General features: G+C 37.6%; 2 protein-coding genes across 3 annotated transcripts; both read left to right on the forward strand.

The window, feature by feature from the left end:
• Positions 1–20,805: 20,805 nt before the first annotated feature.
• cdc27 (cell division cycle 27) lies at positions 20,806–30,875 on the forward strand. Of its 2 annotated transcripts, none has more exons than XM_079894542.1 (19): positions 20,806–21,084; positions 22,208–22,283; positions 22,577–22,724; positions 24,563–24,688; positions 26,495–26,592; positions 26,715–26,887; positions 27,053–27,264; positions 27,471–27,582; positions 27,950–28,065; positions 28,145–28,244; positions 28,346–28,550; positions 28,698–28,870; positions 29,012–29,164; positions 29,255–29,463; positions 29,585–29,702; positions 29,895–30,023; positions 30,103–30,177; positions 30,284–30,449; positions 30,521–30,875. In XM_079894542.1, exons 1-19 carry the CDS (start codon positions 21,058–21,060, stop codon positions 30,607–30,609), a joined length of 2,505 nt encoding a protein of 834 aa, XP_079750668.1. In that variant the 5' UTR covers positions 20,806–21,057; the 3' UTR covers positions 30,610–30,875. The 2 variants fall into 2 exon arrangements, with proteins under 2 accessions (XP_079750668.1, XP_079750669.1); XM_079894543.1 differs by having other exon boundaries at positions 20,908–21,084; positions 30,524–30,875.
• A 3,626-nt stretch (positions 30,876–34,501) lies between these two features.
• kansl1b (KAT8 regulatory NSL complex subunit 1b) lies at positions 34,502–102,374 on the forward strand (the record flags this gene model as incomplete). Its single annotated transcript, XM_079893359.1, has 15 exons — positions 34,502–34,990; positions 57,351–58,632; positions 91,624–91,765; positions 92,436–92,531; positions 92,983–93,095; positions 93,215–93,410; positions 96,358–96,517; positions 97,991–98,173; positions 99,192–99,359; positions 99,480–99,619; positions 99,705–99,823; positions 99,923–99,980; positions 100,597–100,709; positions 101,029–101,314; positions 102,159–102,374. Exons 2-15 carry the CDS (start codon positions 57,440–57,442, stop codon positions 102,372–102,374), a joined length of 3,183 nt encoding a protein of 1,060 aa, XP_079749485.1. The 5' UTR covers positions 34,502–34,990; positions 57,351–57,439.
• Positions 102,375–103,694: the final 1,320 nt, after the last annotated feature.

Consider the following 103,694-nt stretch of genomic DNA (forward strand, 5'->3'; position numbering starts at 1 on the left):
AATTTACTAGATACTCAAGAGGGTGCATACATGCATACATTTATACAAAGTGAATAAAATGAAATCTCTTGATTTTATCTCACTCAAAAATCATAAATGAATGCTAATATAAATTCAATCATAAACAGCTTTAGAACAAATATACACTAACACACATCACCGAATGACACAAACAAATACTGATTTACACAATCCGATGCAGATGCATGCTCTCAAATCTAGTGGAATGGGGCACAAGTCCACTCACTGTGACTATACTCATGTTGCAATGAACTGAGGAAATTGGGTTAGAACCTTCCATTTTAAATATATATTTGGTTCCCTTGTGAAATTAAAGTTCAGATATGGTATGATGTTGCCTCTCTGCCCCCAGGGATCAAATAAATAGGTAGAGTGATCACAGTCTCTCTGTTTTGACCTCTGGGATCGAATTCATCCAGTCTCTGCTAATAGTGTCCAATATTTTTGACCTGCTGTATCCCAGGCAATTCTGTCTCTAGAGTAAAAGGACGTGACCCCAATCCAATCATGTGGACATTGTGAATATGTATTTACATGCACTCATGGGGAAAAGCCTCAAAGACCTTTTAGAGCAAGAAGACTAAACTGCCCCACTAAATGCATTCTCAGTCTCTTCGTCTTAAGTATTTCAAGCTTCAGTCAGAAAAGATATTAAATCATGTATGCACCCTCAAGCAACTAAATCTTAAAAGGCGAAGGGGGGCGTGTCAAGATGGCGGAGTGACAAGTCGAACTTTACACAGGCTCTGATATATTTGTGTAAAAGGCCGTTTATTCCTGGTCTGTGGTTATTGCATTTACTTATTTAAAGGAGCTGTATGTAAGAAATGTATTTCAATTAATCATAAAATGGCCCTGATATGTCACAAGACATTGAGAAATCATGTTCATTTCAAATACTTATATCACTGACAACAGTATATTGTCATTTAAAAGTGATAGTTGCAGCCCTCAACTGATGTTGATGTTGTCATGTTGTGTTTTGGCCTGATGCCCCACCCTCCACCTATCTACCAATCACGAAGTCAGTTGTGTTTCAGCATGCGGGTTGCCAGCTCTGCTCTAGTTACCACAGCTGCAGCTACAAATGTGTCAGCCTACGTTCCTGCTGGATTCTGCAGCCTATCTGGCAACCTCGAGTCAGGGGGGAGGGGGAGGGGATACACTGCTCTACAGTAATTTGAAAGTGATTGCAGTACCAGTTTTGGCCACAATCTTACATACAGTTCCTTTAAATGCTTTAATGCTTTTTTGTTGCTACTTTCGTGTGAACTTTTGTTTTTTGTAAGACTTTTCGCTTGCCTTTCTACGTTGCACTCACTGAAGCGATATGGCGGGGAAAACTGGAGAACATGCCTATGTGTCGACAGCTTCAGGTGTTGTCAGGGAGGAAACTGATGTGATGGAGGTGGAAGTGTCGTCAGCTAAAGATGCTCGACAGCAGACAATGCCTCACACCCCTATCAAAAGTCCTGGGCCCAAACGAGCGAAAGCAGTGCAGGAGAAGGATGAGATTTCCACTAGCGTTCTTTACGCCGCCATCCAAAGCCTCAGTCGTAAGTTTGACGAGAATTCAGAATACATTCGCGCCTTTGAATTCCAACTGAAGGAGAATACTGACGCAATTGTGAAAATTACGGAGTCTCTGGATGCCAATACGACGGTGTTAAAAGGCGTTAAGGAGGATGTGGATAAGTTGAAGTCACAGGTGACTCATTTACACAAGGAAAACGAAATGTTGAAACAGAAATGCGTGGAACATGACCGATATAAACGCAGATGGTGTTTGAGGCTTAATGGGGTTCCAGAAAGAGAAGATGAGGATGCCAGAAGTGTCGTGATTGACATTCTTTCACAGATCGTCCCCCACTCTCCTGAACAATTGCAGAATACAGTGGACACAGTTCATCGTCTTGGCAAAAAAGTGAAGGGCGCAAAACCTCGGCAAATCATCATTCAGTTTGGCATGAGAACTGTACGCGACGTGGTTTGGAAGATGTCAAAGAATGCACCGGTTTGCATGGAGAGAAAAATCCGCTTTAGAGAGGATTTCTGCAAGGACGACAGGGAGGCTTATGCTCGTCTATGGCCCAAAGTTGAGGAGGCAAGAAAGAAAAACTTGAAAGCATACCTTCGCGACGGATATGCAGTAATTAATGGTCAGAGAGTGACAGCTTAATCCACGTTAAACGCAGTGATGTGCCTGTTGTTGAGATGTAACTTTTATTTCTGAATATCAAGGCACGTAAACATCTTTGATCAAGATCATGCGATTGTAGGGGACCAGGTACTTCATTTAGAATTCTATATACAAAGATAATATTGAAAATATTACTTTAACGTTTTTCACAGTATAGTCCAGGGCTAATGTTAAGGTCACACGTTATATCGGCCTTAAAATGTGTTACTATGCCTGTGCAAGAGGTACGATTTTTGAAAGCAGTTTTTTCAATTATTATTCTTTTCATTCAAGTTCATGTCTTTTTCTTTGTTATCTTTAAATGTTCGAGGTATTAGGTGTAATGTTAAACGTAAGGCACTTTTTCTTTTTTGCAAGGAGCAAGTAAAAGTCAATTGTTTCTTTCTTCAAGAGACTCATTCAACTGATGTAGATGTGAGATTTTGGAAGTCACAATGGGGTGGAGAGGCTTTTTTTTCTCATGGAACTTCCCACTCAGCGGGGGTCGCCTTTTTGTTTAAACGAATGGACAGCAAATTGATTGCAAGTTCAGGCGATAACGAGGGTCACTGGATTATGGTGGTTCTTGAGGCAAATGAATCTAATTACATCTTGATCAACATCTATGGTTACACTAACAAGGCCGCAAATAAGTTGTTTTTTCAGAATATGGCTACAAGAATTGACGACTGGAAGAACACATATTTTACAGACAAAATTATTATTGGAGGGGATTTTAACGCCGTTCCAGATGAATGGCAGGATAGGTATCCCACTCCTTTTAACACTTTTTCTTATAACCCCCTAATCTATAACATATCCCAATTTCTTGATCTAATTGATGTTTGGCGTGTAAGGAACCCACTTAAAAAACAATTTACATGGGGGTCTTTTTCAGGGCGCATTCAACGTTCCAGGTTGGATTTTTGGTTGATAACTAGTAATCTTCTTTCTTCCTCATTTGACTGTGATATTTCTCCTTCGGTTTTAACTGATCACAGTGCTATTTCACTTTCTCTTAGGAGCAATGGCAGTTCACCATTTATCAGAACTCATTGGAAGTTTAATAACAATCTGTTAAAGTGTGAATAATTTTGTAACTCTGTTTTGTTAATGATTAACAATGTTAAAACTTTGCCTGAATTAACTTCAATTGGAAAATGGGAATGGGTTAAATTTAACATTAAAAAATTTGCAATTAAAGAAGGGAAACAAATTGTAAATGCTAGAAAATCAAGGCAGATAACAATTTTATCAAGACTAAATTATTTTGGTAATAAAGACATCCTTAGCGAGAGAGAGCAGAAAGAACTTCACTCTCTTCATTTAGAACTGGATGATTTTTATACTGAAAAGGCTAAAGGAGCATTCATACGCTCAAGAGCCAGGTGGATTGAGGAGGGGGAAAAAATTCTTCATATTTCTTTAATTTAGAAAAACATAAACAAGCTTTAAAAACTATTAATAAACTTAGCATTAATAACTGTATAAGTGAAGAAAAAACATTGATTGATGATTACATTTATTCCTTCTATAGTGATTTATATAAATCAAAATTTACAAAAAGAGATTGCGATTTTTTCTTTTCTTACTTAAAAGATAAAGTTCCTATAATAGACCCTAATTTTAGAAATATGATGGAAGCTGACATTGAGATTTCAGAATTAGACATTGCGATTAAACAAATGTCTAATGGAAAGTCCCCAGGTATTGATGGCATCACAGTAGAACTATATAAACATTTTTGGCCCGAAATAAGAATCTTAGTTTTTGAAGCACTAAAAACGTGTATAGGTAAAGGTGAATTGTCGTCATCAATGAAGCATGGCTTAATTATTCTAGTTCCAAAGGCTAACAAGGATAAATTATTTTTAGACAATTGGAGACCAATAACTCTTTTGTGTAATGATTTCAAATTGCTTTCTCATGTTTTTGCAAATAGACTTAAAAAAGGCATCGGTGAAATTATCAGTGAAACACAATCGGCTTTTATCAAAGGGAGAAGTATTCACAGTCATATTAGATTAGTCCATGATATACTTGATTATAATTATTTTATTCCTCAGACAAGCTTACTTCTATTTCTGGACTTTTTCAAGGCGTTTGATACCCTTGAACACCCTTTTCTGTTTAAATCTCTAGAAATGTTTGGCTTTGGTCCTATGTTTTGTAGAGTGATCTCCATGTTTTATAATGATATTTTCAGTAGCATTTCCCTTAACTCAGGTTCATCACCCAGAATTCAAATTAAACGAGGAATCCGTCAGGGATGTCCTATTTCACCATTACTTTTTAATCTTGCAGTCGAATTGATGTCTTTATTTATAAAAAAAATTGAGAACAATATAGGCATAGACATTCTCGGTAGAACCTTTACTATAAGCCAATTTGCAGACGACACCCTTTTATTTCTTAAAAATAAAGAGGCGCTTTCATTAGTTATTGATCAAATTGCTATCTTTTCAAAGGCATCAGGTCTGACCCTAAACTTTAAAAAGTGTGAATTAATGGCTATCCATAATTGTGATTTAGAAGATATAGAGGGCATTCCAGTGAAAAAGGAGGTTAAGTACCTAGGGGTTATGATTACCAAAAATGTTGTTAATAGAGAACATTCAAATTTTAACTCTAAGATAGAAAATATGAAGAAATCTCTAAATCACTGGTTATCCCGAGACCTATCTTTATTGGGTAGAATCCTCTTGACTAAAATTGAGGGAATATCTAAACTTATCTATTTATCCCATGCTCTGTATACTGCCCCAAAAGTAGTTAAATCAGTGAATTCAATTTTATTTAAATTTATATGGAGAAATAAAACACATTATTTACGTAAATTCCACATGGTTAAAGAGTATGAACATGGAGGTTTGAGAGCCATTGATTTTGAATCTCTTCTTGGTACTTTCAGAATAAAATGGCTGAAAGAGTGTTTAGCAAAGTCACACTCAATATGGTATCATATTCCCAATCACATTTTTAATAATATTGGCGGTCTTGAATTTGTGTTGAGATGTGATCTTGATCTCTGTAAAATTCCTCTGAAGTTATCTAATTTTCATAAACAAGTATTGCTTTTCTGGAAAATGATATTTACCCATAATTTCTCCCCTCACAACTCCACTCTATGGAACAATAATTATTAACAGGAAATCTCTGTTTAAAAGTGATTGGTAGTACAGGTATTATTTTTATTCATGATTTATTAGATGATAATGGATATTTCTTATCTCATAATGATTTCTTTAATAAATATAGAGTTAGAATTACAATTAAAGGTTATGATAAGGTATGCAATGCTATACCCACTGGATTGCTAAGAATAATCCAAAGTAGTTTTTCTGATCCTTTATCTAGACCTGTAGTTTCCCTTCCCTCTTTAAAAATATGTAATGTAGATCTCTTAGATAGTAAGTGTAATAACAGACTTATTTACAAAGAACTCAAACGTATTATCACTGGTGATTATCAGTGCTATTTTTTGGGAGATGTTGAAACCTCAGTAAAGGATAAAGCTTTTACCTGTTATATGACATACCCAGTTGCTCCGAAGGTCAAGGAGACTCATTACAAAATCATGTTTAAGATTTACCCAGTTAATGATTTTATACAGAAACGATTTCATTTTGAGGTGGAATCTTGTGGCTTTTGTTCTTCTTGTCCTGAAACACTTGATCACCTATTCTTTTACTGTCAGGTTACTTCGAAATTCTGGTTTGATATACATAGCTGGCTGTCAGTAAAAATGGAGACAATTCCTCCTATAGTCCAACAAGATGTGCTCTTTTTTAAGTGTGATTTAAGCTCACCCTTCATTGATGTTGTAAATTTTGTTTTATTGATGGGTAAATATCATATCCATACTTGTAAATGGAAAAAATGTAAGCCCTCCTTTAATATATTTCTATGTGAGTTTACTCAAATGTTTCAGAGTTTTAAATACTTCAAAAAATGTAATAGAAAGTCTGAAACTTTATGTCTCTCTTTATCAAAATATTTACTTTTTTAGTATTTTCATTCCTTTGATGTGTGCTTGGCTTTATCCTTGCTTTTTTTTTTTTTCAAACTCTGTATTTACCTCAATGGAAGTGTCTTACAGTGTTGTTTTGTTCCAGCATCAGTATAGCATCAGTTCTGGCTGGTCACATTAGTCAAGCTCGCATCAGCTGACTCTCAGCTGATCCACGTCTACCTATAGGAATACGACGCCTATCCCTCTATACATATACTGTATAAGCTCCTTCAGTATTATCAGCAGCTATCGAGTTTCTCAGGAGCTAATTACCCTCCTCCATCATCACCAGCTCCTCCTCTCGTCAGCCAGGATTTGGCATTATGATTCCCCTTGAATCAGAATAAATTCTCGAATTATGTTGTTCTTTAAAATCTTGAATTAATGATATCTGCAATACATTCATGTTGGTTCTGTTCTGTTTACCCCAAGGGGGGTTATTGCTGCTCTCCCTGCTCTTATCCATGCTAGGCTGAGAGTTCTCGCCCAGAACAGAACCATACCGCCAATCCAAACTGTATGCTAATTGTCAATCATATTCGATGATAGTGGTCCTGACAGAACTAACCTCACTAGAGCAATAAAACCTTCCAATTAATGTAATTATAATAAACATCAACCAGAGTATTTGACACAATATTTAAAAACGCTCCCAGTTTGCATGCGATTTCCCTGTGGACATGATTTATTATATATATATATATATATATATATATATATATAGAGAGAGAGAGAGAGAGAGAGAGAGAGAGAGAGAGAGAGAGAGAGAGAGAGAGAGAGAGAGAGAGTGTAAATTGTATGAAATCTTTTGAGAAAGATTTTATCTTACTCAAAAATCCTTAACGAATGTTAATAAAAATTAATTCATCTAAGAATCCTTCAAGTATCAAAAAAGTGATGAACTGAACTGCATGACTGTTCCCATGTTTATTATTTTGCATATATAAAACAAAAAAAGTTTATTTCATAATGCTAAGCAAGGAGGGGAAAACAAAGACGAGACGTTTAAGCGAGAGAAAACGAGAGAAAACAAGATGGCTTGCATTCTATTTAAAGGGACGTCTCATGCCAATAGCACATTGCCTTAATGAACAACAAGGTGTCAAAACAGCTTAGATGCTTCTCAGTGTTTTTCTCTGGTTTTGTTGAGCTACCACCATGAGTTCAACAAAGCCATCCCCCTCTAACAAAGGAACAGCCTGAAAATTGACCCTGGAGCTTCAATGTCATGCCAAGCAATTTCAGATAGAACATGGTGCTAATGAGTAAACATCACATCAATTTTAAAATACATCATCATAAGATCAAAGATCAACAAAGTGGAAGCCAGTGTTTGTAAACTGCCATTTACTTTTGTAATTAGATGTATTTCTGAGTTAAACAAGATATTCATCGAAAAAATGACGGAAGAGATTTCATTTTATCCATGAGGAATTGACTGAGAGAGAATAAAGTTGTATTTCATCACGACTGTCTATGCACGAAACATCAACAAATAGCCATCCTAACGCAACATAGTGTCAGACGTTTGCACAAGAATGGCATAGGAAGACAGAGAGAACCCTTTTGCCATGAGTGGTACAAAGAATTCATGCTATCTGAGGTGATATTTCACGGAGAAGAGGAGAGAGCTGCATAATAAGAGAAAATGGATTGGTTTCAAGTGCCGCCTCTGCAAAAGTTTGACTTCTAGATTAACTGCCTCCATGTATCCAAAGACTCATGAAATTTACTTACACCATTTTCACATGTCCAGGGAAAAACAGCTAGTGAACAAGTACTCTCTAGAGGCCTGACTGACTAAAAACAGGCTGTTGACTGGTAATTCCAAAATCTCTATAGAGTGAAATCTTGAAAAATTACATATTGCACACCAAGGGATAACCAAGTGTCAAGAACTTGCCAAGCAATCTGTTTGGCGGCCAGATCTCAGAGCACAGCTTCAGACAAAGGTGGAGAAATGTGATATGTGTGCAAGCCATCGGAAAACTTCAAAGATACATTGATTCCCACTGAATTCCCTGAGAGACCTTGGAGAAAGGTTGGACCAGATATATTTCATTGGAAAGAGGATCAATACCTGCTGGTTATTGACCATTTTTCCCGGTTTGTGGAAATAGCAAACCTGTCATCATCAACTGCTATGTGCAGTAACCCATCTCAAAAGTATGTTTGTTCATCATGGAATTCCTACTGAGGTGATGTCAGATAATGGCCCACAATTCAGAGCAGAATACTTTAGGAAATTCACTGGGGTTTCTTTTACACAACGTCCAGCCCCAGATATCCGCAAGCTAATGGTGAAGCTGAAAGGGCAGTGAGGACTGTGAAGGACTTTCTTAGCAAAGCAGCAGATCCATTCCATGCTCTCATGGAACACCATTAGCCAATGAATATGGTCCTGCAGAACTGCTGATGGGCAGAAAGCTTTGCACGACAGACCCAGTCATACCGTCAGTGTTGAACCCAGGCTGGGTGGACTTAAATTGTCTGAAAGAAGTGGAAAAAGTTAAGAGAGAGAAACAAGGAAAACAATTTAATAAAAGACAGAGCACATGATTTACCACAGTTGATTCCACGGGAGTCTGTGTGGATCAGTGACACTAAAAGGTGCTGTGATTACAACAGTGGAAACTCCAGGATCTTACTTTGTGGATTAACCTAAGGGCATTCTTTATTGTAACTGAAGTGTCTACACCAGTAGCACCGCCAGCAGAAACATCATATTTGTCCAAATATTTAGTGTACAGCAGATTCGCAGGCTACACTGTTCGTAATCTTCACAACCATATTCCAAGAGAGATACGACACTCATATAAATCAAGTGGCTTTGCAATCTCGCAGGGGATACGATACATACCACAGGCACAGAAAAGGTAAGAGGGGTAAGAAAGTGGGGCTACGAGCATGGTTAAAAGCTAACCCCTTCAAACCTGCTATCCCAAGCCTTTTTCTCTCCAACGTCCGGTCACTAAACAACAAGATGGGTGAGATAAGACTGCATATAACTTTGCAAAACTTGGACTGCTGTGCGATGGTAATAGAGCTGGTAAGTCCCGCCCCTTCCGTAAAACCCCGCTGGACCTCTAGGTTGAAAAATCGTCAATGCAAGTGAATGGGAGAAAATAATTATTTTCTGGTCCCGTTTGAATTGTGCCATAAATGTGAACATATGTTGTCTGTGAATTTTTTATATAATCTTTCATGTTACGAGTTTGACAGTATATGGTATGATTCTTTGTTTAGCAGTTGTGGAAAAGACATAACGAGAAAGACTACATGTCACCTATGTGACGTCACCCCATAAAGTTGACTTACCCGTGGTTTTCACCAACCTCAACGATTTTGTCCTCTCCCTGAAAGAAGGCGGTGAAGTGCACCAAAGACACAGCCATGTTCAGGGCTCGCAAAATTTCAAAATCGCTGGTAGCCCTTCGGGCAGGCACTCTTCAGATTTTGGTAGCCCGAAATGAATTTTACTAGCCCATATAAAAAGACTACAATTTTTAATGTAGAATATTGGTTATGAGTCAAAACAATTAATCAAAAACTTTTTCAAAACACAAATATCAACAAATATGCATCTGGTAATAACTGAACTGAAATTTGTGTGACCAGTATGGAACATGAATCAGTCTGTGTCTGTGGCTCAGCCCCCAATGAGGGTATGATAAAATAAAATAAAAGTAACTCTTTAGTTTAGGGTCTAATACTCACTATTAACTAGTTTCATTAACATGGAGATGGCAGGGCTTTTTCATCACTGAGGTCCTGAATGTGAGATATGCTAGTTAGGGGGGTTCGGGGAAAATTTTGATTCCTCTGATCTACATATGTGCATTTTAAGATGTTTTGAAGGGCAAAAAAAATTGGATAACAATAGCTTTAAAACCATGTAAGTGGGCAGCTGATTATTTTTCTCTCCTTATTTTTCGCATCACACTCCTATTCTCTTTGTTTTTCTCTTGCTCTGTCTCTTCCCCTCCTAAAGCTGAGCTTTGACTGATATAGGCTTTTCATTTTTGTCTGTCAGTGAAGAAAGTTAACAAAGGGTCAACTGACAGGTTGATTTATGAATCATTTTCTCAGACACGTTAATTTACTGAAAGCTACTAGGAAAGCTAGGTAGCCTAACTAAGTTTATTAAATTCATTCACAATATGTACACATTCATTATTGATCTTATTCTTAATACAGGGCCGTAGACAGGGCTTTATAATCAAAGAGGTCCTACATTTAAAGTTATTAGGGTGTTCAAATTTTTTATTTCGATATGTCCATTTCAAGATGTTTGAAGGCCCAAAAAGGATAAGAAATAGCTTTAAAACCATGTCAGCGGGCAGTAGATGATACCTGCTCTCACTTCTTATCCATCACTCTTTCTTTTTCTCTCAGTCTCCTCATCTTGCCCTGGTTCTTCCCCACCTAAAGCTGAACTTTTTTAATTTACTGAAGGCTACAAATTGTATATTAATTCTCAACATGTACACATTCATTATTATTCTTGTGCCTATGATGAAAATGGCTTTGTTAATGCTAATGTCCCCTCACAATGACAGTAGGCTAAACTAATTATTAGTCACATTACAGGCCTATTTTCAGTTCAAAATGGCGAAATTAGACAAAAGTATATTCATTTGCCTGATTATTTTTGTCATTTGTTTCACATTTATGACCTAAAAAAGCTGTTAAATATGAAATGTTTAGTTTAGCTACTTACATCTTATCTCGCACTTGACCGTAAACTGAAGCGAGTCGCTCTGCTCAAATTCGCGCTCAGCAGCTTCTTGTGAACATAAAGCCCGCCTACTTTGATTTGATTGGTCATCTCAAATATTCTGACATTGACGAGCACCACCGACCAATGAGTGACAGACCAATGAGACTCAGATGAACACACGCACACCCTGTTCTCTCTCTTTCTGACGTGCGCGCCGCTGCGGATTGAAGATAAATAACGCGCTGAATCTGATTATAACAAGACTGAAGCGAACACTATTTCAGATAGCCCGTCGGGCAGGCCGGTTATGCATTTTGGTAGCCCGACTGGAAAACACAACGCCCCGGGACGTCGGGCAGGCGATTTTGCGAGCGCTGATGTTTAGCGGGATCCGTGAGCTAGTGTCCGTATGCGAGTGGTGGTGACGTTTCAAACGCGTCGAAAGCAGCGAAGAGTTGTAGTCCACAAAGTGCTCTCACACAAAGTCTAACCGTATCAAACTTCTACCCGCTAAATTGTAGCATTCTTCACACGAAAGATTATATAAAAAATTCACAGACAACATATGTTCACATTCATGGCACAATTCAAACGGGACCAAAAATAATTATTTTCTCCCATTCACTTGCATTGACGATTTTTCAACCTATAGAGGTCCAGCGGGGTTAGCGGAGGGGGCGGGACTTACCAGCTCTATATCAGAGATGTGGTTGGATGCTGTAGCAAGCTATGTTGTTCTGGGAAGAAGGAGGTGGGAATCGGAGGATATTTTACATACTTTAATTCATTCCAAAGTAAACAAACAATAAAACAAAAGTTAAAGCGACAGCCCCTCACGGATGACTGCCGCAAACACATAAACATAACATAAAAAGTCCAGGCCTGGTCCTCTCTTGTCCTTCACTGTCATCGCTCCTCCTTTTATGTTTCGGAAGCTCCTCCGTGAGAGATAAGATCAATCACCACCTGCATCGTTCCATTCACTCATGGCTCTCGGCCCCACCCTGCTTGCCAAAGACATAAACACCCCAGACGGCGTGAACGAGCTAGCAGGCCTGCCGACTATAGAGCAGATCGGACTGCCGACTCTGGTAAGAGTAAGGTAAGGCTGGAGGAGTTTGTATTTACATCAACAATAGTTGGTGTACCAACACTAGGGTCATTGACACACATTAATCACCAAACATCGAGTATTTTATGCTGGATTGTAGACCTTTTTATCTGCCAAGGGAGTTCACATTAGTCGCCATTATTGCTGTATGTTTCACTGCAAGCTAATACTAGGATAGCAACAGAGGATGCAAATATGCAGGACGCAATCAGTTGTCATCTGTCAGCACATCTGGGCAGTTTTGTTGTAGCAGCAGGGGATTTTAATCATGCTAATTTACGCTCAGTCATGCCCAAATTTAAAAAATGTAAACATCCCCACACGCGAGAAGAATACACTCGATCAAGTGTACGCAAATATCTCAGATCCTTACAAAGCTGCCCCATTGCCGCACCTTGGACTTTCTGATCATGTATCCTTGCTTCTCATACCTGCGTACAAACCAGTGGTCTGCAGGCATAAATCAACATTAAAACATTTCAAGCATGGACAGAGGAAGCCACCTCAGGACTGCAAGACTGCTTTGATACCACCGACTGGAATATAATTGCAGAGGATCCATCTAGTGGAGTAGTCAGCAGTCCTCTCCTGTTTAAACTTCTGTGCTGCAAGTGTGACAACAACAAAGACAGTTAAAGTGTATCCCAACCAGAAACCATGGCTAAATAATGATAACATAAGCTTCTCAGGGAATGGGACTCTGTGTTTAAATCCGCAGACTCGCAGGCCTACAAGCAAGCACACGACAGGTTGAGGAGGGGCATCAGACAAGCTAAACACCGGTACATATAGTAGTATCATGTAGTGCAGTATAGTATTATTATTGTTAATTTAATAGACATTTTTTGAGGAGCTGCTCAACAAATTTTCGTTGTTTTTTGACAATGACAATAAAGATCAATCAAACAATCTCAATGAATCAATCAACAGTCACAATAAGAGCCTCTTATTGGTTATTGAACCGCCAGTCCAAACAGCTGATTACTGACTTTGTCCTGCAGCACAGAGAGGTTGAATTATGCATGAAAGAGGATGCTCAGTAAGATGCTCTTGATGCATTCTGGTAATTGGAGAACTTTATCAAGTGGAGCTTGTGCGTGTACATGGGTGTGGAAATACTCTTTTTTCTTTTGTGTGTGTGTGTGTGTGTGTGTGTGTGTGTGTGTGTGTGTGTGTGTGTGTGTGTGTGTGTGTGTGTGTGTGTGTGTGTGTGTGTGTGTGTGCTTACTCAGCTTTTAAAATACTATAAGGGGGGTCTCTGGGTCCCCACTGGGTCTCCCAAAACTACTGTTCTGCTCATAAGTTTACATTCCTTTTGCAGAATATGCAAGACGTTAATAATATTAACAAAAGAAGAGGATGGGATCATATATAGAAATAGCAAGTTATTTATATTTATACTTATATTTTAATTATATTTATATTTTGTACTATCCTCAATAAGCTGTTTCTGCTCAAGAGGCAACACAATGCATTAAGAGCCATGGTTTATAAAATTTGGTTTAAAGATTTTTTATTTTATTTTTCATTTATCACTGTCATTAGGAGCTACATTAGATATTTAAATGTTTCCCCAAAGACAAAATAAGTACAATTTATCCCAATTATCCAATTAAAAAAAAGTTTACACACACCTGCTCTTAATGCATATTCTGCAAGAGGTATGCAAACTTATGAGGACAATTGTATAGGTAAACCGACAAACATTATCACATACACAATCTACATTGACACAATTTGTGTTATAATTATTTTTTTACCCACAATTTGTCAAATATTAGCTATGCATTCTGGGATTAGCAGTTTATTAAAATGATGTATACTGATGTGGCATATGATAAGCTCATGAGCAATATTAAAATCCACTCACTATATCAACAGAAGCTATTGCAGATACACGTCACAGGGCAGCATGGAGCAAACCAGACGGCTTGGGCCTCGATCATAGAGGGCAGCTGAACGCGGAAGCCCGGCGTGGGAAGAAATGGACCTGCTGGTTTTATTATGCTCTGAAATAGCCCACACTCACAGCATATGGATTTGTGATTAGCATCTCTTTCCCATGAATCATGATGACAAGCCCATAAAAAAAAACAAAGAGAGCAAAGTAAAACCATATTTACAGAATTTACCACATAACAGCGTATTGTACATTTGGTTGGGTGTTTTGTGAAAGTAATTGAGGTCTGCAGTATCTCAATATGATTATATCTGATGCCAAATGTGTCTTTTCTTAGTGCTGGTTTTCTTCGTTAACTGATTTTCTTTTGCTTGATGTCTTGGAGCATAAACAAATGCCAGTGGGACCAAATTCAGGCCATTATTCTCTACATCTAAAAAGGAAAATATCATCTGCAACATCTGATTTAAAAAAAGGCTTCTCATGGGGAAGCGCAAGTCGATGGTAATGCAACATCAAACATCTTTGAACAATAACAATGTTATGATTCTCTCAGTCCATGCAGGTCCAAACAGAATCTGCTGACTTTTTTGTACACTAATTTTAGAGCTCTGCAGAATGGATTTAAACCTGGTAAAATGTGTTTAATGGAGCTGAAAGTACTGAAAGCGTTATCAAATTAGCCAAAATATCTAATAAATTAACAAAAAAGATCAGAGGGATATGAGGCTTGCCCTTATATACATAAGTCCACAACAAAATTGGCAGGTTAAATGGCTTTGTGTCAGCAACTACAAATTTGCAACAAAAAAAAAAAAAACCTTTGTTGACTATCACAAGCATTTTTCTGTGAATCAGTGTCCTGTTTTTTTATTTTATTTTTAACTGACTTGGTTAGGAATCTTATATACCCTCATTGAACCACTGTCGTACCACCATATCATTGCAAATTTGGTTAAGAAAATGTAATTGGTTCTAAGAGAAAGCAGGTTCAAATAAAGAAAAATGTTCCTGATGAACTTATCCCAAACCGTAATGAATATCCGTGAGCCATTCTCCCTCTCTCCCAAAAGTCAATGTGCCCTCAAGGCAGCTATTCTCAAAAACCATGTTTCTGACATAAAGCTGTAATCACTAACATGTGCCATTACACTAACAAGCAGAATTTCAAAATCAATGACTCATCAGACTGAGCTGAACATGGTCCTGCAGTGCCACCAAGTGAGATGTAGAGTAACATTTAAATGGACCCTGAAGAACTGCCACTGTACAAGACCGGAGGAAACAAAGTCTGGATCATCATAATAAAAGCTATTTTATTATTTTATGATTACATATACTACAGTAGCTGTTTACAAGTTAGTTGTGTAAACGAAAAAAAATATATATATATACAGTATAAATAGATATGCTTTGAAGGCCAACTTCATTCTGAATCAGACATGGCACATTGGTTCTGCCTCATGTTCACAGTGTGAATTACAGGACAGACTTACAAGTGTTGTGCTATCTAAATGTTGTAAATGCAGCACCCAGCTGAACATACCACAGCTAAATTACTTATCGACCCAGTGTCACATCATCCCAGCTGAGCATGTCACATCATCAGTGCTGGTGTGCCCCAGGTTCGTATCCCAGTATCCTCAATCGCATGCTGGAGTTCATCCCAACTCCCAATCAATTAAGTGTGTCACTTACTATCTGAGGATAGTAAATTTAGAGCACAGAATATGAGATACTCATTCAACCTACAAGGAACTTTCATTAAGGTTTTATTAGTCCCAAGAGGATGTGTCAGCTCTCAAAAAAAAAAAAAAAAAAAAAAAAAAAAAAAAGCCTTGGAGTAGTGGAATTCATTAACAGACAGCAACATGTGTTTGTAATCAAATGCAAAAATCTAAAATCTTTTTTTTTTTTTTTTTTTTGTGCCACAGCATCATGTGGTGTCAGCCAAACAAATAAAATAAAATGCACATGCACAAACATAAATACAATATTTGTCATGTTGTCTTTAGGCTATAAGCCAATGTTTTCAGCGGAAGTGATATTGCATCTAGAATTAGCTTTATGAGCACAGAAGTGTCAGTACAGATGCAGAAGAGGAGATGCATTATGAATAACACTAGTGCCATCTAATGGAGATCTGCATCCACTGTGAGGGAAAGTTTACACTACTCCGACAATTTATATCAACTATTCAGTGTTTTTAACCACACATTGTTTATTTTCGGTTTCAGATATTTCAATGAAGCATAAAAAATAAATTTATAGTTAGTCTGATACAAATTCCATACTGATGGAATCTGCAATAATAATCCTTTCAATTATAATTAAGTGTACTCTATTCTTCTCGCAGTTCACCGGCCACTTTGATGAATTTCGGAAGAAATGGATGAATTTACGTGATGTAGATGCGATTCAATGAATTGAGGTGCAAACATTGCGTCGCCCATCGCGCGTTATAGCTAGATCAACGTGATCATTCAAGGTGTTTAAACGGCAAAACACATGTAGGGTGGATTGCCCTAATGTGGGACACTGCCTAATGTGGGACACCTAAGCTCCAGTGGGTGTGGCTCTTCCCCAAACTAATGAATGTCACTGAAACTATGGGAAAGTCAAAGCTGTAGTGTCATGTGAACAAAATCATATAACCTTTGAACTGTCCAGTCATAAATTAGGGCGGGGCAATCATCAAACAGGAAGTACTTGCTGTGAAAGCTACAAGAAGGTCAATGACATACAATTTTGACCAAATTAGTGTTAAGGGTATAAATTATCAAAATAATCATGCTACTTTTTATCTTAACGTGTTTATAAAATGTTTGTTCATTAAAAAATAGTATAGCATAGTATATATTTAAGCTATATATTTGATTTTAATACATTTTTCTATTGTCCCACTTTAGGACAAGTAGTGTCCTAAAGTGGGACAGTATGATTAGCCTAATGTGGGACAGTTGTAAAGCTACATGCCAGTCAAGAATGTGTGGTGGAGCATGGTTTATGCAGCAGTAATGGTTATTTACATGTTCTTAGTGATCTTTTGCAGTATTAAAATATTTTATTACTACAGATATTTAAGGGCAAGGGACATGTAAAGGTTGCCTATTCCCAGAAATGTAGCGACTTATTAAATTCTGCAGGCCATTTGTTATCTGCTGTTTTTTTTATCTGTTGTTGTTTGATATATTGTAATAGGCCTATGCAACATTTTATATATTTATTTTTAAATATAGGCTACTTCATGAGTTCATGACTTATTAACTTCTGCAGGCCATTTGTTATCTGCTGTTTTTTTTATCTGTTGTTGTTTGATATATTGTAATACGCAACATTTTATATATTTACCTTTAAATATAGGCTACTTCATGAGTTCATAATAAATAAATTCATAATAATAAGTTACTAATAAATTCATGCATGCAAAACCATAATGTTGTTTTATTTGCTTGATGATGCTCAATTGTCCAACGTTCATCTTAAACCTTGGTTTTATGACAGGAACAACATTGCAAATGGTAAAATGACTGAACATAAAAATAAAGAATTAAAGAAATAGACAGAATTACTTATTGAGGACGTTTTACTATTATTCATGAATGAAGGTGCACCATGGTTTAGACCTTTTAACATAGACTTTACAGTGTCCCACATTAGGAAAATGACTGTCCCACAGGAAGCTGCACATTTTCTCAGACAATTTGGCACTAAAAGCACTGATATCTGTATAATTTATTTTATGAATGTGTTATCTGCATTTTCTCTTTTGATTTGATTAGAAAACCCCCTGAGGATTCCAAAAAGGTATTGGATGTGAATTTAATGTATTGTCTTCACATCGTAATATTCTACAAAAGTCTGAAAAGCAAAAAATGTCCCACATTAGGGCAATCCACCCTACTTACACATATTTGACAATCGGCATATATAGGCTAGTTCATGATATAGGCCTAATTAACAAATGTTTGAATATTTTGAATAAAATAAAAATAAATGCGATAGGCCTAGGCTGCATGGAATTAAAACAAAATGTAATAAAAACTCACACTAGGGGGTCAGCTATAGAGCCCCTAGAATAAATTATATAGATGTCCCCACCGTGTCCTGGCGCAAGTTCTGCCACTGGGGATCCCCAGACAGACCCCAGTTTGAAAACCACTGATCCAAGTCAAACTCTCTACTGCTACTGGCATGATCAGCTTTAGAATTTTGTTTAGTTTATAACGTTTCTTTTTAAATATTGTTTCATGGGTGATTAAACCAGATGTCAATTTCCAAGGTCATTAAATAGACTAGGCAACTGTAGCCTATGTTTTCACTACTCCACCAACAAATCATCACAAATTAAATTTTTACTTTTTTTCCCACATGAACTTCAGACCAAGCCAAATAAAAAAAGTAACCAAACTGAGTTTTGATTTTCATAATCGTTACTAACTCACAACAACCTGTAATTGGGTCATTGACAAATAAGGTTTTTAAAAGTGTAAAAAAAATAGAATGGCGATATAACTATATTTGAAACCATTTTTTTAGTTTACCTAGGTGTTAACAATAAGATTTTGTGGTTTGTACAATCAATTAACACTGTTTTTATCATTTTTTACAAGATGGACAAAATTTGTCACCAAAAAAGTAATTCGGTTTAACCATGAATATATCTAAAATTATTAATTTGCAGATAATTATTCATGAAAAAAAATGATTTGACATTGATGTTGAGATAATATATAGTGTGTACCACAGAAGAAATATTAAATAAAATTATCACTGATCTCATAAATGTAATCATTTTATTGGACTACTCTAAACACTCCAACATATTTAAGTAAAACATTGCACAGGGAAAGGAGAAAAGTAAAAAAAAAAAAAAAGCCTTATCTGCTTTACATTTGTATTATTGTAGTTCCTTTAGTTACTAAAAACAATATTATTCCATTTAAATATTTACTATATTGGTTTTACCGAATGACCAAGGCCGGTTATACCGGATGACCATGTCTGCTGCCTTTGACATTATGAATATTTAAGACAATAAACAGACACAAATAGCTTCAAAAGTACATTTTATTGTTAATATAATAGGCTATTAATGTAAAAAGTACTTCAAACATTAAAACATTTTGATATTGGAATGAACATATAACTCGTATCGCAAATTATATTAATTAAAACATTGAAGCATTTAATTGGTCTTGGAACAAGTGTTTAAATTGTTAAACGATGAGCTGGTAGGCTATAAATTCATGAAAAATAACGTCAAACATTAAGACATCTCATTGTTATTGGAACAAACATTACATACAACTCGTATTATTATTATATTAATTATATAAAAAGTCCTTAAAACACTGAACCATTTAATGGTGGTGTTAATAAGGGCGTTGCTAGGGCGTGGCTTGATAGCTTCACAATGATCCTGAGAGACTGATTGGTTGCCTGAGTAAAATGAGTAAAATGTATCCTTGCCCAGAAGTGAGCAGCTTTTTCCTTATTTGATAAAGGCATCTGCAAAGGTAAAATTCAGTCAAAATTATATAATAATATACTCTGCACATTTTCTATTAATAAAATGTTGTAGGCTATTTATTTATTCCAGATATGTACAAATATGACCAACATACATTGCTGTCATTCGATACAACCAGTAAGTCATTCGTTATAACCAAAATTTAGGTTTAACCGAATGACAAAATCTTCGCTCAATGCTAACAGGCTGATATCTAGCTGCCTAGCTTGTTAGTTAGCTAGCTAGCTAGCTACCAAAAGGACAAACAAACATTTTATATTTAGTAAAAGTTTTTAAAATATTACAACATTATTCATGTTTTATAGCGGTTGTACCAAATGACCTGATATTTGGGGACATGTGTATGAGCAAGTGAAAACATTAATTTTTCTTAATTTTAGTTAAGAGAGAGTTACTTACTTTGCTTCACAACCATGCGGTCCTTTGCAGGTGTCTGAATGATGTCACATCCTGTCACATAATATTGACCACATGACTTCTTCTTCTTCTTCTTCTTTTTGTTTATTGGCGGGTGGCATCTAACGTCTAGGTGCATTTCCGCCACCTACTATGCTGGAGTGTGAGTCGGAGTAAGATCATAATATAAAAAAAAAAAAAAAAAAACTAAATTCGATTCAATAAACCACTTTGTTTTAAATACTCAATCACCAACTTATATTTCCTTTCTTCACCATCTAACAAATTCTTTACATTTATCCCCTAAATTAATTTCTCCCTGAGTTTTGACCACATGACTTGATCCAAAATGGAGCCATTTATATTGGTTACTCTGAATGACATCAATGAAAATCATTTTTCCGGACATTCTTTCTCATAACAAAGCAACGACTTCTACACATAATTTTAATACCATTTTGCACTATGTTGATATATAATGTTATAAAATCATGCCAGAATAAAAAATATATAGCCTAAATTTATAAAATTTTAAGATATTTTAATCACAAATGAAATTGCTGTATTGGCCTTCGGACGGTTAAACCGAATGACCTTTTGACACTTCAAAATCTTTAAAATACCTTTATATGTAGTAAAATATAATTAAAACCTTTTGGATTCAGTAAAAGAGATCAAGTTGTAGGCTACTACCTTACATACTTTGGATGTTATATATATATATATTTTTTATTATTATTATTAAGGCCTTTGGACAAAAAAATGACCCGTCACGTCATTGACCCACTTAGTAAAAGCTATAGTGCAATTACTTTTTCAGGCTGGTCCAGGTCAGCTAAGCATCCAACGGTAAACAAACAGATGTCATATTATACACTGTATATAATTTTATTTTTGTATGTCTTTTATTGTTTATGTCACTGCACCTGCTTCGCCCGAAGATTCCGAAAATTGAGAGAGAATTCCTAATCGGCTATTTCCGACAGAATTCGCCCCTTATCGTAAAGTGTGTATTTGAATCGGTTGTGTTCGGGCATTTCCGGATTCACGATAACGGTTGGAATGTTCAAATCTTCGATGCTAGTTTTGCTACTTCTGGCCTGGAGTGGATATTGAGCTAAGAAAGCGACTGAAGAAGGAGCGAAGAAACTAAAAAAAGGAGGTGAAGAGGAGCCTGGCTACGGAATGACGGTGTTGCAGGAACCTGTCCAGGTATTTGAATGAAATGTTAAAGCGCTCCGTTGCACTCCCAATTGCGGGAGAAGACTTTTATCCAGCCCGAGAGACCGGATGATTGTGCGCTGCTACACCGCGGCCTCAGTTAGCGGCTAATGCTAAGGGCCTCTGCCCTTTACCTCACACAAAACCTGCACTTAAACATACAATATATTGCTTTTATTTGTATTTACAATTGCCGTTTTAATAAATGCAGTGCTTGTCAACTTGGGGCAGTTTTTTTGTTTGTTAGTAGTTTGCAGGCAAGCTAATGTGTTGTTTTGCAGGTTAGCCAGCTGCCTGATTTATTGGGTTTTTTATTATTGGGGTAGTGATGTTTCATTTTGACGCTTGTGTGAAAATATCTGCTGGGGTAAGGATAATTGTAAATTGTAGATTTGCATGTTTACAGAGATTGCTGAAGAGAATATAGGATAAGTAACATTAACCAGTGTATTTGAAGTGATTTGATGATTAGCAATTCTGGAGTTGGTTAGTTGTTTGATATATATGAGCTCCTTAGAAATAAAAACATAACATGTGATTGCCTTTTAAATGTGTATTTTCATATTTATAAGTTATGCTGTTTTAATGGGCCAACATAAACGTTAAAGGTTGTGGGTTTTATAAGTCTTCGTCAGATATTAGCTAGCCAACTGTTCATCGAGTACAGCTCTTAAACCTGTGTAATTTATGTCTGTCAGACATCAATTCAAATGCATATACAATGTGTACACATTGGCTGTCTCAAATCAGAATGAGCTGCCTACCTAGTCAGTATTTTGGATGCATCACATCTGTCAGTCAATATCAGCTGGCTTCCCTCCTTCTCTTCCAACCTTTGTGTATACTGAAACGTTCACCATTTCCTGAAACTGTGATTAAGACATGGTTTAATGACAGTAAATAATTTCATATACATTTGAAAATCTTTGCAGTCTCATTGTTTGTGTAGGAGTTAATTTCATCTGCAGTTTTGATGATCAGTTGTATAGCCTACTTGCTGCCAGGTGTTAATAAAATCATTAACCTGCTATTGTTGACCATTCTTGTGATGCATCTTCCTTATTGCTAACTGTAAAAGGGATGAAGGTAACAGCAGCTCTGTTTTGATCCATAGGCTGCTGTATGGCATGCTCTGAACCACTACGCCTACCGAGATGCTGTATTCCTGGCAGAGAGGCTCTATGCTGAGGGTAATTGCACAAATCATGCTCAGTACAGACAGACAACATCCTCCATTTCCCCTCATCTTTCAGAGCTGAGCCGAGGCATTGCATTAAAACAACTTTGTGTGACTCAAAATGGAAGCTGACATTTTTATTCATTTTACCCTTCCAACATTAACTGTTTAAAATACCTTACACTGCTTGCATTATTTTTTTATGTCCATCATATTAAATCCAGACTGATTATATCATTTAGGACAAATCCTGTTCCCTTCTATCATTTGAGTTCTTCTGAATATTATTTTCTTTTTGCCTGTCAGTCCATTCAGAAGAGGCACTTTTCCTGCTGGCCACATGCTACTACCGTTCAGGGAAAGCGTACAAGGCCTACCACCTCCTGAAAGGACACAGCTGCACCACGCCACAATGCAAATATCTCCTTGCCAAGTGCTGTGTGGAACTGAGCAAGTATGGATAATTCCCCAGCTAATCATAACTCATGACTCATGATCATCATATCCCAGTGCCTATTTCAAATATCTCTGATATTCCTTATAAAATACTCAATACCTCACAATCATAGCCATATTCAAAAGCAACTGCTATATGCTACTAATATAATAATATTATAAGATAATAGGCAGCAGCAAGTCTCTGCATTTATACTGCCTTTTGTTCTGTTTACTTTCACTTAAAAGGTTTGTTCACCCAAAAATGAAAATTGTCATTAATTACTCACCGTCATGTTGTTCCAAACCTATGTCAAAAAGACATTCGTTCATCTTCGAAACACAAATGAAGATCTTTTTAATGAAATCTGAGACCTTTCTGTACCTCAATTGAAAGTCTACGCAACTACCACTTTCAAGCCCCAGAAAGGTTGTAAAATATGAATCTCCAGTGCGCGTTCACGCAACAACGTTTGCTCTCGCGTCAACATAACACGCATGAATCATGGTGCTCTAGTCTAGTGAACGTGCGTTGGAGATTAATATTTTGTAAATAAAGTGGTAAATTGTTTGTTTGTTTATTTTTGCACAAACAAAGCACTCATGTTACTTCATAAAATGTATGTTAAACCACTGGAGTTACATGGAGTACTTTTTGATTTTCTTTACTACCTTTCTGGGGCTTGAAAGTGGTAGTTGCGTAGGCTGTCAGTGGAAGGACAGAAAGCTCCCAGATTTCATTTGATCTTCATTTGTGTTACGAAGATGACGAAAGTCTTATGGGTTTGGAACGACATGACGGTGAGTAAATAATGACAGAATTTGAATTTTTGGGTGAACTAACCCTTCGAGCCCTATTTTAACAATCTAAGTCAGCACACCCGGCGCATGGTCTAAAAGGGTTGTCCCTATTCTTTTAATGGGTAATGGCTGTGTTTTTGGCGTAACATGCAAAAAAACAATCAGATTGTTATCTCCCATTCCCTTTAAAAGCCAGTTGCGCTCGCGCCATGGCAGATTTGCTTTTAACATGGCTGAATTTGCATGCGGAAAGACTGAACGCGTCTCCAGAGAGGAAACGGATCTGTTCGTGCGTGAGGTTAAAGCGCGGAAGCAGACCATCTATGGGACAAGCCGGATTCCGCCATATCTTTATGAACACAATATTTTTAATATTTGGCTAGTTTGTGTGCTGCTGGGCATCCCTGTGTGTGTAATAAGCAGAGTGTATGTGCGTTGTGGACTCACCTATAGGCGCACATACTAACGCGCTCTTTAAATAACAAAAAAAAGATTGCGCCATTGACTAGACCAGGTTTCAGTTGGTCAATCGCACAGTCTTATTTCAGTTGCCTCAAAATAGGAACACGCCAACAATGCGCCAGAACACACCTCTTTTCAGACCAGCATGCCCATGGGCGCACAGATGGGCGCAAATGCATTTGCTATTTAAACAACGTGGCGCAGGTTGTGAAAATGATAACTGGGTCAGGCTGAAACTAGCAAAAAACACTTGCGTCGCTTCTGGCGCTCCATTGCGCTGGGTGTATAATAGGGCCCTTCAAGACAAAGTGACCATGTATACATTTGTACCTAACATTTTGAGCAAAACATGTATTGGCTGTGAAAGTCTTGAAAGCCTAAGAGTTTTAAGTACTAACAATTACTGTAGAATGTCTGGTATCTTTACTTTAATATTGAAGTAGAAGTACTTTTGACATCTCTACCTGAGGGCCATGTAATGAAATATAGGATGTTAATCATAAGAATGATTGGGACTGAAAGCTATAGATCTCATTAACGATGAATACTGTTTTGAATTGCAAGTTTTGAGTTAATTATATTTTTCTCTGTCAGGTTGGCAGAGGGAGAACAGATTCTGACCGGAGGAGTCCTTAACAAACAGAAGAGCCAAGACGACATCATTACTGAGTTTGGAGACTCAGCCTGCTTCACTCTGGCACTGCTGGGGCAAATCTACTGGTATGTTGAGATTGTTTGTCTACTTACCTTGACCTACTGAAATCAGTGAACCTTAATGAAAATATAGAGATATCTTCTCTGCAGTTGTTCCTGGGAAAGAGACACTAGTGAGAGTCTTTGTTGTTTAACTTGTGGATACAGCTGACTGGAACCAAAGCTGTAATGGATTTAGAGACAGACAGGACTGTTTTGAGTATTTTGTTTTGCACTCATTTATTTTATTTAAATAAATATATGTTCGTGAAGAGCGGCTCTGTGATCAGTAGTAAATGCTGCTCCATCTATAAAAGCACTGCAAGTTTGAGTCACTTATAACATGCAATCGTGCATTTGAAAAACAACCTGCATCAAACATCATCTCAAACTTGTAAACCTGTTGTCCAACAAAAGACAACATTTAATAACATGTTTTTACTCACTTCATATCATCAGTCGATCTAATGTGGCTTCTTATCACGGAATTAGGGAGACAATATATAATTCTATAGTATTCTATACAGTGATAAAGGTTATGTTGATTTGCATTGCATTATAAATATACTTTATTATTGTGAAAATACCAGAGAAGGCTTTAAGAATATAAGAAAGCGCTTCTATCTTCATTTCAATTCATCTACAGCGATAGCTGTATTAGCCGAATTGGGATATCCTGGAATGTCATTGTAGTACTTCCACGAGGCATATTTGGAGTTTCTGCACGAGGGCGCCCTTTGTCGTCCAGTAAACAAACGCCTAGTAATGCTCACTCCATCCTATCTTGGGTTAAAAAATAGGAAAAATAATACTTCTCTCTAAAGAAATTGATATGATAATACATATGTTTTTCTCCAGTGTACAGAAGTTTTTTTCCCCACACTAGTTGCATAAAAAGCTCATATTTCATATTAAAAACATGGACTCCATTTTTGACTTTGTATACCTCCTGACAAAAATAATAAATGATTGTCACAGATTTTGAAAATTATAATATAATATTTGATAATAAATCCTTAGACCTTTCTAATGATTTATAGTCATAGGCTGCCTGCATATTAACAGGTAACCCTGCATTTTTAAAAAATAATTTAGTGAAAATAAGTTTTCTGTAAAATACAAATATTATTATTTTCTTAATATTATATTGTTTATTCTTAAATACTCTATTTTTTATTTTTAAAAATGTAAATGTTATTGCAATAGTAATATTTCTTATTTTGTTTAATGTTTATTTAGAAATAATAATCATATTAATTATTATTAGTCATATTTATATATATAAGCACAAGCACAACAAACCAGGTGTTCTTATATACATATATATATCATTTGAAAAAAAGATGCATTTTAAATCGCAAATCTCAGTTTTAACCAGAAAAATCGCAATTCAGAAAACAGAAAAAGTACACACTTTTGGGGATGTGTACTTCAATACACAACTAGGAAATGCACACAGCTAAATCTGTAATGTTTTAATTTTATCTGCAGTACACCTCTGTAGACGTCAAGTTATGCTGTTGTGCTCGCTGTGTGTTTGGGTTTTTCCGTGAGCGTCTCAGAAGCTGCAATTCTCGACAGCTATAATTGTGACATTTTCTTACAGCAAATAATCCATTGTTATTTACATTGAATAAAAAAAAAACCCTGCTGTTTTCTTTGTCAAAGATTGTTATTCGATTGTCAAGTTTTGATTTTTGTTGTTGACATTTTCAGCCTATTGTGTATTTTGGCAGAAACCCAAAAATGGCATTTTATGAATTGAAACATTTTCAGTGGCTAAAATTTTGGTGATCATGCACAAAACGAATACACGTTTCTTTGTCCCTGCAGCAAAACAGATCGAATAGCAAAAGGAGCTGAATGTTACCAAAAGAGCATGACCGAGAACCCTTTCTTATGGTCTCCATTTGAGTCTCTATGTCAGATTGGTGAGTTTCTTTTCCGTTATTAATTAGGGTCATTATCCAACCTTATCCAAGCTACACACTTATAGGACTCCATGAGGAGATGTTAGATAATGTGATTTTAAACTGTGCCCTCTGTGCTACAGGGGAACGACCAGATCCAGAACAGATCTTCAGATTGACCTCCTTGCAGAATTTCAGTGGAGGCAGTGGAGGAGGCATCCCTCCTCCTCCCATCAGCCCTGCACACACACCTAGTAACAACATGGGACACAGACAAGTCGACACCGTCCTAATGGAGACCCCACAGGATACTTTGGTATGTCCTTCCTCTGGTTTGCCAATCATTTTATGTTTTATAAAGACAGATTTGTTTATGCATTTAAGAATATGAGGGGCATGGGTTGACTATTATATTTAACGTTGTGAACTATGATTATCTTCTTCATCATACCTTGGCACTGTCTTTCTTCCCTCTCTAAAGGAGCTAAACCGGCTCAATCTAGAATCTTCTAATTCAAAGTACTCCCTGAATACGGACTCCTCTGTGTCCTACATCGACTCCTCCGTCATCTCGCCAGACTCCATTCCACTGGGCACCGGTGGCTCACTGTTATCCAAACAGGTGCAAAACAAACCCAAGAGTGGCCGCTGTTTGCTGGGGGGCACAGCCACACTCAGCCCCCTAACACCAAGGTAACGACCACTTTGAGAGACCCAAATTGAACATTAAGTCTGTTATGCCTCACACTTAAACATGCATAAGACTTTTTTTAATGTAGTTCCAAGTACTTTTTCCAAGTTCTTCATTGATTCCGATTATGAATGTGATAAATTGGCAGAACTTTGGTTATCTTATGATTTCATTCTAGTAATTGTTCTTTCTGTTTAAAACTGTGAAGTTTTGGCATTTTGCCTCTGGAGCCGAGCCCGGGAGACCCAGCGTACCTGCAGAATTACGGTCACAGTGGAACTGGGATGGAACCACCTCCTCCGCCTGGCCCTCCGAAGAAGGTAATCTTCTTTGCTTATAGCAGCTTGCTGTTATAATATTCCCATGGGACTTTTTAAAGGGGCTTTGTTTTACACTTTTGAATGAATGCAGTTTTTTTTTTTTTTTTTTCGTCGTTTTATACCATTATCCAAGGTTTATTGCACTGGAAGAGAGTCATTTAGTTTGTACATTACTATTTTGCACCGTATTTATTTTTAATTTTTTTTTGCTGAATTGTTTTTCTGAATGACATGTATTATGTCATTATTCCAAAAGAGTGTGAAAAATCCTTCTGTGTATCATTTATAATACAGACTATCCAAATAAACTCTTTAAAACATTATGTAAAGCTTTGCAAAAAATAAACGATCCCCTCCCCCATTTCAGGCCGTCAGTAGAATCAGCCAAGTGGGGACGAAGTCAGTGTTTGCACAGAGTGGCAACAGCAGAGAGGTCATTCCAAACCCTTTCAACCAAACTCAGACCACTGCCCCACAGACCAGGTACATGTCACTACACATTTATGCAGGCAACTAATAGCTATGATAATGGCTTCTGATGACATCTCTTTCTGGTTTGTAGTACTACACCACAAGTGCTGAGCCCAACCATTGCTGCTCCCCCAAATGTGCAGCCACGGCGGAGCTCAAGACTCTTCACCAGTGCCAGCTCCACTGCCAAGGTACTGTCTTTTACGCATGCAAGTTTATGTATATACATTTGCAAAAAAAAAAGAGAGAGAGAAGGTTTTATTAACACTCTGTTAATGATGGAATTGAATAGGAGAATAGTAAGAAGCTGAAAATGAAGTTCCCCACCAAGATTCCTAACCGAAAGACCAAAACGAAAACGGGTAAGGGAGGAATCACCCCATCTAACCTGAATGAGAGCATTGAGATCCTCAAGCTGGATTCTTCCATATCGGAGGGCAAGGGCAACATCAGCTCACCACAGTTCCAAGCTTTTAATTTACAAAAGGCAGCTGCAGGTATCTGAGAATGATTGTCTTTTTAAGATGTATTTGAAGAACTATAAACAAATTATTTATCTTTTTTTTTTTTATTACTATTGCAAATTATTTAATTTCTGCAAAAGTGAAGCAGGTTCTTAATTTTTTCTCCTTTGTTCTATTCAGATGGGCTGATGACGTTGATGCGGGATATTGGGAGGGGCTATCTAGCTCTCTGCTCTTATAACTGCAGAGAGGCCATTAACATCTTAAGTCAGCTGCCTTCACACCACTACAACACAGGGTGGGTGCTGGGTCAGATCGGACGAGCCCACTTTGAACTGGCTGAATACATGCAGGTGAGTCAGGGCTGCTTAAATCAGATGACATCATTTATAATTGAAGGCATTCAAGAACTTATCAGTGGTAAAAATTATTTATTTCTAGTTATTCTTACAGAAAAGGTAACCAAGACTGAATTTTTCGGTCTGTTTAACCAGGCGGAGAGGATTTTCTCAGAAGTCCGTCGTATCGAGAGCTATCGAGTGGAAGGTATGGAGATCTATTCCACAACACTCTGGCATTTACAGAAGGATGTGGCGCTTTCTGCCCTCTCTAAAGATCTCACTGACATGGACAAAAACTCACCAGAGGTAAGTTTCTCGTTGCAGTATAGCAAATGCACAGGTTTTGTTTGCAATGTTTTATCTCATGGTTTATTTTTTTCTTCTCTCTGTGTACAGCCCTGGTGTGTAGCTGGTAACTGTTTCAGCTTACAGCGGGAGCATGACATTGCCATTAAGTTCTTCACACGGGCCATCCAGGTGGACCCCAGCTTTGCATATGCATACACACTATTAGGGCATGAACTAGTTCTCACAGAGGAGCTGGAGAAAGCCTTGGGCTGCTTCCGCAATGCTATACGCCTCAATAAACGTCACTACAATGCCTGGTATGGTTCAGACTCTACTCTTTGACTTTGGAAACGAGAGACTACATTTGATAAAACCTAAAGTGCATAAAATGAAATAGTTGAATCTCACTAATTAATTTTATGTTGTCTGCTACTTCAGGTACGGCTTGGGAATGATTTACTACAAGCAGGAGAAGTTTAACCTAGCTGAGATTCATTTCAAGAAGGCTTTGAGCATCAATCCTCAGAGCTCTGTACTGCTCTGTCATATTGGAGTGGTGAGTAAATCTAATGCAGGGAAAATAGTATCAGTCTAAAGTGATTCACCCTGAATTTGTGGATCACATCCTCTTATTTCTTAGGTAAACGACAGTGCAAGATTGTTACTTGGAATTTGAAATGTCAGACTAGCTCTATATGTACTTGTTGCGTTGCTACCTTTATATCCATTCTCATGTGCTCCAAATCAGGTTCAACATGCTTTGAAAAAATCAGACCATGCACTGGAGACCCTGAACAGAGCCATTAGCATCGACCCCAAGAACCCGCTATGCAAATTTCATAGGGCCTCTATTCTCTTTGCCAATGAAAAGTACAAGGTACTTCTCAACTTCTTACATCAGTCGGCCAAGATGATATACATTTTTAAATGTTAAGTAACTAATTCATTCTTCACAGGCGGCTCTGCAGGAGCTTGAAGAGCTAAAGCAAATAGTTCCCAAAGAGTCCCTTGTTTACTTCTTAATAGGAAAGGTACACCTAAAGCTCAGCTGCTTACTTGCATATATTTTACATCAGCTATATGCTGATATCATCATTTTAAAAACGTCCACTAAACAAATGTATATCATCTTTATAGGTCTATAAGAAGCTTGGCCAGACTCATCTGGCACTAATGAACTTCTCTTGGGCCATGGACTTAGACCCCAAAGGGGCCAATAATCAGATCAAAGAGGCCATAGATAAGCGATACCTCCCAGATGATGATGAACCTGTCACTCCTGATGACTATCCCTACTACTCAAGTAAGTATCCTACCCAGTGAGCCATTTAAGTGGTGCTGTGTGCTCTATCTAATGTTGTTGCTTGGTCTCAGCAGCGGAGGTGGAGGAGTCACAGGAGAGCAGTATGACGGACGCTGATGACACACAGCTCCACACCGCAGAGAGCGATGAGGTTCTGTAGCCCCTGGGCACCACTCTGGACTTTGAAAAAAAAAAAAATGCCAATTTGGGGGCTATTCGAAGACTCCAGCTCTGAAAAAGGAGGAAGAAGAAAAAAAGGAAAACAAACTGCTGCTAATAACAGTACCTCCTCATTTCTGTCATTTTATTTTCATCATTCGTTCTTGCCTTTTTCCACCCCCTCGTCATCATGCCTTAGAGGTCTCTCATCGGTCTGATCTTCTGGTCCTGTCTCATCCCTCATCGTCACTGGCATCGTCACCTTTATCGCAGACATGATCACTTGAAGAATTCAAGTTCTGTCTGAGCTCAAATTGCCCTTATTTGCCAATGACTCCACTGTCTTCTCAACAAGTTAATTGTCAATTTAGGACTCAAAAAAGAGCCACAGACATTCATCGATGTTCCTGTCTTAATGCGTAGGCCTTTTATGTTATTTTATCGCCATTTACTCTGAATAAAGACCTGTGTAAGAGTTGGTAGTCCTTTGATTCCTCTCCCCTCCCTTTTTCTTCATGGAACGTGATTGCTGGGAGAAAAAAAAAGCACTTTCTCCCCACATCCAAATTAAAAAAAGTGTTTGGCTTAAGAGATTCAATGTAAACTGCATATCTTCTATCAGATTGCCATCTGTTTAGAAGAAAAATCTTTCTGAAAGTTAACCATAGAAAGTACTAGTTCTGGATGATGCAGTTTGTTTGTTTTTTCCACCAGATTTTTAAACCTGTGAGTGATACTCAAAAAGCACTTCTTATGTTTTAATTTATTTTTATTTTTTTTCCTGAACAATTTGCCACTCTCACACTCATCTGTTTTACTCTAACAGTTATGAACCTTCAAAACATCTGCATCCATATTTTTGCCTAGCTGCAAGACATTGATTAGAGAATTGTTGCTTAAACGATAAGCGTATGGGTGTGGTGGTTTCCTTGGCACACATTAGTCTTACTGTGTGTTTAGGGACCCATACCACAATGTCCAAATTTACAACACTATTGTATGGCACAGTGACCAGTGGTCAGACTTCTTGAGACAATTTTCTGAAATGTTGGTGCTGTTGAGGATAATACTGATGAACAGAAAATGTGCACAAAGTATCTTTCATGGATTTTATTTTACCAGAACATGTTTATTATTATAAAATGTTTTTGATCTCTGCTAAATGCTTCTTATTGTACATTTTAAGGAATTAAAAGGTAATAGAATAAACAACTTTGACTGAACGTCCTGATGTGTTCATTGAAGAAAAATACGAAACCTGTACACTAATCTAAACATGGCTTTTTCTTAAACACTGTTCAAAAGTGCAAAGGCTCGTAAAATTACCATTGGTTTTCATCAACATGCCATGATTCCACTCGAATGCCTACAGTTATTTATACTGCTGTAAAAAACAATTGAAATGTGATGTTCCTTCACTGGACAATGTAAGAAGGTTTAGGCATTTTTAACTTAATTATACATGTCTAATAATAATGTATTCCCATAGATATGCGCTGACATTTATAAAATAGCTTGCGACAGTTGCGAGAATGACAACAACAGACAAAGATACTGCGATATTAAGCTATTTAATAGGCCTGAGGTATGTTCAAACGTGACAGTATGTTGGGTACTTGTATATTTAATACACAATAAATTCAAACAAATAAACAAAAATCAACTCTTTTGCAAAGTTACATATTTTTTTTACTTTCACTCGTAAGCCCATCTCTCTCTCTAAAAACACACAAACCAGCCAATCAGCAGACGGCTTTCCACCCACTGACCAATCATAGGTTAAAATGAGGCGGTACTTCCGGCTCAAGTCTGGTTGATCTGTGCAGGTAAGTGAACGTGAATTCTGTACTCTGTCATGTAAAATATACTTATTTTGCTGTTTTAGTATGGGAAAAAATACTGTTTTCAACGTAAAATGTTGTATAAGGTCTAAAGGAAAACGCTGTTTCATTTTTCATCTCATTCAGTGAGCGGTAGACATAATGACAAAGTAATTTCATCCCGGAGATTGCAGTCAACAGGCCAAAAATTGTTTGGGTTCAAAAAAATCTCTCAGTCCATCAGAATTAACCTCCACATAAAATCAAACCAACTATAAAATTGTATTTTTCCTGTAGTTGCAAGTGAGAATGTCAGTTAAAATTGTACCCTTTGAATTCGTCTTCAAGATGTGAGTGGTGATGAAAGAAAGGCTGTAATACAGCAGAGACTGTCAGCTGATGATGTTAGCATGCTAAACCTACTGTGAACGGGCATGAGTAAACGAAATTAAAACTGAACTTTATTTGAAAAGAAACGTATCTAATTAAATTGCAGTAAATCTGCTATTCTTATTCATATCTGTATTATACTCTACACGTCTTATTTATTATATTGTATTGTATGTAGTTGTGTTTCAAAACCTAGTGAGCTGCCTATTAAGTCAGCATATTGAACGCACGTATTATGGCAGCTTACGTGCTTTTGAAGCACACTCCCAAACTCCATCATCTGGCTTCAGATGCCGTTTCTAATGCGCTGTTTTTCTATTTTACTTTGTTACAAAGTTAAAAAAAAAAAAAATTAATCTTATTTTGTTTACATTTCACTGATCTGACTGAACTAACTTTATGAAATAAGTTCTCTCCTGTTATTGTCTCCCAAAGATCTGACTGTAATAAGTGAAAGACACGATACATTTGCAGCTTTATATTATGTAATGAATTTGTAGGTGTAATATTTAAAAACTTTTAAAATATAAAGTTTAAAATTTTGCAATTTAGATTAAATATATATATATATATATATATATATATATATATATGTATGTATATGTATAATCATGCATGTTATTGTTAGCAATATGGGCTATTACAATTATAAATGTATATGCTAACAATCTTTTTTGTTTGTTTGTTTTTCAGACTGCAGGTTGGATCGCTGTCTGTCTTTTTTTGAGTTTACAAGTTGCATTTGGATTAATAATGGAGGTTTCAGTAAACCGTAGACTGAAACCAGTCATCTCTAAGGTTTGACACTCTTAAGTTATTTTCATGTTTATTTACATTTATTTGTAATATATTAGGGGGATGTTCCTGTAGTATCTCTTTAGTATGTATACTGTAAGTTGTTAGAATACTCAAAAAAGGGTCTGCTAAATAACCAGTGCCACAGAAAAGAAGTTAAGAAATTGAGTATTCCCATTTTAAACAGTAGATGGTGCTGTCTTTTTATTTATGAGGACCTCTGTAAACAGGAAGCTCAGTCTAAACCCTCATATTCATGGTTGCATAATTTCTAACCTCTTATGATAAAAGCCCATTTTTGCCACAAGTGTATTTTGATTTATATTTACTTTGTTGCTAATTTTTTGTCTTTCTGTTTGCAACTACAACTGGTAATACAAATCTTGTATTTAAGTTTACACGCAGGGGTCTTGTATAACATTTATCTTATTCTATAGTGGTTATTCGGTCGTATTCCACTCCACTTGGTATTGTTTTCTTGAACACTTCATACCCCTTGGTCACTATAGAGCACTTCAGATGCCCTTGAGTTCCCTCTGCTGGTAGAACATTTGTTTTAGTTTTAGCAACAAATGTGCATCAATAGGCAGGGCAGGGCTCCAGGCACTACTTACTGTGCTGTTTTTATCCATATTTCATATTATGTTATTTTGTTAAAACTTAAACAGTTGAATTATGGTCAAATTTAGATTCTGACTGTTTTCGACCAATTATGCTTCTGCTTGGATAGGATTAATTTGGTGATGTACTAAACGCACGTCTACATGTGGCGCCCCCTAATGTCATGACGCATTATGTCAGGAAGCTTGGCGCCTCTAGCGGCCAGTCAGAGTAGCGCGTCTCTCTCCCGCCACTGCGCCGCTCCGCTTCTTTCTGTTTGTCAGACTCGCAATCCGAGGGAGAGGAGCGAGCCGCCATTTTCCGAGCTCGTCGCTTCCCCCTCGAACGACAACAATAAAAAAACGGACGAAAACGGGGTTTTAACAGCCGAAATCGAACACGAAGACCTTTCGGAGAAGGAGAGAAGGGATTGCGCTCAAAGAACGACCGGAAAAGGGATACATTTCTCTGTTTTTACGTGGCTTTTGTCGGGGGCGATTGAAAAACAGCCGACTGGGCTCCTATAGCTCGACTGCCCCCGTTTCTTTCGCCCATTTCGTGATTCCTAAACGCAGCCTGGAGGAGTGGGAGGAGGAAGAGGAGGGGGGTTACCGAACACCGGAGCGCGCGAGAGGCCGGGGATTTTTCCACCTGAACGTGCAACAGTGGAATCTGCATCTGGATAATTGCTCCTGCCTGTCAGTTATTACTACTAAATTTCTTAAGTGTGGGGATTTATTACATCAATTTCCCCCGGAATCGGCTCCTCATCACGTGGTAGGTTCCTCCTTTTCTCTTTGTTAGTTTATAACTCGGTGGCGTGAGGCAACTTCAGACATTTTTAACGCAATTATGCACTAAATCGACGTGCGGTGAAATAGTGCATGTCGAGGGCGCGTTAACTCTATAAATGCGGCCCAGATCGGACGCCTTTTGCTCTCGGTAGTTATTTTCCACGGTTTGTTCTGGTTAAACTCATAAAGTAGGCGGCGTTGAAAGTCAGACCATCAAGGTTGCAAAATCAGCCTGACTAGCACAGACATAATTATACGTGTCAACTTTACGAAAGCACGTAGTTGGTAATCACACATGAGACGAGTTCGTTCACTCAGAGGGTTTTGCCTTGAGTAGGTTAAACCCATGCAATATGCGCGTGTGTGATCATGGGTTGGGTGCGCAGTATATGTCTGTCTGCTGCATCTAGATCAGTAGGGGCTCGCCTGTGCTGTGCGAATCTTGTGCATTGCATTAAGATCTGTTATTGGATGTTGTCCCAGGCCTATGCATCACATGGATTTCCAGTAATACAGATTAATTATACAGTCAACGCGTACTGGCCCTTTAAGACGCACAAAAAATTGAGTTTTTTTTTTTTTTTTAATCTAATATATATTTTAAAGAAAACAAATAGCACATACATTTGATTTCCGGGGTCTGTTCAGTTACTGAACATACGCATGTATGTGTAAAAATGATGCAATCGTTCGGTAAACAGTTACAACTTTTGCATTGAGACTGGACACGGGGAGTTTTCCATAACTAGCTGCATTACATAATATTTGGTTGTTTTTTCCCTCTTCCCCCTTTGGTCTGCCCTCGCCCCGCTGAACCGGACTGACGTCGCGAGAGAATTTTTTATAGTATCGTCTCTGTCCTCGCGCCATCGCCTGCGTCTCGAAACGTAGCGAAATAATGTCCAAAAATGCTGTTTTGGTAGGCAACACGCCAGCTTTCGAAACGCAGCCAGCGATTCTTTATGGCCTTCAGCTCGTCCTAGCCCATATTTTCCGTATAATAGGGGGTTTATTTATATTTAGCTCAGTATTCTGCCTGGTTGTGGACAGCAGATGGCTTTAGGTGTAATAGAACATTAACCTGCTCAACCTGTGGTTAGTTTAACGCGCTGTACTTTTCCATTATATAATGTGTTACGTTGCATATTTTTCGCAGCACACCATTGATCTCAGGTCTCAAATATAACAGGTTCCGCATGTGTACGTGATGTTTATGGTTTGAAGAGACATTCGTGATGTATTGTCCCTCATTAATGACGTGTTTTTATTGTTATGCCTTTTGTACCTTAACATGTTTATCCCTTTTTTCTGAAGACATTCAGATACATTATATTGTCTGTCCCACAATACATTGACTGTAATTTATTAAATGGGGGCCTGTTTGTCGTTCTGAAACCTTGTTGTTCCTAGATGGGGTTAAAACATGGTTGAAACAAAGACTTTCCTAGACCCAACCCCCCCCCCCCCCCCCCCCCCCCCCCCCCGTTTGATAGATGGATACTGTATTGATCCTTAATGGTAAATGCCATGTCTCTCTCTTGTGCTGTTTGTTCCGTTTGCTCTCTTATTTCCTGGTTTTGAGGTCTTTTGTGTTCTGTACTGGAAAAGTCTGTTTTGGATTAAACTAGCTCTTTATTACATTGACTGCACAGCAAATGCATTGAATTGTTAAAGTCTGTCTGTGGGATATTTTAAGAGTCTCCAGGGGTCAACATATGATTATGAGCTGTTGTGTACTTTTCGTTCCATCCAGATTTATCATTGTCCTACATCCCCTCCTTACAGGAAGAGCTGTTACGTAACACATCAATACCATTGACTAAGTGCTTTAATTTTTTTCAAGGCGGTGCAGTCATTTGGAAATCTCATCAACACTTTCTTTTCCTTTGCTTCGTGTTTTTGGTGCATAAATAAGCACTTAATATGCTTTAGGTAAATTATTTGACCTTAAAGTAATTTAGACACTGTAGTGTTTTTTTTTTGTTTGTTTGTTTAAGGTATTCATAAAAATCCTAAAATTTGTCTATTTCTCTCTAGACATTCTTGATATACCTTTTGTGTGGGCCGCCACATTTCTCAGCTGTTGAGCTGCATGAAATTATTTTTGGCTCGCACACTGTTGAAGGCTCTCCAAGTGAATTTAAAGAGAATTGAATTATTGCTTTAAGGCATTTAAATCAATCTTCCTGTAATCCTTTTATGATCCATTTGAGTATTGATACCCTTGCAAGTCTGTGCAACTCATAGTCAATGTCAGTTTGAAGTTTAAGCCTGTGTCACAAAAAGTACCTGTTTTTGTCTGACTCAAAAACCCCAAGGCCTGGCTTTATTTTAAACTTAAAATGCTTAGCTTCTAACTTGTATCTGTTAAGTGTAATTTAAGTTCTCCTTGGCAGGGCATTATATTGGCAGGACTTTGGGAGGTTAAAAATGAAAAGTGAAAGAAAGTGCAAGCTACTGACAAACAGTGTCTGGAAACATCAAGGTTGTTCTTCTCTCTGGAAAGTTCAAGGCCGGGACTGTAGACATCCATTTGGCTGGGAGCAGAGAGAGGAGTCAGTCAGATTGTGAGACGGGACCACCTGTTTAATGTGTTTGGGAAAAACAACCTGACACGGTGGCCTGTATCCAGAGAAAACCTCTGTAGTTTTAGTCCAATTAACATGAATTCTCTGTTACAAGGGCAAGTGTGTCTGTTTTACAAACAACAGCTCTTTTTTTGTGCGCAAAGCTATTCACTTTAAGTCTTTTTAAATGAAATACTTTTTTTATTTCAGTCTTAAAGGGCTTCTGTAAGTAAATTCCCCCTGCTGGGAATACTTGAACCATATGGAAGAAATCAAAGCTTTCCAGACTCCATGAGAATGCCGAGTTGACCTTCTGCCTCTGAAGTCTCTGAAATTTCCTCCTTTTTTGTAGATTGATCTTCTGAAGAGAAAGATAAACCACCACTGTTTATCAAACGAGCCGTGACAGTTGTTAACTAAGGTTAGGCCGAACCTTGAGTTTAAAGTTCATTTACCTCTCACAAGGGTAGTTGACATGAGAAACTTTAGGGAAATTGACATGTCCAAGTGGTGTGACATGCTGTAATCCATCTAAAGCTGTTTTAAACAGCATTTTTCTGATTTTATAATTATTAAATTTATAGCTGTTATGAATTCATATTAATTCATGCTATATGGAATATTTAAACTTTTACGACTTGGATATCACACCACAGGACAAATACTGCAAAAATGAAGGCAAAATATGCATTTTCCCATTATAAATTTTAACCTAAGATTCTCATGTGTGTTTTAAAATAGTTCAAGGGCATGTGATGCGCCAACTTTCCACAAATAAAGGCCTTTTCATAAAGGCTTTCTCTCACACACACACACACACCTACATTTACACACTCAAAAGATAAACTCTCATTCACACACTTCCTCCTCAGGCCAGACAGTGTGAGAACCATGATCTGGATTTATTACAACCACTTGAAATCAGTTTTGTTTAATTGATGTATTGATTATGAGTAGATGAGTAGAGGTTGTATTTTAATCAGTAGAATGTGATCGATCAATACCTACATTTTAATCATTTTATGTATAGATAGATTGATATTATCTTTAGATGTCCTGCAAGAGTAGTTGTCTAAGAACAAACTGTTACAGGATTTCTTTTTGTAAGAACCTTGTGTTTTCTCATAAGTCAGCACTGTGTGTGGCATAGGTTACACAAAAACATGACTGTTCTGAGATCTGTGTTGGTAGTGCTGTTGTGGCTTTAGGTAATTGTAATTACTCAACTGCACTGTGCTCAATATCCCCTGAGAAAATAAGAGTTGCTAGTTAGCGATGACATGCTCGTCTTTGGTATGTAAATAAGTGTCCAAATGCAAATTTGGGAAAATTGAGATTGTTTGAGAGGACCCAGGGAACTACTACTTTTTCTCCACCTCTCAGGAGTCATTGAAATACATGTTTTTGACCTTCACACGTTTCAGGGAGTGTGAGAGGAGGAGGTTGTCACAGTCCACAAAGCAGATCGTTTGAAAACTTCCCTTGTGATAGGTTGTTGTTTGAGGGCCCAATGCAAGTAATTCACTCCCATAAGCGACAATTTTCATGCTAGGTGACTAAATAATGTCTATCATTAGTATAAGTAGCCTATATCACATAGTATAAGTTCAGCACATATATATTTTCACTCGTCTTGAACACTGAGCGCTTGAGTTTCGCTCTCCGTCTTTAAAATGCACTATTACAATTCATCTCAATGGATGCACAGCGTATTTGACGCACTGTAAACTGTTTTGTGAAGGCGCCTGACTAACCGTCATTTAGCTGAGAGCCCCTAAAATATGTTCTTGGTTGTATTTTCCTGTCAAAACAGTTAATTTGGAATTATTCTGTGTTTAAAGGTGCTCTAAGCGATGTCACGCGTTTTTTAGGCCAAAACATTTTTTGTCACATACAGCAAACATCTTCTCACCATCCGCTAGCTGCCTGTCCCCTGAACACACTGTAAAAAAAACACGGTCTCTGTAAACACCCCAGGCTCCACAAACAGCAAGAAAAACAATCTGGGCTAACCCGCACCACGAAACATAACAAACTGTTCCAGCCAATAACCGGCAAGAAGGATTTGGGGGTGAGGTTTGGGAGGTTAGTGCGCGCGGATGAGGAGGAGGGAGGGTCTAGCTAGCCTCCATTTTGTTTGACAATACTTTAAACGTCAACAAAAAGTGACGTCACCCAACATCACTTAGAGCACCTTTAATGGTTTAAAGAAGCCTCTGCTGGTTTATTCAGTTGTGAACTGATAAAAGCGTAAAAACGTAAACGTGAGATACAGGTCAGTGGAACAACAAAAAGTGCAAGGTCTAGAGATGCAGTTTTTTAAAAGTTGAATTTCTTTTAATTTGAGCACTTAGGGCTGGGCGATATGGCCCAAAAAAAAAAAAATCACTTTTTTTTTTATATCAGTCAATATCGATAATTATCACGATAAAAGTCAAATCATTATTTCTTTCAAGTTTAAAGGCAGATTCTAGCACGTTTACATTGAAAAACAATTGAAAAGTAGCGCGGTGGCATGGAAAAATGCATTCTGTGTGAATGGCCCTTTCAGCAAATCAATTCGAATGAATGCAGACAACGATGATTAATATTCATTAACCCAGCAGCTCATCATCAGACCTTAGTGTCTTTTATATTGTTATTAGTATTAGAATCAGTAGTGGTATTATCTTATCAGTATTGTTAATTATTATATATATATATATATATATATATATATATATATATATATATATATATATATATATATATATATTATTTATTTATTATTATTATTATTATTATTATTTTTTTTTTTTTGTAGAAACACTGAATGACCAACATCTCAAGCATCAACAACCCTAATTTCTGTTAAAATGACAAATATGCATTCATACATGGTTACCAAGTTTTAGTTCTAATTAGGCTATTGAAGTTCTATCATAAAAAAATGCTTGATTGACTGATGTTAAAAGTGTAGTTGTTTTGCTTTCAGATCATATCACATATGAGTGTATCTTAATGTAAAAAGCTGTGCCATTTTATGAAGATAAGATGGGGGTTGTTTTGACAAAAAAATAAAATAAACAAGGCTCAAACATTTCGTAACAGACATGCGTGTTTAGTTGAGCAATTCCATCAAAAAAACTGACAGTTTGCCTGTAAAGCATTGAAATAAATATCAGTAAATAATGGTTACTTAAATAATGTAATAAAGGTAAATATAAAAAAAAACACAAAAAACATTTGTTTTATATTTCCACACAAAGATGCGTGATATAGGCCTAGCCTACCACTCTGCGCTTTGAGAGGGATGTGCATGTATCTTCATGCTTTCTACTTGTAAAAGGTCTGAAGTGCGAATTTTATCTTCCACAAAGGCAAGACATTTAAGCGATGTTTAATTTTGCCCTGCCAGAGAAAGCGAATAATCGGCATTAGATAATTACTGAGTAGAATACTACAAAATAATACATTATCTGCCTCATTCTGTACAAGAAGCCACTTTAGATCCCAAATGAAAGTTATTTCAAACACTCGACTGACGTTATCAACAAGTTTGGAGTAAAAACATGTAGGCTAATGTTTGCTGCATTTTGCTTTTCAAATGCAATTGACTCAAACTCGCAGTGCTTGCAAAGATGGAGCAGAATTTACTGAGCTGATCGAGCCGCTCTGATCACACTGCCGCTCCTCAATATGAAACACGCTGTGCATATGTTTATTAAGTATCATGTTAAAGCATTTGCCTTTTGATAGTTATTACCATATTATGCATGCAAACATACTGATTGTCTGCTTAACAGAAGTCATTCTTTTTTGTATCAGTTCAGGAATCGACCTACAGCCTTGTCAATCCATACTGCACATATTTTCCTTTTCAGGAAAGGAAAGTCAGCAAGTTTGTCTACATCTTATTTTTCATTATATCCACTAGGGCTGTCATGATTCCTCGATTAAATTTGTGTACTCTATTTAAAAAAATCCTTGATTGCAATTTACCCATGTCGAGTAACCAGCAAAATACCGGAAGTGGCGGATTCCATGGAAGAGAATCCATGAACCATATTATTGGACCATTTTCTAAGGCTGTACGATGTATTAAAACAAATAAAACCAAAAACCAATTTAAAAACCATACTAAAGCATAGTGTTATTGTAAATTCACAAAGGCTGTGATTCAGTTAAATAAATATGCATTTTAAATATTTACATGCTTGTAGTTTACATGCGTATCAGAGCAGGGGCCTGTACCATGATGGTAGTTGAACAAACTCAGGGTTAAGGCTGCGTTGGTTTTCATTTATACTTCTGTGTCGTTGTCCGCGTTGACGTGCAATTACACATACAGAGGGAGCATGTGAAACCCGAGGGATCGGTTCTAGCAGACTAATCATTGCGCTTGCGGTCCGCGTAGAATTGACGTGTTGTTACATTTTTTGGAGAGGTGCACGTCAGGGTACGCCGAAGGGTATGCGTGCTACACGCCGTGAGTTCGACGCAGAAGTATAAATTGGGCTTTACAGAATTAGTTTTGAGTTGACAAAACCAAACCAATCCAACCAGGCTTTGTTGGTACCATGATGCTGATCATCAACTTTCTCTGTCAACTCAGGCTTTGATCCTGAGCAGGGATGGAAATTAGCACCCGCCACCAGCCAAATGCGGGTGATTTTGTGTTGTGGCGGGTAAACTCGCTTCACCTACCGGCCACCGTGGCGGGTAAATAAAAATAGCATACTGTTTCACACAGACGGCGGACACTTTTAGAAAAAAAAAAAAATGTGGCGTTACATCGCAGGCGTTAAGAGCTGGTTAAGAGGTCTGCAGAGAAAACATCTTTGCCTTAACTTAACATTGAAATCACTCGCGCCGGACGCGCTATACGCACCGACGGGAACGCGACGGTGGAGCGTTTTTAAGATTTCCACTCTGAAGGGTGGTTTCACTTTTTTGCGTTTTTAAGCCCCAAAAACGCCGTCGCCGTCTAAACGAAAGGCACATCTGATAAAATATTTTTACGTTTTCACCCGCGAGCGTTCTCGTGTAAACAGGGCCTAATAGTTTCATTGTTGGGACTAAAAACGTAAAACTGGAAGCCATAAAATACCACGAATCATCCAAATGCCACATCCAGGTAAAAAAGAGAAATATATATATATATAAGAGAGAAAGAGTGTATAAGAGAGAAATAGAAAATGTCAGTATTTCATTGAGACTTGAGATTAAATAAACTGCTTAAAGGGATACTCCACTTTAAAATGAAAATTCTGTCATCATATATTCACCCTCATGTTGTTTCAAACCTGTATGAATTTCTTTCTTCTGCTGAACAGAAAGGAAGATATTTAGAAGAATGTCAGTAACCAGACAGTTTCTGGTCTCATTGACTTCCATGGTATGTTTTTTTCCTACTATGGAAGTCAATGAGACCAGAAACTGTCTGGTTACTGACATTCTTCTAAATATCTTCCTTTCTGTTCAGCAGAAGAAATAAATTCATACAGGTTTGAAACAACATGAGGGTGAATATATGATGACAGAATTTTCATTTGTAAGTGGTATTAATTTTCACATGCAGTTACACATTGTCGGTTAAAAATAAGAAAGTGGCTGGTAAAAACATTGAGTGGCTGGTAGATTTTGAAATCCACCAGCCACAGTGGCCGGTGGACAAAAAAGTTAATTTCCATCCCTGATCCTGAGTTTAGGTGTGACATCAGTAGCGAACAGCCAATCACATGCTGAGAAAGAGTGAAACCGATTCATTTCTTGCAAGAGAAGCTGCGCGATTCACTTCTCTCTTCTGCAGAATATTACGAGATAATGAAAAATATTATGAATTTAAAATAATTTACACAGCAAGAATAAAATAGCTGTCTAAGAGGACAACTAAAAGAAAAGGTCTTGCTATGTCTGTGCAAGCAAAAGTTGTGAAGTTACAGTTGATAAAGGTTTAGAGAGAATTGAACATTTAAGCTCACATAGTCATTTTATAACTTTATCTATTGATTCTAAACCGTATTAGCCTATATTACCTTTATATTTATTCATTTAAACTGCGTAATAATAATTGATAAACTAAAATTGTACATGTGTGATCGATTAAGGGTATAACAATTACATAAATCATATCTAAATCATTCAAAATTATTATTCTAAATAAGCATTACTAAAAGCCAGGAGATTTTTTCTTTAAAAATCATTTCCTATGTAGTGACCTTTAATTTGGATTAGAAACAGGTGGAGTGACTTTATCGCATCAGACATGTCACTTTGTTCACAGCTGATTGGTCCAAGTTCGGTTTGCAACCTCTTACCTGGAGCATAACCTGCCCGAGACCAGGTTAGCCGTGGAGCGTAAGTTACTATGGCGATGAACACTGCTAAAAGCCAAACCACTTTCATGGTGGCTAAAACCCAGGATTGGCACAAACTAAACTGAATCATACCTGGCTAGCCACCTAAACCGGGTTCAGGGTATAGGCCCCAGCTCCAGTCACAATAAATGCTGCTCAACATAAACTGTTTTCATTTACGTGCGTGGAGCGCATCTCAAACTCCATCTCTGCATATGCTGAGAGTTTGGGTTGCTTATAACGTTCATGTGGGAACGCAATGTGTGCAATTTCATCAGATTTGTAGGGCAAATCATTAATAAACAGATACACCAACACACATTTCTAAATATGCTAACAGTTAATTGTGATTTCAAAATAAGTTTAACCCCTCGCTTAAGTGTGCATGTTTTGATGTCCACATATTCTTGTTCAAGAAGTTACAGTGGCTGTAGCATTTCTTTCGTAAAGAAGTGGCCCAATATTAAAGATTAAGTAAACATTTGAAATAAATGTTGTTTGGCCAATATTAAATAAGGATTTGATCTGCTGTGAAGTGTAAAAACAGCAATCACCAGGCCGTTGACGCCTTCTGCAGGCATTTGTTATAATACATATTGTAGGCCTACTTAAGTTGATTTGTTTATATATTTATATTAGGGTTGGGCTATATATATATATATATACACTCACCTAAAGGATTATTAGGAACACCATACTAATACTGTGTTTGACCCCCTTTCGCCTTCAGAACTGCCTTAATTCTACGTGGCATTGATTCAACAAGGTGCTGAAAGCATTCTTTAGAAATGTTGGCCCATATTGATAGGATAGCATCTTGCAGTTGATGGAGATTTGTGGGATGCACATCCAGGGCACGAAGCTCCCGTTCCACCACATCCCAAAGATGCTCTATTGGGTTGAGATCTGGTGACTGTGGGGGCCATTTTAGTACAGTGAACTCATTGTCATGTTCAAGAAACCAATTTGAAATGATTCGAGCTTTGTGACATGGTGCATTATCCTGCTGGAAGTAGCCATCAGAGGATGGGTACATGGTGGTCATAAAGGGATGGACATGGTCAGAAACAATGCTCAGGTAGGCCGTGGCATTTAAACGATGTCCAATTGGCACTAAGGGGCCTAAAGTGTGCCAAGAAAACATGCCCCACACCATTACACCACCACCACCAGCCTGCACAGTGGTAACAAGGCATGATGGATCCATGTTCTCATTCTGTTTACACCAAATTCAGACTCTACCATCTGAATGTCTCAACAGAAATCGAGACTCAACAGACCAGGCAACATTTTTCCAGTCTTCAACTGTCCAATTTTGGTGAGCTCGTGCAAATTGTAGCCTCTTTTTCCTATTTGTAGTGGAGATGAGTGGTACCCGGTGGGGTCTTCTGCTGTTGTAGCCCATCCGCCTCAAGGTTGTGCGTATTGTGGCTTCACAAATGCTTTGCTGCATACCTCGGTTGTAACGAGTGGTTATTTCAGTCAAAGTTGCTCTTCTATCAGCTTGAATCAGTTGGCCCATTCTCCTCTGACCTCTAGCATCAACAAGGCATTTTCGCCCACAGGACTGCCGCATACTGGATGTTTTTCCCTTTTCACACCATTCTTTGTAAACTCTAGAAATGGTTGTGCATGAAAATCCCAGTAACTGAGCAGATTGTGAAATACTCAGACCGACCCGTCTGGCACCAACAACCATGCCACGCTCAAAATTGCTTAAATCACCTTTCTTTCCCATTCTGACATTCAGTTTGGAGTTCAGGAGATTGTCTTGACCAGGACCACACCCCTAAATGCATTGAAGCAACTGCAATGTGATTAGTTGATTAGATAATTGCATTAATGAGAAATTGAACAGGTGTTCCTAATAATCCTTTAGGTGAGTGTGTATATATATATATATATATATATATATATATATATATATATATTAGGGTGGTCCTTATTTTTAAAGTATCCAATTGTCATGCTCTTAACCCTTCAAATTGTTCCTTTATATAAGAAAATACAGCATGCCAATTTTTATGGCAGTAACATAATAATTACTGGTAGCTCAATAGCTTTAAACTTTCTGAGATTTTGATGATTTTCGTAAAAAAAGATCATTTGATTTGATATTGTACCTGGCTAGTAAAATTCCAAAAAAAATCTCCATAAAAGCATCTAATGCACCATATATTCCTAAATATCTATTTTAGATACATATCTCAGTTTACTTACTTTAGAAACTAAATCCAAATTAATCCATCCATGACCCGGTTTAGCAGATTTAGCCTACCTTTCCTGGTGGAATCAATACATATTTCTATTGATGATCACCTTGGTTATTGTTTGGGTTTAGAACACATTTTTTGGTTTAAAAAATTACATTATGTTCCTTGAAATTGACCCGGAACTTTGGCCGAATCAAGCAGATTATCAGGAGGCACAGGCAACCATGCAATGAAAGTAGTCAATGATCACGCCGAGAGAGGAGAATCTCACACACTCTGAAGAACAATTGCAGTTTCTCCTTCATGTGGTGGAAGATCACCGACGGATCTATCCAGACTGCAAAAAGTCAACACTGGCTGCTGAGCATCAGAAATGAGGGATTGTTGAAAACTTTGTGCTTTTTTGAGATTGTTGTCATGTCAGTGTTGCTCTGATTTCAATAAAATGTAGTTCATTTGCAGCAAATTTTAATATTACTTGCATATCACAATACCACCGCACAGCTTAACATAGGCAATCTTCCACATGATTGAGCTACCTCTAAATATAATTTTTTTTGTCAACATTTTTGCATATTTCTAATTTTGAAGTTAAAAGGAACAGTTTAAAAGGTTAAGACACTAACATTTTGCACCAAAAAAAAAAAAAAAAAAAAATTGGACTTGATAAGGACCACCCTAATATATAATATATATATATATATATAATATAGGATGCGTTTGGTTAAGTTCATGAAGAATGCAGTAAAGCACTTAATTGTACCGGTGATCATCTTTATCTTTAGCGTGCGCAGCTCAAACAGCAATGTACATTAATAACTATGATTGGGCCTGTCATAAACATGCCATTATAATGAGAATACTATTGTAATAAAACTTAGTAAATTCTCTGGGTTTAGTTGCTGTTTCTGCGCATTGTTGTGGAAATAGCACGTCCAGAACAGGGATTACATATTCTGACCAGCACAGTCAAGTTTGCTTGTGCATTCACGTCATTTTGTACAGATATATGATAAGTTGTATGTAATATAAATATCTGATTTATCTCATATAGGATGCGTTTCATTGATTTGAACAACCTGCTAGAAAAGTTCTTCAGTTTCCCGGTGCTCGTTCTCATCAGCTTCAGTGTGCGCGATCAAACAGCAATGCAAAACATTAAAAGCTATGATTGGGACTGTCATATCATTATAATTGTATACACTATTGTAATAAAAAGTTGTAAATTCTTTGGGTTCAGTTGCATTTATCAGCACCCGTTGAGTTGATTAACCTTCTTGCAAAGCAATTCAGTTTAACGTTCGTTCCGTTCAGCTTCTAGTCCAGTCATTCTAAGAAAAAAAGGTTGAACAAATTGCAACAGAAGCAAACTCAACTGATTTTGTATCCCCAGAAACAGTCCCACGGACCCAGCCCCAAACCCAATCTCTTAAAAATGAATAAAGGCTGGTTTAAAGTACTTCTTCCTGCCTCTGTGTATTAATGCTCATGGGTAGCCTAAATGGGTTCCATTCAGACCTTAACATTTAGTCTTATACTGTTATATGTCAACAAGATTCAACAAGACATTTTCACCTGGCTAAACCCAATGTTTAGATCTGTTGTGGTATTTATGCAAATTAGCACATACGTAATTAGATTTGTTTGTCTTGATATAAGTAATCAACTCAGTAATTTTCATGGTGATTTCTAAAGGTTAAAATTTTTACCCAATTCACGTAAGAAAAAGAATGAATAGCCTAGGCTCTTTGGGTCTTTTTCGAAACTTTCCCCTAATGGGATTCTTCTGGACTTTTTTTTTTTTTTTCTTACTCAGGACATATTGAGGATACAAAATCAGTTGAGTTTGCTTCTGTTGGAATTTGTTCAAGGTTGACCCCCATTTTGGCTTAAAATGCACGCGCGCAAAATAAAATATGGTTAAAAAAAATTCTAAAACATTAATGCGTTATTAATAACTCATATTATTTTCATCAACAATATGGTTTGATTTAAAATAATTTCCTTATTGTCCATGTGGAGGTGATTCCATTTTATTTATCCATGGCACATGCATTTTGTTTCTTTATATGCAGCCCAATGTTATCCAATGACTTGTTTGTATCTAATTTTTTGTTAGGCAATAGATTTTTTGGTAACACTTTACAATAAGGTCTCGATTGTTAATGCATTAACTAACATGAACTAACAGAGAGCAATAGCCTTTGTTAATGTTAGTTAATAAAATATTTGTGTTCATGTTAGATCACAGTGCATTAACTAAGGTTAACAGATACAACTTTGGATCTTAAAAATTTCTTATAAAGTGTTGAGCTACATTAAGCTACATTAAGATTAATAAATGCTGTAGAAGTATTGTTCATTATTTGTTGGTTCATGCTAACTAATACTAACAAAATGAAACCTTATTATAAAGTGTTACCATTTTTTTATAAAGGAAGTTGGCCATAGGAGTGTAAAATTAATTTGAGAAGTTAAGGAATCTTACACTGGTTCAAACTAGGCTACTGTATTGTATATGTATGATTTATGTTGAAGTGTTTGGGACATTGACTTTTAATGGTGAGCCTTTTGTTTGTATTCAGACTATCAAAGTATATAAAAATTTGAATTTAGATTGATCGGCCAATATATCGGTATCAGCCAAAATTGTAATATTGGTGCATCCCTAATAGGGATGCGCGGTATACCGGTACTGCAAAAATACCGGTATATATTATATTTCAAACGGTACAATATCATAATTTTGCTCAATTCGGTATTTAATGCGCTGCTGTTTCGAAGTTCACCGCTAGGCGGCAGTGCGCTACCCAAACTGACGCGGGTCACGCACAACCGGCAAACGGTGACAACGGAGGAACACGATGGATCAAACAGATGAAGCTCATTCTACACGCCCGAAATTAATAAATAAAGAGAGCAGTAGGAGTGAAATATAGCATTACTTTGCCTACAAAAGTAATAAGAAAGGTGAAGCAACAGACCTCAATGCACCACTCTACAAACACTGCTTTAAATTTGCGACGGGAGGCAACACATCAAATCTGGCTAACGTTGAGCACTTGTCACTTGATCATCCTGACTTGTTCAAAGAGTTCAGAGATCGACAGGTGAGTCCATCATTCAACTGTTTTAATTTAGACTTTTATTCATAGCGCACATACATAAAAGCTTATCAATTAAATATGACACGGTAAACACGAAAGCTCAAATGTGCTTGCATGACACGCTAGAACCAATGAAGTTTAGGTCTCATAATTTTTGCACTTTCAAACAATCATATATTAATTGAATTTGAATGAATAAAGAGATTAGTGATATTCATTTTAGTATTAGTGATAGTAAAATGAATGGCATATCACTGCTGCTGTGGCGAGTGCGACCCCTAGAGGAATCTAAGGAATCTAGAGTAATAGTAGTAATATGGATATTACTAATATGAATGTTAGAGTAACACTTTACATTTAAGCTACATTTGTCAACATTCATTAGGTAACCTGACCTAACCGTATTATAGCATTTATTAATCTAGATCAATCAGTAATTATTATTTAAATATACTAATACATGTTTAGCATGTTAACATTAGGCCTACTTTATATGCAATGCATTAAACTAATATGAACCCAAACACAAACCAAACAGTAATCAAACCAAGATGAATAAATGCTATAAATGTTGATAATTCTCTGTTAATGCATGACAGCTAAAAATTAGTCATTTCATTATTCTATTATTATTCTATATGAATCAATTATTATAGATATTAACCTATTTTAATTGTATCATTTCAGGTTTCTTTCTTTTTTTTCAAAATCAAAATTTAATCTACTGTAAGTTCCCTGACTGTTTTTTATTTATTTATTTTAACATTTTGATACTTTTTGTTTGCACATTCAGTACTGCAGAGTTTCAAGCAGTGTTTTTTAATAAAATTGTTTCAATTCACTTAAATTTTGAGGCTGGTTATTTGTCACCTGTGGTATCGATTTAGTATCGATACCGAGGTATTAGGTTCTGGTACCGTACCGAAACCAAAATTATGGTATCGAGCCATCCCTAATCCCTAATTGTTATTGTATATGTAATTTTAAGTCATTTTAAAGGCTTAGGTCTTTGCTTAGGCCTTTTTTTATTACCACAAAATGAATCGTCAAAATAATCAACTGATTACTCGATTGCAAAAATAATCGGTAGTGACAGCCCCTAATATCCACCATATTGCATTATAGTTATTTGTCGGCATATGCCATTTTAATAAAATGTTTTTTGTAGGATATCTCTGCTCTTGTCATTGTGGTTCCATTGTTTTCATGGGACACTGCTCTTAAGAAGAATTTAAATAAGGTCAGGTTTGTTTGGACTAGTAGTAGTGCTGGGTGGTATACAAGTTCATACCAAATACCGGTGTTTATTTTTGTTATGATATGAATTTTTAATATACCGCAATACCAGCGCATGTCGCATAAAGTTCGGAACGTGGCGCGGCGTGGCGTAACACTGTTTGAGTGTTTCACTGTTGCACTGTGGTGATGCACAGCTGTATGTGTTACTAAGCGTTACACATTACACAAGTCAAAACGCAGCACTGGTGTTTTTATATGAATGTATCTTTTGAAGGGAACTGACTGTCTTTAGAAAAGTTTCAATGTTATTTTAATTTAATCTTTCTCTATCTTTCCTGATAAAGCAGCGTTTATGAGTACTGCGCTGCTTTGTGTACAGTCAGCCGCTACAGGGGAAACCGCTATTTCTGCTGCTCCTAAAACGCCTCCTGCTGGCTCCTCTTTGTAAACAGCATCATTTTGTGGGGCCTGCAAACCTGTATTAATACTAGTGTGGAATTTTTCTACAATATTCACTCATGAAGTCAATCTACTGCAGTATTTCCTCTCTCAATCAGTAGAAAATGTGGTTAACACCTAGTCATGCTTAAAAAAATATATACCGTGAAACCGGTATAATTTTGAAAAATACCATGATATACATTTTGGGTCACACCGCCCAGCACTAACTAGTAGTTCCTTAATGGAGATAGTGGTTAAAAGCTCTGTTACAAGATTCCAAGTAGAGGACTTCAACTTGAGGCAGTGTCACATTTTTAATGATCTACAGCAAAATAGAGCGACCTTTGGTGAAAACTAAGTGAATATTTAATGACTACAATAGTAACGTCTCGCTAGAAATGACATCAAAAGTGATGGGATATCAAAGGCAGCAAAGGATACATCTATGCTGCCTTGAAAAATCGATCAGATGAAGGTATCTCAGGAGACAGGAAGTGATACTAACATTGCATTTAGACGTACCTTGATGCCTTCCGACCTTGAAATGCATCATCCGAAGGCAGCATTTATCAGTGTTCGGATGCAGCCAATGAGTGAGTCATTGAATCATTGATTCAGCTAATTCGTTCTAAAAAGCTGATTGCTCAGAGATGCAAAACAGTGCTGTGGACTTTGTTTGGAACTATTTTCATTTGTGGATTTGATGTCTAAAATGTAAGTCGTTGTTTATTAAACTGTACGTTGTATAAAATCAATGTCATATTTTTAATCATTAGGGTTGGGTATCAAAACCCGGTACTAATATGGAACTAGGGATGGGCATGAGTACTTGAGCACTCGTGCGTGACAGCAACGATCGATCGTGAAAACGATGATTGCCCAAAAAAATAAACATTTTTCTCTTTTTCTGATTGGTTATTGCTGCATTTGGGGCGGTTCCTGAGGTCTGATTTGTTAGCGTTAGACATTATAATGAGAAAACGACTGTAATAGAATGTTGTAAGTTCTTTGTGCTTTAGTTTTTCAGCGCGCTGAGAGTGCGTCCAGTTGTAAGATTACTTTTATGTTGTCTATAACTGATTAATCTCAAATAAGAAGCGTTTGGTTGAGTTTAATAACGAGCTAGCAAAATGCATCAGTTTACCGACCGTTCATTCACTCATCAGTTTCAGCTCAAATGGAATGTCCGACATTATTGACTTTGATTGGGTTATTTGAGACGGTCAAATTCCTTTTAGATAGACTTGATAGGCAAAAATCATTGATGATATTAATAATGCAGTAGTGTTATTTTGTTCTCATTTTTTATTTAAAGTTGTTTCTCGTAAGATGGCTTCGAAAATGCGCAATGATGACTGTAATCACTTTCTATCATGAAAAATAAAAAATTAAGTGCAAGATGTGCAGCGTCAATATTAGGGCTGAACGATACATCGAATTTTCATCGTCATCGCAATATGAACTCGCGCGATGAACACATCGCAACAGACAGCCTGACACGATGAATAATGCCTGGTTCAGATTACAAGATTTTTGTGTCTGTTACGATAGTCACGGTGTCAGATTACACTATTTTGACTCCTAAAATCTTGTCGTGTCGTGGACAGTGTCAGACTACACGTTGTTTTCCGACCAGTCATCGCGTGCTGTCACACGCACACATTCACTCGCACGCACACACACACTCGCAAACGAATAAACGTTTGACCTAACACACAAATAACCTATTAAAGCAGACATGGGAACAGTATAGCTAACATTCACATTTGAATATTTATCGCAAGTCATATCGTCATCGCAATATTAAACAATGTTATCGCACATCTCAGCTTTTCCTCATATCATGCAGCCCTAGTCAATATACACAGAGCATTATAATGAGAGCAGGATTATGATAGATTGAATGTTGTAAATTCTCTGTGCTTTAGTTGTCCGTGTGTCAGCGTGAGACACGGGCAAGAGCGCAAATAGAGGTTCCATTTCAGACCATAGACTGTAAAAAACTAGTTCACATGCGCATTCACGTCCTTTTGTGCAGATGCAAGTTGTAATATTACTTTTATGTTATGTATCTAGGATGTCTGATTATTAATCTAGGATGTGTCATAGAACTGGCTTCAGTTTACTGGAGATAATTTGCTCTTCAGCTTTACCTCAAGCAGCTATTCCTTTTAGATTCTTTTTTTTTTTTAGTTTCTTTTTCGATAACATTGATGTTCATATTCATAATCTAGCAGTTCTTTTTTTCTATTCATACGGTCATGTTTTCATTTTGGTCAACATTCATTTTCGTAACGGTCTTAAAATATTTTCATTTTAATGACTGACACGTCATGTATGTGGGGACCTGCGCCCTGTATATACCCGCCCCCGAATACTCGAGTACTCGTTTTTTGAGACCTGTCAATGATCGAAATGAGAAATTAACAAAAATGCCCATCCCTATATGGAACCGATACCCAAGTAATCGGTATGTAACCGGACCGAATCAAAACGCAGTGCCTCATTTCGGTGCCACTTAAATGTCTCAGCTGTCATCACCGCATGTGATCGCTGGTTAACCCTTTAATGTGTACGATCATTCAAACTGGTGTTCTTAGAACGTTCCGATCACGTGATCATCAACTTCTAAATTAAAATCTGCGTTCACGCGTTGGCTGGCGCTGAGCCAAGAGACAGACGCGCTCAGCACATTCACTTATCTATTTAAGAATAAAAAATATCAGCCAAGGACTGACTGACATGTAACGCAACCAATCACAGTTTGTTTTGTTCCACGTCATGTTTAGTATGAAAGTGTAAAGTCAATGTCCCTAAAATAACAGGCCAGCATACATAATAAACTATTAATTGAAGAACGTTATGCAAGTTTAGCTACTGCAACAATAGAGCCGCAAACTTCACATACTTTTGAAAATCCAGCATTCAGTTGATTCTGATAAGCGCTCATTGTCACAGTTGTAAACATGATGGCGTTGTTCTTCCACGAGGGGTTTCGCGTCACCAAGCGATACCCAACCCTAGTAATCAAGCTGATATTTGGAGAAAAACGGCGCTCTTCGTGTAATATTTTAACTATATTAAATGATATAAATATAAAAAGACATACAGGGGCATTTTGCCTCTTACCTTAAATCTGGGGGCATTATAGCCTAAATGCATTTTAATAGACTAAATCACGCCGTATAAGCTTACACACTAAATGTACACGCACGCTAGTCTAATCTACTAGACTACATCACGTAGTGTATGCATGCACTCAATGGGTGTTTTTTTGGTTGTTTTTTGTAAAGTGAGGGACATACTTGATAATGTCAGATCATTAAATCAACAATTACGATATCATAGACGATATATCGCACACCCCTGCAACACTGGCCCGATCAGTTTTGTCAACTGTCCCGAGTGTTGTTCACACTGGCCCCGGGCCATCGGCAGTCCTTGTTGTCGAGCCCTGCATTAACCAAACAGCTTAGGAATAGTTTGTTCAAAAGTTATCATTCTGTCAGAGTTTATCGTCAAAGAATCGATTGCTCAATTTTACTACAAGTCTGAATAATTAATTTAATCTTTCATGGTTCTTGTGCTTCCTTTTTGAAAGCTCAGTTAGCCTACTTGTTACTTCATGGAAAAGTAGTGTTTTGTGTTTTAAAATCTGCATGTCATTTTTGGATGATCTTTTCAAATTCAAAGTAGCCGTTTTCATTTTGAATAGAGGCAGTTTAGCTACCTTTTTCCCCATGTCATTTATTGTAATGGTAATCTTTACAAGACAAGGTGACGTTTCAGCATTGAGCCATGTTGCTTTAGTGTGAGTCACCCCACTCCATTTTTATGTCTTAAGAACCTAAGTCTCTTTGCGAATTAATTGTGTCTCTGCTCTCAAAATATTCACCAAATCTGTTAAGGCGCATGGCACATCAGCTTGTTAGATTTAATAAGAATGGTTTACATTTAAAGGGTTTTGACAGTGCAGAATGAATTGGTTTATGTTACAGATTTAGTTATTGGTTCTGTCAACTTCAACCTGCATTCAAAGTCAGTTTGAATGTCACGGTCTGTTGTCATTGTTTTGAGAATGAGAATTGGCCTAAATATTTCTGATGTCTCTGTCTGAAGGCTGTAGTTTCACAGTTACTTGATGTAGAAATATGCTCATATCTATTTAGTTGGTCTCCATATGAAACTGTCCTTGTGTCTGGCTATTTGTTTTTTCCTCTTAAGGTTTGACCTACATTGATACTGTCTACCGTTAAGCAGTGGTCCTCAACTGGTGGATCATGAGTCGTAATTGGTAGTATCTCTGTTAAAATGCAAATAATAAAATGTAGCTTATCATATCACACATATTTACTGGGCTATATATCAAGTTTGTATGATATATCAATATATTTTTTATAAATGACAAATGATGAGGCAATACCATTTATATTGACATCAAGGCTCGAAATTGTGACCATTTTGGTCCCATATTCTCACGAAATTTAATCTGTGTGAATTTATTTGGCAGCATTTGTGGTGCGTTTTTTCTAGAGATGCACCAGCAGACCGGCCATAAATCGGAAACGGTTTTTAGTTTAATTTTAGCTGAGGCCTAAAAAAAAAAAAGTTTGGTTCCGGTTGGTGGTCAGTTGAGGTCATGGGTCGGTAGGTATTTTTTTTTTTTTTTTTTTTTTTTTTCCAGTGGCAGCAAGGGATAGGTTGGAAATTATTATTACTATTTTTAATTTTACTTTACAGTAGCGATGGATACTCTATTTTTTCATAACATAGGCTAGCCTACCAGGAGGAGCAGCACGCGCTAAAGTGCTTTCACATATGCTGCGTTTGCAGTGCAACTGATCCACGGCTGTACCACAAACACATACTCACTATTTGTACAATTGTGCGAATTTTATAAAAAAAAACAAAAAAAAATTTTGTCAGCAATGCGATTCTCTTTGTACACATATAGGCCTACACTCTTTAATAGACGTATTCACGTTTAAACACAATCTAAACAAACTATTATTCAATGCATTACTTCTATATAACTATATATTAAGTTGTTCAAGCAAGTGGTAAAATATTTAACCATGCACTTATATTAAAATCGCATACATAAATAAATCTTGCATGTCACAAAGAACTTGTTTTTCCACCTCCACGAATGAGACGAGTGTTGTTCATTATGTCGCCTTGTTGAAGTAAATTGTAGTTTTCCTTGATTTACCCCGGTCTTGAAGTAAAAAAAAAAATGACTGTGAAAAATAGTAGTATTTAGTTAAATGCATTTATGGTGAGATTACTACATTTTATTTTATTAAATGCATGCGCTGTCACTTTAATTCAGCGCGTGCAGCACAGCAAAAATAGACACGGTGCGGAAACGATCGCTGCACTGCTGTATACGCACCGCAGCTGGAACGGATTGCCGGACCGCATCTGCGTGGAGTGTGAAAGCTCGAACCTGTTAACATGGATATTAGGTAAAAAATACGCACTGCAAATGGAGTATGTGTGAATCGGGCGTCACACTCCACGCAGATGCGGAAAGTGTCCCCTTTGTAAAGTAAGTGACGACAACGATGTGTGAACGACCGTGTAGCTGCCTCGTTTGTTAGCATTGCTGGAGGACAACAGGCATCTTGCATCGCAAGAGTGCTATACAAAAACGGTGCTGTACAAAAACGTAATTATAGTTCGCCTTAAATTTTTTATTTGTGTATTTATTTAATTTGTATTATTTCTTCCCCAAGCTCATAAAATAAATTTGGGTCGCACATAAATTGACAGGGCCGGTCGGAAACTGGAACCAAACAATTTTTTTTTTTAGGCCTAATCTCAATTCTGGACTTTCATGCAAACTTCATTGCAATCATTTCCCGAAATGTCATTTTTGTGGAAATATAACACAGGCCGGAGATGCGACACACTGAAGACGGGCGCAAGGAGGAGAGTGCAGACACGCAGCAGAGAAAATACCAGACACAGCAAGATCACTGTTGGCGATGCTCGAAATATAGGAAGAGAAATATAAAAATTGAATTGAGTTGGGGATTTATATGAATGTATCTCCGAAGGAAACTGACTGTCTTCAGAATTATAGTTTCGATGGCATTTGTTTTTCCTCTTACCTCCATATAAAGTAATGTTTATAAATGCAATGCTGCTTTGTTTATAGCGGTACCCAAAGAAATGATTCTTTTCCATATGCTCCACCTGCTGTAAGAGTGAATTTGCATTTTCATTCAGTCTGTCCGTTTTTGTTTTGTGCAGGTGTCTTATGTAACAAAACCAACTGCTCATGCTACATTGTGTGTAGCATACTTGTTTGGATTGTGATTAAAATGCAGTGGTTGCCTCTAATTTCGAATGGCTACAGTTTTTTAAAGGCCAGTTTGGCCTGTTATAGAACAAATAAACCGCTAATGTTTCTTTGTCTTGTGTTATTTTCAGGCTGCCCCCTGGAACAGTGGTGGGTGGGTGGTGTGGAGCTGGCCTCGGCACCGGGAGAGGCCCCCTCGCCCGCCCCCTCCCAGCGCTGCATGGCTGCAATGGCGCCCGCTTTAACCGACGCGCCGGCCGAAACTCACCGCATACGCTTCAAACTGGCTCCGCCCTCCTCCACCCTCTCCCCGAGTGGCGTGGAGGAAAGTGGTACCACCAACCATATCCTCGTGTCCAGTAACGGCGTAGTCAAGCGCAAGGCCTCGGAGGAGCGCCCCTCTCGCGGGGCTGGCCCCTGCAAGCCCCTCGTTACCTCATATCACTGTTCAGATGTGACCTCTGTGTCCTCAGCAAAAGAGTCTCTCAAGCTGCAAGGTGTTCTACTGAAGACGCACAGCATCCTGCCAAACCTCATACCACGCAAGCACCAGGCTTTAGAGCTCTCTGAAGAGCAGCTAAAGAGCATCATGAGTGCCGGTGGAGGAGGTGGGCCATGTGGGCCGCCCACTGTCCAAGGCACCACTGTCAATGGCATGACAAAGAAAGTGACTAAACCGACTGAACGAGACAATGCAGTGACCTTTAATGGTGGTCAACATACTGTCGAGCAGGATTTGTCAAATCCGACTCAAACTGTCATTGCTACCAGGGGATTGACAACGAATGGTCCTCTTCGAGACGGTGCGGAGCAACACCAGCTGTCAACGGGTGAGTCCCAGAATTGCCCCAGCAATGGAGAACCTCCTGCAACATCCCCAACCTCCATTGCACCTTTCACAGTGGACAAAATCTCAGACTGTATTCCGCTAAGCAGTGAAGATCCGTTGGCGCTCTCGCTCGCTACCCAGCAAGACCCCTTAGGTGACCTTGGAGCGGAGCTAAGCGACCGTACCCAGCACAGCCAGAGCAGACAAGGGGAGATCGAGGCACGGCTACGGCGACTACGCAAACGGCTACAGGTGGTGCAGGCCAAGCAGGTTGAGCGCCATGTGCAGCAACAGTTGGGCGGACTACTCAAGAGCACGCTGGGTGCTCTGGATGCCAGACGGCAAAGAGGCCGATATGGTGACGACGCCCTCACCCCTCAGGAGAGGGACGGACTGGGACGTTTCCTGAAGGGTGGATCTATGCCGGCTGAATTAGAACGACTGTCCCTGAGTTGTACCACCAACCTGCAATCTGCCGAATGTGCTTTCGATTCCGATGCCACGGAAAGCAGCTCAGGAGGAGAAACTGATGTGGAGGAAGATGAATTGGCTCGGGTCGACATTGAGCAACGCCACATTCCTCTGTGAGTACCGACCTTCATTATTCCTCTGATAATGTGAATCTAGATGGTTTAATGATGTCGGATAAGTGCTTATGCAGGCTGGGTGATGCTGTTTCATGAAACCATTGCGTTCTCACATGTTAATGAATCATGATGTGCAGATGTTATTGACTGATTGTAAATTCAGTGAGTGGCTGTTGTACATATCTGTGCATTTGTAAGTGTAGATTTGTTCTTTCACTTCAAGATCACATTGATTGCTTTTGTTACAGAGGAGTTTTCTTGATAATGAAGGTGTTCATCTCTTGAATATCATTACTATTCTGGGTACACATGGACACAGGCCCTGCACTCTCTCTTACATACAGCAAGCCAGTCGTTCCCTTCCCAAGGGCAGAGCCTTGTTTAACCTGTTAAGCTTCACCAGTGCGTCGGCGCACTGAAGCGTTTTTTATTTATTTAATTCAAAATTACTATCAGATTTAATGTTATACCTTGACAAACTATACATCATTAAAAAGATATAAGACTCAAGTTTCAGTATTTGACCACTATTGTATTCTGAGAAACTCATAGTGACAGTTATGTCTTAATTTGTGTCAGGAGTTATGAAATGAAAAATGAGTCGATACCTTTAATATGAATTATGACCGTCAGCCGCTTTCATTCATAAAAAACTCCCGTGCTGTCGTCATGACAGCGATACACAAAACAACGTCCCTCAGGGCTTTAGCTCAAAAATGTGCAGATTTGGAGAAATATTGATAGATTCTTTTAGATTCACATCATATTTCTATAGACAGGAATAATATTTATTGAATTTATACCCAAATGCGTCAATGTAATCTTTATGAGCGTTTGGTATTCTAATTCACAGTGTTTTCAATTCATACCAATAGCCTGAGGGCGCTATATGCACAGTAATATAGTCCATATATAGAACATGAAGAAGAGGCATGATCATGTGACATTCCAGGAAGCCTCGAACACACACACAGCTAACAGAGATCGGCTGTAATCATGCAGATAAAAGATGTTTTGAAGACAATAAACATGATTGCAATGATATCTGATTTGCCTGTGTTCAAGCCATGCCAGGTATTTTTATAATAATAGATTATATTTATAATGTAATGCTAATCTATATAGACTTCATCATTGTGCATAATACTATCAAATAATATATTTTCTGTCTGATTTTTTTATCTGAAGCTAAATTAGATCACAGAAGATTATTTAAAACATTCGGCTTGAGTTATAAAGTACGTTTTGAGCATAAATATGGTTTTAATCTCATATATTGTCGTGTATTGATGGTGTGCTAAGCTAACATGCTAGCTAGCCCTAACTGTTAGTCACATGACATGGTCTTGAAAAACATTTAACTAAATACAGAGTTTTGGGCTTATTATCTTCAGATTTTAAACATAAAATGTTTAGACATGTGGCTTTAGCTGTAGTGCATTTCTAGATTGCTCCAGTGCCAATTTCAATTTTATTTTCATGAGGATGTTTCATAAAAAATAATTTCTAATAACTTTACAAAACTTTGAAGCTATTTATAACAATTTTTGTCATTACGACAATAATTAATTCTACATTTACAATAAACTGCCAGGTGTCAGCTTTCAAACGAGATCATACTTGTGCTTTTAGTACAAAGGGTTCATGAACTGTATCTGTTTTAGTTTGGGTATGTCATTTCCGGGGATTTTTCAAAAGTGGCGTTGCAGCTTAACAGGTTAAATACACTCAAATGGCAAAGGATTTTTCTTGAGAGGCAGTGTGTCACTTCCTTAAATCCATTCACACACTTTCTCATTCAGTTATTGGTCCTGTTTTAACCTCTGGTTAAGAACACACTGGACAAGTGGAAGGCAAAGATAAGGCACTGGTAACTTCTACTTCCTGTTGGTATTTGTTATATATATTTGTTTATTTTAGCTTGGGTTATTTTTTTCCTATCTTTCCAGTATTTGCTCTAATTTTCCCAATACTCAAACCCAGTAAATAATTCAGACATAAGGAAAGTAATCCTCTTTATGAGGGAAATCTAGATCAATGATAAAAGCATTGGCACATAAAACGTGTATATCTTTGATAAATACCACTTTCGCCTAATTTTGCTTTACTTGTTGTACAATAAATATCGGCTCCTCCATCGCTACAGGTCTTCAAGTGGTCTCTTTTGCTGCATCATTGTAGTTGTATGGTGTCTCAATAGCCCAGTGAGTCAGAATTTTTTTCTGGGGTTTTTGTGTTTTTTTTTTAACACAGACTAAGACTGCTCCATGAGGGGATAACCTACATTCAGTGGAGTCAGTCACATGACTATTGCGCAAGGACAAATAGGCTTACTTGCAGATTATGCGACGAGCATAGTGAAGCGTGTTGACAAAGGACTATTTAACTTATTTTAAGGTTTTTTTTTTTTTTACTTAACCGTGCCTTCCACACATCCATAGGTACTTTAAAATGGGGTTTTAGTCCTTTATTGATAAAGCAACAGATTCCTTTGAGTACAGCATGTTGTAACTTCATGCACGGTCTTTTTGTTAGGTAGGCCTAGTTGATTTGTCTTGCTGCTTAATCAGCCATTAAAGCCAGTGTCTTGATGTGCGAGGGGTCACTTGAGTGCAATTCAAAGCAAATCTGCAGTACCCAATGGGTCATTTGTGTTAGCCTAGTTTTTGCTTTATTGGTGGTAAACGGTTTCTTTCCTCAAGTCACTGGAAGGAAAATGTATCCCATATGATTTTTCATTATTGCTGTTTTTGATTCAGCTAGGTAGAGTTATTGAGATTTTATATTGTTGATGGTGCCTTTTGTAGATATTATTTTGTACCATTCCCCTACCTCAGACAGATTAAGAGTGCTCAAACACTGTATAAGGACCACCTTTGGCAATTCAGGTTAATTATTAGCAGTGTTTGCAAGTTTCCTTGTTCCTCCTGGGACGAAACTCCATTAAATAACCATGTTTCCATGAAGACCAGCTTCAACATCCATTATGAACACACAAGCGCAACCACATTTCTCAGTCTTGCAAGTGTCCTTCTGGTACCATGGGCTAAAAATTAGCTTTCATGTACTTTCACGCACCAGCTGGTGGCATTCATTGTTTCAGGGCTGTAATCCTGTTATCTAGAACCGGTTTGAATGAAAAGGAGCCATTGAACTGGTCGAGCCATTGAACTGGACTCCTCAAGACTTCTGTCATTTACTAGGGCTCTATGATTTCCGCGATGCAGAAAACACGGACGGAATTGCGGAAGCCAGCCATAAAAAAACGGAATTTAGTATATAATGCGGAATTTTACGGAATTTGTCAAATTTTTGGTGAATAGCCTAAATAAATAAGCAGTGCACTTAAATCAAATCACGATATAGACTAGTGGAACATTTCATAGAAATTGATGTTTTTATTATTATTAAAATGTTTTTTTATTAATTCAATTAATAGACCCCTTTTGTGCCGACGTCACTGTTACGTCACGGCGCTAGCTGGAGGCAAAACAAACGGAAAACTGGAGGCGGCCAATACAAACCAGCACAGATTCGGCTACATAATAAGGAGCTTAAATTATTATTTTTATTATTAAATGTCATCTTGTTGTGTTGTTGGGTGCAAGAATCGATGAAAAATGAGTATGCTGTATCTGGAATTTTTATTTCTAGAAAATATTCATATCATTAAAATTGCACCGTAGTGTCACTCTTTACATTGTCGTCTTCTTGGCGCTGGCTAGGCAGAACTGCGGATCGTACCACACAAGTCTTTACATGACCATTCAGCACATAGTTATAGGCATCTAAATATATATATGCCCTCAGTTTCTCTTTACCCTCGGTTTCTCTATCGGGTAGGTCACGGGTGTAGAAGTCAGGCCACTCAACCGGAGGTAGCGTTAATGTTAATCCTGTCAGATCGTCCATTGACTGAGCCTGTACGGTCATCTGGTTCCGTCCGTTAAAATTAACTTTTGCAAATAACAATCGCGGTCCTGGACAGTGAGTGACCTTGCACATTAAGACAAAATCGGATTTTCTACAGTCATTGTTAAAAAACAAGCTAACAAAACTTGCAAACTAGCGTTAGTGAAGCGGCCAGAGGGATCTTTCTGCCTCCAGCTAAGCCCCGCCCACACAAATACGTCACCATGTTTACCAACTGTAAAAGGGTCTATTAGACATTAAATTAAACCATTAAAATGGAATCCAGAAAACAGAAAATTTGAGTGGAAAAAACATATTTCATAGGGCCCAAAACAAGTAATTTTTGTGAACTTTTGAATCAGTTGTTGTTAAAATGTATACGTTTCATGATTTCAATTAATTAGACATGCTTTTTGATGACAAAAATTTAAATTTAATCATTAAAATGGAGTATTTTGAAAAAAAAATTAAAAACTAATTTACCCACCCTTATTATCATTTCAAACTTCTGTGGACCACAAAAGGAGTTATTTTATGTATTTTTGAAAAGGGATGTATTGATGAATCATTCACACAGGTTTTGTGAAGTGCATGAATTAATTAATTGAAAAGATTATTTTACTGATTGGGAGTGGACACACCAGGAAAGCTAGGATCAATCAAATCAATTAAATTTTCATCTGTTCACTTTAGTGATGCTATCTGTCATTTTGATGTTTAACATCTCCACTTCTTGGGGCTGTTTACACCTGGCCACTTCATGCGTTTTCTCAGATCGGATAGCTATCTGATTTATCAAAACAATTTCATTTACACCTGGTCACATAAAGGTGTTTTTGCGATACGGATTTAAATCCGATCTTCAATTCCCGCGCTATATGCAGATTTAATGGAGTGCACGTCACCGAAAGCAACAGATATGAACTGCATTTTATTGATCATCAGCTAAAATTTGAAAATCAAAGACCGCAATAAGAGAGAGCGGCAACAGCCCCAGGGCTCGCAAAATTTCAAAATCGCTGGTAGCCCTTCGGGCAGGCACTCTTCAGATTTTGGTAGCCCGAAATGAATTTTACTAGCCCAGATAAAAAGACAATTTTATTAATGTAGAAAATTGGTTAGGAGTCAAAACAATGAATCAAAAACTTTTTCAAAACACAAAATATCAACAAATATGCATCTGGTTCTAACTGAACTGAAAGGTGTGTGACCAAGTATGGAACATGAATCAGTCTGTGTGGCTCAGCCCCCAATGAGGGTATGATAAAATAAAATAAAATAAAAAGTAACACTTTAGTTTAGGGTCTAATGCTCACTATTAAGTTTCATTAACATGCAGATGGCAGTGTTTTATCATCACGGAGGTCCCGAATGTGAGGTAGACTAGTCAGGGGGGTTTGGGGGTACCCCCGAGAAATGTGTGCATTTTAAGATGTTTTGAGGGCCAAAAAAATTGGATAACAATAGCTTTAAAACCATGTAAGTAGGCAGCTAGCTGATTATTTTTCTCTCCTCATCAGCATCACACTCCTATTCTCTTTGTTTTTATCTTGCTCTGTCTCTTCCCCTCCTAAAGCTGAGCTTTGACTGATATAGGCTTTTCATTTTTGTCTGTCAGTGAAGTAAACTTAGTCAACTGATAGGTTGATTTATGAATCATTTTCTCAGACGCATTAATTTACTGAAAGCTAGGTAGCCTAGCTAAGTTTATTAAATTCATTCACAGTATGTACACATTCATTATTGATCTTATTCCTAATACAGGGCTTTATAATCAAATAGATCCTACATTTAAGGTTATTAGGGGGTTCAAATTTTTTATTTCTCTGATATGTCCATTTCAAGACGTTTGAAGGCCAAAAAAGGATAAGAAATAGCTTTAAATCCATGTCAGTGGGCAGTAGATTGTGTCAATACCTGCTCTCACTTCTAATCCATCACTCTTTCTTTTTCTCTCAGTCTCCTCATCTTGCCCTGTCTCTTCCCCTCCTAAAGCTGAACTTTTTTAATTTACTGAAGGCTACAAATTGTATATTAATTCTCAACATGTACACATTCATTATTAATCTTGTGCCTAACATGAAAACGGCTTTGTTAATGCTCTGTTAATGTCCCCTCACAATTATTAGTCACGTTACATAGGCCTGTTTTCAGTTCAAAATGGCGAAATTCGACAAAAGTATATTCGTTTGTCTGATTATTTTTGTCATTCGTTTCACATTTATGACCTAAAAAAGCTGTCAAATATGAAATGTTTAGTTTAGCTACTTACATCTTATCTCGCACTTGACTGTAAACTAAAGCGTCAGTCGCTCTGCTCAAATTCGCGCTCTGCAGCTTCTTGTGAACATAAAGCCCGCCTACTTTGATTTGATTGGTCATCTCAAATATTATGACGTTGATAGACCAATGAAACTCAAATGAACACACACACACACACACCTTTCTGACGTGCGCACTGCTCTGCGCCGCTGTGGATTGAAAATGAAGAACGCGCTGAATCTGATTATAACAAGACTGAAGCGAACACTATTTCAGATAGCCCGTCGGGCAGGCCAGTTATGCATTTTGGTAGCCCAACTGGAAAACACAATAGCCCCGGGACGTCGGGCAGGTGATTTTGCGAGGCCTGAGCCCTGAGCCCTGGTAAGATCATTTCGTTTCTTTACTTTTAAAGATGATGATTGTGTGTTAAGCATCTGCGAATTACTTTCACTTTGATTTACGATAGTTTGCACGTTGGCTTAATGAATATATGCTCAGCTTCTCATCTGTGGTGATGCATGTAGCAGTACTAGCGTCGTCATATCTGGCTATAACATTACATATAGCCTATAACAAGCTCTCACACGTTTATTTTTTATTATTTTTGGGAGGAGTAGCCTAAAATTTACATATGTGGTTTCAACAACCAGATGCGTTTACACTTGTCCAGTTTCATCTGGAATGCGGCCCAGACCACCTCCTGAAGTGGTTTGAGCGATCGGATTCAAATCCGTCTCGAATGCGTTTCGGAGGGCATTTACACCTGGTCTTTTCACGATCGGATAGCTATCCGATCACAGAAAACGCATGAAGTGACCAGGTTTAAACAGCCCCCTTGTCACTTTATTTTAAAAAACGAACAGCCAGGATCTTCAAACATTCTCTTTAGTATTCCATATTCAGTGGAAGTCATACAGGTTTGAAAGGAGATGAGGGTTAGTAAATATTAGTAAAAATCTAGATACATAGAACACTCTTCTCTTTAAGATAACATCATTGGCCATCAAAAAAATATCGACCTCTAAAACCAACCATTATAAAGCCTAGCATTTTACACTTTTCCCCTTTATGTCTTTCCTGCGGTGTGTGTCTGTCCTAGGTAATGTTAAAAACGTACCTGCTTTTTCTAGACTTTGGTAGATATTAAATTTTCTATTTTTTTTTATATCAGAAAATAGACTATACCCTTTACTTGATAACCTAACACATTTTATTCACCTAATGCCTTCAAACTATTATTGTTGTGTTTTCTTTCTGTTATTAAGGCCTCCCCATTGGAATGGTTTCTGGTTTTACTAGTCAACCTTCTAGGTCACATAGCCGACAAGCGCACAGCCCTATTTTGATGTTTATATTCTCTTTAGTTCCAAGTTTTGTGTCCTGTCTTTGTTAGATGAAGTGTCACAGAACAAGGCCATTATGAATAGATTTGAGTCAGAGAGACGTCTCTTTAATCAGTCTGGTACACCATAATAGGCTAATACACCAAACCCATTGCCCACTGGCTGCAAGTCCTGTGTGAAAGGAGTAAAACATTTTAGCTCTAGCAGTGGTTTCATTCTTCACAGATGGCTTTTTAACATACTTAGGGACAAATATCTGATCCTGTCATTTAACTTTCTAGTAACTTGTCTTTAATGCAATTAGCCTACATACTTTAAGAAAACCTGTATGAATATCTTTCTTCTGTTAAGAAGGACCCCATTGACTTACATTTGTATTGACAAAAAAAACACTGGAGAATTTTTTTAGATTTTTTTTGTGTGTGTTTTAAAGAGGAAAGTAAGTCATATAGGTTTGGAATTAGTGAATGTGAGTGAATAAATTATGACAAGAACTGGACTTAAGAACTCAAGAAGATTTTCATGAAATTGGGTTCAGTTGAATGTCTGTATTCTTCCGCTGATGGACTGAACAAACTGTACTAAAATACTCAGCCATCTCTGAGAACAGTATGTCCATTAAACAGACGTAACCACTTTCTGTGCTCAGTTTCTGAAACATCTGTCATTAGAATCAATCAATTATGGAGAGCAATAAAACCGTGCATACAGTTGATTTGCATCACAAAAGTAGGCTAATTTCTCATGGATCTGCTTTCATGGTGCTTTCAATGTTTATCTCATGTTCTTCCTTTTCAACAACCTTAATGAAGGCCTTTGTGCTACTTTTTCTATATTCTGTTGCTTTCTCTTTTCTTTTTGCCCTCCATTTTCTCTATCTTCTTCACACACATTAAAATCAGACCATTGCTGCTTGAAATACAAGCACTGCCAGGAACATATTCTGACTCTGCATCCCGTCCACAGTCATATGGCTGGTGTGTGTGCACAAACGTGAAGTACTGCTGTTTTACAGTTGATAGACAGTTTTCATCCAATTGATATATTAATCAATTTATCCACTGTCTTTGTTATAAGGCCAATAGCCATTTACATTACAACCTTGAATTTGATTTGCTTTTTTGCTATTGCTAGTCAGGCAGATAGTACTAGAGAAAGACTACTTTCTCTTTCTAAAGAGTATTTTATTGCACACAAATATTTCAATATTTGGCATTATATCAGTATTTTTGCTCTGGTAGAGAAATAAATATTATATCTGACCTCGAAGCATATTGGGCATGGACTAACATTCATAGTATAGTTTGTTTTGATGTTCTATTCTGTTCCATTTCATGGATTTTACAAACTCAAATCCCATTTTACCAAATCATGAGAGTGGCGTAGTACAGTTGAAGTTACCATCTACCATTTTGAGTTTGTGCAGAGCGGCCCACGTTAGTGAGTACAGGAAATGAGAGATCTTATATTGTGGCACTGTGGTTTCCGGTACTCGCACACAGTATGAGAGAACAACAAACTCTCAGACAGCAAAACAATCATTCTGGCTTGTCCTGTGTCGTGAACCCCAAACTGTAGGGCAAATGTGTGTCTTTTGTCCACAGATATTCACTATAGCCAACAACTGGATGGACCCGCGATACGTTGAGGATCTCATCAGGTCTTGAGTGATTAAAACTGCATTTGTGTTTGTAGTATCCTGAAGCCAACTGCAGAGAAAGATTGACTAATTTTTAAAGGGCAGACCCAGCTGTGCGCTGTTCCCTCTACTCTCTGGGCTGTCACTATGAGCCAGCTCTGTTCAGCTTCAACGTTTCCTTTATCTGCATGAGTAAAATGTATTTTTTATGAAATGCAGAGGTCTTGTTTATACACAGACTTGAATCTGTAGATCTGTAACGTAGCATTAGTTCACCCAAAAATTCTGTCATTGCTTACACACTGTCATGTTGTTCCAAACCTAATTACTTTCTTTGGTGGAACACAAAAGGAGAAATGAATGGGGGCCAGTGCTATCACGTTAAAAAAAAGTATGCTAAAGTACCATGAAAGTAGTCCATTTCTCTTGTACTAGGCTGTCTTCCATGTCTTTTGAAGCTACGATAGCTTTGTGTGATGAACAGGCCATAATATTTACGACACAGGCCTCATTTAGTGTGAAGGAATGGCAAGTGTATACTCAAATTCTTATTTTTTTGTGTTACTCTGAGGGAATGACATGAGGCTGACAGGGTTCGTACAAGGTGCTTAAAGTGCTTGAAGGTACTTGAATTTGACTTTTTGAAATGGAAGTCCTGGAAAACCTGGAAATATTTTTGAAGAGGTACTTGAAAAGTGCTTGAATTATTAAAAATAGGGATGCATCTATACCGAGCTCATGTACTTGTAAAAATGCTCTGATACCAACAACCGATAGGCCTACCAGGCAGTGTGTGTGTCCAGACAAAGAAACACTCATAACAGAGAGTAAAATGGGGATAATAAAGAAGGCTGTCTATGAAATAAATGTATCTTATTAGTGGAATATTAAATGAAATGTAGTAACGCAGAGCTGATAAGAGATAAACGCGCAGTGGATTGAGTGCGCAGCAGCACAGACGCGAGCTGGTCGAGTGCATCCCTTTTTCACAGACATCAGTGGAAAGTTTGTAGTTCAGTCGGATGTCAATGGCAAAGAAAGTAAAACGAGGCATGTAGTTTATTATTAACGTTAACTGACGAGAGAGAGAGAGAGCGCACTTCTGTTGAATGCTCTTGATTGCTGATCGTTCACTCAGCACGTGTTATTTGGATAAACTAAAACGTATATGTAAGTAAAACATGAACTGTTACCTGATTTATGTATAATGAGTGGTTCCCTACATTATTACTTACAGGACGTGTGCAGTTCAAGTTCCATGAACGCAAACATCCAAAGCACGCGCCCGGCAAACCAGCGTCTCAGCGCGCGAATACTGAATTAAATTGTCTTTCACGTCTTGTGCTTGTACGGGCGAATTCACACACAATTATGTAAAAACGCCCGTCTTGGCGAGTATCCTAGTAAACAAAGTCGGTTATATCTCAAGTGAACGTAGTAGACATGTTCAAATGGGGTCCGTGCGTTCGGTCTTAAAGGGGCAGCAGGTTTTTATAAACCTGCTGCTGTGTTTTGATGTTAATCAAACAAAGGACAAATAAATTACTCACTGCTCTTTGACTAAATAGGCTACCCTTTTCAACTTTACAAAAATATCCATCTATATTTAATTTATACAGTAATGAATATGCTTTTTTTTCACATTTGATTAGATCTACCTGAAAAACTCTAAAAACACTGTTTATTTCATTTGTAGCCTTTCTTTGTTCTATTGTATTTATTTGTGCTATTTGTAATTCGATTATTTGTTCTTGTTTTGTTACTGACTGCTTGCTTGTCTTTAATAATGTTTTAAATTCTCATTAATTAGGCTGGTAGTTTTTGTTGTAGTATCAAAATTGGATTCAATAATTGGTATTTCACTGGTGTCTAAACATTTGTACCTCTGACCCAATCCTCAGCACTGAGCCCTGCTGGAGCTGCTCTAGTCTAAATATGTGCTGTACTGTTAAATGAAAGATAAAATATGATTGAGCAATAGAATGAACAGTGAAAGTAACAGAAGCTCAAGCAATGCATTTTAGCAGGCTTAATTAAGCATGAAAATAACTGAAGGAAATATACATTTGATGGACAAATGAAGCCAACTAATATGATTTATATTCTTTTGGTTTATCTACTAATACATTTAAAATTTGAAATGCAGTGAAAATCCAGGGATCGGTTACGGTATCTGTATCGGCGAGTACCAAAATGAAAGTATCGGTATCGCACTCGTTCTGAAAAAAGTTGTATCGGTGCATCCCTAATTAAAAATATATAGATTCTTTTTTTTTTTTTTTTTTTATAGAAAAAATACAATCGTTTCACTCAAAATTAACGCTGCAGCCCGTCTGAGATATAGAGCTATTTCGCATGGCTATGAGCATGATATTAAGTATATGATAAGTATATAATACAACTTTCATTCTTCAGGTCAATAATATATTCATGGAAAAAAAAATCTGTTTCAATATCCTTTCAATGGTTAAGAGGATTTGATAAGTGCTGATTGAAGTCCTTGAAATCCAAAAAAGTAATGCTTTGAAAGTCCTGGAATTTCATTTTACAGAATCTGAATGAACTCTGGTCTGAGTTAAAAAGCTGAAATACCCGTACTCCTTAGTTTCTGCTGTTTTTCTATCGTCTATTGCACTCCATTGCATGTTTATTCTGTGATCTCTCCTCCATCCATCCTAACTTCTTCCCCAAAGTTAATTGCAAATTATTTAATTTGCTCTTACCCATTGCTCAAGCACCGGTTTTCTCTGTTTGAGTATGCATCTTAACCATTAGTGTAGAAACGGTAAATCAGCTCTCAGATGAATATTTCAGGGCATCCTTTTAAACATCAGCACTGCTTTGAAACTGCCAGCAGCTTTTTCCATCGTCCCTGTTGCCCTTTGGACTGCGGGATACAGCAGCCCACCATCTCTTGTGTCTTATTGGTGATGGCAGAGTATCTCCCTGGAAACCATGTAAAGGTGTGTGTTTTTGTTTTTTGCTTTTCACCTTTAGATGTCTACCATGCTCTGGCCATCTGGCACTCATTCTGAGCTCATGTCCACGACCTTTCAGAGCTGCAGTTTTTATGTTGCAGTCGGAAGTGTGTTGTTGCTACCTGCACTTAGTATGAAAGACTACTGCACTGAAAAATTGATGCTTGGTAGTTTGTGGAGTGCAAGTGTGGTTAAATTGAGCCTGTGCTGATTTTTGAAATCGCTTGAAAAGTTGAGGTGGGCCGGTGGGTTGGTTTGGGGGTTTAACTTATTTGTTGAAACATAACAGTTTCAATAAATATGTTAAAGTAGCCTAAACCTAAAAAAGTATGGTATTTATTTGGAAATGTTTTGTTTTAGACCATTATGCAAGCGTGTTTAGAAAGAATCGAACCAAAAGAATTATTCATTCACGAATGATTGGTATCGCTGGTTCAGTCGACATAAATTCGGGACACATATAGTAACTGCTGAAATACTCGCACGTAAAACATTTCTCAGGTCAATCGGAGTATCAAACTAAATTAGCCGCACTGCCAGGAAAAGAGATGATTGGCCGGATGGAGATGATTGGCGGGCCACCAGTTGAATAGCCCTGATGTAGCCTATACTGTGCATATGTAAAAAATGTGGTAGAATGTCCAAATAGTTATTTCATGAGGGTTTTTTTTTTTTTTTTTTTGGCCTGATAAGGTAGTTATACCTACAGCAGAGGTCTGAGGTTTTTCTCTCTATATGGCTCACTATCATCTGTACCTGGCAGCGCCCGCAGTGCCTGGCCCATAATGAAAAGGCTCCTCTGTGAAGGGTGTGTGTGTTTGTGTGCCTCTGTGAATGTGTGTGCCACAGTGATTGAATAAAACCGTTCAATGTGTTGCGTTCTGAGGCCTGTTTTTGTTCTGTAATGAAATATGCAAGTCATCATAGCTGTGGTTCAGGTCACATACCCTTCCCCGAGGGTTTGTCTGTATTTTTGTGCTGGCGTGGATCAAGGCTAATGAATGTTATGTTGCCGGTTTATTAGTGTGACTCATCACTATTGTGACATCATAGAACGGCCATGTCAATTTCCCCACACCAATCGGATAAAGTTTTACTTCACATTGTTTGGCAGTAAAGAGATTATTGCTAAAGCTAAAGTCCTTGTTGCTCTATCACTTATTCCCGGGTGGTCAAATTACAGTGCCAGAACCTTCTAGAAGCAACGGCGCAAATAATGGTACTCATTTACTGCTTCTAGGGCCAATATATGCATGGAGCCAAGCAAGCAGTTTATAGATGTGGCAGTACATCAGCAATCCTCTTTTTACAATTTGGCCTTGCTTATTTTTCTTCAGCGTCGGAGCCATAAAAAACGGGATCTTATGTTAACGTGAGGCTGCTGTCACTAATGCCCAGAGAGCAAGCAGATCTCTGAATTATAGATACTTGTTTTATTTCTTTTATTTTATATTTTTAGAAGGGAGTCAAAAGAGAAAATAATTGAGACTAACTCTAAATTAAGCTTATATATATATATATATATATATATATATATATATATATATATATATATATATATATATATATATATATATATATATAAACAGTTCTTTCTTTCTCTCAGCAAGAACTTTGCCAGAATAATCAAGTCAGGGTTCAAAATGTCTTTTCTGCCACACCTACTAGTTGGCAGTTGAATGGCCATTCATTTTTCTTACTGGCCATGTAATATTTGGCATTAAATGGATTACTTGGCTGTTATTTTCCCTTACATTTGTGAGACAAACATTGATTGCAGGTTATTGTCACTTATAGCATCACATATAGGCTAACGCAAGCTAGTCTTAGTAACTATTTTCATATATTTAAAAAATATGATGGCAAAGCAAAATTTTCAGCATCATTAGTCTTCATTGTCACATGGTCCTTCTAATATGTTGATTTGATGCTCAAGAAACATTTCTTATTTTTTGAAACGTTAGACATTTTTACTATTTACTGTTGCTTTTGATCAATTTAATGAATTCTTGCTGATTAAGTTATTTAATTAAAAAAAAAAAATCATACTGACCTCAAACTTTTGAATGATAGTGTATATTTCTATAATATAAATTTTGCTTAGCTCTAAACTATTCAGATGGCACTTTAAGTGTAATCTTTTTAAAGTTTGTTTTTATCCTCCTTATCCAGTATCATGAACAACTGGAAAAGTATGTAAACTTATTGGTCAAAATTCCAGATGCATTGCCACATGACATTTTGATAAGCTTCTTATTGTTCTAGGGATGCTCATAATTAACCAGTTAACCGTTATCTAACAGTACGAATTTTAAATGATTAATATTATCGGTTGAGCTTTTTGAAAAAAAAAAAAAAAAAACTTTTATGGACAAAATCAGACAGAAACATGGAGCAGTTCTTTGAGCTTTTGACCTTTTGTGGTGCTGAAGTAAATTTTTCGGTAACTCTGCTTAGTCTCTCCCTAGTTAATAATATCTTATGTCAGCAGTTTGTGCTGTGTTGGTCTTGAAGTTGACTTGTAATCCTAAACATGTTTAAAGCACTTAATCCTAAACCTGCGGAAAGTCTTTAGTCCCAGGATGAGTTCTGTGTGTGTGTTTGATCAGGAAGCAGCAGTAATGCACTGCAGATAATCTTATTGTTTTTGAACATTGTCTAGGGACCACAATACAAATTCCTGAGTTGCTGAACTGTGCTGGGGAGGAAACACTGAGTCTCTGCTCTCGTCCAGCTTTGGCTTTTGATCGCTACGCTGGCTCTGATTCAGCTCAGAGCTTAGAGGCTGATTGGACCCTGATGCTTCAGGAACTGTTTTCAAGAGGAGATCCTCTTGCTGTGCCTGAAACACTGGATGAACATCATATCCCTCTGCTGAAATGTGTCCTGCTTTTTGGGAGCGTCACTGTGTACAGATTTGTAGTCTGTTTCCTCGAAACTGCTAAAACACATATGCGCTCCTCACGCACTGACTCGAGTCATATTCTTCCATGCAACATTTTTTTTTCTTACTGCAAAGATTGGCCAGTGTTCCCTAAGCTGTTGGAAGCTCACAGCCACATGTGGTTGTGTTTTGCTGGCTGCTTGACTTGGAGTAATTGAGTTTGTTTTTCAAAATAATGAAATGTGCGTGTCTATATAAAACTCAGTTCAATGCCTATAAACCAATGACCATTTTGCAATCAGTTTAAATGTTGAGTTATACCTATTCTAACTAATAAAGAAAACAAGGAAATCACTGCAGATTAAAAAAAAAAATCTAATTTTAATGAACTTAAAACACACCAGTCCAACTGCTAAAATAACTGGTACTGTTTTTTTATTAGGCCTATGCATTGACAAAAATTTGACGATTCGATTTCTATTCATAAGCTTGCAATTCGATTCCGATATAGATTCAGTCTCATTTGGATATCAGGGACAGTACATGTAAATTGTTCTCAAGGAAAAAAAACTCAACTAATGCAGTAAACTATAAAGGGAATCCAGTTAGCTGGTGTGTTACTATAACATTGAAAGTTAAAATGAACAAGTATTACAAGTAAAATTAATGCAGATTTATTTTTTTACTGCCATCTTTGATCATATTTACCAAGGGGGCAAATAATTCTGACCAGCACTGTATGTGTTAGAGTTGTAAAAAAAGTACCGACTTCGGTACAAAACGGTACTGAAACTTTAAAATTGAGACGTTTTGAGCGCTGTTGAGCGGAATCGTAAACACCTCTGGTTGGCCATTGTGTTTACTTTTTGACAACTTTGTTTATATATTGTTAAATATGTTGTCTGGCTTGCGCATGATATATTACAGTGGATATAAAAAGTCTACACACCCCTGTTAAAATGCCAGGTTCTTGTGATGTAAAAGAATGAGACAGATATAAATCATGTCAGAACTTTTTTCACTTTTATTGTGACCTATAATGTGAACAATTCAATTGAAAAACAAACTGAAATCTTTGAGGGGGAAAAATGAAAAATAAAAACCTTACAATGACCTGGTTGCATAAGTGTGCACACCCTCTTATAACTAGGGATGTGGCTGTGTTCAGAATTAACCAATCACATTCAAACTCATGTTAAAGACAAGTCATTACACACCTGCCATCATTTAATCACAAAGTTCAGCTGTTCTAGTAGGATTTTTCTGACAGTTTCTTAGTTGCATCTCGGAGCAAAAGCCATGGTCCGCAGAGAGCTTCCAAAGCATCAGAGGGATCTCATTGTTGAAAGATATCAGTCAGGAGAAGGGTTCAAAAGAATTTCCAAAGCATTAGATATACCATGGAACACAGTGAAGACAGTCATCATCAAGTGGAGAAAATATGGCACAACAGAGACATTACCAAGAACTGGACGTCCCTCCAAAATTGATGAAAAGAGGCCTACAGCAACATTAAAGGAACTGCAGGACTTTCTGGCAAGTACTGGCTGTGTGCTACATGTGACAACAATCTCCCTGGTCTTCATATGAATGGGCTATGGGGTAGGGTGGCAAGACGGAAGCCTTTTCTCACAAAGAAAAACATCCAAGCCCGGCTGAAGTTTGCAAAAACAAACATCAAGTCCCCCAAAAGCACGTAGGAAAATGTGTTATGGTCTGATGAAACCTAGGTTGGCCATAATTTAACTTTTTGGCCATAATTCCAAAAGGTTTGTTTGGCGCAAAAACAACACTGCACATCACCCAAAGAACACCATACCCACAGTGAAGCATGGTGGTGGCAGCATCATGCTTTGGGGCTGTTTTTCTTCAGCTGGAACCAGGGCATTAGTCAAGGTGGAGGGAATTATGAACAGTTCCAAATACCATGCAATTTTGGCACAAAACCTTCAGGCGTCCGTTAGAAAGATGAAGAGGAAGTTCACCTTTCAGCACGACAACGACCCAAAGCACACATCCAAATCCACAAAAGCATGGCTTCACCAGAAGAAGATCAACGTTATGGAATGGCCCAGCCAGAGCCCAGACCTGAATCCAATTGAACATCTGTGGGGTGATCTGAAGAGGGCTGTGCACAGGAGATGTCCTCGCAATCTGATAAAGTTGGAGCGCTTTTGCAAAGAATAGTGGGCAAATATTGCCACGTCAAGATGTGCCATGCTAATAGACTCCTGCCCAAAAAGTGCTGTAATAAAATCAAAAGCTGCTTCAACAACGTATTAGTTTAAGGGTGTGCACACTTATGCAACCAGGTTATTGTGAGTTTTTATTTATTTTTCATTTTCCCCCCTCAAAGGTTTCAGTTTGTTTTTCAATTGAATTTTTCACATTGTAGGTCACATTAAAAGTGAAAAAAGTTCTGACATGATTTATCTTTGTCTCATTCTTTTACATCATAAGAACCTGGCATTTTAACAGGGGGGTGTAGACATTTTATATCCACTGTATATAAAATACTATGCTTGATCATCATATTTAATTTATTATTAATATTATTGAAATTGGTGTATATACAAACACATTTATCTGGTGGTTCTGCATGTGCGTCAGTGACTGAAACATTACTCTTGTGCTAGCTCATCGTTGGTGGTTCAAGGTTTCTGTTTCTCATAAGCTGTGAGTGATTGCTTTTCAGATCGGAGCGTGTTTGATGTCACCAGCAGGTGTTTGGTGCATCACAGACGTACACATTTCTAAATGGAGCATCTGATTCCTCCTTTAGGGGTTTGATCAAGCTGGTTCATATCTGATCACCAGTGTGTGTTTGGTCTAAATTCTTCCTTGATCAGCACACACATCTGTGGTGTGAAATGAAATCCTCTCTCTGTCCCTCACATTGTAACATCCAGGCTCACATGAAGACCTTGTAACTTGGTGGGCTTTATTGTGGAGTCTGATTATTTTGTTTTAATAGCTACATACATTGTGTGTTTAAGCTAATTAACCGTGGTGTGTTGCCTGGTAACAGTTGAACTTTATTGTAGCTTTTATTTTATGTACATCATTACTAGGGATGTGCAAAACTACAAATGTTCATGATTGACCAGTCAGTATTCAGGTAGCCTGTAAAATTAGGCTGTTTATGTCCAGCAGACCAGACACATTTTTTTATATGGATGCAAAATTCAGTCCTTTATGGCATTTAGGCAAAATCTGAGAGGATGCATCTTTGTTATTTGAGAATTGCGTCTCTGTTGTTGAACGTCTAGTTAACCCTGCTGGCTCACCTGTAAGGCTTGTTAGCTCTAGTCTTTATTTAGCCCTTTTTTTATGAGTCATAGTCAAGTCCTACCACATGTACTTTCCACTTTTCCTTAAAACACTCACACATTACCAGTGTACTGATTAAACTGCACTTAGTACCTTGAACTTGAACCTGGTGTTCTTTCTTTAACCCAGCATGTGAAAGTGGTGGTTACTTAAGCATAGTGCTGACTGAGGACAGGTGAACGTCTGATTAAAACAGATGTAACACAGACAATAGTTATAACATAGTATAGAAATAATATTGCTGCAGCATTATTGGAAGAAAACTGATATTGCAATATTTTGTGATAATTAATAATGCAATATATATATATATTATTAAATATTAGAGCCCGACCGATATGGATTTTTGGGGGCCGATACCGATATTAGGGAGTGTAAAAAGCCTGGTATCGATATATCGGCGATATAAACCGATATTATTTGTGTGTATATTATAATTCAGTATCAATATTATTTATGTGTATATTATAGTACAGTACCAGTGAAAAGTTTGTTTATATATATAAACATTTTCTGCAATGATGACTCAAATGTGGTGATCAAACACTTGTGTGACAGATATGTAATGGAGGCAAAGTGAATGATAGTATGAGAATGATACATTTGAGCTGTAACCAAACTAGTTTGCATTGCATTTTCTATTCTATATTATATTCTAAATACTGTTGCAAAATATAAAAAATAACTTGTATCAATAAATATATCAAAAGTGTCACTGGCAAAACCTTGTTATCTTCTATTATTAGTCTTAATTCCTCTAGTCTCTACCAGTGGAGGAAGAACTCAGATCTTTTTACTAAAGTAAAAGTAATAAGACCATAATGAAAACATGTTTAATTACATATGTACTGTAATTTTATACTATTTTCAGTAAGTAGTCAAAGCCCACGAACTTTATAAAAGATTGTTATGGAAGGTTCGTGTGTGTGTGTGTGTGTGTGTGTGTGTGTGTGTGTGTGTGTGTGTGTGTGTGTGTGTGTGTGTGTGTGTGTGTGTGTGTGTGTGTGTGTGTGAGGAATTGGAAGCAAGCAGAATACAGGTGTTTCTAAAACAAACGCAGTGTCATCGTGCATCTGCGGTTAAAAACTATGCTCAGAATCGATTCGGAATCATTGGAGAGGGAATCGCAATACATTTTTTTTCTCACCCCTAATATATAGCCTACAAAATATAGCAATGTCAGGTTTTTTCCCCCCATTATTGTGCAGTCCTAATTGGTTCATTTGGTTGTTCAGTCTTCACAGATGCACAACTGTTTAGAGACCAGATCCCCCCTGTTTATAATGGGTGAACATGTTTGGCTTCACCCTCGCTGTGTGTTTAGTGCTCCGTGTTTCAGTTGGTAACGAACCCACGCATGTTTTTTGACAGACTTTTCATCCTTTTTATGTGTCACTAATGAGTCTCGTTTTGCTAATTGGTGCAGACGTGCTTTTAAACAAACATTATAGATAATCAGCTGCTCATGTTTTGACTCAAATTCACAAATATCAAACTACAAGATGCTTCCTGTAATACTGAGAAATAATTTAATTGATGTTTGATGTCAGAATGATAGTAAAGAAGAATGTTTACTGATGTTCAGTAGAGCTGTGTATCGGCAACAGTCTCACGATACAATATGTAGGCCATCCCGATACAGAGGCCACTTTACAATATGATATGGGTCTGCATTAAATTTAGTATAAATTTAACAGTATTCTCAGCAGAATTTAGTATAACAACTCTTTATTAAACAACTGCATACTATAGGGCCAATGCTAACCAAAGGTCGGGCTGGCAGTTTCCTTCTGCATTATAAAGGGCCTCTGTAGCACTGTATAAAAATATAGGTAATGGTGTAGGTTTCATGTTAACATTGGGCACTCCCCACCAGATACAATATTCTGATTGTTTTCTTTCTGTTTTTTAAGCACATAAATAGTAATGTGCTTATTCTAATAAATATATATTGTAATGTTGCTCACAAACACACATTCAGACACACAGAAACATTCCACAACACAGAAACGTCTCAACGCTGCCCTGCCATTTTTATCAACAAAATAGCTTCACCACTGAGGAACTACATTTTTCTCAGCAAGGAGTTTATAACATCACTGTTTTTGAAGCAATTAAACTCACCGCTTCACTGTTAATAGTGAAACGTGGTACAGACTGAGGTAATTCATACATGCACAGTTTCTCTCTCTCAGGCCCGTGAATGAACATACTTGATGTATTACACTTTTCTGTGAATAGAATATCGAACTACAGATCGCCAAACTGCAAACTTACCAGTGTTTTCAGAAAGCCAGTGCTTTTATCCACATTGGAGACTGAGCGCGAGTGCACATGGTTGCCAAGTTGGGGAAAAATAAGTAAAACACTTAGCAGATATTGTGCAAGTGTAAAGCTCTGATTGGGGGATCTCTTGATATCAGGCAACCCCAGATTTGTTGCTCTGTGGGCCAGATTAAACCTTGTTCTAGACGATATTTTCGAATCATTAATTTCAGCACATTTCCACTTTGTTTTAAATGCTGTTCTTGTATTCAAATTAAGCGTGGTCCACTGCTGCGCACGTGCCAAGGAATAAAGCAGCAGCTGAATCGATACTCGAATGCATCTTCGCATCGATGTAACAAACAGCCCTAATGTTCAGCACATTAACTCTTTTTTTTTTTTTTTTTTCTGTCATATGCTCCAAGAATCGAGGTGAAGTATGTCAAAAGTATTTCACATTATGAAAAAAAAACCAATCCTAAGTAGATTGTTTGAAATTTGCAGGAAAATCACATTTTTTCATTTTAATGCTAAGAGCTGTGAACAGATGTATGCACTGTGCAGTATACGCTCTGCATGTATCCTATAATAGGTCTGCTTAGAATCTGTCAGTTCATCTCCCAAGTTGTCTTCCGTTTAGAAACACATCACAGATCTCTTCTGTTGGTGTGATGCAAGGCCGTTCCTGCTCTGGTAGTGCATTCAGTCAGAAGTTGAAGCATGCCAAGCAGCTGTGTCACTTTCCCACCCTGAACTCCAAACATCTGGAGCTGCTTACAGCACAACTGATGGCCCTGGAAATCTGCTCCCACACCCATTGCATAACGGATCACAGTTGTTCTTTTTCTCTCTCTCTCTCTCATATACTCACTTGTTCCTACATACTTGCTTTTTTAACCAGTTTGTTTTCTTCTCTCTGTCCCTTTTCTCTTCTCACTCTTTTATCTTCAAACTCCAGAATTCCACATGGGTTTCACCTCTGGTTTCATTGGCTACTCCCTGCCTGGCATAAGTTCCTGTTTACATTTCTGTTCTGTTCACCTTCAAATACAGTCATAGCTCCACAACAATTCTTCACAACAATATTCAAAGGCCAAACACTCATCATTTCTGTAAAGTTTCAGAAGTTTTAAAAGCTGAATGTTAAAAGTTTCCACTCTTTTTAACTGATGAATGTACATGACTTTTCCAGTCATTTGGGATTTACTGGATAAGGGTTAAGGATAAGGATACAGATTTTTTAAAAATACTTTTTTACTTTCAATTTCTATCCCCAAAAAAAATATTTAACTAGAAAATGTATATTGATTATTTCTGTTACAAATGCCCATGGAGTTTTATGATTTTATTAAAATATATAATATTCCCAGATGTTGAATTTTGGCTAATTTTGCTTCCTCATATATTTGAGGGTGTGAAAATAAGAAACCTCTTTTTAAGTCATCTTGAGGTTCTTATGTAAGTTTGGTGAACCAGTGATTTAGGCTAATATTGTCACTTAAAATTGCAAGATACAGTCATTTTCTGGAGATCTGTTATAGATGTATTCAGGTTGGAAACTTAAACTGAATAATTCAGCTGTGGTAACTTGAAAGCTTTTAATCCCCTGCAGCTCTAACTAGAAGAATAATGACATACAGCAATTGGTGCTGTTAAAATTAGTGCTGCGATTTTATTTTTGAGTTGAACGCGTTAAAAATATTTAGCGCAGCATCCGCGTTTTTCTCGTCATCCTTTGGCTGGCGTTACAATATATGATCACACTCTTATTCATTCAAATCTTTTTAAACCATTCAAGCGCCATAAGACACAAAAGAGAAAGCAGTGCGGTATTGGCGCACTACTATGAATCTCCTGTCTGTGTTACACACACACACACACACACACACACACACACACACACACACACACACACACTTGTGCACACAAAAAGCCGCTTCAGACAGCACTTGAACAGACAAAAACGCACAAAATGATGCCAAAATACCTGCTTTGTTGAGTATCCTTGTAAGCACAGTTAAATAAGTTTAAAGTCTTAAGTGAACGTAAAGAGTTGTGAGAAAGCAAATCCGCGGCAGGTCTTAAAGTGGCAGAAGCATAATAAACCTGCTGCTGTCTGTCATTAAGGATAATCAAAGAACAAAAGAAAAAAGAAAATCATTCACTGCTCTTGACTGAATAACATTTGCAACTTTAAGGATTCATCTATATTTAATTTATAATTCATGCAGTGAAGACAGTTAAGTGTTTGATAACTTGTGAAGTTTGTTCACTTAAATTTAAGTTATGGTTTTTAATGTCGTGTTTGTTCAAGTGGCTGCGTGTTTAACGTCAACCTGTTTATGCAAAACAAATCTCAACATGTAAGAGTTTACATGTACCTATCAGTTACTGAATCTCCAGATGGCTCAGTTTTTTTCTCTTTAAATTCACTCGAAATATTACATGTTCCAATCAGCATATCTGTACTTGTGCAGCTGTGATCACTGATCAGCTGATCATGACCTACTCCGACCTGTAGTTTTACCTGTGGATATTATTTTAGTGGGAACCTGTGATGTTATTTTGAGTTTTATATTTTTATATAATGCGACAAGTGAGTATGAAGTTCAAAGTGCTTAGACAAAGGGCAGTTGAATGTTTATTGTTTATCAGGAATGTTCAAACGCTAATCCGAGACTGTTTTGATGTTCCATATGTACTGAAGTTAAACATCAGCACAGCAAACTGACCTCAGTTCTTAGCATCAGCATGTGTGTTGTAGTCAACAAGGAAGCATGGTTATTATCGGACCCTCCAGATTCTCCTCTATCAGTACTAACGCCCCCCATGCATGACTTGTGTTATTTACGAGTTCACAGCGCTATCTAGCAAACCACAGCCTCCCTCACACACTGAGAGCGGTGGGGGGATATATGGGAGAGGGTTTGGGCATCTGGTCAGTACTATGGAAATCTGCTGACTTACAGTAATGCACTGGGAGCCTGGATGATATGGGCACAGGCTTCCTGTGTAAGAGACCAGGCCCACTGCCCACACATGCCACACATTCTCATGTGTGAAGCCAACTGCTCTGAGTTTATGTATGGACTTATGATTCTGATATATGGTAAAACATGTTAGAACACTGTCCTGTTGCTGGTTGCTGAAAGCATTGTCAAATTAGCAAAAATTATTAACAAACACGCAAAACATTCTTTAGAATTTGACGTGAAGCTGGTTATAGATTTATTTTTTGCAAATCAGTACATTGGAGTCAGTTCCTTCAGTCCATAGATTCATCATCACTCAACACTACATTTGTAACATATTTGAATGTGAAACCGTTCAAGTAAATCATTTTTAAAAAGTACTGAAAGATGATTTGTTTGTTGAAATACAGAAACAGACATGATTAAAGACTGTTGGGAATGCTATTCATGCTGTCTTCATACATTTTTAGTCATTGGACGTAATACCGTGTTAAATTAGTTTATTTCATCCCCATACAACTCCCAAACAATACAATAAAAGCTATTTTAAGCATGCATAAACACTATATTCATGCTTTAAACTTGGCATGCCTTTTTCTTTTTCTCTTTTTTTCTATTCTCTCTCCATTTCTTTCCTCTTATTTTGCTCCCTGTCTGCCTCCTACCAGTCATGTGACCCTGAAGGGGGTGGGACTCACTCTCTCTCTCTTTTTCTCAACTCTTTGTTCTCCAGACGACGCCCAAATCATGTCTGCAGTAGAGTGACTCTATCCCTGGCCTTGAAGTCAGCTTTCATTCTGCCCTTCACACACAATCACACTTTCTCACAATGATTACACATGCAGGCTGCATTAAAAATGAGTTTTATTTTGATCATGCCCAACTGTTTTGCCAGTTCTTTCTCTTTTTTTTCTTCTTTTTTTCATTTTTGAGCCACCATAACTAAATTATTGTGCTTGGATTCTCAAGGTTGTTGATGTTTGCATGCATGCAGGTGTGTGCATTCAGTCTTCTCGTCTCAGCTGTCTTCACGTTACCCTCGTAATGATCACCACAGGCTTGATTTCCTGTGTTTTCATTTAGTTCCTCCACCTCGTTCTGTCATTTCCTGAAAAAGCAGGGTGTGCTTGCATGCGCACGCTTGTGTGTATGTGTCAGAAGCAAAGGAGTTCATCATGAAGGCAATGATGTTGATAACAGTCCAGCCTGAAATTGCACTAGGTTTGTTATGGTACCAATATTTCAGTAAAAATCTGTATCAAATAATAAACTTGCTTTGTATTGTGGTTATAGCTTTTAACAAATTAAATTAAAGCAGTGCCGCGTAGCCTTACATTTTCTCAATTAAGTCTTCAAGTTTGTCCATGTAATCATTATTTAAATAGTGTATCTAAAAGGGCTATGTAAGAATTTTCATGTATTATGTTTTTTGTATGTGTGAACAGCTTATAAGTAAACTTAAAAAACAAGACCTGATTTCTTAGGTTGTCTATGAAAGCCTGTAGACTTGTTTTTATGTCAAGGACTCGGGACAGTTTTTCCTGAGAGCCTCTCTTCAATGACACGTGAAATGAATGCTTATACAACGTTCATGATAATGTCGAAAGAGCTGTTCTGTACTGTAATGTTCAATTTGTCATGCAAAGAAAAGGGATTCATTCAAACTATCTATAGATAGTCTCAAATATATTTTATAATCAAATTATCATGTGTAATTTTAATTTCCTCATCTGTTGACAGTGTCGATGAATTGCAGAGCTTGTGCATATCCACATCACTATGATCAGATTCTTTCTTAACTGCTTTTTTCTCACCACTGTAATTTTTGTTGTGTTTATATATTTTGCTGCAGAGATGTTGCCAACTTATTTTTACTTCTTGGCAAAGAACGAAGAAGAACTTCGCCGCAAGTATATCGGGGCCTTGAATCACGTTCAGTCTTTTGTGCGTTAAATGTGCGCACATGAACATTAAGTTCACTTAACAGCCAGTCGGCCACCAGTGTCTCTAATAACAAGGGTTTCTGAATTCTACATATCGCCCTTTTAAATAATATCCTCAGTTATAAAATAATGAGCAAAGAGACATTGCAAGCAGCATAAAAAAAAAAAACAGAACAGATACAAGTTAGTAATCGCTGCTTGAAATGTTCTTTTGTCAACATTGGTATGTGTGTATTTATTTATTCATTGTTTTTTTTTGTTTTGTTTTTTACGTTTATTAATTTATTATTAGTAGTATTGAAGAGCATGGAACTAGCAGATGCCTAGGTGATGGGTTCGATTCCCAAGGAATGCATGAACTGATCAAATGTTGTATACCTTAAATGCAATATAAGTAGAATTAGATAAGCAATTTTACAAAAATTCTATAAAAATATATTTGTAATGATGAATAACTGTAGCAATAATGATTGATTTTTTTATAATAATGTCAACAATATTTTTTTTTATAATTAGAAATATATATTTAGTTTTGTTTTTTACTAAAATATGATGTGGTGATCACAGTCTTTTCACACATTTCTGTACTGCTTGAGTTGACGAAATCCCCAAGGACTGTGTGTGTTACAGAGAGATAGTGTTTTCTGACCTTGAGGTGGGACGTCCCTGTCCTTCCACGTTTGCGCTTGAGTTGGTCTGTGATTGTGTCTTAGCTGAAGTGCTAATTTTATCATGGTTTGTTCTATACAGGGCTCACAGTTTGTAAGAACCATCAGAGAAAGGATCTTTAGGTATATGTCTCCTTTCATTTCTGTTGATCATCAGCTCTGTCTCGCTACACTTGGGGACATTTAAGTGGTTGCTCTCTGCTCACAAGCTATGATTTTAAAGGGATACTCCACTTTAAAATGAAAATTCTGTCATATACTCACCGTCATGTTGTTTCAAACCTGTATGAATTTCTTTCTTCTGCTGAACAGAAAGGAAGATATTTAGAAGAATGTCAGTAACTAGACAGTTTCTGGTCTCATTGACTTCCATAGTAGGAAAAAATATATACTATGGAAGTCAATGGTACCAAAAACTGTCTGGTTACTGACATTCTTCTAAATATCTTCCTTTCTGTTCAGCAGAAGAAAGAAATTCATACAGGTTTGAAACAACATGAGGGTGAGTATATGACAGAATTTTCATTTTAAAGTGGAGTATCCCTTTAAGCCAGGGTTCACCAATCTTGGTCCTGGAGGGCCGATGTCCTGTAGAGTTTAGCTCCAACCCCAATTAAACACACCTGAACCAGCTAATCAAGGTCTCACTAGGCATACTAGAAACTTTCAAACAGGTGTGTTAGAGCTGGTTGGAGCTAAACTCTGCAGGACAGCGGCCCTCCAGGACCGAGATTGGTGAACCCTGCTTTAAGCGCTCCACCGAATAAAATTGTCTGGTAATGTTCCCATCGATTTAAAGCTTGAACATTGTTTGTGTACTGGTTTTATTGACAGCTGAAAGATGGGACTGGGGTATAAATGCTCGCTTTAAGGTTGATGTCATTTTTTTTATTTCTTTTATTAAATTTATAACTGTTTTCAAACAGATATTCCTGCCCCAAAGTCACAACATTTGTGTGGGGATGCTCAAACCACATTTTAATAGCTCCACAAATGAATTAACCTGCAAATGGCTTATTCATAATTGTCTCTGCATTTTAAACTGGGATAGGAAAAAGTATTTTATTATAAATAAAAAAATACTTTATGTAGAAAATCAGTAATGATTCAAGGATTCTTCACAAAATTATCCACTGCATCTTGAAATCTGGTCACTTTTCTGTTAATTTATCATTTTTGTAAGCATTTGAAGTGTTTGTTGTTGTTTTCTTTGTGTTCACTCATGTGAATGTGAATCTTTTCTTCTAATGACCCACTTGACGATCAGCTGAAGGTTTCTAGATTGTTTGGCCGGTAAATGTTTGGCTGTATGTGATTGGCATTTGTTCGTTTGTTTTTCTCAACATGAACATGTGAAACAATATAAACACGATAACCATATGCTGACGCGAGTGTACATTCTGTACGATAATTGGCGCAGTCTGCTTTATTAGTCTTTATTAGTGTTATACTGCTTAAATGCTTTTGTTCTTTATATTTTGTTTACACATTGTTAATGTTTTCAACTACAAGAAAACCTTAAGATAAAACGTAAGCTTGTTGTGTATATTGCCTAATCGCAAGCTTCTTCAGAAATGGTGACAACTTGATGAATAAAAAAAATACATCTTTCTCTTTAAACATCATTTAAATGTACAAATATTCGATTTTTATGAGCCCAAATATTCAAATACAATATTTTTGAAAAATGCCCATCACGAGTTGAGGGCTCAAATGTGGCTTATTTGAAAAATGGGTTGTTTTTAAATGCTAATTGGCTGGGGTTTTATCACCGACAGTAGGGGTAGGCGATATGACCAAATTTTTATTTCACGATATGGGAAATTTTATTTCACAATAACTATGTATATCACTATAGTTAGTTTGTGATATTTTATCAGGTTATTAAAAATAAGGGGAAAAAGAAGCAAATTACAAACAATAGGACAAATGCAATAGAACAAAAAATATGAATTAAACAAATTAAGTTTTTCAGGTACAATAGGTTTATTTAACATGTAGTTAGAATTAGTACAGAAGTGTAGTAATCAAATGTCAAAAAATATATATCTACATTTCATAGTCTTCACTTTATGATTTAAATATACATTTATTATTATTAAAGCTTAAAAAAAAGTTATTTTCTCGTTAGTTTGATTCACATTAATGACAGGTAGGTATATTAGGCTGCTGTCACTTTAAGACCAAATACACGGATCCATTGTACTGACACAAATCCGGTTTACACCCAACTGTTTACTTTCACTTGAGACATAACCGGCTGTGTTAACATGAATACTCCAAACGATGTGCATTTTGACATAATTACGCGTGTATTCGACCATTCAAGCGCAATAAGACGTGAAAGAGAACTGAATTTACATTCACATGCTGAGAGACGCAGCTTTCTGTGCACCACGTTGAGTTGTTTTTCACTGCTTATTGTTTATGCTTAACACTTCAAGCAAGCAAGTCCCAAATTTGTGATCACCTTCTGAGAGAGGCAGCTTTCTTTGCGCACACTTTGGCATTGTGCCAGTCAGTATGAGCACCGCACCCAGTTCCTTTTTAGGATATATTGCACTTATAACTCTAACATCAATCACGTTCTTTATATTCTCACTAATGCATTTCATCACTCTGGTATGTCTGTAGTGCTAAATATATTTACACATATTTAACACAATGTAGCAAAATCTGTAAAGATACTGACAGCATATTTGATAGTTTAAAAATGCAGTAGTCCTGTGGGTTTATCGTTTTGAATTGTTTATTTTTATTGTTTAGATTCCCTTGACTAATGCATTTTTTGTTTCTGTGTTGACAAATTTCCTTGTGAACAGGATGTTTGGATGGGACAAATTGAAGGTCTTGTCCTCTGATATTTTTTTAACATTTGAGTAAAGTTGAATTTAATTAATACTACTTAGTTGTATTGCTTTTTATTTATTCATTCTACATCGGCATGATGTGTCATAGCGGCCATGTATCGGTCATTGACTCGTGGCTGATTTGAAGGCTTGTAGGCCATTTGAGATATTGTAGATCATGTTGGTCTATGCAAATTATCCTCACTCACCCAACCTAGGAGTGTGTTGTAATTTCATCATACAGAATGTTTACAGGAGCTTCAATCCTGTCTTGGTCGGCCTCTTTAGAATAGATTGTAGTTATTGTTAAAATGAATATGCACATCCTGCAAAATTAGTTTTCTGATTACATTTTAATGCCTGTATGTAGCTTTCCGCCTTTGATCTTCACATAGTGTATGTTCTTCATTTTGTGGCCTTGTCCTGTTTGTTTCCTGCTTCCTCTAGCCACAGGTCAGGAAATACCTCATCTGCGCACATTCAATCTTTTTTCACCACAAACGCTCACTCAGATCAGACTTGTCACTCAGTTTGTTCTCTTATGATTTCAAAAGCTTTGTGTACCTAGACAGAAAATCTTGTCACATTTCTCTTTACTCCATAATATTTCATGTTGACAAGCTGCCTCTTGTGGCAAACTGTGTCTATTACAGAATGTGTCTGTCCCTCCCCACCTTGAACCCCTGTGGAAACATTTTGAAGACCACAAAACAAAATACAAAACACTCATCTGAACTGGCAAGAGTGGAAACATGACATTCCAGTAAAGATGACGACTGGTCACGGTGTTTGTTTAGTTTGTTCCAGGGAGTCATAGCATGTTTACAGGAGCCTCATACTTGTCTTTGTCTGCATCTTTGGAATAGATTTTGTGTTATTGTTATTGTCACATTTCCTGGAAAATCTGAAAGTTTGATTACATTTTAATACCCGTATGTGGTGTTCTGATCATTTTTATAACATTAATATATTATTGTTGTAATTATGAACAAGATGAATAGTTAATGTTATAGTTAATGTGAATTCTATTGTTTTTATTTTTAAATTTTCTTAATATTAACAAAATGGCATTATTAAAGAATGAAACAAATGTACATTGTCCTTTCTTCTTTTTTTGAGTATGGCAGAGCATGATTTTTTTTTTTTCTGTATGTGTGTGTTGGCTTTAGTACGAACCAGGGATGGAAATTAACTTTTTTGTCCACCGGGCACTGTGGCTGGTGGATTTCAAAATCTACCAGCCACTCAATGTTTTTACCAGCCACTTTCTTATTTTTAACCGACAATGTGTAACTGCATGTGAAAATTAATACCACTTAAAAATGAAAATTCTGTCATCATATACTCAACCTCATGTTGTTTCAAACCTGTATGAATTTCTTTCTTCTGCTGAACAGAAAGGAAGATATTTAGAAGAATGTCAGTAACCAGACAGTTTCTGGTCTCATTGACTTCCATAGTAGGAAAAAATATATACTATGGAAGTCAATGGTACCAAAAACTGTCTGGTTACTGACATTCTTCTAAATATCTTCCTTTCTGTTCAGCAGAAGAAAGAAATTCATACAGGTTTGAAACAACATGAGGGTGAATATATGATGACACAATTTTCATTTTAAAGTGGAGTATCCCTTTAAGCAGTTTATTTAATCTCAAGTCTCAATGAAATACTGACATTTTCTATTTCTCTCTTATACACTCTTTCTCTCTTATATATATATATATATATATATATATATATATATATATATATATATATATATATATATATATATATTTCTCTTTTTTACCTGGATGTGGCATTTGGATGATTCGTGGTATTTTATGGCTTCCAGTTTTACGTTTTTAGTCCCAACAATGAAACTATTAGGCCCTGTTTACACGAGAACGCTCGCGGGTGAAAACGTAAAAATATTTTATCAGATGTGCCTTTCGTTTAGACGGCGACGGCGTTTTTGGGGCTTAAAAACGCAAAAAAGTGAAACCACCCTTCAGAGTGGAAATCTTAAAAACGCTCCACCGTCGCGTTCCCGTCGGTGCGTATAGCGCGTCCGGCGCGAGTGATTTCAATGTTAAGTTAAGGCAAAGATGTTTTCTCTGCAGACCTCTTAACCAGCTCTTAACGCCTGCGATGTAACGCCACATTTTTTTTTCTTTTCTAAAAGTGTCCGCCGTCTGTGTGAAACAGTATGCTATTTTTATATACCCGCCACGGTGGCCGGTAGGTGAAGCGAGTTTACCCGCCACAACACAAAATCACCCGCATTTGGCTGGTGGCGGGTGCTAATTTCCATCCCTGGTACGAACACATTGCCCGATCTCCTCACGATCACAGATTTTGGGCTCTTATCTGGGTCAGTTATCTTTCCAGCCTCTAATATACAATTAGGCATTGCAAGTGTCAAAAGTACTGATACTTTAAGAACAAGTCATGCTTAATGAAATAATGCTAAGTAAAATAAGGTCGGTCTTTAGGTGTTGGTTGTGATAAGTCAAGTCAGGACCCATGCAAGCATTCAAAACATTCACAAACACTTCATGCATGTTATTTGTTGATAACTAGTGCCTTGCTGCAGTGTGGTTCTTTGACTACATAAAAAGGAAATGTCATTTGATTGGTTGTAAATAATGTCACACATGATTGCTCAATGACATGCAAATGTGTTTGTACTACCCAGTGTGTGTGCTAACAGTCGTGCTTGATGAAGTGGCCGGATTGTTGTACATGAGCTTGATGAGCATTGATACCTTCTGCCTTTCTCCCATTGAAAAAGAACTGCAAACTTTAGATTAGTGTAACACGACCTTAAAAAGTTGGCCCCTGTGTACATCTGAGAGTGAAGGATAAAAACACCAAAAAATCCTAAGGGTAGAAATGAGGCTTGTTGGTTGAGTTCATTGATTTGATATTCTCTAGTGTGGTTCTTTTGTTGTTGTCAGGCTCCTCTGAAGCAGAGCTGAGTGTAATTCCAGTCTGTAAAGAGCGTTCTTATTGGACTGTTAAAAGAAAACACAAAAAGTTGTGATGTGTGCATGTTTCTGTCTTGTGTTTCAGCAAAAATTTTATTTTTCTTCTCATCATTCTCCGCTGTGGTTTCAGTGATGCTTTTTCTTTTTCCTTCACTTTCATCTCTCAAGTCTCTCTCTCTCTCTGATTCAGGGAAATCTTGACTCATGTTATTGTGCTTCAGATGAAAATGTGCTGTTTATTTATCCTTATGTTTTGCAATCTTTTTATTTTGTTATGTGCACTGGCTTTACTCTATGTTGCCTCACTGCATGAGCTTAGAGACCAGAGGTTATGCAAGATTGTACTGGGGCTAATGTAAAGAGGTCAGAGGTCAATTCAGTGCATTTTCGAAATGGTGCTTGACCCGATGTTATTATTTATTTATTTTTATTATTTGTGTGGACTAAATTACGCTTTAATGGGAACAAATGAAGTGGATTTTCGAATGGTCAGTGACATGGCTTGCTAAATTCTCACACACACATACAAACAGCTAGAGGAAGTTTTGGATTGAACTGATGTTCTTGGTTAACTTCCTGTCAGGTTTTGTTTCTCGGTTTTGTTTTCTCACTTCCACGTCACCATGTGCTGTAACTAGGTTACTTGATGTTTTTCACTCTGTCATTACACCTTACTTTTTTTCTTCTTTTTTTATTGTTTAATTGACTGTAGTAGCAGTGAAAAATGGATTGGAAATTGTGACTAAAAGAATCTGCAAATGACTCAAACCAAATTAGCTCATCTTATTTGGAATGTATATGCTAACTAACCGCATAGCTGGATTTTAGAAGCAAAGTCAATGGGGATGCATTTGTGCATTTAGCTAAAAACAGTATTTATTAAGACAGATAGTGCCTAAAACATGAATGAAAAATGTTTGTTAAACTGTTGTCCTAAATTGTAACCAGTATATTTCTGTGTGTTTTCCAGATGTAGGAGAGCAGAAGGCCGTTATGCTGTGGACAGAGCCGCCATCATCAGTCACTGGAACTGGCTACAGGCCCAAGTCTCAGACCTGGAGTACCGTATACGTCAACAGACCGACATTTACAGACAAATACGCTCCAGCAAGGTGTGCACAGATACACAAAACATGCACATTCACGCATGCTTTTTTAAATTTTGAATCATGGAAATTCTAGTTTAAGCTTAAGTTCAGAGTGTAGTTTAAGTTTTAACCCAGCGGAGGTGCCGTCTGCCTCTGGTAACTTGGCAGCGCAGGTTCTCTCTCATGTTCCCGTGGTGAATTGTACTCTTGTGGGATCGTTGTTTCATGTTTCTTCAGCTCACTGTTTTTGTTTCAAAGCGCTTCTCCAGCTTGTTGTCCCTGTGTGATTCAAACACAAACATCATTTGGAGAATATCATCAAGTCTTTCATCTGACATGTGAAGTGATGGATGTATTTAAAAACCTTTCTGACTCGATGTGAAACTTCAGAAATGTGTAGAAAAATTAAAAAGAAAACGGTTCTTTCAAATATTTTGCAAATTGCAGTTTTAGATCAAATGAATGTGATTGGCCAATGCAGATTTCAAAAAGTTGTTTATTTGAATTAAAGCAAGTGCATTAACACTACCATCAGATTGCCAATCTTTTGTGATTTACTACAGAAACATTTGATCTGCTGTGTGCTTGTAGACTTAGCAAATCTAAAAGAAAAAGATTTGAGGATTTTGACAGGGGAGGAAAAGCATTGTCTCTCAGTTTTGGTCTATAATTTGTGTGGTTGTTTGTTTTCTAGGGCTCTGTTGTACTTGGGGTGAGCTCAGTGTGTGAGTCAGCACCAGAGGACAGCAGTGACTCAAGGACAGAGAACATTACCTGCCCTGTCGCACGGGTAAGGCCAGGAGCACAGACACATGACCACATTAAATACACTACCAACAGAGCCAGTCTAGCCCTGAACTTAGTTTAAACTATAATTCAAGACCAATGCATTTATTCACTGTTATTGTTAGATTACAGGTAATCATTTATCAATCCATAAAACAGTCCAAGACCCATTAGTGTGTTTATTCCCATACAAACAGATAAAATGCCCATGATACTGGCCTACGCACAGCCTAGGAGAATGCTGGGATTGTTGAGCGAGAGGATTGAGAATAGGGGCTGCAAACACTCGATCTCTTTGTCTGTTGTATGCAAAGCGCTGCTGACCTTTTCATTCAATCAGAGTAGTGAAGAAATGCAGCAAGATACCATTCAACTCATCCAGACCAACTCAGGGGGAAAATTGGTGGGGTGTCCTTTCCAACATCACATTTGTTTTTGTTATTTTGTCTTTTTAGGAGCATGATACTGTTGGAGTGGAAGTGTCTGTATCATCCAATGGCATCGTCACAGAGACTGGCTTGAAGAAAAGCTGTGGACCTGTGAGACAGGTCAATGGTGTTATCAACAGGTATGATAGATATTATTTAAAGGTGCATTCATTAATTTTTTTTCTCTTCATTTAAAATTTTACCCCAAAAAGAAAGTTACGGTCATGTTCATTCATGCTTATTTCCTCTCTTCATCCAGCTTACGGCCCGGTTCCCCCGTCACCTCGAGCCCAGACGAGCAGAGCTGCTCTGAGTCTCAGCAGAAGTTGGAGCTGGGCCCTCTGGCTTCCTCGGTGCATGACAACACATGTGTGTCATCCCGCACGCGGCCACTGCTCTCTTGCAGGAAACGCAGGGTCCTCCGGCCCGGTTCGCTCGCCAGTCTCAATCGTAAGGTAAGGAGAGATGTGCATCTTCTCAAGATCCAGTGGCTGGTGTAGTTTTGAGCAAAAAGGGCTGTTCACACTTGAGTCTGATATGAGTACTTGACACATAACTAATATAGTTGCACTAAAAATATTCACTAATGATGGATTTTTTACTTATTTTAACCCCCTTTATTCTGACTAAAAACTGATTTTTGCTGTAAGATGTGTCAGATTCTAAGTGAAGAAGGTCACTTGGGCCTTGAAAGCTGTAGTGAGAGATGTGTGAGACGGAACAAACAAGCTCTTTCAGTGTCACCTGTGAATGTGTTTTACTGAAGATGCACTGAGCTCCTTAAGGTCCCTGCAGGCTTCCTGCAAAGGTTACAGATTAAATAGAGGTGACACAGAAACTGCAGTGTTACAGAGATCACAGTGCTGCTCCAGAACTGACACTACTAAGTTACTATGAATATTATATTTGGTGCTTAAATATATAGGATCAGGATTTTGGTTCAATGGTTTTTCATGTGAAGAAGAAGCCAAGTGGATGTAGTTTGAAAACTAGTTTGGCTGGTTAGGATAGAAACTTGGATTGAAACTTGAAACCATAACTTTTATCATTCATCATATCACACCTGGTTATGACATGGTGTTACAGTCCCTGTCCAACAGGCAGCTGTCCTCTGAATGATGGAACAATATCTGCCCTATTCACACTTGCATTTTGCTACATTCATAACACAGCTTCAAAGTCTTAGCACTGCTTTTATAGATCTATTTGCTTTCTGAACAGCCTTTAAAACTCGATTCCTCCCATAACACAGGCCCACTGTGAGCGAGAACGCGCAGGCATGTGCTAAAACAATAAGCGCAACCCCAGTCGATCTCAGCTCCATTACAAATAACAGCACTTGGATGTCATTCAGAGACAGCGCTCTTGAAATGTTATGAGAAATGCTGCCAGTGTCATCAATGTACTAACAGCCAAATTCACTCACACTGCCAGTTATAAACTACCTGCTATCTGATGTACAGTCCAATCCTAACGTTATAACAAGCACTCTAGATGAACGCTATCCCAGTTAGAGGCAGACACTTGGTGGCTTTTAAAATTTACACCATTATGTTTGAACACTGACAAAGACCGAAACGTACTGTTTAGCTTAATCTCATTGTAAGTAAAGTAGTTGATGTTGAAATGTTCAAAATGGATCGTGAAATACTAATTTGCATTTCATTACAACCAAGAAAGAAGATCAGTTCTGTAATTCCAGGTGTTTTCTGTGTGATTGCAGAGATTATGGTCCCTGTACAAACTGTCCTGCTCTAATGTGAAGCACTCTTGTTTGAATAGGCTCGGAAAAACCGGCACAGTTGCCAATAGCAACCCTTTCTACCCAGTGCTGTGCTCTGGGTTAATGACACGAGCACATGAGTACTAGAGAACCTGCCACATGCAAAACTGGGTGAGCAGCTCAGGATCCATGTGTGGTCATCTGCTGCAGAGTATGAGTGCATCAGGTTGACTCCAGTATATGGAAACAAAGGGAAAGGCTGATCCCTGGCAGAACTACATTTTAGTCGCTGATGCTCCTGAGATTTTATTAACAAAAGCAAGATCACAGTGGAAGGCACTTGAAAGACTGGATTTAAGATTAATAAAAAGTATAATTGATGAGAGTCTATAGATGCTTTGATATAAAGGCTCTTTCTGCAAAACTCATAAAAAATTCACATTTGATTCTACCAAGGTTGGAGCTGGGATTACTGCCAGACACAAAAAAAGTGTAGTGTGTTCACGGATCCTTAATGTCTTGAATCTACCAGTTTAGCAAAACAGACAACAAACAGTTTAGTCTTGCCTTATTCGTTGATGTCCTAAATTTGTTCCCAAAACTGATCATCATTTTCATCCCTCAAAGGTCATTTTACATGAATTGCAAAGTTTTAGTGTAGGTAAACATTTCTGTCTGTTTGTAACTGTTAAAGTGTTAGTTCACCCCAAAATAAAAAGATTCTTGTCATTAATAAGCTTAAATTCAATCTTTTTATCATACTGTGTAAAGCGATCGTTTCTCTTCGGAAAATTTAGCCGAAACTACGTATGGATTAGTTTTACGATCTCTTTATGAACTTTTTGAAGTGTCAAAGTGGTAGTTGCGTAGCTGTGAATGAAGCGTACTGAAGCATACTGACTCAGATTTTATTTAAAATATCTTCATTTGTTTTCCAAAGATGAATAAAAGTCTTACAGGTTTGGAACGACACGAGGGTGAATAAATGATGACAGAATTAAAAAAATTTGATGAACTCTCCGTTTAATACATAAGTTAAACTACCGTTCAAAAGTTTGCTGCAGGTAAAAAATTTTTATATATATTTTTGAAATCTCTTATGCTTATCAAGGCTTCATTTATTTGTTCAAAATTACAGTAAATGCAGTAATATTGTGAAATAATATTTGTTTAAATTAATATCTTTAAATATATTTTACAATGCAATTTATTCCTTTGAGGTCAAAGCTGAATTTTCAGCATCACATGATCCTTCAGAAATCGTGCTAATATGATGATTTGGAGCCCAAGAAACAGTTCTTGTTATTATCAATGTTAAAAGCAGTTGTGCTGTTTAATATATTTGTGAAAATTGTGATATATTTTTTCTAGATTCTTTGGTCCATAGAAAATTTCAAATGGAAATCTTTTGTAAATATTATTAATGTCTTTACTGTCACAGTTGGTCAATTTAATACATCCTTGCAAAATAAAATGATTAATTTCTTTAAAAAACTAAAAAAAAGTTTTATAGTTATATTATTTACTGAATTCTGAATATCATATCATATTTAGCCAGGCTAAAAAGTTTTGTTTGTTTTTTCAGTTGGGTTTTGTTTGTTTTATGGACTGGTCGCCATAATTACTATTCATACACATACACTAACTTTTCTCCTTGTTGTTCTCTCTGTCACGCTCAGAGGTCAGTGGCTCCTCGCTGTGGCTGTGAGCTGAACACTCAGTGTGTGATGTGCAGTGGATGTGCTCCCCCTCCTGCAGACACCCAGCACCAGCTCCCCCTACTGGACAGACTGGCACAGTTCGACCCCTGCATTCACCCCATCCTCTCCTTTCCAGATGGTGAGGACGCACCCTGGCTCTTTACATTTCTTTCATTCTTTCCAGAATGCACACATGTACATTGACACGGACGCATATAGAGGTGTGTCTACGGCGCAGCTCTATCTGTCCTCCGCCTATTGTTTCCCAGTTTGCCTCAAGGATTTTTTACTGCATAACAATTAGGTGCTAATTTAAGTGTTAATTATTCTGGATCTGGTTATTGCACTTCTTAAAATAATCTGCAGGCTGCTCTGGGTTTGGAGCAGGTCATTAGTGCTGAGGTCTCAGAACTGTTTTTGCTTTTCATGTCTGAGAATTCAGTAACATTTGATTTGAAGAGCTCATCTTAGATCAGCAATCCTTCCCTGTGCTGGTCAGATTAGCTGATCATGCATTCATCTGCCTGACCTTAGCGGTGATGACCATTTTAAAGAGCAGTGCAACCTGACTCTGGCTAACTTTGCCAGTAGCGGCTAGCTTTATCAGACTAACTGAGACAGACGTATTTTCCCTCATTAATATGAGCCCGCTGTCCTCTCTAATCTGGCGTCTATTGTGCAAATGAATAATGGGCGTAGAAGAGGCAGGTGACACCGCTGGTGAAACCCGAGTAGATGGAGGGAAATAGAAAGAGGAACCAAAGTACGATGAATTCTAGAATCAAGCTCTGATTCCCCCTTCTGGAGAATTACACACATGTCTGGTACACTTTGTGTCACTTATTTAGATGTTTACACAGACCATTAGGTCAGTCACTATTCATATTATTACAGTAGCCAAAGGATGAAAAGGCTTCTGAATGAGCAATGACAAATGGTTAGCAACTCCAGGTTTTTGGGTTTGATTTCTATGGAATGCACATAATTGTCCTTTTTTATGTCTCATATTAATTTTAATGTATACATTTTTCTATTTAACTTTTCTTTACATCTTTTTTTTTTTTTATCATTTTTAAAAATAATTTCATTTTTCTAAGTCATTTTTATGTGAAGCAATTTGAATTACCACTGTTTAATAAATGTTCTATATAAGTAAACTTGCCTAATGATAAAATGTATTCCTTAAATGCATTGAAAATCTGGAAAATCCATTTGAATGTGTTATGGATATATGCAAATGTATATGTACGTGTAACACAATCAGCACACGTTTGTGTCTGACTAATAGCCTTTCCTGATACCAATCCACCCTCTTTTTCCCATAATTAAAATTTCTGGCCCATCTTTAAAATTGGCATCAATGTTTAAAAAAAGAAGAAAAGAAAGTCAGCATGAATCTGTCGCAACCCATTTTACTTACACAATCTGATGTATTTAAAGTAAAACAGGATGTTCAACAAGAAAAATGTTGCGAAAATTGGAAATTAGAGGGCTTGAGGTCGGCCAGGACTTTCGGGGTGGAGAAAGTTATTACATTTAGGTCTAAGATTGAGGTCTATGCAAAACCAAAATCAATACAAAAATGATGAACTTTTTTTTTTTCTTTTCTCAGATGTGATGATGAATCTCCATATGCAGCGTGTGCTGAAGGGACACTGGCAGAATCGTCCTCTGGAGAAGATCAAGCCCATCAAGAAGATCTCGCTCAAGCACAAGTTGTGTTTGGGTAGCCGCATCTCAGACCCTTCCTCCAAAGACAAGCACAGGCTCGCCAACTCTCTCCTCTCCACAGTCCGTAAGTGTGGGAATAAAGAAAATTCCCTGCATCCTCAGTGTCTGAAATGTCAAGAGCCGAGTTTTCTCCAATGGAGGCAAATTCTTACACCTTTAGGAGCGTCTAAATTTGGTCTAAACGTGACAGCCCCTATGGGCAGTTAAAGTGACCTGTGAGTGTCTGGCCATCATTAGCTGCTCTCTGCAGTGACTCAGCAGTTATTTCTGGCATCATACAAGTCCAGCCACGGTTGCTTACCCTTTCCCCATATTCCGGGTGTGAATTATTGAACTTTGAAAAGCGTCCGGATTTAGTCATCTGTAGCTGGTTATTGGTTATTGTGTATTATTTAATGCAATTTATTGTTTGAGATTTTGACATGGCAATTAATTATTTACATTAATTACGTAAAATAAAGATGACGTATACTGACAAAGAAAGGATAACATTAAAGATTAGAAATAAGAGATTAAAAAAAAATGGCCAAAGCAACACATACATTTTGTAAAATAACTGTAAAGATTAAGACTGATAACAGTACAGATTAAATGTTAAGTTAAAGGTAAAAAAAGCAAATCAACAACAACAAAAAAGATATAACCAGACAAAATATGCAGAGTAACTGAAAAGGGAATGTTAAACAGATAACCGTAACAATTAAAACAAAATATGTTAGAAATTAATATATAAATAATAGTGCAGAACAATAACAGTGTATCTCATACATAAATTATGTAAAATAACCCGAAAATACAAAGATTACAAAGTTCTAAAAACAAATGTAGAGTATTATATATATGTAGATACACATGTACGTACGTGTATATATATGGACAGACTGGCACAGTTCGACCCCTGCATTCACCCCATCCTCTCCTTTCCAGATGGTGAGGACGCACCCTGGCTCTTTACGTTTCTTTCATTTTATAAAAAAAATATTAATTTGACAAGTAATAAAATGTACCCTTTATATCATTCTCTTCCTTTCATACTTGACTGTTTTTCCTCTTATTTCCTCTTCCTGTTTGCTTTATCTCAGGTTTGCCGCATCATAAGGTGCGCTCAGAGAAGGTGTCCCGGCAGCAGTTAGACATCCCGATGAGTGCCAGTAAACTTGACTCTCGCCAGCATTTCCGGCAGAGCAGTTCTTTTGACAGGAGCCACAGCCGCAAGAGACCTCGTGAACCCTCGCTGGACCGCACAGAAAGTACGTTCTTCATTATATTTTCCCTCTCATTCATTCTCTTTTATTCACGTCAGTCTTGCTTGCTTTCCTCTCTCTCTTAATCAACATTGAGTTCAGTCCTTTAACACACTTTTTCTATAGATGCTACGAAGTTGTATATGGACATGGGGAGTCCATGCCCATCTCTGTCCGCTTTCAACACACCCACCCACAGCCCCTTGATGAGACAGCCATCGATCTCCGAGACCTCCACACCCCTCCACCTCAACAGCAGCGCCTCTGTAAGATGCTCTTGAAAGCTTTCCATCTCTGATTGTGTAAACACATGAGAACCAAGTTACTTATGCCTGTGTGTGACTCTTACAGACTATTCGAAGACGGAGAGGAGAGAGCCCTTTTGACATCAATAACATCGTCATCCCCATGTCTGTGGCCGCCACCACCCGAGTGGAGAAACTACAGTATAAAGAGATCCTTACCCCAAGGTCAGAGACACAAACTGAGTTTCCCGACGTGTTTATTAGCCACATGAATCTTCAAAGATTTAATTGCTGATTATTTTGCCTTTTGCTTTTTAACTGTAGTTGGCGAGAAGTGGACGTTTTTGCAAAACCAATAGCTGAAGAGGACGATGCAATGGAGGTACGGCCATGCTGTGGGTCACCCAGTAGTTATTTTAGGCTGTCAAGACCGTAAGCCGCCTACCTAGAAATTTAGGGTATTCTAGGTTTGTTTCACTAAGTATGCAGGGTTTGAATGTGACGATAATGCCTCAGAATGCTTTCTTGATAGGCAGCTCAATAGGTTTTGAACTAAAATGGCTGCTGATGTAACAACAAATGTGCAACATTAATTTAAAATCTAGACAGTCAGGAAAAATTGTGCGTCCATATGCAGTTTCGACATATTTATTCCAACTAAAGTATGTGTGTGTTGTGACCGGAAGGGGAAACTGCCACACAATGTCTGATTACTGATAAAATTAACTAATTCGTTCTGAGTCAGACAACAAGATTAACATTTAGTGTTTTGAATCAAAATGTTTTGTTGTAATAAATTTATAATGATAAAATAAACATTTAAATAACATTTGCATTCAATGAACTGAAGTGCTTCTGAACAACCTTCTTTATTAAGCAATTCTGTAATTTGTCATTTATCTCCTAAATGTTTCATTTTAGGACTACCTTTAATTTTGTATAGCCTGAAGCCCTATGTTGCCTGGTGTATGTATTTAATAATCTTCTCATTCTCTCAGGTTGAGGATCTCTCTGACGCAACATTCTCTGAGCTTCACCTTCCGTATCAGGATCAGGAGCGCTCTCGCTGGAGTTGGACCGCCAGCAACGTCGCAATGAGAAGAGGCAGCAGGTTAGGGAACACCACTTGCACTGCTTTTCTCAGCCCTTTCAAGGGATAAGTGCAATTTCTCCTGGTTAACAACTTTGCTGCTGTCTACATGTGGCTGATTTTTGAGTTTTGCACTTTATGATGGCAGAGGTGCAAAAAAAAAGGAAACCAACAGTTTTAAATGCGAGAGATAAGAAATGCAGTGAATAATGACACCAGGCTGTTCACTTACATCAACATGTTATAATGAGAAGTCATTGAAACAATAAGCATTACACTGATTTCACCGCAGCCGCACTGTTAGTTACATGATAATCAGCGCCAGTCTTTTTCTCCACAGGTCATACAAGTCTGTGGACGGACGGACAACCCCTTTGCTGTGCGGCACCAACCCCTCCACGCCGCAGCCCTCATCTCCAGACACGGCGCATTTCCACCTGCTGCACGAGTACAGCTCAGTGGCGTCTCCCTCCAGCCCCGTCAGCCCAGAGATGCTGATGCTGTCCGGCCTGTACACGCCTGGCTCCAGAGACTCCCAGCGGATGCTGTCCAATGAGGACACGCGCTGCTCCACCCCAGATACCTGCGAGGAAATGGTAGGCCCCCAAAGTAGAAGCGCCATCATGGTTATTAAAATGATCAGTTATTAAATGTCAATTTAGTTTTATTTCATAAAAAAAAAAAAAACGTATGTACATTGATTACACTATAGACCTTATGCACCAGAGCAACGAGGGCGCCGCCATCTTTAGAATATTGTCTTTGAACTTCAGTTTTTGCAGTTGCTCTGTGTATTTCTATGGCATTGCTGTCCAGGAGTAATTCGCTTTTGAAGTGGATTTAATTAATGTAAAGTTAACGAAAGTTATCATGAGGATTGTAATGTTTAAAGCAGATGTCTTAACAAATGTCAGTAGACCGGGAAGATTTTAAAACGAGCCGTTCATTCATAAATACGCAAGATCGCTGTGAAAATACAGACCAGAAGTCAAAAGACAACGAGCGCAGCGCTGAAAAGGGGCGGGGCTACATAAGGCCTATACCACCTCTGTATTAAATAAATAAAAGTTATCACGGCTACATGAAAGTTTCTGATTCAATGGCTAATACCAAATTTTAACAATCTCTCAAAGTCATAGAAATGTTTCAAATATGAATGCAAAAAATATATATTTGTCGTAGTTTCCATTCACCACTATAGAGGTTTACCCAACTATGACGACTTCCACTTCTGAGAACCCCAGAAATGTGAAAAGGGTCCATTTTTGAATTTGGCTAGTGCTCCAATATAAACTAGAGGCTTTATTGTACGTTCAATTTCACACATGCTCAGTTGTACACCACTGTAAGTCCGTTACAAAAAAAAAGTACCTTTTTTTTAACCTTTATGTGCAGTTGTCTTCAATTGTGTGTGCAGATATTTACTTAGTCTGTCTCTGTTTGTCCCTACGGGCTCCCCAACCGGTACAGCCATGGGAACTCCGGACCTTTCCGCTGGACGTGGACCCGCAACAGGAGTCCGAAATCCATCTCAGTCCGGCTGGCGAGAGGCACTGTAGGACTGTTCGACGTGTGTCCGGCAGCAGGACTTCCAAGTCGGAGTCCGACACAGGGCCTTCGTCACCTCTGGGCGACGACTGCGCCAAGCAGCAACAAACCAACCCACCCAAACCTACTCACCGATGAAGCCTAGACTCTGCCCACCCACCAGCTTTCAGAAACTCCTGAAACAGCAGCAACGTAGACGGAAAGAAAACCAACAAAACGAATGAAAGTCCCTGTTGTTTGATATTCAAACATCAGTCAATTCTTTCACAGTTTTTAGTGAATTGTATGGCGATATATATAGACCTGTTTTAATTCAGTCTTTCTTTTGGGTCACTGGAGGACAAAAATGTTTAGGAAGATAAATACAATTAAAAGCAAGAGAGATTAGCTTGAGTGCTAAACCAAAATAAGAAGCTCCGAAACGTATCGTATATCGCAGAAGAGCACTTCCCCCTTAGCATGCTGTCGTACTGAGGGGCTCAGCTTGCATTGTGTGTGGTTCTCTTCCAGAAGTTTTCCAAAATCCCACCTAAAATTACTCGTTCAGCCTTGCAGTTTATACTGGAGTGATAAAACGCAAAAAATAAAGCCAATAATAATGATTACCAAGAGACTTGCACGAAGGCGCCAATTCTCTCTGTGAAAGCACTTCATTTTGAAATCTTTCCACATTCCCTTTTTTATTTTGAACAGACAAACTTCCTCATATATAATGCCTGGGAATTGCATAAATCACAATTTCTGGTTTAATTTTTGTCCCGTGATCTCTTGTATACCATGGTCCGTATGTGCCCCATTTCTGTCAACGTGACGGAGATAGCAGGTGCCTTCATCACAGCCAGGAGATGAAACTGCCATGTTGCTCTCATGCGCTTTTTAAACACCACCAAGTCTGATTAGAGCACTTAATTGGTCTCTCTTGCATGACACTATTTCCAGGAATCCTACAATCAGCACCCGAATAAACATGCACAGGCTGCTGATATTGGAGACTCGACTGCACTCGCTGCTTTCAGCATCGGGGAATGGCCCTTCTCGTGTGGGCTTGCGTTAGTGAGTTTTAAAGCACTTGGCGGTACTATGCATGACCAGGTTAGTCCAAAGAACATGCAGTCACTCCAATATAAACTGGAACTTTTAATATGGTTCCTTCTTTTATCTCCCAACCCCGTGGAAAAGAGCTCTTCCATTGATTGGTCAGGTCTAAACTCTGTCTTCGTTTAATACAACAATCTGCAATACTTACAGCCATCATCAAATCCCGTAACTTGATTTATGATGAGTTCTAGCATTAGCTGGAGTGCTTGACAAGAAAGGATTTGGCAAAATTTCATTCGTTGGCTCCTCGGTTGCTGTCGGTCACAGCCCCGTTTCTTTTTTCTTTTTTTTTTCTTTTTTTTCTTTCATTTGGTAACAACGAGGAACGATTTCTGTCAGTTCCCCAGTCAGCGAGTCACT

Source organism: Squalius cephalus, assembly GCF_949319135.1.
Source record: "Squalius cephalus genome assembly, chromosome: 1".
Classification (NCBI taxonomy): Eukaryota; Metazoa; Chordata; class Actinopteri; order Cypriniformes; family Leuciscidae; genus Squalius; species Squalius cephalus.

Bases quoted from the DNA above. Each gene is read 5' to 3' on its own strand.
- cdc27 (XM_079894542.1), top strand. From the start codon at position 21,058: ATGACGGTGTTGCAGGAACCTGTCCAG. The intron at 22,725-24,562 runs GTATGGATAATT...TTTCTCTGTCAG, and splicing joins TGCTGTGTGGAACTGAGCAA to GTTGGCAGAGGGAGAACAGA. The intron at 28,871-29,011 runs GTGAGTCAGGGC...CTGTTTAACCAG, and splicing joins AACTGGCTGAATACATGCAG to GCGGAGAGGATTTTCTCAGA.